The sequence below is a fragment of the Silene latifolia genome, chromosome 5 (genome assembly GCF_048544455.1).
Source record: "Silene latifolia isolate original U9 population chromosome 5, ASM4854445v1, whole genome shotgun sequence".
Lineage (NCBI taxonomy): Eukaryota > Viridiplantae > Streptophyta > Magnoliopsida > Caryophyllales > Caryophyllaceae > Silene > Silene latifolia.
In genome coordinates this window covers 90391350-90534312 of record NC_133530.1, presented here as the reverse complement: position 1 = coordinate 90534312, position 142963 = coordinate 90391350, and the positions used below count along the sequence as shown (strand labels likewise).

Genomic DNA, 142963 nt, shown 5'->3' with positions numbered 1-142963 from the left:
TTGGACTCGCTTTGTTCATGTCCCTAAAGTCAACACAAACACGGATTCTCCCATCCTTTTTGGGTACGGGTACTATGTTAGCTACCCAGTCAGAATACTCGGAAACTTTGATGAACCCGGCTTTGAATTGCTTATCAACTTCTTCCTTGATCTTTAGAGCCCATTCTGTTCTCATTCGTCGAAGCACATTTCACTGAGTTTGAAACCTGGCTTAATCGGAATCCTATGTTCGGCAATATCCCTGTCGATCCCTGGCATGTCTTTGTAGGACCAAGCGAAAACGTCTTTGAATTCATTTAGGAGGTCTATGAAATCGGCCCTTTCGGTAGAGCTCAAGGTAGTCCCTATCCTAAGTTCTTGGGGTTCTAGTTCGGTTCCTACGTTGTTGGGTTCGGTATCCTCTATTACTGGTCCCCCTTCCCCTTCCTGTAATATTTCTTTGGCTACATAGGGAGGTATTTCGGTCAAGTCTGGGTCTTGGTCATCCTCAGTATCATCATAAACAGAATTGCACTCGAAAGAACACAGAGAGTAAGCGTAACTCCGATTTATTCATATTAAAATTTGAGTAAAGTTGAAAGAAAGAAGCCAACTGATCCATGGTCAGTGGCGGCAAAGGGACAGTGGTTGGGGCATTTCCCGAACTACTGTGACTACTCGAGGCTAAGCTAGGAGAGACGAAGGGAGTGGGGATGACAACAGGAGTAGACTCTCTAATGACTTCTCTAGACTCCGACTCTGACTCCGACTCCGACTCGAACTCATCGTCTTCTGGTTCTCCTTTGAACATCTCTCCTTCTCCAGTGGTGAGCTTGAAGAGTCTTCCTTGGTTGTTGGTCCATTTGATTGACTTTCTCCATCCTTTCTGCTGCTTTGTGTCGGTTTCTGTGATCAACGCGGTGGGGTTGAAGCGATCGTCTTGAAGTATCATAGTAATGATCTCATCCTGCGCGGCCCTAATGAATCGGTCTTCTCCAAATAACAGGCTAGCAGCTTGTTCGTCTAAGCAAGGTGCTTGACGGGTTTTGACGGTAGGAACCGTTTCTGGAGGAATGAAGTAGCAATCGTGAAAGATCTCGATTCCGGCTAACTTCCTCTCAAGGTAATGCCAAGGTTCGGGAAATCCATGAAAGAGTTCCGAACTTCGTTCTTGAACAAAGTATCCATTTAAGGTAGGGAGATAGGGTCTCATTTGGACTCCTACGTGCTTGCGGTTTTGGACTTGGGCCATCATTTCGAGGACTTCCTCTTTTGTAGGTTTGTACCCTAGCCCAAGTGGTATCCTTGTTGAGTTGCCTTTCTTATGTGGTGCGAAGGTATTTTTCCGAATTGGGTTCAAAGGCATTCCAGGGAAGTATCCCTGGGATTTGAGTATGTGGTTGACCACTAAGTTGGAGTAGGGATTATAGTATAAGGGTGCCAACTCACTTTCTATGACATTCACACTTTGGAAGCCCCCAAGTTCGTATACGGGATCCGCAAGGACTTGATTGTTTGATTGTTTCTCGATTATTGCCTTGATGGGTGACGAAGTGATCGTCACTACTTTGCCGTTTAGTGGGATCTTGATCTTTTGATGAAGGGTGGATGTTACCGCTTTGGAAGCATGAATCCAAGGCCTTCCCAGAAGTATGTTGAATGAAGCTTCGATGTCCACTATTTGGAAGTTAACCTTTCGTTCGATTGGTCCCGTGGCTATGGTTAGGCTAGCAAGTCCAACCACTTTTCGTCGTGTACCGTCATATGCACGTACACCTTGATTGGTGGGAGTCCAATCCGACGCTTTCATGCCTAACTTGTATGCCGTTTTGAGGGGTATGACGTTGACCGCGGAGCCATCATCTACCAAGGTCATTGGCACATTCTTCTTTAGACAAATGACGGTGATGTATAAAGCAAGGTTGTGACTAGCGCCAAAAGGTGGCAAGTCTTCGTCTGAGAAAGTAATAGGATTACTTAGCTTTGGTGATTCTTGGAAGACCAAGTTGACTACATCTTCAGGAGTGGAGTTATGTGCTACACTTAGCTTGGCCAAGGCTTGCAGTAAAGCTTGGCGATGTGGGAATGAGCTTGCTATTAATTGCCAGACTGAAAGATCAGCCTTGGTCTTTTGTAGTTGCTTGAGCAACTGATCAGTGGGGTCATCTTCGTTGTCATTTGGTGTGATGACGTTGGTTGGACCGCTTTGAGTAGTGTTTTGATATGGGCGACCCGAACGAGTCAGGTGATCCACATCTTGGTCTTTGCCATTTTGGACTATTTCCTTGACTACGGAGTTTTCAATGAGATACTCGTCCTCATCATTGTCGGCCCAAACCCCATTGACTGCAGCTAGTTCCCTCATTCTCATGATGTCACTTTCTAATCGTATGATTTGATCGACTAGTTTATCAACCATGGTGACTACCTCTTGCATGGTGGGATTTTGAGAGAAGGTTAGTGGCACATGTTCTTCGGGTATTGCGTCGGGATTGCGTAAGGTTGTTACCATGCTCTCTAGCTCCCAAACTTGTCTATCTACACTCCTCGCCCATGTGATGAAGTCGGAAATGGTAGGGGAGATAGTAGAGTAGAACCCCTCTCTCTCAATTGCATGAATTTCATTTTCGGTGGGAGAAATGAGGTGTGAGCAATCTAAGGTAGATTCATCACTTGTAATCACCAGAACTCCAAGAAGATTCTGAGTGTTGTTGGGTTTACCTCCTGGTGGTATTGGGAGTCGACCATCTTCAATCATATCTTGAAGCACGTGTTTCAACTTGTAACATTTTTTCTGTGTCGTACCCCTTGCCTCTATGGTATTCACAGTAGGAATTTTCATCCCAGAACTTGGACTTCTTTTCGGGTTCGGGAGTAGGTCCAATGGGTTGGAGTTTACCTTGTTTCATTAACCTCTTTAGAGCGTTGGAGTAAGTATCCCCAAGGTTCGTGAACTTCCTTGGTGGGCTAGTTTTCTTGGATGGCTCGAGAAGGTTAACCTCATCGGTCTTGCTAGTAGAGCCGTATGAACGACTTGTGGACCCTTGATATCCTCGACCTACCGTTTTGGACAAGAGTCCTTTACGGATGTCATCTTCAATTCGTGTCCCTAATATGGTTAAATCCTTGAAGCTTTTGATGTTTTGGTATCTCAAATGATTGGCATATATGGGCTTGAGATTATCCACAAACTTTTCCACAAGAGTAGCCTCATCCGGGCGTTCAACTAGTTGAGTACTAGTCTTCCTCCACCTACTTAGGAAGTCGGTGAATCCTTCTTTGTCATTTTAGGTAAGAACCTCTAGAGTACGCATGTTGACTTGGATTTCGGCATTATCCGCATATTGTTTTGAGAACTCGAATGCGGCATCTTCCCAAGTAGCGACCTTCTTGTGATCTAAAGTGTAGAACCATTGCTTCGGGATGGTGTCAAGAGATGAAGGAAAGATCCTTAAGAACATCTCGGGTTTGATGCCTTTGATAGACATGTAATCCTTGAAGGCACGGATGTGGTTCAACGGGTTCTCGTGTCCCTTGAATTTAGGGATATCCGTCATGTTAAAGTTAGTTGGCAATTTGGAGTTGACGGCTTCATATTTGCGATTGTTTTCCCTATAAATGTCATCCCCCTTAAGGTACATCAATTGCTCCTCTAGGTATTGGAGTCTTTTCTCAGCTGCAGTCGTCCCTATAATGGGATTCTCATCTTTAGACTCGTCATCGGAAAAGCGTAGTACTTCACTTTTAGGGGAAGGCAACTTTCCCTCTACCTCAAAGATACGGCCTTCGATAAGTTCAAGGCGGTCATAGGTTTGTTCCTGAGTGATTTGCATTTGGGCTAGCGCGGCTAGGATTCGATCATTACTCTCTTGAATTTGCTGGAGATTTGTTTCATCACTTGATCCGGGCATCTTGGAAACTGGATAAGAGATCGGCGACGAATCAAAACACGATCGACCATTCTATCACACTTGCTAATAGAAGAAAAGTTTTGACTCGTGAAGTGGGTGTGTGCCACTTGTGTTGAGTGAGTTTTGAAGAAAGACAAGGTTTTTGAAAATGTGTGTCCTAGTCAACTGTAGTGTAGTTGTAGGAGTGGACTCGAAGTGAGGTTTTTGAAATGGGCTTGTGGCCCGAATTTTGACACGACGAACGGACAGAGTTTTGACCGGATTTTGCGCTAATTGAAGGCCTATTTCGAAATTCTTGTTTGAAAAAAGGATTTTGATTTTTGAAAATTCGTCATGGTTTTGTTTAGAAGTGGTGATCATGTAAGGTTTACACATTTATACAGGCATTATAACGGGATGCTGAGTGCATTTAGAAGGGTTTTGGTTTAAAGGGTGGGTTGCCATACCGAACCATCAAACCCGAAGTCTGTGGAGAGGCTCGTGCCAAACAAGAGTAAGGCCGATTCCTAGTCCATTTCCTCAAGTAGTGAAGGCCCTTGATACAAACAAGAGTAAGCATCATGGTACGGATGACGTCAATCGCTATCCATCCTTAGGCCCAAATAAGAATTAGGACCGTTTAGACGGGACGATTGGTCGAATGGGTTGGGTTGGGCCTAGGAAGGCCGAATTAAACGGTCTAGGAAGACCGAGTTATGAAAACCGACAATTGTCTTGTACAAATTATTCCCTAACCTTGTTCAAGTTTCACCCTAGCTACACGTAAGTGTATTATCCCATGAGTCGCCAAAGCGTGGACGGCGGGCCGCCCACGGGGCGCTTGGTGAGGAGCGAAAACAAGCGTTTGCATTTTGTATGGAGTCGCCACCAATTTTTATGGGAAATTGGAACCGTTCGAATACCTCATGTCATGTCAAGACATAAAGTAGTGACATGAACACTAAGCAATCGTTACCCTTAGCATTCTATGTCTAGAATGACTCTCGTGGATGCCAATGAACACGGGTGCTCACGGAGATCTGGAGTAAGGGGTGAGGGTACGTATTAGGAAGCTCTTTTGATCGAACACCTAATCCCGCCCGCCTCGGTAGCGGCCTCTACTAATGATTAGGGAAGTTATTCGTACTTGATATATCGTCGGCTATATGCATGCAATGCAACATTCAAGTTTTTATCCTAACATGTGAGAATTAGGCTAAGTCGGTGAACAATTAGTTAGGCATACAATTATGTCAAAGTAGGATTTAATATTCATTTACATGTGAAGACATACAAATGATACAAAACAATAAAGATTACAATGATAGAAAATTACATTAATTACATTTGGAAAGGCGATTTATGTCGAAAATACCTTTAAAACGGATAAATTGAGAAAAAGAATAAAAGAATCAAAGAATAAAATTAATGAAATAGACGAACAGAAATTAGGCGATATTACGGATATTAGTTAGTTGATTACGTAGTCTAATTAAACTAAGTCAAGGCGTAAACGGAGTTCGGGGACGAAATCATCTCGAACAAAGCAAGAGCTGCGCCCTGAAGAGAGCGCAGCGTTCTTTGCGTCATTCCAAGGGTGAGTTCAGGCGTGGCGAAGCTGCGAATCGCAGCCGTTAATGTCGATTGGTAAATTTAATGATTGATTGATAATATTTACTCGGATGAAAGTGATTAAGAGATTATTTAGCATATGAATGGGTCATAAAAATAGAAAAACATGGATGAGACGGATGCAAATGAATTAATTACAAGATGAATGAATATTAAACTAATTAAACAAGTTTTTTAGGTTAAATACGATGGATGAACTAATGATGAATATATGACAAAAGACAGGTTAGAATGTATCAATAACGAATTCCAGAGACTCGATATGAACAAATTGAACTTCTAAAACCCGGAATTGAATTTAATGACGAAAACCCGCAAATATTGGATTACTTGGGATTTAAGTCGGATTTAATGACGAATTAAACGTGTGAATGAATGATGAATAACAAATATACATGTGATTATTGATGATTATGACGAAGAATTAGCAAAACAAACGTAAACAAATAAAACTTTGACGAATAACAGAGGACGAAGGAAGAAGAAAAGAAGCAGGAACTGCGGCAGCCTCACGAAGAGCGCGCAGAGCTGCGCGCTCCTTCAAGAGGCGTTAGCGATTCTTTGCGTCTTTTCTCGATCTTGTCGATCTTCTGAAAATCCGTAAAAAGAGGTTTTAACGAAGGGTTTTAGAAATCGATTTTAATGGTACTTTCGACATAAATCTTACAATGGATTATACAATAAATAAAATACAATAAATAAAAGAGAGATTAACACCCTCAGACTTACATGTTGACGAAACGAGAAGGACTAAGAATATCGATTAGTGATGCTCGACGCGATTGCAAAGAAAGTGCCCTCGTAAGAGGAAAACGATTGATTAATTAAGTTGATTGAGTGTAGTTGGTCAAATTGGTCGGTCATGCAACGGAGAGGCTGGTACCCGGAAGGATCCGAGCTTACGTGGTCGAATGTTCAAGCAGGTAGGCGCCAATTAGTAAGAACAAAGTCTAGAATGCAAAGGGAGAAGAGAAGGGCGGACACTCGCGTGAGAAATATGAGGAACGAAGGCTCCTATTTATACTAATCACGTGAAGGTTTAGGGTTTCGGAGATTCTTTGGAAGTGAATCTCGGAAAGATATGAAAAAGATACGTGAAACATGCAGAGAAGGGCTGGGAAGAGGCGCAGCGACCATCGCTGCGTCTCTTGGAAGAGGCGCAGCACCTGCTGCGTCCTTTCCCAGGAGGTTTCCTCCTGCTGAAGAAAGATTTACGCGTTTGAGTTATGGTAGGACGGAAATAATTCGATCTTTATCATGAATATTACGGGATATTATTTGCCAAAAGATAAAACTTGTAAAATATGGAATAGAAATATCCGGAACATTCCAGAACATTCTGACTCGGGATTTAACAGCTATCAGAAAATGGAGACGGTTTTTGACCCGGACTCCGAATGTACTCTAATTACTGCCAAAACGACCGTATCAGGACGTAGATGACAACTAAGAGGTCGACATTAATATTTGAGCAATCACTTGACGATAATCTTACGAACTGTCACAAATCGTTCCGCGAATCAAACATGCGGCCCAATCATCACCGGGTGGTTTGCGAGGGGTGCAGAAACGAGGTGTCTACAATGATTCATTTATATAGTCAACTGATCAACATTAATCAGTAATGATTGGCTAACTAGAGTTTGACATTACTGTCGTTTGACGGTGGTGATCAGTTGATCCCTTAAGGTCATACATATAGAACAATTTCCTTAATAGAATAGTTGATTAATTGTATATTGATACAAATTAATCAATTCTTTAAAGTTGAACAAATCATTTGTGAGTGAGAATATTAATATCTTATTGTAATTTGATTAAATAAGATTTATTTTAGTAACTAAAAGATTTCATTACTAAAATTGATCATTGTTTATGAAACAATTAAGATAAGAATGAATGGCTAAATATAATTATAAAATGTTGTGAATTATATTAACATGTCCCATTTTATACTTGTAATTGTGAATTACTAGACAATTTGTTATTTGTGATTTAATTAATTTGTATAATGATATTTATTTGATAAATATGCATTAAATTAATTAATACTCCTTCCTATTCACCATTTTCTTCCCATTTCCTTTTTGCACAAGAAATAAGAAATTGAATTTGGAGCACACAAAACACACTACCCCACATGCTATTGAATTTGGACCACACAAATCAAACCAAAAAAGAAAATAGGGAAGAAAACGTGAATAATCTGTTAAGGAAATAGGGAAGAAAATGGTGAATAGGAGGGAGTAACATGTTACATACTACATGTGACATATTATGTGACAAATAACAAATTGACAAAATAAAATGGAAGTCCATTGTATACATAATGACCGAAATGGAGGGGTTGTAGTGGATTATGGGTGATTTATTTTAATGGTTAAAATTAACATAATCATTCCTAATCTACTTAACCTTACATGCCTACTATTTAGAGAAGAGAAAAAGGATAAAGAGGAGGCCATGCATTGGCTTGTGGCCTTCCCACCCGGCATCTCCTCTTTATGATGAGAAATTTTTTCTCATTTTTCATTCTTTATATCTTTCAAAAAGCTTACATTCTTGTCCTTCTCTCTCAACTCTCTCTAAAATTAGTTTTAGAAACTGTTCCGGGTGTAATTCCAGAGCAGTTATTTGTCACCACTCGTAGCTCGTAGAACGATGTCCTTGCTTGAATCCTCCTTTCGGTCTCCTGAAACGATGAACAAACTGAGGGCTCGGCTTTGGACCGAGCGAACTCACTCCGACGCTCAAGTCAGTAAACTTAAGAGATAAGTTGCGATTACTTGGCGAAGTATATATATTGTAGAGAGATAAGGAAGATATTACCAGATGAATAGTGATTCTTAGGTTAAATTGTGGATCCTTTCCTCAATGAGGGTTGAGGAGTATTTATAGACTTTCACCTTTTGTCACGTAGTGGCCAAGTGGCTAGCAGGTGGAAAGACCGTTATACCCTCGGCCGATGGAACCATGGCAGGCCGGCCGAGGGGTCTTGGATATGAGTACGCGGATATGTGCCCCGGCTGGCGAGTTGCCTGGCCGAGACCCAAATGACAAATTTGGATCGCATCGGCTATTTGTCTAAGTCGTTGACTTCTTTGTGGATATCTTTGACCTTGCTCAATATGTTGACTTGGTCAGCGGTGCAGAATATGCCCCATCAATTTGCCCCCAGCGTAGTCTATGCCGTGGTATGGGCTCCGATGTATGTTGAGCGTATATTCTGTGCAAGTAATTTGCAAAAAATTTTCTGCATCGGCTTCTTCTATCTCGGCTTGGTTCTGCTTAGGTCATACCATATCCCCCCTCCACATGGATGTGTAAAGGGCATCCGATGTGGAAAAGAAAGTGACGCTGGCCGAGACCAGGGTTGAGAGTGCCGGTTGTTTTTGATTGCCCCCGGCCGGTGCCATCTAGCTTGGTTGATCATGTGGCTGGCGGAGACAGATACTCAGGAATTCGTTGAGGAAGATGAATAGGCAAGGAGATATGAATGGGCGTGTTGAAGACGCTTGGTCACTGTTGAGCCAGGGTTGAGAGTGCCGGTTGTTTTTGATTGCCCCCGGCCGGTGCCATCTAGCTTGGTTGATCATGTGGCTGGCGGAGACAGATACTCAGGAATTCGTTGAGGAAGATGAATAGGCAAGGATATATGAATGGGCGTGTTGAAGACGCTTGGTCACTGTTGCATTGATTGACGTTCAACTGTTGCAACGATTGACATTCCGTGGTTGCATGTCCGACACGTGTCTGTTCGCTGATTGGCTGACGCTTCATGGGCTGTGCCCTGATTGGTCCTTCTCCATGGGCTTTCCCCTATAAATAGGGCAGTTATTCCGTGAAATTGGCCACCAATTTCATTCTCTCCAAAATTTTCTTCTCTCTAAACTTTCAAGGGCTTCTTTCTCTTCAAATCTTCAGAATCGTTACGTCGGCTAGTGCTTTTCTTCAAGGTAAACAAACAATTTTTCTCAACTCTTAATTTGTGAAGTTTTTGTTGTGAATCATGTCTTCTACTGATGCCGGACCTAGTAACCGTGCGCCGGGGGGTTCCCCGTCGCGTCTTGATGAGGAGGGGATACTAGACGCCATCCCGATAGGGTCTGGGGGCCCTAGGTCTCCTTCTCCCGAAGTCGATCCACAAATTTTGGAGGACTGGGAGGATGATGATGATGTTGATGATGACTTCGATGATGCTGAAAGGGCTCGTCCTAATGAGGGGAGGCAGTACGTTATGGATCACGGCGACGCCTGTAAGGTCCGCCTTGACCGTGCTTGGACCCATAAGTTCGCCAGTTGTTCCGGCGAGACATTTTTCGAGGGCCATTTCTTCTTTGGCAGGGGATACAAAATTGTTATCCTTGAGGAGGGTCAGACCGTTTGTTGCCCTCCACCGGGTTGCACCGGCGTATACATTCGGCACTTGGAGTACGGGCTCCGGTTCCCGCTGAATGAATATGTTATGGCCATCATTAGAGCCATGAACGTTGTCGTGGCCCAACTGCACCCGTTGGCTATTAGGACCATAGTCGGCTTTGTCTGGCTCTGTCTCTTCAAGGGAGAGGCCCCAACGGTTAATTTATTCCGCCGGCTTCATCATATTCGGCCATCGACCTCTGGTAAAGTGGGGTGGTACAGCGTGCAGATGGAGCCGGGCTACGTCTCCGTTGATAAGCTCTCTTCCTGTAAGGACTGGAAGGATCGGTGGGTGTACGTTGAGGTGCCGGATGACTATCCGCTGCCCCGGTCCTTCCAGCACCGAGTTAATTTGCGGTGCGAGACTAAGGCGGAGCATGACAGATGGGTCACCCGGAAAAAGCTTAAGATGGACGCCAGCAAGGTCCCTCTTAAAGCGGATGAGAAGCTGGCGATGAGGCTTTTTGAGGCGGACAAGAGTGGGGTGCCGAAAAGATGGATTCCCCCAACGCAGATCATTCTTCAGGATGAGCTGCTCTGCCATGTCGGCCTCATACCGGCCCTAGCACAGGGTGAGTGGGGTCGGTGTGAGGCCCATCACCGCTCTCAATGTTTCTGTTTTTCGAACTTCTATTTATTTCTTCTACTTAACTCTCGGTTTGTTTCCTTTGCAGATCATTTTGGTTCGGACCTGTCTGAGGATACCCTCCGGAGAATGGGGCTGCACAAGGATAAGACCGTTGCTGATTTGCATCCCAAGGCTCTAGCCCATGACCGCAGGACGCCGCCGAATGATCTCATGGATCAGCAGCTGAAAGGCTTGAATATGGAGGCGGCCCAGGCGAAGGTTGCTAGCAATATGTCGCGTCGACCGCGGAAAACGAAATCTTCGGCGGCGACGGCGTCGACATCAGTTCCACCTCCCATCCCTTCAGTCTAGAAGGAGACGGTGGTGATTGTTGATATTACCGATGGGGGGGACTCCGATGCGGAGGAATCTCCCCTTGTCCGTAAAAGAAAGGAGACGGTCTCTGCTGCTGCTGTCGCCGTTGCTGCTGCCGGGGCCAACAAAGAAATGGGACCTCCGGCCAAGAAGGCCAAGACTGGTACGGATCTAACCTGTGGCTCAGATTTAGCCGGTTCATTAGGCGTTCCTGATGACAGTCTCTCCGGTATATCCATGTATGTTGACACGGATGCTTTAACTGAATTTTTGTAGATCAACCGCTGCCGTCAATTGGTCATACTATTGAAAGGCGTGCCGAGAAGGAAACTGCGCAAGCAGGTGGTCAAGACGCCACCGTTGTCACCTCCTTCCCGAAGCCTACCCCCCTTCAGATTAAGTCGGAGGGCATAAGTTTGATCAGTCATCGGCGAAGTGGGTGGTACGGCGGTGCTCTTATTGTGGAGCAAGAGAAGGCCATTGCGTCTTGCCGCCCACAGCTCGAGCGGCTAAGGCTTGAACTCGACGCCGCGAACAAGGAGGCTAAGAGGGCCAAGGCTGAGGCTGAAGAGGCAGTCCGTGCTGAGAGAAGACTCAGGGAGGACGCTGAAAAGGAGGTCCTTGCTGAGAGAGCCAAAGCCGAGGCTGCGGCGGCTGGAGCTGCCAAGCTACTGGAGAAGTGTGACCTTGTTCAGAGGCACGCCGACCTTTATTTCCAGCAGAGGAATGAATTTAGGGGCCAGTTTCAGGTCCAGGGGAAGGTGGTTCGGAACAAGGATGCTATCATCGCTCAAAGGGAGAGGGACATCGAGATGCTCCAAACCGTTATCCTCCCTAAGATGTGTGCCCAATACCGGGACCTGGCCGAAGAAGCTGCTAGGGAAGTGATTGGGGAGCTCTTCCCTCTGGATGGCTCCTTTCCGTGGGGCAAATTTGACGAGCTGTTTGACGACAAGCTCGAAGCTAAAGAGAAAGCCGCGGAGGAGAAGGCCAAGGAGGAGGTAAGGGTGAAGATAGAGGAAGAGGCGGCCGCGGAGAAGGCAGCCCTTGCTGAGAAGGCTAAGGCGGCCAAGGAGGAAGCCGAGAGGATGAGGGCAGCTGAGGCTGCTAAGAAAGCTGAGGCTGAGGCTGCTGAAGCTGAGGCTACTAAGAAAACTGCTGGGTCGCCCATCAAAGATGGTGCTGCTACCGCTGCTGATGGCAAGCAGCAACAGGCATAGGGAGACGGGCGGTCGTCACCAGGCTCACCCGGCGTCTCGGATAGCTTCAGCTGTTCGGGAGCCAATTATTAAGCCTTTCCTCCCTGTCATCTTTTGGCGCTTCAAATGATATGTCTGACCTTTTGCTTTTCTTTTCCTTGTATTTTGTACAACTTTGGTAGGTTGTGTTTTGGCTTATCCCTATGGGGACGGCCGTCGTCTGTATTCTCCTCACTTGTAACCTGTTATTATTTTTAATAAGAGTTTGCCTTATTTGCCCCCGGCGTGGCCGGGGTTTTGATCACAGTTCCTCGCTTGTCTTCTTGCGTTATTAATTGAGTGCCTTCGTTTTTACCTTCGGCCTTGCCGAGGCAGTTAGAATGCATATCTCAACTGTGTTTAACGTCTCTAGGGCGTGTTGATCGCCTTCGCGAGCATCAAGTGCGCTGGTAGTGACTGCCGCGGCGTCTGCTTCTTGATGGAGACTGCCGCTCTTGTCGGTGTGACAGTGTGAGCCGGTGTCTGCTTCTTGATGGTGACTGCCGTGGCGTCTACCACTTGGAGTGACTGCTGCGGTGTCTACCTCTTGCGGTGACTGCCGTAGCGTCTACTACTTGGGGTGACTGCGACGGCGCCTGCTTCTTGATGGTGACTGCCGTGGCGTCTACCACTTGGAGTGACTGCTGCGGCGTCTACCTCTTAGGGTGACTGCCGTAGCGTCTACTACTTGGGGTGACTGCGACGGCGCCTGCTTCTTGATGGTGACTGCCGTGGCGCCTACCACTTGGAGTGACTGCTGCGGCGTCTACCTCTTGGGGTGACTGCCGTAGCGTCTACTACTTGGGGTGACTGCGACGGCGCCTGCTTCTTGATGGTGACTGCCGCTCTTGTCGGTGTGACAGTGTGAGCCGGCGTCTGTTTCTTGCTAGCGACTGGGGGGAAATGAACACTTTGATGGAAAACTTGGACGATTTTTCATTAGATATAAACATGCGCCGGGGTGCCCACATCTGTCTTGGACACCTCCGCCGCTATACAAAGTTTTTCCCGAGATTATCGGTGTCCTAATGGCTCATCAAAGGCACACCTTCCCAGTTAGCCGTCAGTTGCATCCATGAGGTCTCCCTCCTGTTGTAAGGATGGGCTTTTCCCCTTCTCTGACTTCTTTGCCAATTTGAGGGATTGCATGTTGCATCCTCTGGCAGATATCTGGACGTTGACCACCTCGTCCTTCTCGTCCTTGGAGACGAGCTTATGCGCTTCCCCCCGGTCCGAGACATACATCAGTGTCAAGGCCCGGATGGACATCACTGCGTCGGCCTCACTCAGAGTGACTCGGCCTATGAGAACGTTGTAGGCGGACGAGCCGTCAATGACCACGAACTCAGCTAGGACATTCTTAGCCGCATTCCCCTCGCCGAACATCACCGGCATCGATTGACCCTGGGGTACCAGGCGGCCCTGGAGAAGTCAGACACGGTGGATTGGTGCGGGGGCTCAAGTTCTTGACTTTCGACCGAGATTGAGGAAGCACTCCTGAACATGATGTTCGTGTAGGCGCCTGTGTCAATCAGGCACCTCTTGACCAGGTGGTTGGATATGTCTAAGTTGACTACGAGTGGGTCGCTGTGAGGGGCGATGACTCCCTCGTAGTCCTTCCTTCCAATAGTCATATCGGGGATGTTGGAAGCGGGGATCGCTGTGTTGGGCACAAAGTTGATGGCCTGATACAGCTCGTTCAGGTGCCGTTTGTGCCCATGAGCGGACCCACCGTTCTCGTTGCCTCCGATGACAACATGAATCACTCCTATCCGTTCAAAGACGGATTTCTTATCTGAACCGACGGCATCAGTCTTTTGGCCTTTGGCAACATACTTGCCGAGGCTCCCTTTCCGGATCAGCTCTTCAATGGCATTCTTCGATGCCAGCGTTGTTGTCGATAAGGTGACCGGTGTGGCCGTGGTACTCACGATCGCTCGTGTCACCGTCTCCCTTCGGCTTGGGGGGCCGTTCCCACTTCTGGCCCTCGTTTTTGCTCAGGGCGAAGACCTCGGCGGCCGATACGACCAGAGGGGTTTTATCATTGTACCGCCTTTGGTAGTATGTTCCCGAACTTCCCCCGGCGCCCGTCGAGTCCTGTTTCCTGGCAGATTTGTCAGACCGTGACCTATTATTGTCACGACGTCTTTCATCGGATCGTGACCCATTATTGTCACGGCGTCCTTCATCCGGGTTGTCCTCCTGGCGGCTCTTCTTTTCTGAGTGCTCGGCCTCGCTGCGGCCTACCCAGGTCTTGTGATAGTCCTCTACCTTGATGGCTTGGTCGGCCATCTTCCTAGCGGCATCTAAGCCCAGGCCTCTGTACTTGATGAGCTCGTTTTTTAAGTCTCCCCTTGGGAGGCCTTTCATCAGTGCGAAGGCCGCCAGCTCGGGATTAATCTCCCGAATCTGCTGAACCTTGCCGTCGAATCTCTTCACATAGCTTCGTAGAGACTCGCCCCCCTCCTGTTTGATAGTTAGGAGGTCCGACGTCTCCACGGCCCTCCTCTTGTTGCAAGAGTACTGGGCTAAAAAGGCGTCCCTTAGGTCGGCGTAGAAATATACCGAGCCGTCGGGCAGCCCCTTGTACCAACTTTGAGCCATCCCATGCAAGGTCGTTGGGAAGACTCGGCACCAGACTTCATCGGGTTGTTCCCACACCGACATGTACGACTCAAAGGCCTCGGCGTGGTCGGTGGGGTCGCTATCCCCTTTGTACGTGAACGCCGGCAACTTCAGCTTAGTTGGCACGACGGTTTCAAGGACATAGGCACTGAGGGGCTGTCTGACCACGTGTCGAATGACACGCGGCGATCGGCTCCTCGCATTCCTAGTCCGGCTCCTCTCCTCGTAGCGGGAAGGACTCCTTCTCCGACTCGGGCTTCTTCTCCGACTCTGCTGAGTCGGACTTCTTTCACTCCCCGAGGCGGGCCTCGTCGGTCTTTGCGCGCGCTGTCCTCCCGTGAGTACGGGGAGGGCTCAGTCCACCACTAGCACTCCGGGCTCCTCCGGCGTCTTGGCAGGGTCGCTTCCCCTAGTGCTCCGTTCAAGTTTCTGAGTCACATTTTGGGCCCTGGTTTCTGGACGGTTTCCGCCGCTCTTGTCGGCGTAACAGTGTGAGCCGGCGTACTACCAATTAGGTCCAGGAGCATCTTCAGTTTTGCTGCGTCAACCACATGTCCCATGATGGTGACCTGGTTGGCGGGCAGCGGCGTATCTGGTATTATTGGCATCCCGTACTCCGGTTGAATTACTTGGCCGGCGGAGGGTTGCACAACTCCAGATTTGTGGACGGTATCATCTTGGTAGAGTTCGGTTTCGTCAGTCACGAATGCCTCTTGTTGTTTCGACATCTTCTTAGCTTCTTGGGTGGGTTTTTGTGTTGTTTTTTTTTTGTTTGGGAATGAATGTGACTAGCTTCTAGTGTCTAACTCCCCACAGACGGCGCCAATTGTTCCGGGTGTAATTCCAGAGCAGTTATTTGTCACCACTCGTAGCTCGTAGAACGATGTCCTTGCTTGAATCCTCCTTTCGGTCTCCTGAAACGATGAACAAACTGAGGGCTCGGCTTTGGACCGAGCGAACTCACTCCGACGCTCAAGTCAGTAAACTTAAGAGATAAGTTGCGATTACTTGGCGAAGTATATATATTGTAGAGAGATAAGGAAGATATTACCAGATGAATAGTGATTCTTAGGTTAAATTGTGGATCCTTTCCTCAATGAGGGTTGAGGAGTATTTATAGACTTTCACCTTTTGTCACGTAGTGGCCAAGTGGCCAAGTGGCTAGCAGGTGGAAAGACCGTTATACCCTCGGCCGATGGAACCATGGCAGGCCGGCCGAGGGGTCTTGGATATGAGTACGCGGATATGTGCCCCGGCTGGCGAGTTGCCTGGCCGAGACCCAAATGACAGGCCGCTGGACTGCATCGGCTAGGCTGTCTAAGTCGTTGACTTGCTGTGGATATCTTTGACCTTGCTCAATATGTTGACTTGGTCAGCGGTGCAGAATATGCCCCATCAGAAACTTTAAAGATTGTTCATCTAAAATTCTAATTTCAATATAAGATTACTAGTGTAGTAATAAGAATATTATTAGAATTATTCAAAGGATACTAGTATATTAATCTAGTTAGTTAATACTCCCTCCAATTTCCTAATATCTTCCCCTTTCTTTTGGGCACAAAAAATAAGAAAGGAGAAAAAAGAGGAATAAATTATTGGTAAATATTGTAAATTGTAAAGATTATAGGAGAGAGAAAATAATAAAGAATAAATAATGAATAAAAGAATGGATAAAGTAGTGGGAGTTGTTGATTTTTATGAGAGAAAACATAATAAAATAATAAATGAAACTTACCAGAAAAGAAAAGAGGGAAGATAATCAAACTTGTGTGAAAAAGGAAAGAGGAGAGATAATAGGAAATTGGAGGGAGTATATTAGTTTAAGGGGTTTGTTTTGGGTGCAACAAGAGGAGGATCTCAATACTTGGAATTAAGGAGGATCGTCCATTACATTTAAGCTCAAGAACAAATAAGGAAGGTGACCTTATTTGTGCCCTTATTATTTTGTGCCATATAACAATGTAAGGAACATTATTTTTCTTATTTTATCTCTTAATTAGTTATGCATGCACTAGATCTTAATGAACTTGAGTTAAAATGTTAATTAGTTCACTATTAGAAAAGTCTAATAATAGGTATATGAACCTAACATACGCATATATTCAAGAAAAACACAGTCATAAAAAGAAATTAAAAGACTCGCGGTTTCAACAACATCAATTAGAATAATAATAATAATAATTAATCAACATAATCATCTTGTAATTCCCCTGCGATTGAGATAAAAATTGGGAATTCAATATGTGTATTATTAGAAGGCATTTGTTCCGCCTCCCATGAACGAGGCACGGTGTCAATATAGTGTCGATATGTTCTTAATAGATTAATGTCACAATCGGTTGCAATCCATAAATATTGCGCTTGTAACACATCATGCGTATAATAATTTTTCTTCCCAGCAGCATGATCCTCGTATCTTGCCTGGAGTTTTCTCGCTTGACGAAAAGATTCCAGCTTCTTCCAAAAACCTTCAAATTCGATCATTGCATAACCAAGAAAACCACGAACTTTAGTCCAAACTCGGTGGACCTTTTTAACGTTCGTATAACCACCTTGACGAAACATATATCTCATCCAAGTAAAACTTCACGAAAAAGTCTTACCATTGTCATCATATTTGATTTGAAGGTTGTGTAATTACAATTGTGGATATTATGTCATGAAATGGATATATAACTTTTTACTCTACTCAAAGGGTAATGAGTAATAATTTGATAGGGTATTTCTTATTTTAATTATATTCTTACAATAGTTTATTTATTTTTTTCAACAATAATTTTCCTATTATTGATTTTGTTAAATGTAGATTATTGGAGATTCAACCAAGTCATTTGAGAAAATGAACAAAGTTAAATGTAGTGGGCTACAAAATGCTTAGAGAACATGTGGTTTAGATTAGATTATTGGATTTTAATTGTTGCTTGCTTGAGGTTGTTGATGAGGATATACACTTAATATGTTGTAGTATTGAATGAGATGTAAGGTTGTTTCTAAAACATTGTATAACTATTAAGCATTTTGTTGGGTAGTTGATAATAATCATTTGTAGAATTGTAAGTATTCTTGTCTCATCTTTTTTATATTTGGATGCCCTCAAATTTATAGAGAGTCATTGGCAAAATAAATCTAGCTCATTATTTATATATATACTTTTTAAATACCTATAGTGAAGGTTCTTAAATTGCAACCGACACCATAGGTTTACTCTTAAAATGGTGGTTCTTACTTGAAAACCGACACTTTAGGTAACCATGTCGTGGCGGTCATGGGATTAGAACCGACACAAATGCACTATATAGTGGCGGTTTTAAACCAACAACCGGCACCATAGGCTACTTTACAGTGGTGGTTTCAAACTCACAACCGGCACCGTAGTTGACCTATGGTGGCGGTTTTACAACCGACACAAAGAGAATATGACCCTTGCAATCACGTCGCTTAGGAATGACCCATGAAGGGCTATTACAACCGCCACCATAAGGTATAATTCTACTAATGTATCAACCCAACATCTTTTATATCTCTTAAGTAAGATGTTTTGACTTTTGATTATATCTAAATAAATGATTAGACATAAGATATAAATATTAAGACCTTATAACCATTTTTTTGTTACTAAGTTAATTACCCGTTCTACGCACGTGCATCCAAACTAGTTTGTTACTAAAAGAAAAGTCACAATTTTAACAACGTACCTAAAAAAAAAAAAAAAAGATCTTATAGCATTTGAAAACGACATACCAAAAAAGTTATTGAGAGTAAATATAAAGAACGATGGAATTTCAATAAGACAAATTATTATATTAAAAAATAAGGATTACATTTTTTTTATTCATTCTCGAACTCACATTGGTAGCTAGTAATCTAAAAGTTTTCGTGTATCGATAATGTATTCAACCAAAAGGATTAGTTACTAAAAAATCACACAAATTACATATTTACATAGTCGAGGGTTGGTGATTTAGGAAGCGACCATTTTCATCTGAATATCTCAAAATATATACACCTGACAAAATAATAAAACCATATAAGGACATGGCATGATTAAAGGCACAATAATAATTTAAAATAATATATCAATAAGTTAATCTTACTTGCTAAAAAACACAAACAAAAATTATGTCAAGATAGACATACTCCTTAAATCTCAAATCTCCTCCATTAGAAGACAACTAGTATTGGTGTCCGGTCTACTTATCATTAATTTTTTTTCATTAAATAAAATTAATTAAAGTTGCATAACCCATAAATTTATCATTAATATATTTTTTATAACATATCCTAAAATTACGATGAAATAAATTTTGAGACAAATTCACTACTCCCGCTATTAATAATTTACTCTTATTAATGAAACAATAGTAATAACAATTCATTACTTGCCCGTAATCATTGTTACTTTCACTACTTCCGCCGTAATTATTGTTACTGTCAATACTGCAGCATTAATATTTGATAATTTCACTACTCCGCATCGTAATTATTGTTACTTTCACTATTGCCGCATTAATATTGATTATTTCACTACTCCCGTCATTGTTTCTAACACTCTCACTAATCTCGTTGATAATATTGTTACTTTTTACTATTCAAATGAGTGATTACTATCATATAACTATATCCAATGTTACGACAATTCTTTTCTTTACTGATGAAATTACTTTTACTACTTAGGCATGCAATTTTAAGAGGATTATATATTTATATAAATATATTACATATATGCATTAAATAAAATCGAAAGAATTATGCAATATTCTATATTATGGAATCTAACTTGAATTATTTATAACCTACTTATTATATTTTTCTATGTTAAATAATTAACATCTCTATACATCGAATAAACTATAAAGTTTAATAAAATTGCATAGATTTTAAATTTAATATATAATTTTATGATGATAATAATTACGACTATAAGTGTGCATGTTTATACTAATTAATTATTTTATTTTAAAGAAATTGATCATCTTATAGTCTTTATAAATATTTAGGAAATTCCAGGCATTTTTTTCTTTTAGTCTCCTTGAAATTGACCATCTTAATTAATTATTTTATTTTAAGGAAATTTACCATGTTTAGGAAAATTACCAAGCTTCTATATAATTTAATTTTAACCAAAACTATATAATATTTGCATTGAGATCCCTTAATTGGATCCATCACACGATGCTATTGATTTAAAAACGCGAAAGTGGTAGTTAAGCCCCTTAACTTTGCTCAATTATGAAATTAAGACCCATAAATTTTATTTGGAGTAATCAAGCCCCTTAAGTTTCACCATAAGTGAAATTCAACCTCATTTTCTAAATTTTCACGAGAATTTTAATTAAAAACATTTTATATAATTATTAAATATTTTATTAAATACTAAAAAATTCTAATTGCAACTTTACGAATTTCTACATAAGTTATTAATCATTGAAGAACACTTTTACATATATATATATTTAGTAAATTGTTTATAATTTATATAGTATTCATACATATATAATAAATTTTCTATATACTATAAAATTAAAAAAAAAATCGGAATATTTAATATAAATATAAAAGTTCTAAAATTATTAAAAAAAATATTTTATATTTGATAAATTGTATTAAAAATGATTTTATTATAAGAATTTGGTGAAAATTTAGAAAATGGGGTTGAATTTCACTTTTGGCGAAACTTAAGGGGTTTGATTGCTCCAAATGAAACTTATGGGGCCTAATTTCACGATTGAACAAAGTTAAGGGGCTTAATTAACACTTTCGCAAAAAACTATATAGTATAATTAATTTGTATAACTTTCTTTAACTACATTGAAGTCCCTTGGTTTCTGGATTTAATATATAGTATTGATTGATATATCAGTATATTTGAATTCCCATAAAAAAATCCTACAAAATAAATACTAAAGTAAAAGTTATGATAATTTTACGATTGGGGTAAGCAAATTCCGCTAAACACTTGGTAATCAATTACACAAATTACTTAAAAATTCGAGATTTTGGTGATTTAAGAAGCGACCATTAAACTCCTTAAAGCATGTAAACCTGGCAAAATAAGAAACCATATAAGGATATGGAATGACATAATAAAAGGCACAATCATCCAAAGTAATATATCAATAAGTTATCACTTGCTAAAAAATCCAAACAAAAATAATATTAAGATAGAACATATTACTTACCTCTTAAATCTCCTCAGTTAGAAGACAATATTTGTTGTATTTAAGTTCCCATTAAATAAATCCTATAAGTAAATAATGATGTAAAGTTAATATAATTTTACGATTGGAGTAAACAAATTTTAATAAATACTCAACTCGGTAAAATTTGGGACACATAATGCATTTAGCGTGTAATGTGGAAGACATCATTTAAAATCTACCAAAATTCTATATGCAAAACAAATCGTTTGATTCGAATAAAACCAAGAATCACCTACTATGTAATTGGTAGAGCAAAGGGTGGGTATGACATGTAAAGGTGTTCATCTATTGATTTCAATAATTTAAATAATAAAATGAATAAGACTTATAGATAAGTGGAATAAACAGGGGAATTTCAAAAGGTAGAATTAAGGATAGTGATAGGGCGCCACCGGGTGACGCCCAAATTGGGTGCCACCCTCTCACAACAATTGTTTATTGAAGGGGTCCCCACTTACCCCATGTGAGAGGGTGGCGCCCAAATTGGGTGTCACCCGGTGGCGCCCTTTCATTTTCCGTAGAATTAATAAACTCATAGATGTGCGAAGTAAATGTTAGAATATTGATAGTTTTTTAATTAAATTGCTCAATTATTTGTTTTGACATTTAAGAAGCAAATATTAATATGAAAATCTCTAGTTAAATTTGGTAGGGTATTTTAATTGGAATTTCTTTAAGAGATGTCACATAAGTTTTAGGTGGCTTAAGATGATGCCATGTCACATGCTCAAGCTAGCCTTTTTATAATATTTATAGATAAACTTGTGGGCTTGACAAAGTCGCCGCCTTTATCGTAATAACTAGTCGTTCGAGTCGCCTTTATCGTAATAAACTTTCATAAACTTGTGGGCAGGGGCGGCCCACTAGACGTTCAGTTCGGTTCGTCGAACTGGGGCCCAACTGAGACAAGGGCCTCATAATTTAGGAAAAACCTGCAACTATAATACACAAAGTGTCATTTGTTTCAGCGGTAAAGTGATGTGACTTACTAGATATCGTTTCCGCGTTCGACTCTTATGAGGGACTTTTTTTCCCTTTGTTTGGTTTGTGGTTCGTGGGCCTCACGCCCTCACTAGTCAGTGAGTCACCTCCATCTTTCTTTACATAATTAGCCTTCTTTTTTGAGTGACTTTTTTGAGTCACCTCCATCTTTCTTTCTTATGAGTGACTTTTTTTCGAGCAAAGATCCTCTCCATTTTCTTCTCTCCATTTTTTGTCCATTTCCTCTCACAATCCCATATTATATTAGTATTCCACATTTATCTCATCTATCACTTGCACCATTAGATCGTTGTAAAGTATAATCCGGACCGTTAAAAGGAAATGGAAGGAAATGGAGAGGAGAAGAAATGGAGAGAATCTAAATTGCTTTTTTTCCCTTTGTTTGGTTTGTGGCTTCGTGGGCCTCACGCCCTCACTAGTCAGTGAGTCACCTCCATCTTTCTTTACATAATTAGCCTTCTTTTTTGTTCTTTGTCATACTTTTAATTATCCCATTTTTCAGGTTAAAGAATAAGACGGTTTTACACATAAAACGGGTCATTTGTATAAAAAACATTATTCATTAATACTAAAAAATGAAATATCATTTTTTACTTAATAGGACCGTCTCACAGCGTAACACCGCCACATACAATGATTACTAGAATCACATCTCACAATATATTGAGGAAAATGTGATTGTTTCCCCCAATCCATCTAATATAAATAAATACGAGTATTCCTTTTATCTTATTTATTCGCCAAATCTCCTTAAATTAAATTATTATTATTTTTTCGCTTTTTTCTTACAATATCCACAAAGAAAAAACAATTAAAATAATAGTAGAATTGTAGAAATGAAAGAAGTATTTTTTTTAAACCAAAATCACAAAGATGATACTTGGGGCCTCAAAATAAAATTTCGAACAGGGCCTCTAAATTCTACGGGCCGCCCCTGCTTGTGGGCTTTTGTTTCGATCGGTCTTTTGAGTATGTATCTTAACAAAGTTGTCGCCTTTACCGTAACTAGTCGTTACCCGGGTGCGGGACCCAAGAATCCCTAAATTAAGCTACTGCTAGTAATCTGGGCATCGACTCACCACCAACACCAAATTTGGAATGTAGAAATGTTACCAGGGAGTAATCCTTTTGATATTTTATTGCTAGTAAATTGATTGTATTTACAATTCTCTCCACTGTCTCTTTATTCATCTTATACTTGCTGCCCTAATTGACAGGGACTTGCATGCTCAATTCCATAACGACAATGCTCAATTACAAACTTCGAATGAGATATAGATATGCTCGCAAGGGGTTATTGGTGCCCTTCAAATTTTATACCCCTAGCAGCAGGTGGATCTACAATCCTAGGAGGGCCATTACCCTTAGGCAATTGTTTAAGAAGATATTAAGGATTGACTTGCCAACATCTAAACATAGGATCAACCCAAGAAGCTACAGGCGTTGGCGTCAAGTCCGAGGGTATATGAAGAGCTTCAAGGGTAGGAGGCATGATATCACAGTAGCAACCATGCATCATATGGGAAGATACCGAGAGACTAAAAATAGTAAATGCCAAACATCTAGGCACACAATAAATTTGCAAATAAAAGAGAGAGTAGGGAATGATGGAGTGATTATGAATGGAAATGTAGAGTACTGACATTCCTCCTCAGTACAAGGATCAAGCCTTGCGTAATTTGCAAACGACCGGTCAGTGTTCTCAAGCTGTATCAATCTGTATTCACCCTTCGCAACACCTTTTTCACAGATATCCGGCTTGAAATCCGGTTCACAGCTGCCGTTCATATCATGTTGGGTCTATCAGAGAGTAACTCGGTGGTCAGTTACATACTGGCTTCTGACTGTCGTCGATACTGCAAATTCTGTTATACCCACATGCTCCGCTGTCTAAATCACCTCCATATGATACTGTCCTCGTATATATGTTATCAGGGTACGACTGAATCTTTATCGCTTTTTAAACATCTACGGACTTTAGCGGCTTTACATAAAAACTGGAAAAAAATAAAAGTGATGACGAGGACCCATTGGGCCAAAATAGTTTGAAATGGACCCTAAATCTCTAATTTGTTTGCTAAATAACCCCATTATCCAAAAAATTGGAATAAATGGGCTAATTCAATATAATAGCCAGAGGGCTCTTGTATTTTCTTGTTTTAATTCTGATTATGATATTGGGCTAATCTCTTATTGAACCGTCCTATGCTATATATGACGGTTCTATAGGAGAGTTGTGGTAAAGTAAAAAAAAACACACATTATCTGTGTTAGGGTTTGGTGACTTGAATCACACGTTATCTCACAGGAAGATGGTTCGCAGCAGAATCAGACGACGTAAGTCCGGCGAGAATGGAAAGAACAAATCACCACGGCAAAAGAATAAAAATAAGAATAAGAAGAATGATGTCGACGACACAAGGTACGTACGTTTATTTGTTCTTCATTAATTTAATTTTATCCCTCAATTATTGTTTGTGTTATTTGTATGAAATTCATAATAAATTTGGATTATAATGAAGGAACAAACATGAATGAGAGTACTCCATGAATGATTGCAGTTACGTGGCTGATGAGATGAATTCAGACTTGATAGCTGCAAGGACGAGATCAAGCAAAGCTAAGTCTGCTGTCTACAAGGAAAAAGCTCCGGTGGTTAAAATTACGATATATAGGCGAGATCCAAGACTTGGAGCTGCTAAAAGGGCTTTGGAGGAGGACATACTGTGCGTTTATTTCTTTCATATCCATTTCATTTCATTTATGATGATGATTAGCATGGATTATTTTATGACTTTGATTTGATCCGCAGGAGGAATACACCTGAACTTGATCCGGATTCGGATTCGGATTCGGATGATGAGTACCGTTTAGAGGACGTTTTCCATAAAGGATTCAAATCTGGTTTTAATTATGTTGATATGTTGGCTGAACTGAATGATTATTGTCGTAATGAGTTACCGGAAAGGTACGACCGTCCCAAACCTCTACTCTCCTTTCGTAATGGTAGATAGACTTAGCATGAACAATGTTATAAGACTTTTTCTTTGGGAATTGCAGTTGCTCAAAAAGGAATCCAACCGGGACTCTCCAACACATAATAATATATTCTTTGCACCACCCTCTTTATTGCAAAACAATCTTCTGTAACACTCGTAACTTCTAAGATTGTCTAACACCTAATAAATTTTGTAAAGACATTTGGTATTTCTTGGTCATTTAGCATGCCGTAGTGAATGCTACTACGGCTACATTGTTAGTTTGATCTCAGCATCGGAGGGTTAAGATCATAACGATAGATATGTTAATTTATGGTATTATTAGGGCTTGACCTCCTTTAATTGCTCCATCTAGCTACTTTCCTACTTTATTTACTTGCGAGTATTTCTTTACTATTTTCACATGCATGTGAGTTGGGTTTGTTCTTGAATATTGGACTTACATATAATATGGGTGTTGATTTGTGTTTGTTATGTTATTCTGTTACAATACATATACTAACAAGTATTCTTTCTGTCCTGGAATTTTAGAACTAAAGCCTGGAAGGAGCAATATCGTGCACAATTGAAAGACCATGATTTGAATGAGAAGGAGATCCTTGGTGAAAGTGATTATACTCTTGCATCACAAGCTGTGAAATTCTACAACCACAAACATGTTCGTATTTCTTATTGTCTTTTTCTTGTTAATATAGTTCGCTTTTCCGTCCATTAACGTACATTCTTAATTTGCTTTATTGGCAATATATGAGCTTTTGTTTTTATATGAGATCGAAATGCGATTAATTAATCAAGTAAGGAATAGTAAACAGTATAGACAATGAATTTCCTTTGTACCAAGCATCAGAATGTTGGACACGAATTGAAGTCTCTATAGCTGAATTACAAAAACATGTCTTAGCTTGGTTACATTTCATCTGAATAATCCAACATTTATTCTTTAGATAAGCATATCTTGTGTCTGTCATTTTATACCACCTTATTCTCGAAGATTTCTCAAAGATAGCAAGGTTGTGATGAAGCTTTTCAAAGGCACAATTTTCCCAAGGTTCGGAACACCAAGAGTAGTCATAAGTGATGGCGGATCTCATTTTCGCAAAAGTACTTTCAAAGCTCTACTTGAATCACATGGAGTGCGGCATAAAACCGCCCTTGCCTACCACCCTCAAACTAGTGGGCAAGTGGAGTTTTCTAACCGCCAAATTAAAGCCATCTTGGAGAATGTCACCAACAAGAGCCGGAAAGATTGGTCCCAAAAGCTCCCGGATGTCTTATGGGCATTGAGAACCGCCTTCAAGACACCCCTTGGCACCACCCCGTATAAGCTTGTGTACGGGAAAGCTTGCCATTTGCCAGTGGAGTTGGAGCACAAAGCTTGGTGGGCTCTTAAAGAAATGAATTTTGACTTTGATGCCGCCGGAGAAGTACGTTTTCTCCAAATGAATGAGCTTGAGGAATTGAGATTGGAGGCTTATGAGAGCTCCAAAATTTACAAGGACCAAACGAAAAAATGGCATGATGGGAAAATCATGAAGAAAGAGATAAGTGTTGGGGACCTTGTTCTCCTTTTTAATTCCAAAATCAAGGTGTTTCCGGGCAAGCTCAAATCAAGATGGTCCGGACCCTTTAAAGTGATGAAAATATTTCCTTATGGTGCTTTCGAGCTTTGGAGTGAAGAAGGAGGAACGTTTAGGGTCAATGGTCAAAGAATCAAGCGCTACTATGATGGTGACAACAAAGGTCCAATTGAAGTGCTCTATCTCGAGGAACCCCTCCTCGAGGAGAGAGCAAATTGAAACTCTTGAAAGTGAATTGGTTTGGTGGTGTTCCACAAGAACCACCATTTGTAAATAGCATGCATGTAGATAGAATTTGAGATACTTTGGATTGAATATTCTTGACGAAGTTGAATTTGAAGGTGGGACCCCTAGCCTCGCCCAAGATCCCGACACGAGCCGTCGGTTTGAAAGTTGAAAACTCGAAAAATGGGCAAGAATAGGACTTGGAAGTTTATTTTTGAGTATTAGAGGAAAAACGAGTTGAAAATGAGGTAGTGTAACTCCCTGCCGGTGGACCGGCAGCCGGTGCCCTCCACCGGTAGCGCGTTGAAAATTTTTGATAAAAATTTGAAGGAATTAAGCTGAGGAGAATCCCCTGCCGGCAGCCGGCCCACCGGCAGGGAGATCCATACCTTATGAAAATCAACGGAATGTGAAGGAGGATAATCCTCTACCGGCAGGCCGGCAGGCGGCCCCATCGGTAGAGGAACACTTGCTTAGCCAAAAAATGAAGGAAGCATTGAGAGAGGGATTCCCTACCGGCAGGCCGGCAGCCGGCCCACCGGTAGAGGATCGTTTATGTTGAAGAAAATTGGATAATTGAAGTAGAGGAGATTCCCTGCCGGTAGGCCGGCAACCGGCCCACCGGTAGGGAAATCACTGAAGATCTGAAAAAGGGTATAGGGGTTCGCTCTGCCGGTGGACCGGCAGCCGGTGCCTTCCACCGGCAGCGAGTTGAAATTCACAATGACGAGATTTAATTTTTGGAATTTTTGGGGCATATTCTCTGCCGGCAGGCCGGCCGCCGGTTCGCCAACCGGCAGGGAAACTTGTCTATATCACTAAGACTACCCGACACCCCTATTTTCCCCCATTCTAAAACCTAATTCCTTCTTCATTTTTCCTCCTTTTCTCCCTCATACCTTACCCCATTAACATCAAACTCACCCAAATCACCATCAAAACCCCTCCTCACCTCATCCTACTTCATTCCTTTCCTCCTCCTTCCCTTATAATCCTTCATTCCTTCATCAAAAATGGCAAACAAGAGGACAAAATCAGAAATGGCGGAAGCACAACGGTATTTGGTCGAGGCGGCGGCGAGTGACACTAACCCGGATCCCGACTTCCCGGATGTCGAGTTCGTCACACAAGAGCAAAAAGGTAAATTTATCTTGTTCAAAAATCGCCCCTTAACCCCGACTAAGTTCATTTGTAGACCGGCTATGAGAAATATGGGACTAGACGGAGAAACTTTTGAATTGTTTAAGGGTGTCGGTATGAAAGGCTTGTATGATTTGCACGAGGAAACTTATCCCCGCCTCACTTGGGAATTCCTTAGTAGTTTCCGTCTTGATAAGCACCGACAAACCCGTATGGTCGATCAAATACACTTCCGGTTGATGAACCGTGATCACACCTTGTCCCTTGGTAGACTATGCCGAATTTTCGGCCTCAACAATCCCCCAAAATTTAAGCCACCCGAGACCGCTCACTTTTCTAGAGTGTGGAAGGCCATTTCGGGATTGGATGACCAAACCGGCGTAAAAAGGCCGGAAATTGCGTGTCACAATGCCCCCATTCGCATTTGGCATCGTTTTGTAGGAGGTTCTATCTTTGCGACCCATGAGCCATGGGTTTTTCGGGTTACCGAATTGGAGATTTTGGGGTCTTACTTACTCACCACCCCGGCCCCCTATGAAATCAATGTGGGTCACCATTTGGCCCTCCACTTGCTAAAGCTTTCTAATTCGCCGGGGCAAAAAGTCCCTCTTCATGTGAGTGGGATAATAACCCGAATTGCTAAGAGCCTTGACCGCCCGGTGAACTTGAACAACTTGAGGTGGATCCGGGGGGAGACCTACATCACCAAAATTTGGTTAACAAAGAACCTCGAGTGGATTAAAACCAATCCTTTTGATGGGGTCGATTATTGGCAAGTGCAAAAGAAGAACTCCGTCCCAATTCCCAACGCCTCAAAATTCAAAATCAAGCCCGGAGAGGAATCCTACCTCCTTGAGATTGAGGAGGAGGCCGATGAGACCCAACCTCCCCCGACCAACCCCATCACCTATGGTCGTGACAACCGGAGGGAAACTCCATCCACTCTCCACTACTTCATGCCCTTCTTCCGACCGCCCACCTTCTAACCTCAACCTTGGGGGGGTAATTTCGGTGAAGGCTCTTCAAGCAACGCTCCTCCTCCCCCGCCTCCTATGCATGCCGATTTGGTCACTTTCATGAGTGATATGCGGTTGGGTTTGCAAACCGTCGCTACTGAGAGGAGAGGTATTGAACAAAGATTGGATCGGATTTACTATGACACCTCCGTGGGTCAATTTCCGATCTACGACGATTACATGAGGAGGAACTACGAGCATCCTTCCCACCTCCACCCTTCTTACTACCTTGAGCCGGATGGTGGCTACCACAAGGATGCGCGGTTTGTCTACGCCGACATCAATATCCGACCGGATTACTTTGCCGCCCCGGTTTTTCCCCCTCCCGCTTCTCAAGAGGAGGGGCATGATGCTCAATGGTTTGGAAGTACCCCCTCCATTTTCACCAACACCGAGGTTGGGAGTGCCTCCGGGACGGTCACGGGCGGCTTCATTGCGTCCGGCGGGGGTTTCGGCGACTCCACCGTTCCCATGAACACCGACGACTTCCTTAGGGAGTCCGAATTTGGAACGGTGGACGGGGATGATAATAATGATGATGATGATGATGACGGGGACCTTTAGTCCTAAACGGCCTCGCGTTTGGCCTATCTTTGCTCCCTTCCCAATCCAAATGTCAAGTATGTTTCCCAACAATCCAAACTTCTCATTCATATTTAAATTTTGTATGCATTTAGTTAGAAATTCATATAATTACATTCATATAGGATTGCATTAGATTTCAAATTTGTAATATATTGTCACATTTAGTTATTGCATTCATATAGTGTAGCTTGCATCGTATTTCAATATTGCATATAGGTTAGATCATGCATTGCATATTTATTTGAAAACCACAAAAAAATTTTGAAAAACCAAAAATCAACAAAAACACGTATTTCATTTTCGAATTTCCTCCACACATTTATTTCCATTGGAAATATGTAAATAAATAAGTGTGGGGAGGAAATCCCGCTCATTTAAAAATACAAAAACATGTTATTTCTTTTCAAATATTCAAAAAACCCAAAAACAAGTTCTTTTAATTCTCCAACTTGCCCTCCCATGTAAATGAATAAGTGTGGGGAGGACCTAAAAAAAACCAAAAACATGCATTTTAATTTCCAAAAATCAAAAATACCAAAAATATGTCACTTTTATTTTCTAAAATTTCAAAAACCCCAAAAATATGTTCCTTTCATTTACCCTTTCTCTCCCTATACTTTGTTCCATTGAGGACAATGTAAATTTCAAGTGTGAGGAGGAAAATATCCACTTTGTGAATATTTGTTTATATTTGTTTATACCTTTAAATTTGATAAAAAAAATTCAAAAAAAAATGCCTAAAAATTGAAAATTTTCAAAATTCCAAAAACATTGCATTGTATATATATGTTGTTTGTTGACTAACCTTTGGCATAGACATCGACCATTCGAGGCAAAAAGGAGCTAGAAGACGCTTGGTAAACTCGTTCTAATCTCTTACTCCTTTACCGTTCTTTCTTTTTATCTCTTGAATATACGAAGGAGAATGGGATTTTTGTGCCTTGGATGTTCCCTTGGGGAACTTTGGTTGTTGGTGTTGATGTGCTGCTAGGATTAGTCAATATTGTTGCATGTTTACTTTATATTCTTTTCCATTTCTCGCATGCATTTGTTTCTCGTGTATATATATGTTGTGTTCCCTTCTTGTTGCATTGAGTTTGTACATAAATTTTTGAACAAAATTTGGTCTAGGAAGGGAGTATGATACCCTCTATGATGATATTGTCTAGGTCGTGTCTTTCCCCTCTTGGTGGCTTGCACCTTGTGACCTCCTTGTTAGAGTGTTTGCTTGCAAATACCCGGGAAATGAGGCTAGACCGGAAAGTTTTGACCACCTTGTGAGACCAAGACCGTAGACTAGGCCTAGATTTCGACATAGCTACTCAAAGGTGAGGATAGAACCTCCTTGGGATCGGTACATCCATACCCAGTCCCCCTTTAGGTGTGAGTAGGCTCCTTGCGTGGCATGTTACATCACGACGCACAAGCATGGCTGTAACACCCCCATATTCAGAGGAGCCTTAACTTGGTCTTCCTTAGGATATAAGGGCATTACCATCTCGGTTGCCCGAGGATAGCAATATTCAAATGTCGATAAAAAACTATTAAGATTTATTACAAGTGATTTAAACCAAAATACAATATAAAGGTACAACTCAAAGACTATTCACTAAAACCGTCATATCTCGTGAGGACTCATCCCTGCCCGGACTCCAGCTATCAACAACATCAACACCTGCTAAGACCGACTGCTCACCATAGGGGATCACGGCAGACACATAACAAACAAACAACCACACAAGGTCGATGCATCGAGATACGACGCAAAGAATAACGACTACAACTATCAACACAATACGATGTTAACGGTCTTACATACAATCACAACAAACCAACATCTCACATCGATCGTCCACCGGACCGATCCCCGCCGATGGGGGACCGCAGCCGTACCCACCAAATCCCCGCTCATCCTACTGAGCGATAACCATGTCCATTAATGTGCACAACCCCTTCGGTGGCGGGTTCCACGAAGGCGAAACTAGGGCGTGAAGCCACTCCCGCAAGTGACCCCACTCAGCCGAGGCCACGCCTCGCGAACCATAGACAACGATCACAACCATAATCACAATACCATTACTATATCAAACCAACAAACACAACACAACAACCAACTGACACGCTAGACCATCTACAGAAACTGAGTAGGCGAACCTACCTTTAAGCCATCGCAACCAATCCATGCCGACGTGACAACATGTCCAATGACCAAGCAACGCCTACAACCGAGTACCATCATCTATTACTTACAGGCAAACCCTAACTAAAGAACAAGGACACGGATGATGATTATGACATACCTATTGGGAGAAAGCTCAAGAAGAGACCGCTACCCGACACAAGTGACGCCCTCCTAAGGTTCATGGATCTTCAAAAAGGCTTCCATGGAGGTTTTGAGGTGAAGAGGAGGAAAGAGGCGATCGAATGATAGAAGGAAAGTGGCGGAAGTGACTTGCGGATTTAACAAAATGCGATATAAAACCCTCGTTGAAAACTGGGTACTCGATCGAGTACCCAACATACTCGATCGAGTAGCCCCTACTCGATCGAGTAACCTAGCTACTCGATCGAGTAGCCTCTACTCTATCAAGTACCACTCTTAACACGCAACCCAAGATGACTTCAAAGACTTACTTCTAAGACTATTCCCGCTCCCAAGGTCACCAACGCTGGTCAAGGGGTCCCTAAAAGGACGGGTATTACAGTCTTCCCCCTTAAAAAGAACTTCGTCCCCGAAGTTCAACTCACCTCTCCCGCTCATGACACGGAACCAACACGATCTCACCAAGCTTCTTGGCCAAACCATTACCTTTTGGAAATACCATCCCCCCATGTCATCATCATCACCGTCCACACTTATACCTATCGATTCTTACCACTATCATGCAAGCGTTATCGCCGTCAACCGTTATTCTATATATATATATATATAACATTTGACTCGCAATGCGAATCGCCACTCACGATCCCAAACGCAAGAACAACTATCAAACTATCAATCTAGAACATGTCTCATATTAACTTTCATGTGGTACAACTAATGCCACCATGTTACTTGGCAACGTGATTCAAATACGATTCATCGCACTATAACTATTTCTTCATGATCGTCTCTTGAAACATACAACCACATTCACTTTAAAGAACTAAAGTAATCCGTTATACTTCAGAATTTTTTTTTTTTTTTTTTTTTTTGTAATTAAAGCAAAACAAAATACCAACAACACTATGAACAAGCAAAACATTATTCAAAAACAACCTTTTTATTTCGCGACATTACTCTTCCCCTCTAAAAAGGAACTTCGTCCCCGAAGTTCACTACCCAATTTCAACGCATATTACTTATCATCTAATTCAAGACATGGGTTAAAGCATATTATTTATTGTAGACATTACTCGTTAAGCACAAACTCGTTAAATTAGAATTCATACACAAGCCACCGGAATAATTAGCCGCCGTCTAGCGGGCACGTTAAAATGGTATGCACAAACATGTGAGAAGATTTAATTCTGGTAATGGGATGAGGACAAGGCGTATGCAGCATTTAAGCAAAATAATCTATTACCGGTTTATTAATTGGTAACAATATGCATAGAAAACTCAAGCACGACTTCCAACATAGAGAATTAATGGTTCACAGGTGTAACTACGCACTAATAGCCACATTAAACATTAAACTTGCAATTATAAAACAATTGAACATTTTAAATTTTTTTTTTTTTTTTTTTTTTTTTTTTTGAAAACCTCCTGCAACAGTGCTACTCGATCGAGTAACTAGCGATACTCGATCTAGTGCCATGCTACTCGATCGAGTGGCCTACAGGTCAGAAACTTTTTCCTCCTTCCTTCCTGCAACTACTCGATAGAGTACGAGGTACTCTGTCGAGTACCTACAGGTCAAGGTGTTTTATAAAACCTGTCGTAAATCACGTACATGCACATCTTTGTCACATAAAGATCGAGTCGGGACGACTCCCCCGACTTCTAACATCCTGCAACAAGTCAAAGTATCAAATCCGGCCTTATGGCCAACAATACAAGTCTAACAAAGTCTCAATAAAACAACTACTAAAGTCTAGCAACGATACCAACACCTGAAACCAACTACCACTAACAAAGACAAGTACAAGGAGTATCACTCCTCCTGCTGCTGCTGCTGCTGCTGCTGCTCAAACATCACCTCATCATCACCACCACCAGAAGTACCTGCTCCCGATGATCCGATCCCCGCATCCACTCCTGCTCCTGCTCCTGGGCCCACGTACCATGGAGTCAAGCCACCGTAAGGGAAGGACTGAGGTGCCCCCCACGTCGACTGATCCACCCCGTAGGAATGGAAAACCCCTGAGTAGTCCCCAACTCCACTCCACCAAACTGGATGCGGTCCCTCGGTCCCTATCCCCTGAGCGTACGCCATCTCGTGCATGTTCCGGAGTGTCAAGGTAGACGACACTCTATCTGCCAAGTAGCTGGACCGCGTCTCCGGGGTGTCGAGGTAAGGGTAGCACGAAAAAGGATGATGCTGCTTTGTGGGCGCTCGGGTCGCGCCTAGTCTCCGAGGCCCTCTCCCTCACTCGACGGGGTCCCCTCCCCACTCTGGGTCTCTCCACCACCTCAACTCCCGCATTCTCGCCCTTCGTCGGCTCCGGCATCTCCTCGAGGATGGTGACGTCGATGAGATAGGTCGTAGGCGGCGGGGTCTGTCATCATCCTCCCTCCTCCTCATCGTCGGAGTCCACCGTCACTACCGTCGGCTCCAAGGGCTCCGTGGGTGGGAGGTGCTCGGAGAGCCGGAATCTTCATCCAACTCATGCCCCACACCCTCCACGCTAGGCTACCGTCAACCAAGGTCCTCAACCATTTCAGGTCGAGATAGTAGTCACGATCCATGGTAGGCTTTGGGGTAACTAGAGGCACGTACTCGAAGAAGCCTCAAAAGAGGTTAGCTTTTCAGCTAACCGAGTGGCAATAGCGCCACAACTCATGTACCGGGAAGAGGAAGAAGCCATCAAGGCAAGGGCAAGACAAACTATAGAAGGAGCATTAAAGACCACTTTTCTCGGCCCGCTCCGGTTGAGGTAAGACATCGAAGTAAGACCTCATGATTATTCAATTTCTTCGATATCCTTTTCGTCATAGAGGAGGTTCGAAAGAGAACGGAGAAAGATCCTCAAGGTAATATCTTGAACGTCATTAATCAAAGCATGTTGCTCGAGGTGGGAGCTTGCTTCCCGTCAAGCAAGGCATTAGGCGCGGACGCCGCACTCACTGGAATATCGGTGATGGAGTCCTTGGGAGGCTTGGCCAACCCAAGGTGAGAGGCAAACAGATCCATAGTCAGTAAAATCGGTATTCATTAATCTAAACTCAACAGTCTGGCCCGCTGAGTCATAGCTAAAAGAGCTCATGAACTCCAAGGTAAGAAAAGGGTAAGTATGCTTCCTCAGCCTATACAAACCCGTGAAACCCAAGGTCTCGAATATGGCCTCCTTTCCTTTTTAGACCATGAGATGTTCATTTATATGCATATTTTGAAACAACAAGTTGCATTCCGTTTTTTTTTTAGCCTCACATTGCCAAATAAGCCTAATTTTTCGACCCTTTAGACTAGGACCGATTTTGTTTACCCCTTTTGAGCCTTGACCTTTCATTTGATACCTACGATACTAACTACAACCCAAAAACAACCGACCTTGATCAAGAAAGTTGTCTATGAGTGTTGGTAGTATGAAGCTAGGGGATTTGAATCTTGGTTTAGTGGATGTGCACAATCCACTTGAGTCGGAATGATGGTTTAGTTTGGTTTGCTTTGAATAAAGAGGTTTTGAAAAAGAAAAGAAAAAGAAAATAGAAAAGGAGAAAAATATAATGAAAAAAAAAAAAAAAAAAAAAATTGCACAATTACTTTGTTTGATGAGAAAAAGCCAAGCAACACTCCTTCATCAATGGAGTAGAAAAAGGCGTTGCAAGAATAAAAGGGGACTTGATGTTTTTCCTAAGTGAGTCGGGTTTACACATTTTTTGCTCGATTTTGACAAGCCAATTTCTTGTTAGGGTGTAGACGTTACTCATTGGTTGTAATAAAAGTGGAAGAAGCGGAATTTTGACAACTACTTGATTTTAAACTCCAAATGATCCATAACGGTGCTTGCACCAATCCCGTTTCGACCCATCACCTAGCCCCGTTACAACCCTTGTTTCTTTTATGCATATTTTCCTTTTTTTTGCATCTCATTAATGGTCTTATAGGAGAAGATTCCATGTTAGATTGCGAGCATGTCTCACGAGTCGAGTAGATGAGTGATTTTGGTTACTTTTTGCACAAAAATCACCCGTTCCAAAAACAAAATGAGAGATTAGTGAAAATCGTGAGGAAGTCGGTAATCTTGGTCCCCTTAGTCATGGGTCAATTCGGTTGAATCTTGAGTGTGTCATGTGATTCTCGAAGGTTAGGCTTTGCTTCCCCCTTTCCCGCCTTTGAATCTGTTTCTTAGGCATTTGGTTGTCATATTGAGGTTGCTTGAGCCACCATTAGGGCTTTGACACCCCGCCAAGACTATGAGACGGTATCTCCCGACCAAAGCCTTTAACTGTTCAAAGTAAAACGGCCGCTTAGATGAGGAAAGCGGTTTGACCTTTTTGTGATGCATCCTATATTTTGATTCATGCTTCATTGTTGGTTGTGTCAAAAATTTTGTAGCAAGACCCAACTTGCCTTGCAATAGGGCACTCTCCCCTCATGGGTGTCAAATTGTGAGTTGAAGGGGCGTTGAGTGCGCTAATACTCGATCGGTTTAGGTAGTAGCTTAGTTGAGTGATGCTTATATTGTGCACCCACTCTCCATATCTATTGTAGTAGGAACTTGTACGTCGATTTTGGGCTTACTCGAGGACGAGTAAGGTTTAAGTGTGGGGAGTTTGATATACGATTTATTTACACCTTATTTCCCTCTTTCTTTTATGCATTCCGGCTTATATCGAGTCGGTTTCGTGTGCCTTTCCTTGTATTTTGTGCCCGATTCCCGTACTTGTTATTTTGTGTATCCTTTTGTAGGAACCGAGTCGAGTATAGAGGAATTGGGGCAAGAAAGGCATGCTAATGCCTTTACATGAAGAAAGGGGAGATGAGGAGGTGAGGACAATCCTCTGCCGGCAGCCGGTCCACCGGCAGAGGATGATGCTGTGAGGAGAAAAGAGGAAAAATAAGAAGAAGATGTTCTCTGTCGGCAGGCCGGCAGCCGGCCCACCGGCAGGGAACACAAGTCCAACACTTAGAAAATTTTTGAAGAAGTTTTCGGCCAAAAGTTGGAGAATTCTCTGCCGGCAGCCGGCCCACCGGCAGGGAATTACGCAGCATCTGTTTTTCTCAGCTTTTGAAGAACGCGCTGCCGGCACAGGAGGCCGGCAGCCGGCCCGCCGGCACAGGAACACGCAGCACGCAAATGAGCTTTTTCTCCTTTCCTCCCTTAATCTAATGATAGCCTATAAATACCCCCTCCTTAAACCCTTTGTACACACAACCCTAGATCTCAGAATATTTCCCTTTCCAAGTTAAAAACTTTATTAATCATTTTGTTAATCATTCCCTAATTAAGATAAGTTCTTGAATTAAGTTAGCAATAGAATTTGGGTTGTAAGAAGATTGAAGGTTTCTCCTTCTTTATTATTCTATCCTAATTCATCTTTGCTATTGAGTTGGTATTGCTTCTTTCCCTATTTTCATTAGTTTACATATTGCTCCTCCTTCTAATTTGTTTAATTGTTTTTGTTAAAATTGTATCCTTGTTGTTTGATTGTTGTTGCTTTCACTTTTGTTCATCGTTTCTTAGTTCATACTTGTTATTTCCACCCAAAGATTCTATCTTTGAGTTGTTTGTGTTAAAGATTGTGTCTTTTAGTATAATCTCCTCTCTTATTTGCTTGTTAATCATTTGTTTACATTTATCTCGTCTCTTATAATTGCTACAATAGTCATCATGCTTTCTCTTTATGTCATTTGTTCTTCTCCTTTTATTAGTATAATTATCCCCAATATGAGTGAGTAGATTTCCTTCTAGGGTTTAGGGGGAGTCTATATGGAATTAATGGGCATGATTGTATGATTATTTGGGTCTTTGGTGGATTGTTTATCTTTCTTGTTCATGCACACAAGGTGTTTGATGAGTTGCATGAGTGAAAGCTTATGCCTTTTTTCATTATTGCTTAATTCCCCCATTGAATGAAAGTTTGTGGTGGTCTTGTTGTATGTTTAAGAGAAGTGTGAATGTGTGATACTTAATGAGAGTTAGTTGTCACCTTTAGGATAATCAAGACATTGATTTTGCATCTTAGGATAAACTCTTACCATAGACCCCTTGAATCATCATGTTTGCCCTTAAACCATTTAGATGAACCCGAAAGTCCTAGCCCTTTAATCAATCGTATTCATCTTCATTAGATTGTTTGTTTAATTGCTCTAGTAGTTAGAACCTAAACCCCTTCTTTCATTGTTGATTAAACTTGACTCTAAGTTGGACCTAGTAGAAACCTCCGCCGTCTTCGTGTTCGACCCCGACTAAATACTACATTTAATTGGGTTTTATAAGTAGTTTTGATAGAGGGAAACCACGACAAATCTCTTGTTATCAATACTCAAAAGATTAAATAATACGAGTAAATAAAAGATACTCAAAAACCGGCAAGTTTATACTCGAATCACATTCTGCCCTGATGACAAAAGCGACTCGTAAGAAAAAAAGTTTTTATTAATCAATACATATATTGCCATAATATATCATCAAAGTCTTTTTTCCACGTTTTAGTAAACGTTTGCACGAATTATTAGTATTTTGCCACGAATATTGTTACGTTTATTAGTGTTTTATCACGATTATTGTTATTATTATTATTGTTGTTGTTGTTGTTGTTGTTGTTGTTGTTGTTGTCTTCATTTTTTTTGCTATGTAGTTAATTCAACCTATAGGAACTTTTTCAAAATAGAAATACCTATATTTTTATTTGTGAACTGTAATTCAAGATAGATTGATTATCATTATTTTGAAATATTATGGTGTGAATTATAATTTGTGTTTAATATTAGATATATTGGTTTTACTTTTAAGTTTTACTTTCTTAACAAATAAAAAGCAAATTTTAATATTTACTAGTATGTTGTCCGTGTGTTGAACGGATTCTAAAATAATTGGCTATATAATTTTTCTCGATATAGTTACTCCATACTTATATGATCTTCGGATTGTTTTTTTACTGAGATCTAGAAGGAATACCTAAGCGTTCTAGAATTACGAACCAAGACTGCGTATACGATAATATAGTACTTATAATTTACAAGATATTGCTAACAATAAAATATCAAAGGATAGTATCAAACTACCCAAAATCTCATCAACATTATAACTCTTCCGGTCAATGACCCGATTTAGAAACTAAATTTCAAATCAGAACTCCAGTGAAAAAAATGACCCGATTCAAGCACAATTCAAAATTTTGACCTAAAATAAAATGTTTGTTTCCAATTTTACCCTTCATGTAATTTATATAAACATCTTATTTCTTTATTTGATTTAGTTCTTTTCCTGTTTTTCATCTCCAACATAAAAATAAAAGGGTAACAATGGAAGAACTACAAACCCTAATTAAGCGTGATAAGTATGGATTATTACAAACAATAAACGACAATGAAATTAGGAATATGTTGAATTATGAAGATAAGTAAGGTAAACTTGATACGATGAACTGTAGAATGATGTTGAATCCTGGTGAATTTAATTTAAGATTTCTTTGGGTCCCGCGACGACGAGTTACATAAAGGCGACAACTTTGGAAAGATATACTCAAAAGACCGACAAATCCAAAACAAGCCCACAAGTTTATTAAATAATAAATACTCCATAATGAATATAAATATATGCAAAGGAATGAATTAAACAATACGGAGTAAAAGAAGTACTCACCTCCTCTGTGCTTCTTGTGCTTCTTGGACATGCTGGGGATGTTGTTGGGTCACATCCTCCTCCCAATCTAAGAAAAAATCGGGAGGAGGAGCCTTTCTTTCCTCAGCGGCATAACCTTCTGTTCCTTCTTGAATGGGTTGACTACATTCTTCTTTCGCCCACTAGTAGCCTCATCTTTTGGCATTCTCCTCTTTGCAGATGTCTTCTTTGCAGACGTTGCTACCATGGTGGTGGTGTAATTGTGTATCAGGTGAAGGCAGGAGAAATGAGAAATGCGTATGTGATATGCACAAAACAGGTTGGTGAAAAGAGTATTTAAAAGGAACCCTAGGAAGGAAGCTGTAGCCGTGGGTAGTGCTAGTAAATCACAAATTTAATTATCATTCCTAATCACTGTCTTAAGTGTGGGTAGTGCTAGTAAATCACAAATTTAATTACCATTCCTAATCACTGTCTTAAGTGTGGGTAGTGCACTAGTGGTAGTAAATCACAAATTTAATTACCACTAGTTTTAACCCGTACAAAAAATGCATGGATTTGACGTAATATTATTATCAAATTATAATACACTAATTTGATGTATGGTGATAATACCATTTTATAAATATATTTATATGGATAATTTCACATAATTAAATATTAAAGCACTTGACTAAATTCAAAAGTAGTGAAAATAAATTTTGCATAATTATAATTTAAATGGTTATGAATACCTTTCAATATAAGGCGTGATACAATTTAACTTGTAAGCCCAAAATAAATAATGTGAATGCTTATAATCCCAAAATAATTAAAAATAAGCCCTAAACTAAATTCAAAAGCATTGAATGGCAAATTTATCGCCTCTGGAGTCTGGATTGCTCAACTCGTGTGTGGGTTGGTTCGTGTCCAGAATTAGTTACTGATATTGTAGCCTCTGATTTCATTTTGGCATTTGATTAATAAAAGTATTCCTTTTTCCCCAAAAAAAAATTATAAATGCTTATAAGCCTATAACTAAATCAAGCCCAAATTAGAATTTTATGAGGAACAAATAAAGGAATTGTAAACATAGGACGGAGGGAGTATTATACACTAAACACCTATAACAAAAACCTAATTCCACCGGCCCACCTTCACTAATCTAATACCCTCACTAACAATTTTTGTATCACAATCTAACCCTCAATTTCACTCTATCACTCTATCTTTCCGCCTATGCCTACCAGTAAAAGGATTATAAATCTGATGTACTGCCTCTAATTTTATAGTTTCTGAGCATTATAATAAAGTTTTTGAGTTTTGTTTTAAAGTTTCCGAGTTTCACTATGAAGTTTCTGAATTTATTCACCTAAATATTAAACTCTAAAAAATTACAATAAAACTCAAAAATATTACATATAAGTTTAGTTAAATTTGAGTTTTGACGGAAAAAATATTAAAATCTAACTTATAAACTTTATTATGCTAAAAAAAATACTTATATACTCAAAAATAAATAAAGTTTGAGGTAATAAGCTCAAAAAAATACATATATGCTCAAAAAACAAAAAAGTTGGAGGTAGTACATCCGATGTAGGTTCCTTTTTCTCCTCTTCCTACCCATGTCACTCATTTACCTTCCTTTTATTTTCTATTAAACCTATCACATTTTCCAAAATTCATCTACCATCATCATTCATTGTTTTATTTCTTTCAACACCCTAATTTACATAAAAAAGATCTTCAATAATTTGTAAGATTCATGTAATCATCCTACAATCCTATTAAATTTCAGTTGTTTTATAAACAGCGGCGGAGCCAGAATTTTAAGGCAGCGGGGGCGAAAATTATCGGGGGCGAAAGGGAAATATTATAATGGGGCCTCAAAAAGTTCAAAAATTTTAACTAAAAATTTCGAAATTTTTAAAGTTCAAGGGGTCGCCGCAGCTAGCCCCCTTCGCTCCATCACTGTTTGTAAATCGATATTTTACTATAATAACTCATTTGCATGTGATATCTGATTTAGGAGTAAATATTTTTTTCGTTTTTAAGTCATCATATTAGTAGATGTTAATCTTGTGTATTTTTTTAAACACTACTATAATTTAGATTTGTTTCATTATTATGTACTTAATTTTAGTTTGACTGATTTCTTCAAATATTTACTTCGTATTTCGTATATATCAAGCTATACAACGATTGTTTTTTTTTTTTTAATTTACGTCAAATCGATTCAGTTCTAACTATCCAACTTTTTATTCTATTACCCTGTTTTCTATATTCATCCTACAATTTTTTTCTATTAGCCATTTTCTTCTTTAAAAAAATTCGGAGTTTTTTATTTTATGTTATTTATGCACAGAAAATGTATAATGTATGGTTTTTTTAAAGAATATATTATATGGTTTTGTATTAATGAATTAATTAGAATATAAAATCTGAAAGAAAGAGAGTAATTAATTGCTTAGTGATCGGGTACTCTCCATCAGCAAAAATAAACTTTGCATTTTCATTCCCTAAATTTGAGGAGCCAATAAGATATCTTTAAATATTTTAGCTTTTATAGATAGGGGATTATTGAATTTGAGTAATTAAGAATTGACAATTGAATAATCAGAATAGTAGTAGAAATTTATTAGAGAGGAGAGAGAGAGTAATTAAATGAGATGTAAAACATGAGGGACCCAAACAAAGCCAATTTTCTGAATTTTATCGGCCAATCAGAAGCCTTTAAAAAACTTGGCTTCTATACTATGTAGATTCCTAATCACTGTCTTAAGTAGGATAAAAAAAATCCTAATCACACCTGAGACGAAGTGTAGTACTGTCCTAACTCCTAAGTAGGATAAAAAAAAATTTATCCTACAAACCCAAACCGACTTGTGACTCGACCCGAAACCCGATTCACCCACAAAGCTTAACTGACCCGAGCCCTTGGTCAACCGATTCGAACCCGAACCAATCTGTTGTAAGCAGGGGCGAACGCGGTATTTGAGGAACGTGTAGGCATTTTTAGAGAAAAAATTAACATTTATACATAAAAATTTCATTTTCTTCGTTAAACGTGGTAATATGTCATCCGACGAGCACAAGAATTGGTCATATTGGAGACTTCAATCTTATGTTTTGCACAAAAGCTAAAAACTTGAAAAAGAAATTTATGGCTTCCGTTCTCGTCTTAAAAAAGTATGCTAGACTTTCAGTTTTCTTTATCAATCTACAAACAAAGTAACAAAAATCTCCCAAATTACTCAATAATTCAACATGTTAATATAGAACAAGTATTACTCAATAATTCAACATGTTAATATAGAACAAGTCAGGATAGTCCATGATATTTTTGGGGCCTTGTGTGACATTTATGATACATTTATTAGTGTTATACTTTGTATTTCTATTAAAAAATAAATGGACAATTGAATTTTTTTTTTTCTACAGAAAATACACACATATAGTTTTAACAAGGTGAAAAAATGAACACCTCTATACAATTTAAATAAAAATTTGCGTTTTCAAGTATCATTCATTTCTCAGTATCTTCGTGGTAATTTGCTGATACCTTTGGATAGACGCAGGTTCGAATGTTTTGGTACTAACTATTAACCATATACCTACAAAGCAAGAAACAAATCAACAAGATATTTCAAAAGATCAATCAAGTGATACACTATCAATCAACTCCTCAATTAAGTGATATGTTCATATTGTATTTTAGGAACATAATATTTCAAAGGCTCCATTTCAGCCATAATTGATCCTCCTCAAACATGTATATATACCTTGTAATTACCTCACTTTTATATATTCAAAAAACACACATTAAACCCTTTTTATATGGTATCCAAAGCCCTTAAACGATCCAACAAAACACCCTCCTTCCACTTCTGCCCACGATCTGCCACCTTCAAACGCCGCCACACACCTACTGCTCAACCCATTCCACCACCTGCAATCATGAATCAAACCACCGAGAATCCCGTACCCAACCCCCACGAAAACACCACTCCCCTCACATCGCTCAACCTTAATCATTGGGTAAAACTCAACTCGAACAATTACACATCATGGCGATTTCAACTGACTCATATCCTCTTTGGATTGAGTCTCCTCGGCTTTATTGACGGCAGCCACCCACAACCATCACCCACCATTACCTCTGATGACAAATCAGAGAAGCCAAACCCCGCGTATTATACGTGGCTCAAACAAGACGGCTTAATCCTCGGTGCCTTAATGGGCACTCTGTCCGCCACCATCCAAGCCATTATTGTCCGCGCAACCACCTCGAAAGAGGCGTGGGACATTCTTGCTCACACATATGCAAACCCATCACGCACCCATATCCTACAATTAAAGGATCGTCTCGATTCGATTTTTAAAACTGCTGACCAGTCCATAACCGAATATATGCACGCTATAAAAGCGTGTATCGACCAATTAGCTCTCTTGGGCAAAGTCCTAGACCCCGAGGATGTTGTTTTAACCGCTGCTATTTTAACAATTTTATTCAAGCATAAAAGAAAACAATTCCAAGAATATGATGATGAGCAACAGAGAGGATCTATTCTCGAGAACAATAATGTGCATAGGTTCACTTACAAGAAGCTTGAATCTGCCACAAATGGATTCAGAGAAGAGGTAGGAAGGGGTTCATTTGGTGTGGTTTACAAAGGAAAGATTACCTCTGGAGGTAATTCAATTCTTGTCATTTGTTAAAAAGTTGGATCGAATATTCATGGGTGCTGATAAGGAATTCACGGCTGAAGTGAATGCCATTGGCCTGACTCATCACAAGAATTTAGTCCGATTTATAGGATACTGCAAGGAGGAAGATAAGCGTTTGCTGGTTTATATCAATAAATAATTTAGTCCGTTTTATATGATAATTCGTGGATGTTTCATAGCATGCATACAATCGTCAACATATCAAGTATAAATAATTTCCCTAATCATTAGTAGAGGCCGCCAACGAGGCGGACGGGAATGCATCACTCACTTTGTGGGTATATAAATATTTTCTTTTATTTCATCAAACTCAAAGTGTATCAATGACAAACCTTTAGACATCACCACGAGTGAGCTTCCATTGGTAGCACCCGCAACAGAAGTAACTAGTATTGGTGCCCGACATTGCCCGGGCTACCTCTACTACCTACTATTAATTTTTTTTCCATTAAATAAAATTACTTAAACTTGCATAACAAATAAATTTATCATTAATATATTTTTCTATAACATATACGATGAAATAAATTTTGAGACAAATTCACTACTCCTGCTATTAGTATTTTACTCTTACTAATGAAACAATAGTAATAGCATTTCACTACTTGCCCGTAATCATTGTTACTTTCACTACTCCCGCTGTAATTATTGTTACTGTCACTTCTGCCGCATTAATATTGATAATTTCACTACTCCCGCCATAATTATTGTTACTTTCACTATTGCTGCATAATATTGATTATTTTACTACTCATGTTGTTGTTTCTACCACTTTTACTAATATCGCTGATAATATTGTTACTTTTGCTATTCAAATGAGTGATTACTATCATATAACTATATCCATTCTTTTCTTTACTGACGAAATTACTTTTACTACTTGGCATGCAATTTTAAGAGGATTATATATTATATATAATATTGGCATAAATCAAATCGAAAGAATTATGCAATATATTATATATTATGGAATCTAACTTGAATTATTTATAACTTATATTTTATTTTTGTATGTTAAATAATTAACATCTCTATACATCTAATAAACTACAAATAAAGTTTAATAAAATTGCATAAATTTTAAATTTAATATATAATTTATGATGATAATAATAATTAATACCATAAATGTACCTCTACTTACGATTAATTTTTTTTCATTAAATAAAATTAGTTAAAGTTGCATAATCTATAAATTTATCATTAATATATTTTTCTATGACATATCCTAAAATTACGATGAAATAAATTTTGAGACAAATTCATTACTCCCGCTATTAATATTTTACTCTTATTAATGAAACAATAGTAATAATATTTCATTACTTGCCCGTAATCATTGTTACTTTCACTACTCCCACCTTAATTATTGTTACCGTCACTACCGCCGCATTAATATTGATAATTTCACTACTCCCGTCTAATTATTGTTACTTTCACTATTGCCGCATTAATATTGATTATTTCATTACTCTCGTTGTTATTTCTACCACTTTCACTAATCTCGTTGATAACATTGTTATTTTTACTATTCAAATGAGTGATTACTATCATATAACTATATCTTTTCACCAAAAAAAAATCATATAACTATATCCAATGTTACTACAATTCTTTTCTTTACTAACGAAATTACTTTTACTACTTAGACATGCAATTTTAAGAAGATTATATATTTATATAAATATATTACATATATGCATTAAATCAAATCGAAAGAATTATGCAATATTATATATTACGGAATCCAACTTGAATTATTTATAACCTACTTATTATATTTTTGTATGTTAAATAATTAACATCTCTATACATCTAATAAACTACAAAGTTTAATAAAATTGCATAGATTTAAATTTAATATATAATTTTATGATGATAATAATTAATACCATAAGTGTGCATGTTTATACTAATTAATTATTTTATTTTAAGAAATTGACCATCTTCTAGTCTTCTATAAATATTTAGGAAAATTACCAAGCATCTTAATTAATTATTTTATTTTAAGGAAATTGACCATGTTTTAGTCTGTTACAAATGTTTAGGAAAATTACCAAGCTTCTATATAATTTAATTTTAACCCAAACTATATAATATTTGCATTGAGATCCCTTAATCGGGTCCATCACACGGTGCTATTGATTTAAAACTATATAGTATAATTAATTTGTATAACTTTCTTTAATTACATCAAAGTCCCTTGGTTTCTGGATTTAATATATAGTACTAGTATTGGTGCCCGGCTTCGCCCGGACTATCTCTACTTACCATTAATTTTTTTTTCATTAAATAAAATTACTTAAAGTTGCATAACTCATAAATTTATCATTAATATATTTTTTATAACATATCCTAAAATTAGGATGAAATAAATGTTGATAAAAATTTACTACTCCCGCCGTAATTATTATTACTGTCACTACTGGCGCATTAATATTGATAATTTCACTACTCGCACCGTAATTATTGTTACTTTCACTATTGCCGCATTAATATTGATTATTTCACTACTCCCGTTGTTGTTTCTACCACTCTCACTAATTTCGTTGATAATATTGTTACTTTTACTATTCAAATGAGTGATTACTATCATATAACTATATCCAATGTTACTATAATTTTTTTTTACTGACGAAATTACTTTTACTACTTAGCATGCAATTTTAAGAGGATTATATATTTATATTACATATATTACATATATGCATTAAATCATATCGAAAGAATTATGCAATATTATATACTATGGAATCTAACTTGAATTATTTATAACCTACTTATTATATTTTTGTATGTTAAATAATTAACATCTCTATACATCTAATAAACCATAAAGTTTAATAAAATTGCATAGATTTTAAATTTAATATATAATTTTATGATGATAATAATTAATACCATAAGTGTGCATGTTTATACTAATTAATTATTTTATTTTAAGAAAATTGACCATCTTCTAATCTTCTTTAAATATTTAGGAAAATTATCAGACATCTTCTTTCTTTTAATCTCCTTGAAATTGACCATCCTAATTAATTATTTTATTTTAAGGAAATTGATCATCTTAATTAATTATTTTATTTTAAGGAAATTGACCATGTTTAAGAAAATTACCAAGCTTTTATATAATTTAATTTTAAGCCAAACTATATAATATTTGCATTAAGATCCCTTAATCGGGTCCATCACACGGTGCTATTGATTTAAAACTATATATTATAATTAATTTGTATAACTTTCTTTAATTACATTGAAGTCCCCTGGTTTCTAGATTTAATATATAGTATTGATTGATTGATGTAGAAATTCTTTTCCCATTGCTCCATGATCCATTCCTAAAGATATTAACCATCAAATCCATCAAAGAAAGATCAATTCACATAAGCTTAATATGAATAGACTACTTTGCACAAAAGCAGCCTACCTTGTGCAAGAAATGGGGTGATAACTAGTAGTATCATATTAACCATCAAATCCATCAACAGAGGGCTCTTATATTTTGTTTTAATTCTGATTCTGATTTGTATCATATTGGGCTATTCGCTTATTGACTCGTTCCATGTTATAAACGGTGATAGGGCGTCACCAGGTGGCACCGAATTTAAGTGCCACCCTAACTAAAATAATATAATAAATAAAATGAAAGTTTCACCTTTAATTTTTGCGCCAAAATTACAAAGGCTAAAAATGTAATTAAACTACGTACTTCTTGTTGAGTGTTTGAATCAGTCGATGATTGTAAATTAAATCAAAATTTTGAGAATGAAATTGTTAAATCAATCAATAATTATTGAATGAATCCATAATAAGGTATGATCCATTACAAGTAAAATCATTATTTAACAAGATGTTGCATCATATTTCTATGTATATTTTCTGATCATCACACATTCTCATTTAATTGAATCGTATGCACTTGTTCTTAATTTCGACCAGAATCTAACACACGAAAATTAATACACGAGCCTTAGGATGATTAAGGAGAAGACACAACATATTTACCAATTGCCAATCTCTCTTCCTTGTTAAAGAACTACTAACCATTTACTGCATGAGATACCAAAGCCACGACGCCATTGAAGATTACAAATAGATAGTGGACATGTTAAAATACGCTTGATGTTTCATTGCTAGAAGATCTATTTAATTACTCCGTGCAATTTAGCTCTAAAACTTCAATTAATTAGATGTAGTGCTTGATATAAAGTTCCAAAAATACTCTTTATTATATAACTAATTTGAAATTCAAAATCTTGGAGAGAAAAACAAAAATGTTAAGTAAATTACAATAATGCCATCGGTGGCGCTCAAATTGAGTACCACCGTGTGGCGCCATCTCATTTTCCATATATATATATAGAAGAATTGCGGAAAAAAAAAAGTACACATATATCTCTGTTAGGGTTTGGTGACTTAAATCACACGTTATCTAAGGAAGATGGTTCGCAGGGTTAACAGCAGAACCAGACGACGTAAATCCGGCGAGAATGGAAAGAACAAAGCTCCACGGCAAGAGAACAAGCAGAAGAAGAAGAAGAAGAATGATCTCGACACAAGGTACGCTTTTTTATTCATAATAAGTGGCGATTATAATAATACACGAATTGAATGAACAAACGAACATGAATCATGATTATTACTGTATTTTTTAATCCCTATCATCATCATCATCATCTGCAGTTACCTGGCTGATAAGACGAGTTCAGATGATGATGATTCAATGGTCTCGATACCTAAAAAGGTAATCAACAATGAAAAAGCTGTGGTGAAAAGGAGGAAATTTAGCCGAGATCCAAGACTTGGCGCTGCTGAAAGGATTAGGGAGTCCTTTCGCGAAGTAATGTACGTGCTTTTATTTGTTTCATATTCATTTCACTTTCATGATGATTATTTTATGAGTTTGATTTGATCCCAGTGAGGACTGGGATGCACCTTTAGAAGATGGAGTCTGTCCAGATTACAGTGACCTTTTCGATACTCCTGGTATTGATATGCGCAAAGAGGATGCTGAATGGGAGGATTACTGTAAGAAGAAAAATTTTCCCAAAAGGTACGTCCGACCCCAAACCTCCCCCCACCCCCACCGTGCTTAACTCTTATTTTGGAATTTCTTGGTCATTTAGCCAAAACCAAGTAATAGCTATTTCAACATCTTATCTTAGGATTCCTAATAAGTGACAAGCCTCAACTATGGTTACCGCGTTAGGTTGATCTCGACATCTTCCCACAAATCGGAGGGTTTAGATACCCATATGTTAATTTATGCTATTAGTAGGGAGGCCTCGAGCTCCTTTAATTGCTCCATCTCCTTTAATTTCTTTTTTTATTTCACATGCGAGTTGGGTGTGTTTTGTGTTCGAATATTTTACTTACATATATATGGGTGTTGATTTGTGTTTATGTTATTCAGTTACAATATATTTAGGCAACCAAACGAGCCCTTACTAACAAATATTCTTTCTGTCCTGGAATTTTAGTGGTGAAGAATGGTTTGCGAAATTTGATGTAAATTTGAAAGACCTTGAGGAGAATGAGGAGGAGTACCTTACTGAAAGAGATCATACTAGAGCATCACAAGCTCTGAAATTCTACAACGACAAACATGTTTGTATTCCTTATTTCCTTTTTCTTGTTAATATAGTTTATTTTTCCATCCATTAAAGTTCTGAATTTGCTTTATTGGCAATATATGAGTTTTTGTTTTATTTGAGAAATGCGACTAACTAATCAAGTACGGAAGAGTAAACAATATAGACAACGAATTTCCTTTGTGTCTGTGTCATTTTATATTTGCCTTGAAATATAATTAATTATTTCCGTGGGGTTCAATCTTTTACTGATTACAGTCCACTAACTATGTGCTTGAGGAGACCCTTGGGAGCTACAGTGGTGAATTTGATGATGGATTTTGGGCCCACTGCAACTTTCGAGCTAAGAATACTACTGCTGGGCGCCGCCCTGTGTCTCGTCTCTTCTTTGCAGAGTTGTTTGGTTATCTGGGTGAATACGAGGTCGATTCTTGTGTTACCTTGGATGGCCCTGGCCGTTGTAAGTCCCAGCTTATAAATTTTTATTGATAGCAAAATATTAGCAGCAGATTGATTGTGTTTTGATTCTGTTGTTTGTCGTCTTTGTCCATCAGGTCGTGACGTTGTTCATGGCTGTGAAATATGTCCCAAATGGGTCCGCCATCCTGTCAATGAATTTAAGAACGGCCACCCTGACGAGTACACTATTTGTTGACGTCTACAGTTTCGGGGTTAGAAATCATTTGTTGTCGAAGGTGCAGTATGTAAGGAACAAACTGCTTACGAAACAACAATTCTTACGGTTGATACCTAGTTTTGATTGCTGTCATTTATTTTCACAAATCACATATACTTCATATATATTCGTTTCACTCATATTTTGAGATTTCCTTGCGCTTTCTCTCTTCCGTTTTCCACAATTGTGATGTCATTTTTTTTTTTACTGTTGTGGTCTTAATAAGTTGCTAAAATGGCAAACTATAAAGGGTCAATACTCAATAGCAGGTCTTATCTCCGAGGCGGGTCTTTTGAACTAACGTGTTGAATATTATACAGTAACTACACTAAGCAATCTTAAGAGCAGCTAAAGTCTTATTAAGACTTTTCTTAAGAGCAGCTAAAGTCTTATTAAGGTAGGTAGGTAATTTTCTGTTTCGTCAGCTATATACAGTATAATCTATCTCAAAATTTGGCAACATCTGAATTCAGTTTACCAATGGCTTGGCCTTTATCTTGTATCCTCGTCTTATACTTAGCAATAATCTTCATGCAATCTTCATCTATTTCTTCACAAAATACTGGCAAATTTTCGATAGGGCAATCCCTTATAGCCAACTCTAATGGGACTGCAATTCTCTCTCCGTCAGGCGATTTTGCCTTTGGCTTTCACCCGTTTCCTACCAACAATAACACTACTACTGCTGATAATCTCTTCTTACTTTCCATTTGGTATGCTAAGATACCTGATACAATTGTATGGTATGCAAATGATGGTAACCTGTTTCACGGGATCGAAACTAATCTGAAAATGGTGATGAGGGTCTAATTCTAAGTGATCCTCAAGGAAGTCACGGAATACTACGATTGAATTTAGTAGCGGGGCCGCTCGTCGATTCGGGTTCATGAATGATCGGTAACTTTGTTCGAAAAGTAGCACCAATGATACTCTGTGGGAGACCTTTAAGTTTCCAACAGACACCTTGCTTCCTTCACAGGTTTTGGAAGCAGGTACGGAGGTTGATTCTCGGATGTCAGAGTCTAATTTCACCAAAGGAAGGTTCCAGCTCCGCTTGCTTGATGATGGAAACCTCGTCCTTAATACTAGGGATGTAACTACCGATTTTGCCTATGATCCTTATTATGTTAGCAACACTAATGATTCCAAGGTTGATCTCATGAGTAATATTACCCTATCAACCAAGGTTTATTATCAGAGAGCAACACTGAATTATAACGGGGTGCTAACCTGGTATTCCTACCCAAGAGCTTCAACTGGAGACTCTGGAGTCGATTGGTCCGAGATTAAATCTTTACCTGATAATATATGTACGATAGGATCAAATGATTTAGGCAGTGGAGCTTGTGGCTATAACAGCATTTGCGTATCGATGATCATCAACACTTGTGTGTAATCGCCCGACTAAATACTCGTTGTTGGATCCTAATGATATTCGTGGGAGCTGTAAACCAGACTTCATCCTAGACAATTGTGAAAACTTTGAAGGTGGTGTGAAGAGTGAATACGAGTTGATCCAGCTTAAGAATACAAATTTGATGTTTGGAGATTACGCAAGGCTTAATACTTCCAGTGAGGAGGATTGTAAGAACTACTGTCTGAATGATTGCTTTTGTGCTGCTGTCATTTTCGGTGGTTCGCTTGTTGGAAGAAGAGGTGGCCTATCTCCAACGGAAGACAGGCGGTGGCAATTATCGGTGACTTGGCTTAAGGTAGGAGTCGGTAATGCTAGTAGCGATCCAAACAGTCTTTTCATTCCTCCTGAAGTAAAATATAAGAGTAATGCTCTACTCAAAGGCTTATTGGGTGGTTCCGCAACTGTCAATTTTGTTGTTTTAACCGCTGTTATTTTAATAATTTTGTTCAAGCATAAAAGAAAACAATTCCAAGGATATGATGAACAACAGAGAGAATCTATTCTCGAGCACAATAATGTGCATAGGTTCACTTACAAGAAGCTTGAATCGCACGAGATGGATTGAGAGAAGAGGTAGGAAGGGGTTCATTTGGTGTGGTTTACAAAGGAAAGATTACCTCGGAGGTAATTCATTCTTGTCATTTGTTAAAAAGTTGGATCGAATATTCATGGGTCTTGATAAGGAATTCACGGTGAAGTGAATGCCATAGGCCCGACTCATCACAAGAATTTAGTCCGCTTTATAGGATCTGCAAGGAGGAAGATAAGCGTTCTTTGGTTTATGAGTACATGCCCAACGGATCTTTATTCTTGATTATCTTTTCGGTAATTCAAGGCCAAGGCGGCAATCCCGGTCCACATTGCTCAAGGGGTTGCCATAGGGCTCTTGTATTTGCATGAAGAATGCACGGTCGGATCATCCATTGTGATATCAAGCCACAGAATATACTTGTTGACGGCCATTACAATGCTCGCATCTCTGATTTTGGGTTAGCAAAGCTTTTGGTTTTGAACCAAACACAGACTAACACAGCGATACGAGGGACCAAAGGATATGTTGCTCCTGAATGGTTTAAGAATAAACCGGTCACCATGAAAGTTGATGTGTACGGTTGGGTATGCTGCTTTGTTGGAAATCATTTGTTGTCGAAGGTGCGTGTGTATGGAGCTAACTGAAAGCGATAGAGCAATTCTTACAGATTGGGCATTTGATTGCTATCAATCTGGTATGTTGGATTCTCTCGTTAACGATGACATGGAAGCGTTGACTGACTTGGCGAGACTGGAGAGGTTTGTCAAGGTTGGGCTTTGGTGCATCCAAGAAGACCCGAATCTACGGCCGACTATGCAGAGGGTTAATCAGATGCTTGATGGAGTTGCCGAAGTGCCAGATCCTCCTTGTTCAACCTCATTTTCTGTTACAGTACAAGTTTAATACCTAAGTATCTCTGGCAAATTGAGGGCAAATTTCGATTTTCATAACCAGGTTTTTCTGCATTTTGCTGGATGTTTGGGTATTCTTCCCAGCCGTTTAGATTCGGAATTGTAAAGTAGATTACATATGACACTTTGAGAGCATAATAATGAATAATCCAGCTCTGTTTTATATATATAATCATGTATGTGTTTCTTTCAGCTATTATTTCATTAATCTTTGTGGATTATATATGTACATTTGTGTGCATCATTTAACACTAGTATATTAGTATGATTGCTGTCTTATTTGTTTTAACTTATATTTTGAGATTTGATAATGGAATCTTAACTGCAGTTGCGAGCAGTAGGAACGTAGTCAGTAAAATTTCTAAAGTAAGCCCCAGCTATTCTCCTGCTTGCCTGGTTTATGTAAGAGAAGCTCTGAAACGAGACATACTTTCTGGTTTATGATAAGAGAAGCTCAAGAACCACATCCATTGACATTGTCAGTTTAATGAGTCATTTTGCTTTATTCCATCATAAATACATCTGTTGGCTTCATTGGAAATCGAAAAAAATTGTGGTCTTAGTAAATTGCTCTATTTCGGATGATATTCAGGTGTGCAGCTGCAGCGTCCTTTAGATGTAACTGCACAGTAATGAAACAAAATTGTTGATGTTAGACTAATTAGCACTCATGGTATAAATTTCTTCTATCAACCATTTGTACAAAGTTTTTAATATTTAGGAGGTGTTTGGTTGGCTCTCTTGGAATGGATTGAAATGGATTTGCTCCATTCCAATGTTTGGTTGGAGTCTTTTGGAATGGAGTTAGATACCCAATGAATTCTAACTCCATTCCATCCCCCTAGAATCTCATACCCAACTTCCACCCTTGGTATCAAACTCCATTCCACCCTTTTACAATTTTAAGATGAACCAAACAAGTTTATGAGGGAATGGATTTAGAACCCTATACCATTATGGATTCATATTCCAATCCATTTCATTCCATGCTACTGAACCAAACGCCCCCTTAAAGAATCAGTCAAGATGACGTAGGTGATGAGCACTTTATTATATTGCAGGAAGAAGACCTATCAGACATATCGGTGGACTTGGAAAAGTCTAGTCTGATTTAGCGCAGTTGAAGTCCTAATAAGACTTACCAGTCATATCGGTGGAATTGGAAAAGTCGAGTCTGATTTAGCGCACCTAAAGTCGTAATAAGACTTATCAGTTTCTTTGATAGATTTTATAAAGGGAGGGTTCATAAAGGTAATTGTATTATTGTGTCGATCTCATGAGAATACATGACGATATATATAATAGACGACGATACTCTAAACCCTAGACGGTAGCCGTCGTAACTCATAACCTAACCCTAATGATAGTCGGCCCTAATAGGCCTAATATCCTAATACCCTCCCGCAATCGTAAAGGCAGTACATAGTACTAACTTTAGGATTGGAAAATTACAATAAAATCAAGATAAAATTAAAATAAGAAAAATCAATCTTCATCGACTTCTTCGTCTTCATTATCCATCTCCGTCTTCGCAAGGTCGGTAAAATAAACGAGTATTAAGACTCGTTACACTACAAGAAAAACTAAAACAGGCGACCGAAATTTGGCGACTGATATATTTAGTCGCCAATTTGGCGACTGATTTTCAAATTGGCGACTGAAATCAGTCGCCAATTTGGCGACTGTCTTTTTTAAAAAGGGAATCAAACTTGGCGACCGAGATTTTAAATTTGGCGACTGATTTATGTGTAGTCGCCAATTTGGCGACTGAAATTCAGTCGCCAAAATTAATATCAGTCGCCAATGTTTTTAGCATAAACCAGGCTGTCAATTTTTAAAAAGAGAATCAATTTGGCGACCGCGTTTTAAAATTTGGCGACTGATTAGAGTGTAGTCGCCAAATTTGGCGACTGAAATTCAGTCGCCAAATGGCTAATCAGTCGCCAATTTTTTTTATAGAAAATCTCGGTCTCCTCTCTCCTGCTTTACTCTTTCGAAACAAAAAAAAAAAAAAAGAAGGGGAAGCAGCGGGCGATTGGCGACGACAACAACCACAAAAACAAACCACCACCACTTCCACCACTTCCACCACCGTGACCACCATTCTCATTGCCTCCATCACTCTCTTTAATTAGGTTAGTTTTTTTTTGTTTAATTTCAGTTTAATTAGTTTAATTTGTTAGATTAATTTGTAGTTAGTTTGATTAATTTGTGGTTAGTTTGTTAGATTTATTTGTAGTTAGTATGTTAGATTAATTTGTAGTTAGATTTAGTTTAATTTGTGTTTGAATTAAAAGGGAATGATTAAGGGGGTTTGTGTTTAGGTTTAGGGTTATGGGTGGGGGTTTGGTCGGCCGTGGGTGGCGGTGGGGGAAGGGTGGCGGTGGGGGAAGGGTGGCGGTGGTCCGTCTCATTATTATTATTATTAGTATTAGTATTAGTATTAGTATTATTATTAGTATTAGTATTAGTATTATTATTATTATTGTTATTATTATTAGTATTAGTATTATTATTATTATTAGTATTATTATTATTGTTATTATTATTATTATTATTATTATTATTATTATTACTAATTAAACCGCCTTATTATTATTAATATTAAGCTAAGTGAAACCGTCTTTTGCATTAATGGAAATAGCTAAGTGGAACCGTCTTTTGGATTAAGAGAAATTATCTATTAGCTAAGTAGAACCTTCTTTAGGACTTGATTTTGATAAATTTAGTTTGATAATTCATGTTATTGATGAATTGAGGTAGAATAACCTTGTTATTTTTGTTTTTCTTTTCTCTTTTCGGGGGGTTGTCATCATATGTTGCTAGGCACCACCGCACGTGTAGTTGTTGCTTCTTGTTTTCTTTTCATTTTTGCTTTTATTTGATTAGGTAACCTCCTCTTACCAGTTACTTTTTAAATTTACTAATTTTAGTTCAAATTATGTTACGGACTTTAGGATAGAAGCCTTTACTATGTGGTTGAATTGGGCTATTGATTGACTTAATTAATTTAGTACTTGATTGTGTTGTTGTTTGATTTGATGTTGACTTAGTACCCGTTCAAGAATTACTCATTAGGAGTAATTCTTGAATAGTCCCCATTTTGGGACTGTCTTTGTACGTTTCAAGTCATTTAGGTAGTAAACACGTACTTGTGATTTATTAATGAGGAATGAGTTTGGTGGCGATCCCTTTAATGTTCTCCGAATACATGTATATGTAGACCTGGCAAAATCAACCCGGCCCGATTGACCCGACCCGAAAAGGATGACCCGAGACCCAAAATCGACCCGAATTGCTGAACCCGAATGACACCCGAAGCCCGAGGTGACCCGACCCGACCCGAAAATGACCCGAGCTTTCATGGACCCGTAACAGACCCGACCCGAAATGACCAATCCGAAACCACTCAACCCGAAAATGACCCGACAAAATATAACTTTAATTGACCCTAATAGACTTGAAATGTCTCTCTTCATTAATCTTTGACCGAAAATGGCTCGACCCGAATTAACCCGACCCGCTTGACCCGAAACACACCCGACCAACAAACCCGAAATAGACCCGTAACCCGAAATGAACTGACCCGATCCGAACGAACCCGAAAATTTGAGAAACCCGAAATGACCCGAGCCAAACTGGCCCGACCCGAACCCGACCCGGTTGACCCGTTTGCCAGGTCTATGTATATGTGTGTTTGGAGAACTGAAGGGAATTGCTGCCGAATTTTTTCCTCATTAATAAATTACAAGTGTGTTTGCTAATGACTTGAAACGTACATTGACGGGTTTAGGTTGGAGTGATAAGGACCCCATTCGAAGATGGATTACTTATTGACAATATTTATATATTGTTTTCATATGTTTATTGTATAATGTGGAGTATAATGTTTAAATTTTGTATTTAATATTATTGTTATTTTTTAAAAATGTTTAAATTTCTTTGGGGTCTTCTTTAGATTAAAATGAAGAGATTGGAACGTTCATGGATGTATGAAGGAAGATTAGACCATTCCAATAAGAAAAGACGTCCTACCGCTAGATTTATAAAGGGTGTTAGCGAGTTTATTGAATTTGCTAAACAACAAGATGAATATGACTTGGTAGACAAAAAACTTAGGTGCCCTTGTGCCAAATGCAAAAACACGAAATACCGACTTGACATTGTAGTAGAAGAACATCTCATTATAAACGGGTTTAAGCCAAATTATTACAATTGGATTTCACATGGAGAAGCATATTCTCCAATTCATGAACAAACTCACACCCAACAAATACAAAATGATGAGAACCCATATAGAGAGATGGTTGTTGATGCTATGGATTCCACTATTTTTAATAGTGATGACCATACAACTATTTCTGAAGAACAACCGCCACACCCACAAGCAAAAGCCTTTCTTGACATGTTAAAAGCCTCAGAAAAACCCTTGTATGAAGGAAGCAGAATGACATTGTTACAAGCCGCTTCTAGGCTAATTACCTTGAAATGTGAGTTCAATATGCCATTTGTTGCTGTTGATGGCATTGCCTCGTTCCTTGAGGAATCTTTCCCCGATGATAATATCATGACCCGAAGTTTCTATACTACCAAAAAAGTAGTTAAAGGTCTTGATTACCGCATGAAAAGATTGATGCATGTCTGAAGGATGTATGCTATTTTGGAAAGATGATGCTTTGCTTGACAAATGTAAAGATTGTGGGGCGGATAGATATGAGACAAGTGAAGGAGATACAGTTTTGGTGTTGAAAAAAGGCAACGGTAGTAAGAGGGCCAAAAAGAGTAAGAAACCAATAGCATGTAACCAATTGTTTTACTTTCCTCTCGCACCAAGACTTCAAAGAATCTATGCCACCAAAAACATTGCCGAACAAATGAGATGGCACAAAGAAAACCCACGTGCTCTGGGGAAGATGAGTCATCCTAGTGATGGGGAAGAATGGAAACGATTTGATCAGATGTATCCCGATTTTGCCAAGGAACCCCGCAATGTACGACTTGGCTTGTGTACGGATGGATTTGATCCTTTCGGTAATTTTGGGAGGAAGTATTCTTGTTGGCCCGTTATGGTCACACCATACAACTTACCACCTTGGTTATGTATGAAAAGACCATTTATCTTCTTGTCACTTATTGTTCCGGACCAAAAAGCCCGAAACGTAATTTGGATGTTTATTTACAACCATTGGTGGAGGAGTTGAAATATTTGTGGGAAGTTGGGGTGGAAACTTATGATGTGTCTAAAAAACAAAATTTTCAACTTAAAGCTTCCCTTTTGTGGACAATAAATGATTTTCCCGCCTATGGTATGCTATACGGGTGGACTACACAAGGACAAAAAGCATGTCCTTGTTGCATGGAGGAAAGTAAAGCATTTTGGCTTCCCAATAGCAAGAAAATAAGCTGGTTTGATTGTCATAGATGCTTCTTACGAGAGGAAATCCACATAGGAAGAACAAGAAAGCTTTCACAAAAAGTAAAGAGGTGCTTGATGCCCCTCCGAAACGAGTGCCTGGGGATGAGATATGGAAGACGGTATGTGATTTACCATCCCCTATTGATGGTACCGAGGAAGAATTTAAAGAATTGAAAAAGCAGAAAAACGGTTGGTTTAAAAGAAGCATTCTTTGGGACCTTCCTTATTGGAAGACAATGTTGATAAGACATAATTTGGATGTAATGCACATAGAAAAGAATTTCTTTGAGCAACTAATTGACATGATCATGGATGTAGAAGGTGAAAAATGTGATAGCATTGCTTCTAGAAAAGATTTGCAGAAATTTTGTCATCGTCCCAAATTACACATTCGCGGCGACGGGTCTAAGCCAACATCCATTTTCACTCTCGACAAAGCTAAGAGAAAAGTATTGTGTGAGTGGTTACAAAATTTGAAGTTTCCTGATGGGTATGCATCAGATTTTAGTCGATGTGTTGATCTTAAGAAGCTGAAGTTGCAAGGCTTGAAAAGTCATGATTGTCATGTATTCATGGAGCGATTATTACCCGTTGCTTTGAAACACCTCGTGCCAACAAACGTTTGGAATGCAGTTGTTGAGATTAGTCAATTCTTCCGAGATTTATGTGCCTCTTCAATATGTGTTGATGACATGATTAAATGCGGAAGAGCAAATACCACGAGATATTGTGTAAGCTTGAAATGATCTTTCCTCCTGCATTTTTTAACTCCATGGAGCATCTACCGGTTCATTTGCCATATGAAGCCAAAGTTGGGGGACCCGTCCAATATAGGTGGATGTATCCATTTGAAAGGTAATTAAGATAATCTAGCTACTTTTAAATTAAAATTAATAATAATAACTAATCTATTTATTATATGTTAACTTTATTATTAATAAAACTCATCATTAACTTTTATAGGTTTCTTAATCATTTGAAGAAAAAAATTGGTAATAAAGCTAGGGTGGAAGGTTCTATATGCAATGCTTATTTAACGGAAGAGATTGCAAACTTTTGTTCTCTTTACTTTGAAAAACATATAGAAACCAAAGCAAAAAACTTGAATGTTGAGAAACCGGATGAAGTAGACGGAAGTTTACCCGAATTTTTTCAAACTCAAGATGATGAAGGGTGTTCATCAAAGGGGCAAACACGATATTTGGATGATAAAGAGTATAATCGTGCCCACCTTTACGTGCTATCTAATTGTGACCTCTTGGAGCCATACGAAACACAGTTTGTTAATGATTTCATTCAGAGGAATCCTAATATAAGTAAGGATGATGTTTGGGACAAACATGAGGACCAATTTCCATCATGGTTTCAGAAACATGTAATTGAGTTGAATATTCAAGATGATTTGATAAAAAGTTTGGCTTTTGGTCCTTTAAAAATGGTAAGAACGTGGAATCGATACTCGGTTAATGGGTTTAATTTTCAAACATTCAACCACGGTAAAGGTAAGGCTAGGTGCAATTGGGGGGTTACTATTTCTTCTCTTGATGACAACGAATACTATGGTATAGTTGAAGATATCTTTGAAATTAGTTATAGTGGACGTGGCCGAGCTTATAAAACTGTCTTATTCAAGGTTGACTGGAAGGATAATTCGTGGTGGAATGAGAGTACATGAACAATACAAGCTTGTAGAAGTGAATCGTACTAGAACATACTCTAAGTATGATCCATTTATACTTGCACATCAGGCTCATCAAGTGTATTTTGCTACTTATCCAAGCACAACAAATGATAGAAATCAAAATGCGTGGTGTGCAATCTTTAAGACAAAGGCACGGTCACAAGTTGATACAACTTTTTTCCAAGAAGAAAACGTTTCAAATGAAACGCTTTTGTCTCCACCCGATGAAATCAACTATGAACATGAGAATAAAGATGGTGAAGACATGGAAGAGGAAGAATTTTATGATGTGGAAGAGAGCTAGGGGGAGGATGAGGCGGAGGAGGAGGAGGAGAGAAGGGAAGAAGAGGAGGAGAGGAGGGGGGAAGATGAGGTGAGGAGGAGAAGGGAGGAGGAGAAAAGGAGGAAGGACGAGGGGTTTGGAGATGAAGATGATTATGATGATGATGATGATGATGATGACGATGAGGAAGAGGATGAGGTTGAGGACGAGGGGTTTGAAGATGAAGATGATTAAATTGGTATAATTTTGTATTCCTCAAGAGTAAATTATTAAAATTTAGAAGTCTGTATAATTTTCATTTATCATTATTTGTGTTAATTTTTATTTGTATTACTGCGGATGGCCGGAGCAGTCGAGGTAGGAAGCGTGGACGCGGCTCGGGAGGAGGACATAGTACGCGTCCGGAGCATGAGGAGGAGTTTGTGCGGGAGGATCGATGCGATGCAGACGGTGACGGTGGTGAGGAGACCGACGCTACCGACGAGACACCACGGGTGCCGATACGGTACACTTCGGATAATAAGATAATTCTTGAGCCGGCGGGATTATGGTAAGTTTTATTCTTTATTAGTCTACTATTTTGTTGTTTTTTTTTTTTTTTTTTTAAATAATAATTGTTTGTAATTTTACATGTTCAAAATAAATGCAGGTTTATGGACGATTCCGTGGTACGAGGTGTCACGAAAAGCACGAAGACTAATTTCGTGGGTCCAATTCCTACATCGTGGACACAAGCTTCTCCTGCACAAAGAGATGCGTGGTTCAATAACTTTCGGGTATATATTTTCCGTATTTCTTTGTTTTAATAACCAAGGTTATACTTTTATAAATACTAATATGAAATTTTGTCGCTTTTTTTTTGTAGCAAGCATATGCTTGGTCACCGTCTCAAGAACGGAATGTCCGTATCGTGTACGAGGAAGTCGGTACTCGACGATATCGGGACGTGATTTGGAAGGTAGTTAGGCGCCCAAAGGAACCAGAGCACATGAAAGGTATTTAATTAACTTGTTTTGTTATTTGTATTAATTAGTATATACTCTCTTATATTATAAATAATATCAGTAACTTATTAGTTATGATTTCATATGTGTAATTGCAGGTGACAAGTATGAAGGCTTAATAAAGCATACCAAAACTCCCGCTTTTCAGAAGAAGTCTAAGCAAGCATCCCTCAACAAAAGAGGAGGAAAGGAAGACGCCGTGAACGAGCCTACTCATTACGCGGGTTCACGATCGTTCTGGAATCGTATGTTGGGGGTAAGTTTGTCTATTATTTCACACTTTTTTTTGTTTTCAATGCAACATGTTTATTTTATGTTAGATTTTTTGTTGATTTTCTAACATGTATGTTTTTTTTTTCATTCAGAGAGGAAAGAAGAAGTCACGGCCCGATTGCGACGGTGCATTTAAATCGTTTTCGGACACGCATTCCAGGGTTGACCACAAAGGGGTTAGAACTTGGACTAAGCCAAAAGACAAGCAATTATATGTAAGTTTCCGTAACACTTAATTTTTGTTAATTTACTCTCTTTTAAAATGTCGTATATAAGGTGGTTACCATATTAACTTACAACCATTTGTTTAATATTGTAGGAAGCATTTGAACAAGAAAAAGCCGCCAATCCGTAAACTCAGGATAATGACATATGGTATAAGTTGGTGGATGGCTTCAAGAAAGGGCACGTGTATGGTACCGGAAGTTCAACACCGGCTTTCTATGAGAAAACGCGTAGGAGATCGACTTCAACAATTCCCCAAAGAACACGTATCAACCGGGAATTATTAGTCAACTTCAAGGTCAAATAAAAGAGCGTGATGAACGTGATGCCAAACGTGATGAAGAATTGCGCCAAATGAAGGAAAGAATGGCAATGTTTGAGACTTGGTGGCAAGGTTGTAACCCGGACTGGACCCAACTACGATCCAAATGATCCGCATGGTCCACAAGGGGGAGTGGAGCCGGTGTTGGCTTCCAAGTATGATGATTTTAGCATGTAAGCTTGTAAAACTTGAACACTTTAGACTTGAACATTTAGAATAGCTTAGCTTGTAAAACTTTCATTTTCAATATATGAAATGAAGTTTGAGAAATTGGGAGGTGTTGGGTTGAAATGTATGGTGTTGTGTGTTGAAATTTGGGATGTATGGTGTTGTGGAACATCGGTTTGTATGCAGGTTGTAAATATTTGGCTAGCAATGAAAACGAAAAAAACCACCAAAACTTACAGTAGCTTTGGCGACTGATTTGTGTTTTGGCGACTGAAAGGCAGTCGCCAAATTGGCGACTGATTGACAAGGTAGTCGCCAATTTGGCGACTGATTGACAAGGTAGTCGCCAATTTGGCGACTGATTTGTAGTCGCCAAAACACAAATTAGTCGCCAAATTTGGTCAGCCAAACTGGCTACGTCACCCAAAAAAGGCGACTGAAAAAGCATTTGGCGACTGCTAATCAGTCGCCAATTTGGCGACTACCTTTAATCAGTCGCCAATTTGGCGACTACCCTATCAGTCGCCATTTTTGCCAATTGGCGACTGATTTGTCAGTCGCCAAATTTGGCGACCGACTTTAGTCGCCAAAGCTAGAAAAGGCGACTAAGGTCCGCGACTGACCTTTAGCGATCGATTTGATCGCCAAATTGATTTTGGCGATCGATTTTTCGCCAATTTCAATACTTTGTTTTAATTCTTTTTGTAGTGGTTAGAAATTTCTTCGAACAAAAACGTAAAGTTTTTCGGACTTGTCGAATATCAAATAATTTGTTAGGAACACTAATCGGACCTAAACAAATTTCAGTAAAACGGAAAATTATCCGTTAATTTCAATATTTGGAGAACGCTAAGTTTTTCGAACGCCAAATAAATTTAAACCACCATCAGGGTGATTATAAGTGCGTAACTCGCCAGTCAATTTCATACCACCTTAAACGAATTTGAAGATTTTTAATCAAAATTCAAAAGAAATTATTTTTGAAATCGTTCGATGCCACGATCAGGGATACTCTAGCCATGATAAACAATTGGCTAAAATCAAGATGAGAATTAGAAGAAGACACCAAGGTATCGTCAAATTAGGGGAGTTAACGAATTGTTGTCAAAACCCTGCCGGTGAGCGCCATAAGTTTTCGCTCACCGGCAAGAATGCGGAAGCGGTTTTCTAGAGTCCTCAAGAAAGAGGCTCTGATACCATGATAGATTTTATAAAGGGAGGGTTCATAAAGGTAATTGTATTATTGTGTCGATCTCATGAGAATACATGACGATATATATAATAGACGACAATACTCTAAACCCTAGACGGTAGCCGTCGTAACTCATAACCTAACCCTAATGATAGTCGGCCCTAATAGGCCTAATATCCTAATATTCTTTGATGACTTGAAGTCCCATAGGTATGTTTCTTCCTGAAAATTTGGCAATAACTGAAGTTCTGATTAGCAATGGCTTGGCTTTTATCTTGTATCCTCGTCAATTTCTTCACAAAATACTGACAAATTTGCGAAAGGTCAATCTCTTGCAGCCAAGATGAAATTACGTCAAGGATAAATAGTTCAGTTATTTTAACAAGTGAAATGATTTTTCTCAGGTTTTGCAAATGTCAGAACAATTTCATATGGTGTGCAGAGATATGGGGATACCTACATGTAGACAAGGTAAACCTTTGTGTAATTGTCAAGGTTGGATTCTCTTGTTAATGATGACATGGAAGCGTTGAACGACTAGACGAGACTGCAGAGATTTGTCAAGGTTGGCCTTTGGTGCATTCGAGAAGACCTGAATCTTCGACCTACTATGCTAATCTTTAATCAAATGCTTAATGAAGTTGCTAAGTGCCTAATCCTCCTTCTCCGAAATCATTTTCTGTTACTGTACAAGTTTAGTACCTTAATCTTCCTGGGATTATGTATTTTATAGCAAAGACGTGAAATAGTCCATATACATCTCTTGTTACTTAGTTGTTTGGAAATAAAAAAAAAAAAGTTGAATGCTCGAATGCTAAGAACAATCTCGGGGTAAGATTATTGGTAGTCTTGAGACAGAAAAGACTCACTCAAGAATACCAATAATCTACCCTAGTCTTGACAAAGTCTTGGAAATTCCAAGACTCAACTTAAGACTTTAGGTGAGTCTTGACCCTACCTTAAAGAAAAATTGTCCAATGAGTGGGTAACATGTGTCATTTCTTTTTGTTAAAAAAAAAAAGTGAAGTGGAAAAGTAGAGTCTGAGGTGAGTCTGACGGATAATGTATAAAGTCTGAGATGGGTCTGAATAATAAAGAAATAATAAAAGTTAGTTGAAAGTTGATGTGCCAAAATCTTAAGACTTTTGAGAGTTTCACTGATAATCTCACCCTCAACAATTAATATCAATCTCGTAAGGCGGTAACATTGTAGTGTAACTTAATCTCTCTTAATTGGTAGGTGGGTAATTTACCAATGAGGCGTGATATAACCCCTACAATATGCATTTTAATTAGAATATCACTATTAATGTAATTTTGTTATCACAAAATTATCTATTTGTCTTCTATAGGCTCTTTTACATAAATATTACAAGAGTACTCTTTTAACAAATATCGTTTTACTATATACTCGTGTATGCTTTACATGGTTTGTTTTTATGTAGGACTAGTTTTATTGGTTATATGGTTTGTTTTTATGTCGAACAAAAATTTGAATGTAACTATGCTTTTAAACGCCAAAACAGGATGTAGTTACGTCTTTCTACCATTGTAAAAAAAAAAAACTGTCTTACATTACTATTTGTGTTTGGGATGTGCTTTTTCACATACAGATTTTACTCTTTCACATACGTCTTTTACAACTTTATTCTTGTCATTTTTTTTTCTCTTTCACCCAATTATTTTTTTTTCATCTCCTTTTCCTTTACCTCCCTTCAGATAACTCACTCCGTCCGACCTTATTCCGTTCGATCTGTTCTCCGGCCAACCATGCTCATTGTGGAATGAGACATCAGAACACGGGTCATCATCTTGCGTATGTTCGCTATTACTTGGAACATTATATTACCCATATAATCGCAGAATAAATATCAATCAAGGGTTTCATTTAGATCATCTGCCGGAAGTAAATTACAGTCTCACTATTTGTTAATCAATTAGCCAAGAATGATTCAAAGGGTTTGCTCGACTTTTCTTGGCTTCTCAGTTACATATCCAAAATAAGCTTGACTTCCCTGTTACTCACGCCAAATGGAGTTAGCCTTCCACAACCTCCCTTTGAATACTTTGACTCCACTAAATACGGGAATCTCACATTCTAATCTTCTTTTTTGCATAGACCCTTTGAATCATTCTTGGCTAATTGATTAACAAGTAACATATTAATTTCAATAATTCACTAATTAGATCATTACAATTCATTGTTCAAGTTTTTCAAGCAATTAGTTTCGATTTTAGGTTGAAAGATACATGTAAGAATTAATTTGTTTAGGTTTAGCTACAAGGGTATGATATGGAAAATTAATGAAAAAATGTATGTGAAAGAGTAAAGTTCGTATGTGAAAAAGTAATTCCGTTGTGTTTTTATGTACTTGTAGTATAATAAAATAGTCCAATACTATCTAGTATCTAGCCCATCAGTAATTTTAGTACCATGTCAAATAGACCCAACACTGATTTAACATTGGTTTTAAGTAGTTTTACTCAGGTGTAATAATCAACAAAGTCGCTTTGGCCGAGTGGTTAAGGCGTGTGCCTGCTAAGTACATGGGATTTTCCCGCGAGAGTTCGAATCTCTCAGGCGACGTTTTCCTTTTTATTTTTACTCCATTATGGCGCCACACGTACTGACGTACCACCAGCGAATTAACCCAAATTTGTAAAATTTACCATTTCCTAAGTTTTAATCAGAAATTTATATTGGGTCGACACTACGAGTTCAAAGACAAACAATTGCTGAATTTTCAATACAAAATTTATCTTGTCTAGATTACACTTCTCTCGGCCTTATGTAAGCATCATTTTATAATATTTTTTAATGCAAAACTGTCTTATTTGACAACTTATGTTTGCCTACTTAGTGTCACAATCCACCTCCCTTTTAAGGTCGGATCATGAGACTTTGTTTAAGAATAACAACTAGGAACTGTACTAAAAATGGGAGTAATATGAAAGTATGAAACCACAACTGAGGCCAAACCAAGCCTTGATTGATAATGATAAGGCGTCTGTTTTTACACAAATTTTAACTTAAGACGAGAATATCCGTCTTAGTCTGCTGTTTTCAAATAGCATTATTTAATTGCACTGAAGGAAGCTTGTGTTTACACCAACCACATAAATAATGGAGCCTACTGATTGCAAAGTGTCTTTAGTAACTGCGTGTCTGCGTGTGTGTTTGTTGGATTCAATTTTATGCCGAATTGTCTGACTGTCTCAGTTATCTTGGGAGTATGGCAATAGACTGGTGGATGAGAATATGAGATGTGATAAGTTTGGATCACATTTCACAATCCCCATAACATTTCCAAATATTTATTTTGGGTTTCGAAAATTATTTAAAATCAAACAAATTTGTATCTCATGAAATAAAATTTCAAATTGTGTGTGCATTACTTCATCTTTGGTAGATTGGTACACAATTAACACAAACTTGGTTTACTTTCAACTCTTTTAAAGTAAAGATTGTCTTCGACGGATTTTAAACTAAGACATTGAGTACTAAAAGTGCGACACGGACTGTCATGGTTAAACACCTGTAATAACAAATTAACAATTGATCTCGTGTCTTGTATGTATACAATATTGTAATAGATACTTAAAATAGTAGGTCATATTCTTCCCAACTTAATTTCGACTCACTTTAATGCAGTTTAGTTTAGCTCAACTCCATTAAGTTAGTTCAGTTCACATAATGGTCAACGTAACTTTATAATATTTGAGCTCATATTAGTTTAGCTCTATTAATACTCATTCACTATAGTTCAAGCTAAGGTCAATTTAAACTCTAATATTTCAATTCAGTTCAGTTTCACAAAATTCAATTAAAATTAGTTTAGCCGGAAAAAAAAAAGGGCATTAGTATGTAATATATGAGAAATGTAAATTAAACTAAGGCCTCTCTCTATACATAATGATCTTATTAAGTTTAAGTTGGTCTTGCTTAGAGATGGAAGTGGGCCTTGTCTCGTGCCGGCCCATCGTGTCTAGAGGAAAAAATGCGGCCCAAGCGCACAAATGTGGCTTCATGTCGTGCCGGTGAAATGAAATGGCGGCCTTGACACGGCCCACGACCCATAGCGTGCCGTGCTTCGGCGTGTCCAAGCAATTCCTCCATTTAAACCTTATTTCTTTGTATTTTGGGCATGTCCAAGCGTGTCGTGTCATGTCTTAGCTAGGCATGGTCTTCTTTCTTAAACTTTGGCCCATGCACGATCTATGGCGTGCTGAGCCGTGTCAATTTCGTGTCGTGCCAAAATAGGTCAAGGGGTCAGTCCACACAAAATACTATCTTACAACCAGTTGTATATTAGCATTGTACAACCGCCTCAAAGTTGTTGAGTTCTTTACACAAAGTTGTCGAGCTATTTTATAAGTTATTGAGCTAATTTAAAAAGTTATTGAGTTTAATAATTATTTCTCTTAAGCTCAATAACTTTGTATTGTAACTCGACAATTTTGTTAGTAAAGCTCGATAACTTTATAACAAAACTCGACAACATTGAAAAGGTTGTACATAAACTACATACAACCAGTTGTATAATCTACTAATTGGTCAGTCCATTGGGCTATGTGCTTACTTCCATCTTTAGACTCCTGCTTAGGACGTGCATATTCATTTCACTATTAAAACAAGCCAAAATACTACCATTTAATTAGAGACAATTTTTTACTAAACTTTGTGCACTTAGCCTTATAATAGTGATATCTATTTGACCATTTTTATTTAAAACGCATATAAACGTCTTATATTTAAGAAGAATTTGAGTTTCAATTTTTCTTTTTCTTTTTAGAAGATGATTTTAAGTCAAAAAAGTAAAGATTCTTGTTTATAGAAATCTGGTCCATCCTTGTTTCACAGGTGAAATAGACCAACACTGTTTGTTACAGTTGTTTCCAACACTTCAACTGCAGATCACAGATTCACAAATTTCACTGTTTAGAAAGAAAAGTGTTTAATAAGCAGATGAAATACTAATAAAATACGAAGTACATTTATTAAACAGCTTGATTCACACCCAAATTATTACTCCCTCTATTCAACTTCAAATGGTACTTATCACTTTTTCACGTTTGTCAAGGCGGGTTTTACTTTGTAAATATCTTTAGTTACACATTTGTAAAAATTATAAAAGTGAGATATTTTAAATGTACTCCTAAAGATGAATAAAACAAGATCCCACATAAATATATTTTATCTTATATATTGGGAGGAAATGAGAAGATTCTTCTTACTTGTGAATAGTGTACAAAAAAGATAACTACCATTTGGAATTGAATGGAGGGAGTACTATTTAAGACGGATAATATTCGTCTTAACCTTAAAACGAGTTAAATATATATCAACTAGTATTAAATTATACAATAGGTCTTGGTATAGACGGGTGGGGCGTATAAACGGGTAAAGACCTCTAAGAAAATGGGTAGGGGGGACAAGATGGGGCACCCCTAGGGATGGTAGTGGGTCGGGGACCCGACCCAGACCCTGAGGGTCGGACCCTAATGGGTCGGGTATGAGTCTCATTTTTTCAGACCCAATGGGTATGAGTCGGGTATGGGTCTTAAGAAAATATTTCGGGTCCGGGTCCGGGTCTAAGTTATGAGACCCATACCCGACCCTTAGACCCTTTATTAAAGAAAAAAAAATCAAAATTACAACTTTTTTGAATTCATACTGGCAGACCGTAGAAACCCAACTAAAATCTCTTTCTCTTCCCTCATCCCATAAAGTGATAAAACTCAACCAAACTCTTCTGACAATATCACCACTCCACCACTGACACAAGAAAACCACCACCACAAAGATCGATACGCGATCGGCAACCACCTCTCTAATAGCCGCGACCGACAACCACCATTAACTGGCAGATTAATAAACTCATAATGTTAAAGTAGTATGATTTTTTTATATATATTATAGACCCCATACCGTTAATCTTATTACTAAAGTGGCTAAAACTCGGACCCGCGGGTAGACCCAGACCTACCCTTACCCATAGGGTCCGGGTATGGGTCCTCAAATTTTAGACCCTTGCGGGTCTGGGTCCAAAGGAAAAATCTCGGGTCGGGTCCGGGTCTAGGCAGACCCTACCCAGGCCCTACCCAGTACCCATTGCCATCCCTAGCCGCACCCCCCATGTGCTTCCCACTTTATGGCAAATGGGTATTTTATGAGGAGAAATGGTATCCGTCTATACGTATAGACGGATAGTGTCCGTCTATGAGAATTTGTGTAAATTATAGGGCAAATGGCCCAAAAAATGCCAAAAGGCTATCTATAATGAGACCTGTACCTTCATACACAAATTCTCATATCCGTCTATAATAAAAAAAACGGGACGGATATCTCTCATAAAGAGGCAAGTGTGAGGACAAATAAAAAACCGTGTGAGTTATTTGGTCTCTCATCCGACACGTCTCTTATTATAGACGGATATCCACGTTTATAATGAAACTTCCGCATCCATATGATAGTATTTAATCCGTTTTAAAATTTAGGATAAACACAAATTCTCATCGAAGACATGACATATCCATCACAAGCTGAAGACGGATACCATTTTACCTCACAATGTACCCACTTTTTCTCTCTCTGCAACACTATTCATGTGGTCCCCTTTCTCCACTAACCCATTTTGTTACCATTTCATCTCACAAAATATCCGTCACAAATGGTAACCCGTCACAAGGGAAACCAATTGTAGGATAAATACTCCGTCCCAAACAAGATTTATTATAGTTTAGATTTTCTACACAAAACAAGCAAATATCCCTTTACACACACACTTGTTCTCTCTCCAAATTTGAGTTGTGTCTTTTTCCCCTTCTCAAACTCCTCAATTTCACTTGTTTCACCCCTCTATCTCTTTTTGTCTGCTCATCTTCTTCCATCATTTTTATCATCAAAAAATCCATCTCTTTTTTTGTTATAGAATCTTACATTTGCCCTTTTATCAAACTTGCATGCTGTAATAGTGTAATACTTTCATCATCAATCCTTATACCTTTCTTCTTCTATTTCCTTCTCTTGATCTGGATATTTCCTCTACTGTTCATCAACTTTTTTTATGACAAATTTTGGTTAAAGAACTAATCTTTTCATGGATTTTGAACTGGGTTTTTGTTATTTAGTTTTATTAGATTAATTACAGTTACATAAATTGATGGGTTTATGAAGATTATGTTCCTGTTTTTCTACAACACTCAGTAAGTGTATTTGACCTTTTAATTTGTTTTTGCTGTAAATCTGGCAATGAATATTACTCTCTCTGTCTCAATCATTTGTTTACCTTGTTTATTCTCTTTGTGGCGGTTTTTTTAATCAAAAGGTAAACAAATGATCAAGACGGGTATTTTTCATCTGCTGACTCATTAAGTTTTGGATCTGTCATAGCAATATGTTGATATTGATACTTATTGTTTTGTTTTCATCATTTGTCTTGTTCAACATATGAATATTTGATGAAGACTGATTTAATGTTCATGATAATATTTGCCTTAGCTTTTAAGTCTAAGTTGAGATTCTTACTGATTTTAGATTGTAAAATGTTGAGAATAAAGCTTCAACCCATATACGAGTTCCAAATGTAACATAAAAGGTCCGTTTGGGTGCGGCCGAGGTCCGTTGTTGAATTTAACATAAAAGGTTCCATTTTAATATGATTAGCAAGTTTTTCTGTAAACTGAAGAAAGTGATGCAACTGAAATATGCCTGTTTGATTTTTACTCCTATCATCTGTAATAATATCTATTGCATGCTTAACTCTGATTGATTTCAGAAAATGATAGAGATATTGTAGCATTGGTATTTGATTTTCATTTCCAATGGAGCCAAATACTTTTTACTCTCGGTTCTTGATTATGATGGAGTAAAGTAAAATGGCTGACTAAAATGGCTGACTAAAGTGTTTGCGCTTATTTATATCGTGAAGTAGCAGTCCTTCCATGCAACTCTTAGATTGAATTTCCATCTTGGGTCATTCGGAAACAGTCTGTTTGTTTTGTTGTGAATGGGGTAGTGTTGTTATTGTGTTGAAGTTGGGAAATCAAAGTTAATGTCTTGAAGCAGCGTCAATCTTATATGTTAATGGTAATGATGCGTGAATTTTGAGGTGTGGACTGTGGAGTCATGCAGTGGTCTGTCGACTGTCGATACACTTGTATCCCACAGCACGGAAATTTGAGATGTTAAAGGCTTAAAGCTATCATTTGCATTATATGATTATAATCTTGTTTATGGTTTGATTATGTCTCATATCTTGTGTACCCAATTTGAAAACATGCAAATTCTCGTCTCAAATATGAAATTTCTGTCGATTGGTTTGGATAGGAGGGAGTATAACTCTTTTCAGATTGATATTCAGTTCTTATGTTTCGGTGATTATAGAGACTATTTTATGGTAATATAATTGCGATATCTTGTTCTTTGGCAGGAAGCTCATTTGTTAGTGTGAATCTTGTATTACGAGATACTAGTAATGGGGAGAGGTAGGGGAAAAGCCAAGAAGTTGACAGTTAGCAGCCATGAAGATGGAGGAAGTGGGGAGGAAGAGAAAGTACCGGTTCAGAAGAGGAGGGGAAGGCCTCAAAAGCCGTTCAAGGACGAGATCGAGGTCGATGAGGAAGATGCAGCCAAAACGGAAGAGGAAGCCGTAGAGGATGTTAAGAAGAGGAAACGAAACTCTTCCACAAAAGACAAGCAGTGTCTAGTCAAGGAAGAAGACGGTGTTGGAGCTACTTTAGCTGCTGACATCACCACAAAAACCAACGGGTTTCGACATATTGGTAGCCGGAGGAAAAACAAGCCTCGTCGAGCTGCTGAAGTTGGAGTCGAGTGTTAGTCACCCAACGAGCGAACAAGTTAGTCGAACTGATCCTCTTTTGCATAACATTATGATTACGCTCCTTCTAAAGCCCCCCTTTTTCATATTACATTCTAAATTCTCGTCTTCATCCAATTATGCTAGCTGTAATTTTGACAATGGATGTGATATTTGACCGCTTCGGCAGCTGTTTTCTAGTCTTCAATGAGCTTTAACATTGATTTTGGCTTAACCAGTTTCCCTGATTCAATTTTGGTGTTTTCTTGACACTGATCTACTTCTGCTTTGCTGTTATTATTTAAGATCTTTAAATCTTTCGCATTAACGAATAATCCTTGGAACTAGACCGATTTTGACCCTTTCATTGACCGCTCTATGCTTTAGTCTCAATTTTCGCAGAGATATAGTCTCGGCTGAAATTAGTTTTCAATATTGCCGAGGTTGTGCCAACGGGTGGTACACTGGTACTAGATCAATTTTGGACCCTATTCGGGTGAAGGATGAAGGGCTGTGAAGTAGACATATAATCCGATTCGTATTTGATACGGAGTATAATTATTTTTTGGGTGAAGTCATAGATGACAGATTTAGATAATCTGTAAGAAAGACATAAAGATGGATTTTAAGTAGCAAACAAATCAGTAAAGTGGCAGGAACTTTCAAGTTGGGAGTAAGATTACTGCAGTACAGCCAAACTGTTTCCTGGTGATGGCTTTGTGGTGGTCCAATTCCTGTGTGAAAGTCAAAAACCTCGAATTTCGTTTCGTCTTCCTTATCCCTTTTTCTTTTGTTTTTACTTTGCGGGTATGGTTCGAATCTATGTTACTCCGACACTTCACTTAGCGGCCGTGTCACGTATCCGACACCTGCTTGCCCGATACCGACACGACACGACACTTCGACAGTTCATTTTAGACTAAAAAATTTACACAAAATAGCCGTAACCGACACTCGACACATGTCGGACACGACACCCGTGTCGGAGAACTTGGACCGCTGGTCTTCAGGCTTTTATGCCGAATATGATCACCCGTGTAAAAATTTACACAAAATAGTCGGGGTAACACAGGACTTCGAACTTGGACCGCTGGCCTTCAGGCTTTTATGCCGAATATGATCATGGCATTCTTAGAATGTCTACCACACATAATTTCGAAACTAGGGGTCACATAAGTAACCATCGATTCCTCAAATAATATTCTCTGCCCTTCGGAGCAGTAGAAAGGGACGACTACTATATACCGTAGGGAAAAAGAAAGCGCAAGTCGTTTTAGGAATAATTTTGAGTGAGACTGCTACGTCCGGAAGCAAAAGAATAATACATACATCAGTATACTCCGTATCTTGTAAGAATTAGAAGAGCGATCTTTGATAATCTTATAGGACTCCGCTGAACAAAGGTGTCGCGCATAAGACTATCTCGTTACAAAACTACATAAACTTTGGTGCCGTTAATTGTTGATGTTCCTAGTTACGTACTATCAAGTAGTTGCAAATTTAGGTGAAGCGAAGATGTTGATCAGCGATTCAGCGCTTGATTGAATCCAATGTCTCAGCCTCTCTAGATCTACAGCAATAGCAGTAACACTTTATTACGGAAATGTACGTAGTATATAGCAAGACGATTATTGTTGTAATAAGATGCAAAAGGAGGAAGAAAACGAACCTGGTGTAGATATTGCCGGTATGAGTGGGTGGAAGGGTGCTGCTGGACTCGTCTTGAATGTGAGCAACTTTACGTAAAAAGGACTTGTCAACCATTTTACCACCGGATTTAACTGCACGAGTGGCTTCTTCTACCTCAGGTAACGCTCGACGTTTCTTGTTGACGTAAACACTAGGGTTGTGCAGGAGTTGTTGTTTGCCTGTGTGTACCGCAATGCCCGCTGCTATTACCACCAGTCCTCCCACCATCCATATTGGTGCCGCTGATGCTGTCATCCTTCATTTTTTGAAATCGCAATAGCGTATAAGCAGAATGCAGACATAATTACATCGTATTATAAGAAGAGTCGTGTTGTTTACCAGAATGACTTGCGTACTTGGGATTGGGTTTGATCACTCGTCGTTGAGAATGATCTGCTTTTTTGCATCATTGATCTCATATAACCCTGCAATACAAAACATTTTATGCAGCATCAAGCCATTATATAGAAGTTTAGATTTAATACTCGAGAATGTAACTATTTTACTCGAGAATAAAATATCATATCGCGGAAAAAAAAAAAAAGAGAGACTTACAGATGCTCTGAAAGCCATTGTGTTAGAATGAATGGTGATAAAAAACTAAAATTATGAGCGATTTGGATCAGGCAATGCTTATAATGATTTTTAATTGTATAAATTTTAGCCATTTATATTGATAAAATAGGGGCCAAAACATTTAAGCTGATTATTAGGAGAATTTTCAGGTGAATGAAATTGTGGCCACTAATCTTAAGAGCATAGTCTCACAATTTAGCCAAGTGTTCTATGATCTGGCACTATTTTCAAAATTTACTCTGTTTTTAGGGATTGTTTTAAATAGTGAAATTCAGAAATGGATAATGTTATCGAGTGGTACTGAGTCGTGGTACGTTAACGTACCACCATCTATCATACTTCATGTAAGATCGGTCATTTTTATATCTCTGATATATTGGATGTAAGAGAGTGTAATAATTGATATCGAGATTTGAAATCACTTGGGAATGTCATATCATTTTCCTTCAATATATTGGTGAAATAATTTGAACATTTTAGGTACACCGTGTTAAGGTGATAATAATTCAGATGAAAGCGTTGATTTTGTATCAAAAACTTACCTTGGTCTTTGTGCCAAAACCGAAAGACAACAATTGACCGGGACGGAGGGAATATAAAGTATCAAAGAAGTATTTAAAAATATCGATACGTGTATTGTTATTTAAAATAGAGAATGCGGGATATATTAATATTTAAATTAAAAAAATAAGAGACAAGGTAAATAAAGTTCAAAAATTGGCATTTAAAGGCAAAAAGACCTACAAATTCATTTCTAAAATCCTGATCATTCCTTAATTCGAACATATATTGACTCAACTCGTGTTTGAAGCTAATATACCAAATACACACATTGATCAAGCCATATGGTAACAAATTGCATTAGATTGGGAGTAGCTTAATAAAATTTAATGTCTTAGCTGAAAAGTGGATAGTTTTTCAACAAGGTGTAAGGTAACTCGGATAAACTCATTTTGATAAAAATTTCACTTTTACAGTTTTACTTCTTGCGGACTTTTCATATAAAGAGAATCAGAATAGTAGAACAACAAAGTCGCTTTGGCCGAGTGGTTAAGGCGTGTGCCTGCTAAGTACATGGGGTTTCCCCGCGAGAGTTCGAATCTCTCAGGCGACGTTTTCCTTTTTTATTTTATTTTTATCTTATCTGGAAAATAACCTCATTAAAATGTGATTCCATTATCAGATCCCATCTCAGCTTCGTACATGAAAGTCCTATGGTCTCTTGCCGCTTTTGCACTGCTTGAGAAGTTGATAAGAGTGTCACTTTTACTTGTTTAGAACTTGTTAAATAACGAGAATCAGAATAATAGAACAACAAAGTCGCTTTGGCCGAGTGGTTAAGGCGTGTGCCTGCTAAGTACATGGGGTTTCCCCGCGAGAGTTCGAATCTCTCAGGCGACGTTTTTAATTTTTTTTATTTATTTATCTCATCTGGAAAATAACCTCATCAAAATGTGATTCCAACTCAGATTTGTTGTATATGAAAGTCCTATGGTCTCTTGCTGCTTTTGCACAGAAATGGCTCATTACCAAAAAAAAACTACTCGGTAATTCATTAAGTTATTACGCTGAAAACATGTCTGCATCAATCATTGTTAGCTTCCTTGATAACGAGATGAACACGCACTTAACATACTCATTTCCGATGTTACTTATGATTCGTGACTTGAGTTCAAAACCGTGGGTATAAATGTAAATTACTAATTTGCCCTCGTAATCGACCTGTCTCTCTCACACCAATAGAAGCTTACTGGCTTAAGCAACTTGGGGTAGTTGCCAGTTGGGTATATAAACTACACCAACTAGTAAATGGTTTCTGAAATGTAACATAATCTACTCTTCCTATTATACTTTATTAGCCATGTTTGATATGAATTAGTCAAGCATTAATATAGACTAGTACTTGCTAATTAAATATTACCAACAACGCCAACCAATTCCGATTTTACCTACTCCTTACTTAATACTCCGTAATTACATATCTTATAATTCAGGCATCCCTTTGCTTAGTATTATTCAGATTTCAGAGGTATGGGTAGAGTCAAAGGTGGTACACCAAGGAAGAGACGGCTTCAGAAACAAGTCGACAATGAGGTTGATGACGATGAAGTTGCGATTTCAGAAGAGGAAGATCAAGGTGACAACACAAGCCTTGATCACCTAACTGATGAAGATCCAAGCATTGCAACTTTAGCAGCGGCACAGAGGAAAAGGAGAAAGATCAACGTTCGACCCAAAGAGGGGACTAGCTCAATTGCAGATGACTGCGATATAACAAGGAAGCCCTGCTTGTCCACTGGATTTCGGCATCAAACCAGGAGAAGAAAAGGCAAGCCCTGCAGAGCTGCTCTACCTACGGTTCTTATATAGCTATATCTTCCCCACTTATCGGAGAAAGTACTGCACAATGCTATGGTAGACTGAAAGTTCCGAACTTTTATAAGAATGTTACTTCATTTTCTTAGTCAAGCAGTTTTATAAGTAGATCTTTTTTTTTGCCACGAAGGTTCCTACACAGCTTGTAATGCCCGCCTAGCGAGACGGTGGGCGTCCCCGTTCGAAACCCTGCAAACATAGCTAAGACACAGACAATGAAAATAAGTAGATAATGACCCAATATCATCCAGTTTTATAAGTAGATCTGAAAATGGTTTCTTAATGTTTTATGATATGAGATTCTGAGATAATATACTGAGTTTGGTTTCTAATCGACTGTGTTTGAAGATCCGGGTACTCGCAGTACAGCAACATTAAACATTCAGTTCTGTTATCGAAATCAGAATGCATAAGCAGGAGTTGTAATGTCTTGGTAAAGAAAGCTGGAAACAGTCGGTAACTTACGACGAAAGGGACTGCTAAACAAATGGTCAAAAACAGTTGGTAATCACTCAAAAATGGGATTTGATTTGGTGATCAAAGTCACCTTCTTTTGTGTACGGAGTACCAAACATTTGGCTATCTACCTTATCTAAAGGTTGTCCGATTTAGAAGCATTCTTATTCATGACAAGTTAACAACCTCCTATTGAATACATTTCGCTTCCAATACGTTTACATATTTTGAACGAACGTACACCACATAAAAATCAAATGAATCGAGTACATAATAGTCCGTTTGGAAAAGTATACAATCTGTATGACTGTATATTGTACTATTATTTGATGAAAGTATTGTTAGTGAGTCGGAATATTCCAATCCAACACGTATGAACCTGAGCTGGCCGAGATGTAGACGGGCGTATGAACACCTTAACTCAGGCTGCCCCTTTTTTGGACCGGTGTTGCTAATTCTGGCTGCTATGAATTATCTGGAGATATGAAGAAGAAAATATCAAACGGTAATTAAAATTCACGCAGACGCTTACGTGAGAAGAGTAATCAAATTTAAGGTAGAATTTGCTACAAACGCACTAATGACTGGATATTACCAGTAAACAAAGTTATCGGCGACTAATCAAACTTTAAAATTATGCTTTTTTGTTTGACCATTTGTTCCTACTGAAAATTTACCAGTAAACAAAGTAAACCATTGCCAAAAAAAAATACTCCATAGTTTTTTCTAATGTGTACCCTAAGGACACACGTTAGAAAATTTAACCCCATAGCTCATGGATTTCCGACAACTTTCATTACGAGCCGTATAATCAGGAGTCAGGAGTATGATCTGAGCATGACAGTTCTATCAACTGTATGAACAATTTTGCCTCGGACATTAAATAAATAAATAAATAAATAATAAATAAACTTTATGCAACAGTTTTTTACTTGGAACATCATTTTTTTCTTTGGGGCCGTCTGTATCATAAATTTCAAAGTCAATGATGCAATCTGGATAAATGCCGAGACCTTTCATCGCGACCAGCTGTAATTCATAGTTATACCTACTCCTATAATCCCTATATAAGTATTAACCATCATCATGCTCATATAGTTCCAATCTAAAGTTCTTATAGTACAAAAATTACTTCCTGCAATTTGAGCCAAATAATAACACAACCAAAATAATGTCAATACCTCCAAATTCACCCTGGAGAGGATGTGCAGCATATTACCCACAGCCTCTAAGCGATGCGGATGAAGGAGGAGCTCAGTTTCTAACAGAATCCATCTACATGTTCAACTGCCGTGTCCTGAATCCTCCTCTACCCGACATTGAGTATCGAGACAGCACCAATGACCAAGATATCACTCATCACGTCTTTCGATGGGACAAGGCCGACTATGAGCATGTTTTTCGAGAGGGGTTTGAGACAAGGCGCCAACAGAACACTCCTGACGACATTTTCTATAATCTAGATCATTATGTACACCATGGGGGTCGGCCTCTAGGTGACACTAGACGCCCTGCCAACTATGCATTTGTAAGCACCACACTCGACAGTGGTTGGCACCCGTCGATTAAGCATGAGACGGGTGCGCAGCGCACAGTTGTGGATGTGTGGAGGTATGAGATTTATGCACCGGGTGGTATTTGGGTGGCTGACACTCTACGTGAGCGGTATAAATATCCTGGTCAAGACGAGGTCTGTTTCGTTGCTGGCATTGCTCGTCAGTATATCAGGTCTGCTCAACGTTTCAAACTCATTGCTACCGCCAACTCCAGGTCTGCTTCATTCTGTAACTTTTATATCAACGTAGCTTTGCAATTCAATTTATCAATTACTGTTGTGCCTTGAAAAAACTCCTGCATATGAGTGATATGACGGGTTAAGGGTTCCGATAAATGCAATATTATCCTATGTTGAAAGAAACAAATAACTTGTAGTATAAATTGTCGTTAATTACATAAATCAACTGCTTCTACACCATGTAAGAAAGTGTGGAAATTTTAGCATGCTTTTCACTAGCTCGGTTAACTGCCAACAACAACATCAGAGCCTTAATCCCAAAATGATTTGGGGTCAGCTGACATGAATCATCCTTTAGAATCGTCCATGGGTGAACGCACACCTCAAAAATGCGAAAAAAAGAGAAGAAAAGGTGAAAAACAAAAGGGGAGTGAAATATAATACGAAAGCCAAGTAAACTTATAGCTCGGTTAACTGCCAACTACAAAAAATTAAACTCATATTGATGCTAGCTTAGTTTAACTGCACCACTCTCAAAAAAATGTCCACGAGTCAAGGTAGATCATTAACAGTTGAAAAAATAAAAAGATACGGAGTATATAACTTACACAAGGTACATAAATTATGTCAGCTGAAGGTCCCTCGGCAGCAGATGATTGTTTGTTGATGCTGTATGACCTATTGATTAAAAAAACAAAAACTTGAAATACATGTGTGATTGAAAGAGGTTAAAATCTCAGTATAAAAATTTGTGGTTCAGTCATCTTATACGAGCAGTAGCGTACATACTAAAATACATATTCACATAAAATCTACGATACCCAGGTTTACCAGGAAAGAAAGAGCAGATAACAAACTGATCTTAAACGAGAACTTCAACCCGCAATCCCACCCAGAAAGGCTGATCACTATCTTAAGGCCAATAGCTGATTACGTAGATGAAAACAGCAAGAGGGCCCACCTTGTCCTAAAATTCTTCAAGCCCAATGACAACTTGGACTCCACCTCCACCGACCAACAAAGAAGACGTCGGTCCACCTCATCCACCTCCTCCCTTGACTGGTACGCGACTGAAGTGACTAATGCTGAAACTTACATAGATGCCGCATTCCGGACTTCACGTGCCAGTGAAGTGTGTCTATTCATGAAGAATGAGTATGTCCTCCTCAAGTATACCCCTGGTAGTACAAAAGGAGAGCGGATATTAAAGGGACCTCAATTTATAAGGGAGGCATTTACCTCTCTTAAAGGTACGGCATTTGCAGAGTATGGAATTTACTGTTCTTTTGGATCTCATGATGTTAATGAGGCTTTTATCTTCTCTGGGATTCTTGCCGCAAAGATTAATTACGCGAATGATAAGATTATCAATGGGCCTATGAAGCTCACCAAGATGTTTCCTTTCTTGAAAAAGACGGTATTTGAGGTTGGGATTCAGGCTGGATTCGAATCGAGTAACAAATATGAGGCTTTTATTTTTAAAGGTAATCAATGTGGTGTTATAAACTATGGTTCAACTTCTCCAAAACTGATTGGTGGGATCCGTCGCATATCAGATGCATTTCCGGGGCTAAGAAAGACCATTTTCGAGGATGGAATTGATGCCGGATTTACGTCTCACCTGAAAAATGAGGCTTACCTTTTCAAAGGTGACTCATTTGCACTCATCAACTTGGCTTCTGGGGGTTCTATCATTGGTGGTATCAAGAAAATTGTTACTGAATGGTCCTCTTTACGCCCCGTCTTGCCTTGCCACAACGTTTCTTATTAAACATTGATCACATTGTTATGGTGTGTACTGTGTAATACTATGTTTGGATTTTTCAAGGTGTTCTTGCATAATGTACTATTGTACTTAATTATGTTTAAGTTTGTAGTGAAAAATAAAGTAACCCTTGGTGTGAATTGGGTTTATTGATTGTATTTTAATGTACACATATGGTTTGTAAAACAGTGTGTGATATAATACAAGCATCCATATAGGGATGTCAGTGGGGCGGGTTTTGGCGGGTCTCGCCCCGCACCCGCCCCACTTGGGGTGGGCGCGGGTAATGATTTGACGGGTCATGGGGCGGGGATGGGTTTCAAAAGTATCATTCGTCGCGGGTCGTGGGGCGGGGATGGGTATCACATGAAACCCGCCCCATACTCACCCCGCCCCACACCCACCCCGCTCCGCTTATACCCGCCTCACTCATCTCCAAATCTCCAACCCACCTATAATAAGTAGTACTCCGTAGTAATTATACTATAATAATAATAAAAAATTATAACAAGAGGATAAAATGCCCAAACCAATGATACTGTACTTGGTAAGAATGCTAACGGAGCTTTAGATGATTTGAGGGAACAATGGGTGAAGCTCTGTTAATTTGATCAAGCAGCTTTGTTTACTTTGGACATGTGTTTCAGTGTTTATAAAACTCTTTCATGGTTTGAAAAACTTGAGTACTAGTTAATTGAATGTATATTTTGCGAAAACTTATTTATATAAGTAGTACGACTAGTATATTTTAGATTTTAGATTTATATTTTTAAAAATTGTTTATGAGGAGATAGGTAATTTGGCGGGTCAACGGGTACCCGCGGGGCGGGGACGGGTTTGAAAAGTTCAACCCGCCGCGGGTCGCGGGGCGGGTGTGGGTACGCATTATAGACTCGCGGGGCGGGTGCGGGTTACCCCTCCTCCGCACCCACCCCGCCCCATTGACATCCCTACATCCATAGAAATTATAATTCGCCTAATCTCGTCTTTTTCCTCAATCTAAATGGTTTATTTAACTGAATATCCTGCTTATATTACATAGTAATGTAATAACTTTTAATTAAAACGGATCATCCGAAATATATTATCACCTTAGCAAGTTAGGTTATGTCTTATTTCATTTATTTGTTTGTCCTCCTGAACATTTAACCACCTAAGCAGCCACAATCAGAAGCATTTGAGTAATCTCGTCTCATTAATTCGTGTTTCGTTCACTAAAACCAAATTAACAAAACCGATAGTTGATCGACGTGATAATTATGCCGATATTTGAACTGTATCCTCATGATAATCTCCCAATGTGTCTTGCTATAGACTTGTTCTAGCTCATGCATAATAACCGGCACCATATCATGTTTAACAAGGCTATAAACTATTTACAGCATAACCTACGCTAGTCTTCTACTGGCCATGGTACCGGAAGTCAGAACGATATTAAGCACCATTGCTCAACATAGGATCACCAAACAAGAACACAGGCTCTGTGTAGTTTTCGCGGTTACGTTGCGTAAATGCCCTAGTGCCTACTTCAACATTCGTTTATGACTACAACTCTGAGAATGATGCCTGCTGTTTTCTTGTCTTGTTATTTAGTTTAAAATAACTGATCATGAAAGACAGTTGTGTGGTTATTGTAATACTTGCTTTCTTTAATACAACTTGTATTTGGAATAATCATACTTATATTATAATTTTTAATTCAATGTTTACCATGTGTTAATTCTTTGAATTCCTTTTAAATTAGTGGGTGATTACTGATTAGTGCAGGATTCATCATTGTAATCTTTTAGTTACTGTCAATAATGCGGTCAGTTACTCCACTTGTCTACTCCAATCAAATTCAATGGAACTTGGTGCCTAAAGAGTAAAGAGTAAAGAGATTATTCTGTTAGTTTCAATAAAATCATTAATTAAGAAGTTTGCATGAATAGCGAAGATTTAGAATATTACAGACTCGTTTAGAAGTATATGACAAGTGACACGGGTGCGTGTCCACGTGTATGCATATATTTGCTTAAAACGAGGTGTCTGAGTGTCATACCCATGTCCGAGTGTCAAGTGTTGAACACGGGTACGTGAGGGAATAAGAAGAGTTGATTTAACACAGTTTATTGTAGCTAATAGAGAAAATAAACATACTGTATGTTTAGAGAAAAAAAATGATGATCCAATAAGTTTAGTTGGCAAAACTTAACCATCAAATTTGCTCAAGAGATCTAGCAACAGAATATATAACTAAATTATGTACGGAATCAACATTATTCCATGTCCAATGGAGTCGAAAATTCACTATTCCTTGGATGTGCAAGTATGATGGTTTATACAAAATGGTTCTATACACCCTTCATTGTCTTTGTATTTGTCAAGTGACAGAAAACTGATGCAATTCTCGCAACCATAGTTTTAAATATCAGCCGCGGATTGTTATCACGGCCGAGTTATACAGGTTTTGGAGGTTATCGCAACCGCATTTTAAGGCTATATTGACAGCATTAAGCAAGATAAGGCAGCGGCAGCTGATTCCACGACAACGACCAAAATCGAGATTTAATACTGTGCTTGGCTGCTCGCAGCATCAAATTATAATTTAAGGGCAAAGGGGTAATATTGCTTGTATTGCAGTTGTACATTATCTTTCAAGCAAAGAGACAAAAAATACTACAAGTACACCAGAGAAATCATGCATTAAAACTCTAGACTTCAACAAAAAAACTGAATTCTGAATTTATATGAAAAAGGAGAAAAATGGTATATGTAACTGAACTTGAAAACTCCCTCTATAAATATGATAGAAGTTATTAGGTATTCTTTCAGTGCTACTGACAACCACACCTTTTCCTTAATTGGGTCTATACTACTGATATAAAGTTAGCATTCAAAGTAGGATATCAGTCAAATTTTATAATGAAGATTCAGGTTCAGGCTTTTCTACTAGTCTCAGGCTTGTTCATGCTTAGACTTGCTAATTCTGTCATTGATAACGGTTATGGGATAGGCTTCCTGAATCGTACCAGTTTCCCAGCGGATTTTGTGTTTGGGACTGCCTCGTCTTCCTATCAGGTAAACCTTAGATATTACTGACAATAGGTCTCTTCACATTATCAGGTTAATCACAAGAGACTCAAAAAACATCATTTCAGTTTTCTCTAGTTAAGTAAAATGTGCTTTCATTATAACAGTATGAAGGAGCAGCCAATGAAGACGGCAGAGGCTTGAGTATATGGGACACTTTCACTCATAAATATCCAGGTCTCTCTCCATAAGTTGCATCAAGCTTCATACTTGGTAATAGTGTAGTACATAACCCTGACTTTCGTGTGAATGTTAATTTGTGCAGATAAGATTAAAGATCGAAGTAATGGAGACGTTGCACTTGACTCATACCATCGTTATAAGGTAAATGAACACTACCAACTTTACCACTCTAATCTCACTTAAGCCAGCTAAAGTGCTAATTACATTGTTGGTTTTCAGGAGGATGTAAAGATCATGAAGGATATGGGATTAGATGCTTACAGATTTTCAATTTCATGGCCTCGACTATTACCATGTATCTTACCATAATCAGTGGTGGAGCTAGGGGGGGGGGGGCTAGCAGAGGCGGTCGCCCCCCTGGTGGTTGAGTTTTTCGAAGTTTTTAATTAAAATTTTCTAATTTTTTCGAGTGTGTCTTATATTATTGCCCCCCCCCCCCCCAAGCTCAAATCCTGGCTCCGCCACTGACCATAATGTTAACCAGGCTTCCATTACCAAATAAATTTTGTGACCGAGCTATTTGACAGTGAGACTAATAATGAGCTATTCCTCTTCACCAGATGGGAAACTGAGGAAAGGTGTGAACAAGAAAGGCTTAGCATACTACCACAACTTGATTGATGAACTACTATCAAATGGTGAAGATTAAACTCCTCAAATCTCTCGTCTTTAATCTTATATAGCTAAATGATATTACCAGTCTCTGTAGTAACACTCCATACTATGGTGTTATCAGGGATAAAACCTTTTGTAACTCTCTTCCACTGGGATCTTCCACAGGCATTAGAAGATGAATATGGTGGTTTCCGTAGCCCTCTCATAGTGTAAGTCCATATTACTCGAATGAAAAATGTTTCAGGTCTATTTAGAAATGAACTAAATGAACCTCTAAGTAACTACAGAGTTCTAAATTTATAATCAAGACATGGTTTAAATGACAGGGAAGATTTTAGAGACTACGCAAACCTTTGCTTCAGGGAATTTGGAAACAAGGTGAAGCATTGGATCACACTGAATGAACCCTGGACTTACAGCTATGTAGGATATGGTACCGGGGAGTTTGCACCCGGGAGGTGCTCTGAGTGGCAGCACCTGAATTGTACCGGCGGAGACTCTGCGACCGAGCCTTATTTGGTTTCTCATCACCAGCTTCTTGCTCATGCTGCAGCTGTCCACTTGTATAGGACTAATTATCAGGTGTGTATTTTGTACTATCCAAGAGTTTGGTATTAGACTCTCTTATTTTTTCCTTTCCAGAGGACAAAAAATCAGGACTAGCTTAACTGGAATAGGTAAACAAATGACCGGGATGGAGAGTATTTATTTCTTTTAACTTTTTTTGTATTCAGTACTTGGTGAGGTACATTTGAATCAGTATGCCTTTGGTGCTCTTCTTATCCAGTTTCCTGCTTATGACCTAAATAAACTCTGTTATTGAAATAAAGTGGTAGTCTTTGAGGTATAGGCTTTGTATAAAGCACCGCTTATAAGCATTGTCGGTTCAGCTAAAGTGCGTTCAGCATGATCAACTCTTCCACTTGACATCTGTAGGCATCTCAAAAGGGTATAATTGGTATCACACTAGTGTCGCATTGGTTTGTTCCTAGGGCTGAAGTACGGCATCATCGGAATGCAGCACTGAGGGCGCTCGATTTCATGTTAGGATGGTCAGTATGTCTTAACTAATCAACTATTCAGACTTGATCCTATGCTTCTGAACATTGTAGTGTAGTCTATACCAAGACTATTAATTTTATGTCATACTTGTAAACAGGTTTATGGATCCATTGACAAACGGTGAATATCCACCGACAATGCGTTCACTTGTTAGAGAACGGTTGCCTTCGTTTTCCATGGAACAGTCCAAGATGGTGAATGGATCATTTGATTTTCTAGGATTAAACTATTACACTGCCTATTATGCAGCCTATGATCCTAGTCTAAAATCAGCACAACCCAGTTACATAACTGATTCTATTGTCCGTCAGACAGGTGAGCCGTGAGCCTATTAACTCTTCTTTATTTGTTCCCCTAACTGCTAGTAAATTCAGTTGATATGAAATGTTGGACAATATGATCAGGAGATTTTAGTTGTTTACGGAATTTTCTTTGCATTATTTTCTGCAGTGGAGCGAGATGGAATTTTAATTGGTCCAAAGGTATGTGAATTCTCATAGGCTTCTAAACAAAGGACTAGCAACATATTCACCACCTGGATCACTCTAGATTTGTGCCAGGTTTTGACCACAATGGCGATAAAGCTCTCTATCCAGAGTAGATCTAGGCAGCTAGCTACATAAGTACCGCAAAACTGATCATTTCTTATGATTTAAAAAAACTGGTGCGCATAGACAAGTAAAGGTCGTTCCACGGTAATCCAATCATGTATTCACCATTCAGCAAAACAAATCAAAGATAAATACACGCATACATGTATATATATAGCGCGCAATTTATATAAATAGCTTACTCACCTCAGCACTGCTACTGCAAACAGACACACGAACTGAGGCTTGACTTCATTTACCGTGGTTCTTCTACAGGCTGCTTCAGATTGGTTGCATGTTTATCCAAGAGGAATTCAAGATCTTCTCATCTACATAAAAAGAAAATACAACGATCCATTAATATTCATAACAGAAAATGGTAACGGTTATCTTCTTAAACATGATGTGCCATTTCATCCAAAATGACAAAATACTACAAACTAACCATTTTTAACGCTAATAGAACTGTGATTTACTTCTGAAGGTGTTGATGAGCTTAACAATGAGACATTGTCTGTCAAGGACTCTTTAAGTGATACAATGAGGGTACAATATCATCACGATCATCTAGCTTTCTTACATCTTGCAATCAAGTAAGTGATTAAGTTTAAAACCTCTAGCTTAATCCATCTCAACATTGATTTCTTTGGCTACAATTATTATGTTACCTTCAAAATGGAAATTTGAGGATTTTTTTTTTCATTTGAACTTCATCTCTTTTTCATTTTGGAAACTTGAAGTAGTAATTATCAGAAACAAACACATAGCAAGGCTGAGTAAATGACTGAATGCTAATTATTCCATTACTTATGAATTGTAGGGAAGGTGTTAATGTAAAAGGCTACTTCCCATGGTCATTGTTGGATAACTTTGAATGGAGTTCGGGATATACAGTCCGATTTGGATTTAACTACATAGATTACAAGGATGGATTGAAGAGATACCCTAAACTTTCTGCTCAATGGTTCAGGAACTTCTTGCAAAGAACATACTAGGGCCCGGCAATTACGGCTCAACAATACTAATACAATCTATTACTCCCTCCTATTCTACATAAACTTCCCTCTTTTCTTTTTCATCTATTCACAATAACTTCCCTATTTCCTTATTTGGTAAAGTTTTATACTTATTTTAATCACCTTACCCCACAACAATACCCCACCTCAACCCACCACAATACTTATTTTAATCAACTTACCCACAACAATACTTATTTTAATCACTTCACCCACAATAATACCCCACAATACCTTCCATCTCTCCAATTACCAAACTCCACTACAATACTTTACCTTATTTTAATCTCTCACCTTAATTCTAGTGCCCCCCATGAATAGGGAGGTTTATCTAGAATAGGAGGGAGTATATGTGAAAAGAAAAAATAAAGCATCCTTATATGCCTATATAATGTATGTTAAAGTAATTACACTATAATTATGAGGATGTCAAGTATCCTACTGTCCTTTGGTTAACTTCTAAACATGGTTTAAAATCTCGGCAAGATGTATATCAGTATCGGAGGCGGTGACCGTTACTGCAACCGCTATCGTAACCGATACTGCGATTTTAAACCACGCTTCTAAATCCCACACTCTACTTTTCCACCTTTATATAATTGGTACTTCATAAAAACTATAATTCCCCTTAGCAATTTTCAACTTCAATGAACTTGATCATCTCTTAGTTTCTTTTTTTTCCTCTTTACTCAACATCATTAAATTTTCAGCAAGGATCATCTGAAATATATGATCACCTAAGCAAGTCACAATCAGAAGCATTTGAGGAAGTTGGGGAATATCTTTATTTCATTTATTTGTTTGCCCTACAAAACATTTCATCACTAAGCAAGTCACAATCAGAAGCATTTGACACATTTGGCTAACATCTTCTCATTTATTCGTTTGTTCTCGACTAAAACCGAATTTACAAAACCAAAAAATAGTTGATCCAAGTGCCAAACGTTTGGGTCACATGCCTCATGAGATAATTTCCCAATGTGGCTCATGCTACAATTTTGTTCTAGCTCATACATAATGACCAGCACCATATCATTCATAACAAGACTATAAACTAATTAAAACTAGTGTTCTACTGACGATGGTACTCAGAAGTTAGAACCATGTTAGGCACCATTGTTATTGCTAAACTTACGACCACCAAACATGAACGTAAGCTCATTAACATGATAAATCTTACGGAGTACTAATTATAGTAAAAAAAACTCAGGTAAATTAGCTTACCCTTAATTTTCAGGGTTATTTCATGGGCACATTGCGTAACTGCTTAGTGCCTACTTCAGTGTTCTAGACTAGTAGACTTCTAGCTACAGAACACTAAGTTTAGTTGGCAAACCTCTTAATCATCAAATTTTCTCAAGAATTCGAGCACCAGAATACTTAACTACATTATGTACGGCATCTTTCGACTATTCCATGTCCAATGGAGTCAAAAGGTTCACTGTTCCAGGAATGTGTAGTACCATGGTTTAATACAAAATGGCTGTATATACCATTCACCGTCTTTGTATTGTGAAGTGGCAATAAGTTGATGCAATTCGAACACCATCAAATTGTATTTGAGAAAAAGAAAACGGTTTGTATTGCTGTTGTACAATATCTTTCAGCCAAAAACACATAATACTAGTACACAAGAGAAAACATACCATTAAACTTCTATACTTTTAAGTAAAAAAAAAAAACAGAAAGTCTGAAACTATATGAATAAAAAGGTTAATAGTACGAAGTATATGTAACTGAACTTGAATACTCCCAACTATAAATAAGTGAGAAGTAATTAGCATTTGCTTTCAGTGCCAACTAAAACTTTTCTTAATTGGGGTCTATTCTACTGATATAAAGTTGGCATTCAAAGTGGTATTAACAGTTCCAAATTTTATTATGACGAGTCAGGTTCAGGTTTTCCTACTAGCCTCAGGTTTGTTCATGCTTAGACTCGCTAATTCTGTCATCGATGACAATTATGGGATACGCTTCCTGAATCATACCAGTTTCCCAGAGGGTTTCATACTTTCATGTTTGAGGCAGCCTCGTCTTCCTATCAGGTAAACCTTAGATATTACTCTAGTATATTACTGACAAGAGGTTTCTTCACATTATTAAGTTAATCACAAAGAGACTTCAGAAAACATCAGTTCAGTATTATGTGCTTTCATTGTAATAGTATGAAGGTGCGGCCTATGAAGACGGGAAAGGCCCAAGTATATGGGACACTTTCACTCATAAATATCCAGGTCTCTCTCCATAAGTGTCTTAAGCTTTCCTGAATCATACTTGGTAGTACATAGCCCTGATTTTAGTGTCGATTTTATTTGTGCAGATAAGATCAAAGATCGAAGTAATGGAGACGTTGCAGTGGACTCATACCATCGCTATAAGGTAACACCTAAACAATCACACACTACCAAGTTTACCACTCTAATCTCATTTAAGCCTGAGAATTACATTGTTTGTTTTTCAGGAGGATGTAAAGATCATTAAGGATATGAGATTAAATGCTTATAGATTTTCAATTTCATGGCCTCGATTGTTACCATGTATCTTACCATAATATTAACCAGGCTTCCATTACCAAATTAATTTAGTGACCAGATTGACAGTGAGACTAATAATGAGCTATTCCTGGTCACCAGATGGTAAACTAAGCAAAGGTGTGAGCAAGAAAGGCTTGGCATACTACCACAGGTTAATTGATGAACTATTAGCAAATGGTGACGATTTAAGTCCTCAAACCTCTCTTCATTAATCTATAAAAGTTAAATGAAATTACCAATCTTTGTACTCACGCTCCATATTATGGTGTTAGCAGGGATAAAACCTGTTGTAACTCTCTTCCACTGGGATCTTCCACAGGCATTGGAAGATGAATATGGTGGTTTCCTTAGCCCCTTCATAGTGTAAGTCCGTATTACCCTAACGAAAAAAGGTTTAGATCTACTAAGAAATGCATAGGCAAAAGAAACGGACCTCCAAACAACTATAGAGTTAATCAAGATGGTGGTTTCCATGACAGGGAAGATTTTAGAGACTACGCATATCTTTGCTTCAGGGAATTTGGAAACAAGGTGCAGCATTGGATTACACTGAATGAACCCTGGACTTACAGCCATAGAGGATATGCTGTTGGGACGTTAGCACCTGGAAGGTGCTCTGAGTGGCAGCACATGAATTGTAACGGTGGAGACTCTGCGACCGAACCATATTTGGTTACTCACCACCAGCTTCTTGCTCATGCTACAGCTGTCCATTTGTACAAGACTATTTTTCAGGTGTGTATTCTTTCTACTAACTTCTGTAACTCTTTAATTTTGGTACTTGGGAGTTACATCAGTAGGCTTTTGGTGCTGTTTCTTATCAGCTTTGTTGGCTTGTTGCTTATGGCCTAAATAAATTCTCTTTAGAAAAAGAGGTAGTCTTCGAGGCATTGTACTAAATACTAACATTGCCTAAGTATAAAGCACCGCTTATAAACCTTGCAAGATCAAAGTTCATTCAGCATGATGTATTTTTGTTCTATAAGATTCTATATCAATCCTCTGTTGCCCTCAGAGCTTCAATATGATCAATTCTTCCCTTTGACATATGTAGGCATCTCAAAAAGGTGTAATAGGTATCACATTATTGTCGCATTGGTTTGTTCCTTGGGCTGAAGTACCGCATCATCAGAATGCAGCACAGAGGGCTCTTGATTTCATGTTGGGATGGTGAGCAATGTCTAACTAGTCAGTTATTCTGATTTGATCCTATGCTTCTGTACACTGTAGTCTATACCACAACCGTTAATTTTCCGTCAAACTTTAAAAAGGTTCATGGACCCATTGACGAAAGGTGAATACCCACGGACAATGCGTTCACATGTTAGAGACCGGTTGCCTTCGTTCTCCATGGACCAGTCCAGGATGGTGAACGGATCATTTGATTTTCTGGGGATAAATTATTACAACGCTTATTATGTAGCCTATGATCCTAGTCTAAAATCTGCAAGACCAAGTTACAACGCTGATTCTGTTGTCAGCAAGACGGCCAGACAGGTAAGCCTTTTAAGTCTTCTTTGTCTGTACATCTAACTGCTAGTAAATTCGGTAGATAAAACTAGAATACTAAATGAATACTTTCTTGTAAAGATTAAATTTTAAAGTAGTGGACTATGTAATTGGGGGATTTTAGTTATTTACGGAATTAATTTGCCATGCACTATTTTCTACAGCAGAGCGAAATGGAATTTGAACTGGTTCAAAGGTATATCAGTTCTCATAGGCTTCTACACAAAGGACTAGTGACATGTTTGATATGTTAGCACCACTTGGTTCACTCTAGATTTGTGCCAGGTTTGACCACAATGGAAACAAAGCTCTACATTTCTAGACCTTAGCAAATCTAGCTACACCACTACCACAAAAATGGACCATTTCTTCTGATTTTTAAAATTTAGTGTGCATTTCACTAGTAAAAGTCATCCTCCGGGATTCTAACGGAATTCATGGAAAATGCTAAGGCGTCTTATCATGAGTTCGCCATCCAACATTATCAAATTAAAGATAAGTAGGTAAATAGTGCGCATTTATAAAATAGCCAACTCACCTTAACATTGAAAATGCAGACAGTCGCACATACTGAGACTTGACTTCAATTACTGTGGTTCTTCTACAGGCTGCGTCAGATTTGCAAGTTCATCCAAGAGGATTTCTAGATCTTTTAATCTACATAAAAAGAAAATACAACCACCCGATGATGTTTATAACAGAAAACGGTAACTGATATCTTCTTAAACATGATGTGCCATTATACATCCAAAATGACAATATTATAAACCAACCATTTTTAAGGCTAATAGAGCTGTGGTTTACTTCTGGAGGTATTGCTGAGATTAACGAGACATTGTCACTGAAGGAGGCTTTAAGTGATATAACGAGGGTTCAATATCACCACGATCATCTAGCTTTCTTACATCTTGCAATCGAGTAAGTGATTTAGTTTGAAATCCACAATAACAGATTCACAGGCGTAATTGTTTTTTCGAGATTAGCCGTTTTTCTAAGTTTGTATTTTCCCCCCTTTGGTTCATAATGAGGCCATAGACCAATGTAACTAACGGATGAGATTTCAAACTAGGAGGCCTTATATTTATTTAACCAATAGGCTAACAATTTAATGGTTTGAGATATAGGCGTTGTTTGGATTTAGGGGGAAAGGGAGATGGAGGGATACAAAATACCTGATTTGGATAGCAAAGAAGGTAGCCTTCAAGTTTAATCAAAATCTCGTCTATAAGAGAGATTTGGAGAAAAAAAATCTCCATGTTCCATTCCCCTTCCCCCTTCCCTTCTCTTCCCTCCTTTTCTTTTCCCTCCATCCCTCTCCCCCCCTTTCCTCTCCTATTTTGGTATCCAAACACATCCACAAAGTTTAAGAAGCATCTATCATTGTCATAAGCATAATATTCTCTAGCTTAATCCACCTCAACATAAATCGTCTTAACTGCAATGATTATGTTACGTTCACGTGGAATTTTGGGATTTCTTTTTCTAGTAGTGCATATTTGAGCTTCATCTCTCTTTCATTTGGAAAACTTGAATTCGCAATTATCAGAAATAAACACTTGGCAAAAAATGATTGAATGCTACTAATTGTTGCATTACTTATGAATTGTAGGGAAGGTGTTAATGTAAAAGGCTACTTCCCATGGTCATTGTTAGACAACTTTGAATGGGATTCAGGATACACAGTCCGATTTGGGTTAAACTACATAGATTACAAGGATGGATTGAAGAGATACCCTAAACTTTCTGCTCATTGGTACAAGAACTTCATGCAGAGATGAACATAATAGAGCCTTGCAAATATGGTTCACCTTTACTAATAGTACAATCTATTACAATGACAGTTGCTGTGTGTGTTAATATGTAAAAAATAAAGCACTCTTGGATGCCTATATAATGTATGAAAGCAATTACCCTATGATTATGAGGATGTTAAGTATTCTACTATCCTTTCATTCCTTTGGCTAACTTCTAAATCCTCTTACTGTAAAACTCGATACTTGAGATAAACTTATCTGGCCTGGCGCTCTCAGAAAAGGGAAAAAAAAAGGTGTTAATTTTTTATTACCCACAATCATACAAATTTGTCAGACCTATAAAAACTGGATATTTGTCTCTCAAAAAGTCCATTTTCACAATGATAGCATCACAGGGTGACCCCGAAAAGAGTACGGGGTAACTCGGGTAAGTAAATTAAACTACTCCGAGAGAGTACCCATAGTCGCCACAGTCCTTTATAGAGAAACTGAGAAAGCCATAGCAACTTCAGAAATCGACTCCCATTCATTATAGAATTGCCACGAGAATGGCAGGTACGACGAGTAAGGCTATACTTTCATCAACATCTATACACCAGAAGGTCCAGAATAGCACAAAGCCACAAATGGTTATAGTAAGCAGCTTCAGGAATCAGGAGACCTATCTGTAGAAAATTGTCGATTCTATATTTGGCTGTCCTATGCGCGCAAAGCCCTCACAATGCACCAAAGAATCAACTATCAGAACCCTAAATTTATTCACCACTGACTAACATAGCAATATATTCCTAATGTCCTCCAATACGACTTCAAAAAGTCGATAACTTTATTTTCTAGCCACTAAACTAAGATTATACCTTTCACCTTAGTAGCTCTAATTCAACATAAGAATTATACAACACAAATATCCTTAACACGGTAATTCTGCTTACGAATATCGATTCCAAGCTATTTTTATTGACATCAGCCAACATGATCATGCTCTGTACCGCGAGTCAGCGAACATTACTTGTATTTGGCATAAAGTAGTCGCCTTTCGAGTGTCTTAAATTACGGCGACACTCAAACTCCTCAAAGCTTAATCATTTACACTCCTAAATCAGTAAATCACCACTTTAAACTGTAATTATCTACCATAAAATCGCATCATAATTCAAATTTAATTCTCGAAATTTCATTCCATGCAATGTAGTTCATTCAAAATATCGAAAGTAATTTAACTCACCATAAAATTGCAATCAGTATACACTACACAGTTCAATCAAGCTCATGAAACTACATTATACCACAATTTGACGTAATCGAACAAAATCAACAGCGGAAAATAGGAAAAATTAAAACTTGACGATGAATTAGGGTTACATACCCGAAATGTGAGCTGAATTTCACCATTTTCCTCTCCCAATTTAGCCAAACACGGGAAAATTACAATTACGATCAAATTAGGGTTAGGGTTGATCGTGATCGTGATCGTGATCGCGTATTATTTTAATTGCTTTCTATTATTGGAAACATGTTGCCATGGTCAACCTTGCCACTTTCCAGAAATGGACCTGCATAGGATTACCTAATACGGAGTCAAACGTTGACTATTCTTTTAGGCTTTGGATAATATTGATTAGTTTGGTTAGTTATCAAGCTTAGTGGCTCCCCATTCTGAATTTTTTTAAAAATTTTAATTAAAATAATAATTGAATTGTGGATAGAATCGAATTGAGTCATCTTTACAAATTATTAATTCACTTTAGTATTCTCGGATCTGTATTATGAGATGAAATTTATAATGTGAGGGAGAATGTTTGAACGAAAAATGTTTGAAGGATCTTATACCTCTTTATGTTTAATTTCATTTCATTGTCTCATATCCTTTGTGTGCTTACTTACCTTTCAATTGCCTCATAACTTTTTTATATACGACTATCGAGGTTAGGTAAGGGCAAAATCTGACATACGAAAGTTAAGCAAAGCTCCTAAGTCAACCCTATATTCCCATTTTTGTAAAGTTAAGGATTATGATGTTTATATAATTACGTCATAGATGTTGATGTCGCTAATACTTATGTGTGGTATTGAAAGATTGTTTGTCGCACGATTAGATCTGTCAAAACTTGACTCGACTTAATTCGGTTTTTCATGGTCAAAGATTTGTAAATCTTGACCCGTGATCCAAAATGATTCAAACCCGAAATGACCCCTTATTTAGGATCAAAACTCGACCCGACCTATTAAACCTGATGGTTAAAGACAAATTATTTTCCTATTTTAAATCAAAAAAATAATTTTAAATCAATTTTTTATAATTTTTATATTATAATGAAACAATTTCTAAAAGTCAATTTATTAAAACAAAATTATTTTTATAAATGCCTTAATATAAGTATGATAAGTATTTGATATAATTATATTATTAAATTAAATATGGTTTGATTTAAAAAGGTATGTTTTTCGGTTGAAAAGTGGTAAAATGAAGACTTTATAAACTTTATTTGAGTTGTATTCTGGTCCTAACTCGACCCGAGACGAAAAGCACTGGCACATGTCGCTTCATTCCACCATCTTACCCATATTATATTTGCCGCCTCAGTACCTTTGATGTCGTATGACCCAACCCGTATTTAACTTGACTTGTATTCAACCCGGCCCTAAAACCGACCCATTTAACAGGTCTACATACGACCAATTCAGCTATAGCCTATACGTTAATATATCATAAAAGGAATCAAACTCAGCACTACCCTTTTACCATTCTATCAAATAAACAATTCGATATCTACAACTGTCAATTATTAAATTATAAGATAATACTTCTCTGGTCCCTTTCATCAAATAAAAAAAATACATACAATACTAGGGATTTCATTAGTTCCATTTAGCTCCCATATATTGTGACAAAATCAAAACTCATATAATCCCATAACTAGTCCAGAAAGGCGTCTAGATACAAAGCATATGACACAAGAAATAGAGACAAATAAACATGGAACATCACAAAATTGAGAGTCTACCCAGTTAATTTGTCCCTTTGGGTATTGACTGGCCAATATACTACCCGACCATTTCTCAATCATTTTGTTTGCTTTTAAAAAAACAAAAAAAAAAACATTTTGATTTTTGATTCATTTATCCTGTACCTTTTTTTTCTCTTTTGAAAGCAAAACCCATTTCCACCACTACACTCCTGCCTCCTTAATTGACCCTTAATTATCATAAAGTTTCAATTTTTATCTTAAAGTTTTGATTTTTAATCAAATTTTGATTAGGGTTTTTATGTTAGTTTGTTATTTGGTTCAAATTATGTCAATTTGGGTAAACCCCAAAAATTTAAATTTCACCTTGATTATGATTCCTTAATCATAAATTAGAGAAAAGATTCAATCTTTATTGCAAAGTTTTAATTTTTTTATGTAATTCTGATTAGTTTAGTTTTAGTTTGAAGGCCAATTCATGGGGGAACTTGAAGATATTGGGCCTGATTATGGGTATGCAATCTTCCTTGTATTTTTTTTTTGTAATTTTTTTATTTTATTTTCATAGGATTATGAATTATGATGCTTAATTTTTGATGGGGTGTTGAAATAGATTTGATTGCCTGATTGGTGCAAGAGGTGTGGTGTTGTAACTTGCTGATTTACGTATTTTATTCCGTCTCAATTTTTTGTTTACCTTTTTTGATTGTCTGTGAGTAATCTAATGTAAACAAATGATTGAGACAGAGGGAGTAATTTTTATTGGTTGATGCTTTGATATGGTTTGTTTCATTAATTCTTTGCATAATTGCATTGCCTGCTGAAGTGATAGCAATCTAGCATGTATGGAGGTTTTGCTTTCGCTTTCGCTTTCGCTTTCTGTGCCAGTCATATTCGGTAGCAATGATGCTTTGTATTGAGTACTCCCTCCGTCCCCGTCATTTGTTACCTTTGGTTTGGCACTAAGACCAAGGAAAGAGGAGGGACACACTTATTAGACGATAAGTGGACCCATCAAATGCATTCCCAAAATACAAAGGTAAATAATTGACTGAGACACCCCATAATGAATAGGTAAACAAATGAGGGACGGAGGGAGTATTTGATTTATTTAAATGTGTTTGTGTCTTGGAATGATTTGCTCTTTAAAGTTCATTAAGGAGAATTGGTTTGCTACTAGATGCCAAGTTTATGTATGATGTAGTGTAAGATTGTTTACTTATAACCTAATACATGATGATTATCGATTTACCGGCTGCTGTTTAACTGTTAGATTTATCGGGTTTTTTTTTTGTTTGGGTGTAGCTCGGATTTAGAGGTTGATGACCTAAGGTGTGAGAACATAGAGGAGAAAGATGTGAGTGATGAAGAGATTGGGCCAGAAGAATTGGAGAGGCGAATGTGGAAGGATCGTATTAAACTAAAGAGGCTCAAAGAGAGACAGAAGCTTGCGGCCCAACGGGCTGCTGAAAAGCAAAAACCAAAGTCAACAAGTGATCAAGCTAGAAGGAAGAAGATGTCAAGAGCACAAGATGGAATTTTGAAGTATATGTTGAAGTTGATGGAGGTTTGTAAAGCGAGGGGTTTTGTGTATGGGATAGTTCCTGAGAAGGGAAAACCAGTTAGCGGTTCATCAGATAATCTAAGGGCTTGGTGGAAAGAGAAGGTAAAATTTGATAAGAACGGACCTGCTGCTATAGTCAAGTATGAAGTCGAGTGTGCAGCAATGATAGAGGGAGCTAATAAAGGGAATGGTCAAAGTACTCTACAGGATTTGCAAGATGCTACATTGGGGTCACTTTTGTCATCGTTAATGCAACATTGCGATCCCCCTCAAAGGAAATATCCTCTCGAGAAGGGTATTCCCCCTCCATGGTGGCCGTCAGGCAATGAAGATTGGTGGTCAAAGCTTGGTTTACCAAAAGGTCAAAGTCCTCCATATAAGAAACCACATGACCTAAAAAAGATGTGGAAAGTTGGGGTTTTGACAGCTGTAATAAAGCACATGTCACCTGATATTGCAAAGATAAGGAGGTTGGTGAGACAGTCGAAATGCTTACAAGACAAAATGACTGCTAAGGAGAGTTCAATTTGGTTAGGAGTTTTGAATCGGGAGGAATCCCTTATCAGCCAGCCTAGCAGCGATAATGGAGCGTCTGGTATCACGGGAAGTCCTCCTGGTCCTCGTGGTTCAAAGAAGAAACCCACTGTCAGTAGCGATAGTGACTATGATGTAGATGGTATTAATGAGGCTGCTGCGTCTGTCTCGTCTAAAGATGAAAGGAAAAATCAACAGAGTGATGAGGAAACACTTGACCCAGTTGAGAATCAGCCGAAGATAAACAATGGTATTGACTCATCTTTCCAGAATAAGGGAACAGTTAATAAACAAGCCAAGAGAAAAAGATCTCGTGGAGGTGTAATCCGTAGTGAACGGAAACTGGCCCAGCGTAAGGATGGTCTACAGTCCCCGGATCGACCTCCGCCTGAGGATGATCAGCCGACCCAGAATGCGAGGGGTGAACCCGGCACAAGTGCACCTGATTTGGATCATAGTAACACATCTTTAAATCGACACCATATGGATGATACCCGTCAAGAAGATGGCACTATAGAGCCATTGTTGCCTATGAACAATGATTATTTGGAACAGTACCATCCTCCAATTTCTGAGCTCAATCAGTTTAGTCACTTCTCTTCTGTTTCTCATTCGAATTTGTTATCCGGGCAGAATATGTACGTTGGAGAGCAGCCTTTCCTCTACCCAAATGTACATAATGCTGAGCTACAACAAGGTGATTCTTACTATAACCCGCCAATTGAATATGGTCAAAGGCACGGTGAAACGCAAGTGCAACATACCCTGGCTGGTGTACATCAGAATAAAGTAGATGTGGCTGGAATGCATCTTGCACCACTAAATTCAATTGGAGATGGAATAACTGGAGAGAACCTGCACCATTTTGGTGTAGATGCATTCGATGGTGGAAAAAATAGCCCCCTTGAAAATCATTTCGGGTCACCCTTGCCTGGTCTGTCGCTAGATTTTGACCAATTTAACATTCCTGGAATTGGAGACTTTGGTTTAGGGGATGAGTTTTTAGCTGTTGACGACATGGACTTCTTGCAATACACTGGAGCCTAGAATGTTCTATGTATCTCAAACTGTGAGTTTTCTGTTTTTTTTTTTTTTTTTTTTTTTTTCTTCTACGGATTACAGTTTTTTTGCAGGTAACTCATCTCAATAATGTGAATTTATGTTGTTTTTTCAGGCATTCTTCTGGGAAAAAATGAAGCGGAAATGCAGTTTGGGGTACGTAGCTTGTATAGTTGTTACTTGTTAGCATGGTTATTGCAGGAGTAAGCTATATAGAATAATTTTTTCCATCCATGGCGATAAACCATAAGGAATGGTGACCATGTTCTTGCATTTAGACTTGTCATATGTAGGTTGAAGTAGCCCATTTTGAAAGGAGACAATGCTGCTACTTTTTTTTGTTTTCTTTTGATAAACCTGTTTTTACTCTGTTAGAAAATTCTAAATCTTTCAACTATCTGACTGTTAATTATATAGAAACAAATTCTCCCCGTATGTGGTATTTCCTCATTTCTTGATGAGTCCCAATTTTGGCTTTCGTTGTTGGAGACATTAACTATGGCTTTTGTCACTGAAGAAATCTTTGGTTAAAAGAAGGAATTCAGCATGGGAGATTGTTTCGGGTTAGAATAATGATAGCTACTCATTCCTTTGGCTTCATTGCTATCGATTTATCAACTGTCGATGGGGTTAGCTCTAATCAATTGCTTTGGCTTGATGCTATTTTTCTACAGTTTTGGTATTTGATGTGTATATACAGGGATTCTGGAGTATATGCGTAGCTTTTGCTGTTATGGTCATTGCTTTTTCTTTATTGCCACGGATGATTCCTGTTTGTTACCTGTACTGCTATTTTGAGGGAATAACATGTGAGATGAGTTAGTGGCTTAAAGCGGTATATTGAAGACTGTCATCTTGCCTCGTAATCATGCCTCAGCTGTTGTCAGTTTATGTCAACGAAGAATTGCATGGTAGGATGCAAGAATTCGAGGTGTAAAACCCAAGTAGCCAGTAGTCCAGTACAGCATATCTCTGGTTCAACATCAAGTTTTGTTCGGATGCACAGATTTAAGTGAAAGAGTGTTAGAATGGGGAAGAAAAGGGAGTCTGCAATTCCTTTCAGATGCCGAATATATCTCATGGTGAGAAATCCCGCACTCCTGCCCTAGAACTACTTGGGATGAAATGAACCTTTGAACCATGAGTTCACTTGATTACAAAATTGGCATGTGGCCGGGGCCTCGGGGGAATCGGGATGGTGCAGATGCAACAAGACTGTTACGAATAACAGATTAGTTACGGATTATATAATATACGCGATCATTTTTTGCAATAAATATTCCTATCGTCGTAGTTATTTGTTTACTTTTGATTGGGACGGGCAAGTAACAGTTAAGCTAAAACCCAGGACAAGTGAACTTATACTGCCAAGGTAAGAACAACAAACACAAACCTTGAGAATTCGACACTGTCCCGACTTTTTTTGGTAAATAGATGGCAGCAAATCCATCCATACTTGTAATATTCTCGAGTAAACGACCACTTAAGTACACGAGACGATCCTATTAATAGGCGTATTAATCGAATTCCATTAATCATTCAATAACATCATTTTTTCAAATTTCTCGAATATCAGTTCATTGTATATTTTCAAGTGACGTTATCATGTACTAATAACCCAACAAAACAGTGGAAAAATTCTTAGAAAATGGATTAAAAAAAGTCTAGAGAGTTCTGAAAACAAGGAATCCAACGGTGGAGATGAAGCGGAAGTTTCAAGAGGGCTTTACCCATTTTAAACCTAATTATCATCGTCATTAATAACTACTCTTAACTCTTCTTCTTTACTTAATCTCATTCTGCACCCACTTTCTTAACAACTTACTCATACTGTATAACACTTCTTCTCTTTGCTTTTGCGCCATCTGGTATGCATTTTTACTCTTCATTTTTCACATTTACTGTTCTTTTTGTGTCACTTTTGTTTTATGGATTGTTTGAATCTTTAGGGCACGTGTTAGAAAAACGGATGTATAAAAATTTGGTGGCTTTTTTCATTTGTGCATTACATTTTTTTTTTGGGTGCTCACTTTGATAAGCTACAGTTGCATTGTCAATGAATTTAAAGGGAAATGATTATTGCAGTCTTTAATTTCATTTCAAATGACGTTCGTACAAATTACAGGATGGTTTGGAACAGTTGTATATTCACTACATAAATAAGTACTACATCCGTCTCGTTTATTTATTTACCTTTTTTTTAATTCTTTTTATGGGTATTTTAATCATAAACAAATGATTGAAACATGGGGAGTAAATCTTATTATAGTTCCATATTCTAGAGCAATTTGTAAAGTTTATATCTTGGGTCTCAAATGTGAACAATCGTCGTACCCAGTGTCTCAAAGGCTTCCGTAAATGATGTGTTAAGGGGCCGGATATATGCTGAGTACTCTTCTTGTAACAGTAAATGGATTGTTTAAAATGATTGCTACTTCGCCATAGATGGGGAAAAAAAGCCAATTTCATAAAATTCTTGTGTAGGCCAGTTTTACACTAATTTATTGGGTAAGCGGAATATAGGGATTAATTTAGGATGCTCCTAATTAAAATTCCAGTGATTGCTACCTCGTTGTAGAGGGGGAAAAAACCTATTTTGGAGTAGTAAATCTTCCCTTTGTCTCCGTCATTTGTTTTAACTTTTATATTCTTGGTGAGGGATACTTTAGTAATAGGTAAACAGATGATCGGGGTGGAAGGAGTAGTTTACATCGGTATTTTGAGATAAAAGTTATGTGCCTCTTCAGTTAAGGTTATGCAGTGTTGCATCAGTTTTCTTTTTAAAAAACGGTGAATAATATTGCTGCTGTTATACCAGAATAAGCAATGGCTTCGACATTCAGTGGCATTTCCACAGTGGGTTCCTTGGCTACACCCACACCACATAAGCTTCTTGCTTCTTCTAACAACTTGTCCTCTTTCGCCTCCATTTCTTCGGCTGCCCTGGGTAGACGACACAATGTTCTTCCTCCCAAGTCACGTTCTTTAAGGATTAACTCCATGGCTAAAGACCTGTACTTTAACAAAGATGGGTCTGCTATTAAGAAGTTGCAAGTGAGTTCATTTCTTCTATTTGCTCATCTAACTCCTATGCATAGCCTGAGCTTCTTATAATCTGTCTTGTTTTTTCATGCAGAATGGAGTGAACAAACTAGCCGATTTGGTTGGAGTTACCCTAGGTCCAAAGGGCCGTAATGTAGTTCTTGAGAGCAAATATGGCTCCCCTAAGATTGTTAATGATGGAGTCACTGTCGCCAAAGAGGTATTTTCTTTTGGTCATTATTCCCTTAGTCACAATTATATCTTCATGTTTGGACGACGTCTTTTGAGTCTTTTATGTATTGCGGAGTACTTTTCATTATAGATATATTTGTGAAATTGTTTGTAATACCACAAATTCTTATTTAAGACGTGTATATCCGTCTGAAGCTTAAGATGGATCAAGTTGTATGAATAAAATAAAAGTAGAATGCCTAGGGAAAAGTAATAGGTTTGTTTTATATGCACAAGTGAAATGCAGAGGGGACTAACTTTTGTAAAACATGTTGATATTTATTTTTGTACTAGAATTTTGTATTTTTAAACAAATTTACCGCCAAAGCTTTGAAACTTTAATCTCGAAAATCATGTAGGAAGATATATGTATTACAAAGGGAACACATCCTTTGCTGCTCCATGTGGCACACTCTTCACTGGAGATGTGATTTTCTGATACTTCTGTCCTATCTGTATTTGATCTAAAGGTTGAGTTGGAAGACCCAGTTGAAAATATTGGTGCAAAGTTAGTGAGGCAGGCAGCTGCCAAGACCAATGATTTGGCTGGAGATGGAACCACCACGTCTGTGGTTCTTGCACAAGGCCTTATTGCTGAAGGTGTCAAGGTTTGTTGAGAAATACTCCGTATTTATTTTGATCCATAATGCTCAGGGACAATCTATGCCAATGAATAGGGAATAGTAATCTCAAATACTCTTTTTCTAGGTGGTAGCAGCAGGTGCAAACCCTGTTTTGATCACCCGGGGCATTGAGAAAACCGCAAAGGCATTAGTGGCTGAGCTTAAGGCAATGTCGAAAGAGGTAATATATAGTTTCCCAACATGTTTTTTAGATTGAGAATGCCTTTGAGTTTCTTAAAGCAATGCATAAATTTGTGATTGGTGCATTGCAGGTTGAAGACAGTGAACTTGCTGATGTGGCAGCTGTTAGTGCTGGCAACAACTATGAAATTGGTAATATGATTGCTGAAGCAATGTCCAAGGTTGGAAGGAAAGGTGTGGTAACACTTGAAGAAGGAAAAGGTGCTGAGAACATTCTTTCTGTTGTGGAAGGGATGCAATTTGATCGTGGTTATATTTCACCTTACTTTGTTACTGATGCTGAAAAAATGTCCGTGGAGTATGAGAACTGCAAGGTATTTTCCTTATTTGTAATAATTGGAGAAGTTATACTTGTCGAATTCGGTGCGCTAATGAGCTCTTGCAAATTATCTCTGCAGTTGCTTTTAGTCGATAAAAAGATAACAAATGCAAGAGATCTTGTTAACATTTTGGAAGATGCCATCAGGGGTGGATATCCTGTGCTAATTATTGCAGAAGATATCGAGCAAGAAGCTTTGGCCACTCTTGTTGTAAATAGGTTGAGAGGCTCTTTGAAAATTGCAGCGCTAAAGGCTCCTGGGTTTGGTGAACGCAAAAGCCAGTATCTTGATGATATTGCTATACTTACCGGAGGTTAGCAGTTACCTTAGTCATGCTATCCGTCTTATTTAATATTCTAACTGGTTTTCATACCTTGATCACTTCATTTGCTAAATGTTGTGAATAATTCTTTTCAGGAACTGTGATTAGGGATGAGGTTGGGCTAACACTGGACAAAGTTGGTAAGGAAGTCTTGGGTCATGCTGCTAAAGTTGTCCTTACGAAGGATTCGTCAACAATTGTGGGTGACGGCAGCACACAAGAAGCTGTGAATAAACGGGTTACACAAATAAAAAATCTTATTGAGGTGAGAAGTTGACTTATTTTCATGTTTTTATTTGAAGTCATGCACTAGTTGGGCGCTCATTCTTGTTCATGCAGGTTGCGGAGCAAGAATATGAAAAGGAAAAACTTACTGAGAGAATCGCCAAACTCGCTGGTGGTGTCGCTGTGATTCAGGTATGGAGTCTTCCTTGTGATAATGCTTGAGAATGTGTTGAGCATGAAAAATCATGATTTCTTTTTAATCTCTAATTGCTAGGTGGGAGCACAAACTGAAACAGAGCTGAAAGAAAAGAAGTTGAGAGTAGAAGATGCTTTGAATGCGACAAAGGTATGTTCTCTAATATCTCTGATAGATTTAGACTTTAGATGGTGTTTTATTTCTGAGTCGGGCTTAAAAGAGTTGGCGTTTAGTGCTTCTTATTTTGACTTTTCAGGCAGCTGTGGAAGAAGGAATTGTTGTTGGTGGTGGATGTACTTTACTTCGGCTCTCTTCCAAAGTTGACGCTATCAAGGAGAAGCTCGATAATGCAGAAGAACAGGTATATATTTTGCATCTTTCAAAGATTTTTTTACCTTGTAGAACCTGATCATTTTTAATTCACCGATCTTGCTGACAGCAATAGGCAATCCTATACATTTTGGATTGAGGCATTTCTTGTTATTGTTGCTCTCGTGAACTCTGCTCACTTTAAGTGAGTAACCCAGTAGTTTACGTTTATCTTTCACAAACGTAGACTACTGGGTTACTCACTAGTAATTGTAGTTCTTGTGTATTGCCTTCATTACATGCGCACATGTTTATATACGTGAGCTTACATCAAATCCTAGGGTGATATTAAGGTACAGACAAAAGTGGACAACTGTCCAGAAATTTCAGCTTATATATGAATAAAAATTTTGCTAACACATTTCCTAGTATGTTTAGCCATAGGATATGAGAGACAAATATTTTCAGCTTCATGAGTTAGTTTTATGTGAAATATATTTGAGTTTTGAAATTGGTACATGTTCAGGCCTATTATGCCACAAATAATATAAACAACCTCCAACCTTTGCCTCCATAGAAATTTTCTTGCTACACAGTCTGACTATCAGGAGCTCGGTCAAAAAAAGAATGTCATGTGGCTTTACAATGATTTGAAATGAAAATACTAGGTAATATTGTGACTACACTAGTAATGCTTATTCTTGCTCCAAATACTAGGTAATTTTGTAACCAAAATCCAATATTTTATTGAGTTTGATGCCTGCATACCTTTTGTTGTCAGTTTGGCATATTTGGAATCAGTAGTAATGCTTATTCTTGCTCCAAAAGATTTTCATTCAATTTATTACTAGCGTCCGTGTAATTTAACATGATAGATCTAACATCTTCATGTCGTCGTTTCACTGTTCTGAACTTCTTACTGTATATTGAGTAATAAAATGGGCTATTATTAGGTTACCTGATCTGTCTCCATTTTGCCATTGCTCGAATTTAGGAGAGTACTTATCCAAGTTATCTGTGCAGGTTGGAGCAGATATTGTGAAGAGGGCACTTAGCTATCCCTTGAAATTAATCGCCAAAAACGCTGGTGTAAATGGAAGTGTTGTTAGTGAAAAGGTATTTGCATCAGCTGTTGACGTGTCTCACATGATGCCGTGTTTTATTTGTGTTTATGGATTCTTAGTATCATATTGGATTTTGGTTAGGTGCTTTCAAGTGACAATCTGAGGTACGGATACAATGCTGCTACCGGACAATATGAAGACTTAATGTCTGCTGGAATTATTGACCCGACAAAGGTAAGACTTATGATGTGCTGTTTTATTGCTCTATTAATATTCAGTTGAGCACGAAAAAGGAGGTCTGCCTTGTGCTGTGATTGTTTTGTTATGGATTGAATCTAAGAGATTTTTAAAATGAATGGAGGTGGTGAGATGCTGCTTGGAACATGCATCTTCGGTGGCAAAAACATTTTTGATGTCGGACTGTGTGGTGGTCGAGATTAAGGAACCTGAGCCAGTTGGTGCTGGAAATCCAATGGACAACTCAGGTATGCACAATGCACCCACTCTTTTGTTTTGAACCTGCATTCACTGTATATTGCTATCTTTCTCTTTTTTCTTTTGACAAGAACACCATTTATATTGGCATCTGTTGTAATTGGAACTTGTGTTGAACTGTTGATATTTTGTGCAGGATACGGTTATTAGATGAGTAGCTGGGAGAAAGAGGGAGAGAGATAGAGGTGTTTTGTAAATTGATTTAGTGTAGACTGTAGACTATTAAATATGCGAATTCATTTGCAACCCTGCGGGAACTTTGACAAGTTTTGGTATTCGAATAAATGTTCACGCCTTGTTTTTGTTTTACCTTCTGTGTTGCCATTCACTTGTCTTTTGAAGTGTGAATTTGTGCCCTTTTTTTTTTGACAACGGAAGGAGAATAACTTACAATGATCTACGAGTTACAATGTAAGCTACTCGACTAGGTAACACCAGAAACCCGAAAGCTAAATCTAGCACTACAGAGTCATACTTATCAAGAGCATAAAAATCGTAAAAAGCTAGAGCAACAACATTAAGATAAACTATAACAGCGGAGCCTTGATGGTAACGGATAGAAGAATGGCCAGGAGCAAAAGGACCAGCTTCGTAAGCATATGTGACCTCCAAAAATCGTTGATACCTACGAGCCGCAGAGAGATGATAGCAAAGTGTACTTACGCTCTTACGAAAAGAACGTAGAAAGACAAAGTGACTGGCAAGACAAAGAAGTCTGTCGTCGATGGAGCAAAAACTCCTACACTTTAGAGATCGGCTTCTTTGATCGTAAGACCAACTGAACGAGAGGTACATCATGGAGAGAAGAAGGATAACAAAGAGCCCCACAATCAAATTCCGAGCCAAAGCAACCACCTTCATACTAAAGGAAATTACAGACGAACTAAAGGACAGGACACCCAAGTTTGAAAAGGTCCTTACTAGCACAAGCAAAGACGTTATTTGGAGGGGAAGAAAATAAAAGCAAATTAGAAAAGTCGTCATTTTATCTAAAGAACCACCGCAACCGACACCCAACACCACGAACCACCCCTTATCAACACAACCCAGACACACCATTCACGTATTGATTAAAACAGAATACCAATATAATTCAGGACCAAACAGAGGAGAGACGAGAACCGCCTTCCAATCCACTATAACAAGGGATAACAAAAGCTGCAAGAGACGCTCCCAACAACCAAACGAACCGAAAAGAGGACCAACAGTCAAAGCCTAACCGAACCCAAGGACATCAACAAACCCAAACTCAAAGGGGCATGCAAGACCGAAAAGAGACTCCCGATTCACCAAACGACGCCTCCCAGGACCACCGTCTGACATGCAACCAAACGAAACTAAAGAAAAACCTAACAGGCACTAGAGATTTGTAAAGGGGACCGATTGATGGGGGAAATGGGGGGATCATCAAATCAGACCCAAAACAAGACCACATAGAACAAAAGCGCAACAACCGGATGAGTTAAACTCATCGACACAAACAGAAAGGACAAAGACTATTCAACCAAACCAGGGGTGGGGGGAATGGGGGGATCACCACTAGAAAGGACACACGATCGCCGGCGACAGGACAAGGGACGGAGGGACGAGAACTACACCGGTTCAGATGCATGCAAAGCCAGCCAAAAAAACGACCAACAACAACAAACAACCCTTAGACAGGAAGAAAAAGAGACGGAAAAGCAATGACCATAAGCAACAAGCGACAACAACGAAAACAAAAGCCAACAGAGCAAGACGAATCGCAGCAAAGAACCTTGATTATAGTAGTGAAGACGAGAAAAAGAATCAATCCCATCGAAAAAAGGGTGAATTGGTAAAGAAGAAATTAATCAAAAACGGAAATGATGGTCGCCGGAGATGAGCGCAATCAAAGCCTGATAACCTCATTTCCGGCGAAAGGCGGTGAGATAAGGGGCAGGGAATGGGAGGATGGCAGCGGCGGCGGTGAAATAAAAAGAGGGGTTAGGGTTTTTTTGGAGGGTTTTTTTAGGGGCAGCGGCGGCGGTGCCCTTTTGATACACTGACACTGAACAAGGAAGCTGAAGAATTCGTCAAATCTGCTGAAATATGGATCGTATGTCATAACTCATGAGTATAAAACAGAGCTATAATGAACGCGTTACATGATGAATCTGGAATTTGGTTATCATATTAACCAAAGCAGGACGGCAATGGTTAGTTGAGAAACAAAATGTATCGGTGAGTTTGAGTCCTTTTTTAACATGGAAATTTCATGTGGAGTATTGTGCAGTTAGGACGGCAATTCATTTACGCAATCGATCTGTTCAAAGCCAGAGCAAGGGATATATAGTTTTAACATTTGCCAACTTTGATAGGCAACTATTTATGAAAGAGAAGCGATGAAGTTGCAGTTCAAGCTTCAAGCTTTTATTTCTGAAAACAAGCATGAATGTAATATAATACAAGGAAAGTAATACAACAATTTCGACCAAAAGATAACAAAACATCCACAGTCCATCTAACTAACCAGGAGAGAAACATTCGACCAAACAAACAAACAAATATCCAAAGTTTGGTTCTTTCACACTTGGAGGCCTCCCTTTGAGCCTCCCATTTTATTGTTTTGTCCGTTTATTAATGGTTTTTGCAAATGCCCATCAGAGAAACCTTGATATCGAACAAACTTTATTTGCAGCGCGCTCATGTTAGAATTGATCAAATCTGTCAGAGTTTGGCGAGATTTTGAGCTCCTTTGAACGAACCATAGAGCTGCTGTGATCTTTTGAAGGCATAAATATCATCAATGTGAATAAATTGAGATGGTTCTGTACTAGAATGATCAACTTCCTGTTCTGATGAATGTGCGGACCCGTATACCCATATGCTCAAGTTTCTCTTTCGATTGGCGCCAATCTTTACAAATTCATCAAAGAAATCAACCAGCTCCTGTTGGGTCAGCTGCTTCAATGCTGCAACCTGTCATAACACCAACATAACAATAATTTCATTGGTGTTCAAAAATCCCATTTCTAATCTCCACGGGGGAAACATACCTCAGCGTCTTTTCTATCAAATTTGAAAGTGCCGTCAGAGATTTCTTTCCAGAAGAATCTACATTCTTCTTTTAGATTTTTGTGCTTCTCTAGCTTCATGTCAATCAGTGAACCCACATTTTTCTGTTTCAAAAAGGAGACTAAGAAGATGTGCAAGCAAAATGTAATGAACATGGCTGTCGATCTTTATTGCCACAATCCCTTTGTAATATCATTAATTTATTAATTTATATATTTAGGATGTGGTTGGATGGTATTTTAGTAGGGAAGGGGAGGGAAGGGCGATGGAATAACGGAGGTTCTCTCTAAATTTTTTCAGTTGGAGGGAAAATGAAACACTCCATTTCCCTTCAAGCCTAATAGCTAAACGGATAATGGGAATTGTATCCCTCTGTCTTCCTTCCCTCTCTTTCCCTCGAAATTCCTCCATCCAAACAAGCCCTTAGTCATACTTGGAATCCTATCAAAGATATACAGCATTCTCATGTAAATAAACATTTACAACTTACCTTGAATTCGTCTTCACTAAGTTGACGAAGCTCAGACTCAAACTTAGTAAGAAATGCCTCGACTCTGCTATCAATATCACGTGGCCCCTGTAAAACACAGCAGATCAGTGATCTGTCTACATTTGCACGCAAACAAATGCAGACAAGGAGTATATTGTGCACCTTTGCAGTTGACTGGATGATAAATTGCAGCCCATGGACACCAGACTCATTCCTGCACCAACAATATTCCAAGTAACAAATTAGAGAACTGTGAAGTTAGTGAGGGTGACAATATATCAAAAGTTTCATACCTGTTCAATAGTGCTACAATATATCCAAGTTGCTCAACAGATCGAAGCTGGTGATATGCTGGTTGTTTGGCGATAAGAGCGAGAAGTTCAAGCTTCACATTTGCCACATAATCATCTTGATGAACCTATGAGCATTTGGCAGTAATGAGCAATTAAACCCTAAGAAGAAAATCTATTGCCATCAAGATCTCTATCATCATGGCAAATTAGACCACACAAATAGATACACTGAACGAAACAGTTATCAGAAAGAGCAGGATCAAAACAACTCTTGAGAATAATAATTATCACCATAATAAATAAATAAAGTATAACCTGTTCATAAGATCATCGCTGCAGAAAGCCAGAAACTACATAATAAATTAGAATCATCATGCTCTGTGGAGATTACCTGGATATAGTGAACAAGAGCAGAATTCTCATCACTTGAATTCATTCCTTTGGCAGCATAGCAATAATTTTTTCCTTTGTTTAGCTTAACAACTCTATTCGTCAGATGCTGCGAAGGGAAAAGAGGCTGAGAAAGAGGGTTAGGACCCTCAAAGAAAGCTCTTTCAATTTGCTCAATTGTTGACTCTGCTTCACCATGCGTAATGTTCCCTAGATATTAAAATGGTAAGGCTAAATGTAAGTAAAAGATATCATGAGATTGATGGAATGGGTAGCTTATTGGGAGAAAAAAAAACCTGCTACATAACACTCCAAATATGCGTTTGACAACATCGAAGGAATAAACTTGGAAAGGGAATCGGCTTCCAGATGGGGTAGAACATCAAGCTGCTCCATCCAAGGCCATAAATGATCTTGCAAAATCAGTGAGCAGTAATACATTGCTTGATGATATGGCTGCTGAAATTTGTAGTTTTGATACTCCTTTATTACTTTTTCCTACAGGGAAAGAGCATTAGATTATACACTTGTACAACAACAACGCAGCTTTAGTTACAAAATGATTTTGGGCAGGCTAACATGACACGTTGTTTGAAACCGTCAATGAGAGATAAAACTTTGAAAACATAAAAAGTTGAAAAGGGGAAACCCTATACACATACATCCTTCATTTCCTTGATTCCTTCCATTTTCAAATGAGAAAAATATTTTAGGAAGACAATTATATTACACTATCACCCCTACAATATATTACCCATTCCCATGATTCTTTAAGCAAGCTTATTGAACCCCTTCCTCCTCTACAACCCTTCCCTGTCATTTCACCTGCTACCAGCGACAACAGCCCACCATTTCTCCTTCCTCTAAACTCTCTGATGACCGATGAGTCGATCATCTATCGGTTGACTAGCCCAATTGTTTACCCTTAGTTCGATGACCTCACTGGCGGCCGTCAAAAGCTTTCCTTGCTGGATTTTTTACTGTCCCTCTATACTTCCTCCTATTTGACCCCTCACAATCTGCTTCTTCTGATTGAAGAATATGAGAATCTTTCCTTTTCAAATTTTTTTACGGGTGTCCCTTTAACTCAAGAGGTTATCATTTATCCTCCTCTCACCAGTTATGTAGTGCAAACCATTTTCAGTACAGAGCGCACTAAGATTACCTTTATAAAAGCAAACCTGTCGGGTTTTACTTCAAACTTCACAATTTTATCAACAACCACATCCAACAAATTCTTCAACTTGTGATTGTAACCGAACACAGTCACCTATAAAACCAAACAAAACAATTAAAAAGAAATCCCACGAGGATGAAAATTAAGGCAGTTACAATCGAAGTAGTGACAATTAACCACTTTTTCTTATTCACAAGCTCAATCTCCCAATGAGAGACAAATAGCATACAAATGGCGGAGAAAAATACTATCCCTTTTCAAAAGGTTCACAAATCTTATAAAGGAAAAAGAATACCTCAAAACCAAAATTTGTATGGTAGACTCCATAGTGAAGACCAGCAACCTCAGCAAAATATGCTACGATACAGGCAAAAAACAGAAAAGCCAAGCTTAGAGGTTGAAGGGAAATTTCTCATTGAGCGTTGAATGAAACTACGGTAGTTGCCAATAAAAAAAGAGTCTAAAAGAAACAATACTCTAAGGTTTAGACAAAAAAAATGATATTACATGGGATACAGCCATACAGGTCATACAACTGACTTTGGAAGTTCATAATACACCATTAACACCTTTACAATAATAGTTCTTTCAAGTTGTGAACACACAGCCCGTTGAAAGAAAGAACAGAGCGCACTATAATATTTGCGAGGATTAGGCCATGAAATTGCATACCATATTCATTCAGGTAATCCGTTAACAATCGTGTAAAAATGTCTGTAAGAACTTCTGATTTAGGGGAGTTTCGAGCATTAGGGCAGTGAAAATCTATTTTCACGTAAGCCTTTGGGACGAAAAACTTTGTATCAGGCTTGAACCATAATCTCGAATAAGATGATGTCCTCAAGAGGATGGGACATGCGACCTGTACACAAAATAGTCCAGATATTAAATTATCTTCTCTGAAGCTAGCAAATTAGCAAAGTGAACTTGTATACCTTCTCCTTCACGTCTTTGATAGATAAATCTGTAGGAATGAACACATTAGGTGCTGGTAGATGCAGGTGCTCATCAGGAGCGGCAGACATCCATTGCTGTAACGAAACCACATACAGATATTTTTAGCCTCTACCAGAAAACACTGATTCACCAGTTTATCTAAATAGCCTTTTCACATTTACCTGAAGTAAAACATATCAATACTTTCTTTTTTTCCATTCAATAAAGTGAAGGCTCCATGAGAAGCTCGCAATTAGTTAGTAAACATACAAAATGGTGTATTGCCGTATTTGAACGTCAAGTAGTTTAAAGTCAGGATGAACCCTAATCCCTAGGCTATGATCTAACATGAACTATAGCACAACACAAAATCATACAATAGATCAGAGGACTGAAGGCACCTGAATCACCAAGCCAGATATCTTCTCAAGGCAATAAGCAGTTCCATACCATTGCTCTATCGAGTCTGTCTTCCCCTCAAACTTCTTTGACTCCCAAAATATCCTACCACAACGATAAAACCTTGGTCACAAAGTAATCTGGGGACGGGTAATACAACAAAAAAGCCTTAGGCAAAAAGGATACAGTGTCCTCTTTGAATGATCAATATGGGTGAAACATTGAAAAAAGATACAAGGGGGAGCATGACAAAATCAGATAACGAAAATAATAAAATGTAAACAGAAGATAAAGACAAAACCATACAAAAGATTAGGGAAAAAAATCGACAGGAGTTTCAAATGAAAAATGGTCTGAAAATACCATACTCCCTCAAATCATTTGACTTGCCCCATTTATTTCAATACAATGAGGCAATTCCAAAGAGTTAGAGGGAGTACAAGATAAATTTAAGGATAAATAATCAATTACTTCTTTTTAGAAATCACTTTTTCAAAGTTACTACTTTTATAACTTTTTTTTCAAAATTACTACCTTTGAATGTCAAAAGTTTAAATTTTGATACCAAAAACCATTTCAAGCGTATAAAAAAGAAAATATTCCGACCATTTTAAATTGTCCCTCCAAAAGTTGAAAATGAACCAAATGCCCTTTTGCTTTGCATACTTATCGTTACCCTAAATAAATTGATAATAATTGACCGAAAATTAAGGAAACCCGAAATGACCCGACCAATGACGCGGATTGTTGCAAACCTGAAATTGAGTCAACCGACCTGCACCCGATGAGCTTGACTTGTTTGCCAGGTCTACTTTCAATCAACTTTATCCAAATTTTCTTATGTATTCCCTTATCCCCAACTATCTTATCATTTCCCAAATTTTCAAACCTCCTAATCGGTGGATTTGATGCCTCAAATGGCTGACATCAAACATGGTCATACCACCCTAAGGCACCCTTAACACTTATATCTCATTTATCTTCGATAAGATGAATGAGACAGGCATGGCTCCCGTGTCCGAGCGACCCTAAACTCCCTAAAGGCCTAATGACCCCACATGAAACAACCTTTTTCACCTTTACCTTTTACTGGACAGTAGTATGTCAACCACGCACAATATAATAGTGATACCACATTATCTGACATACTCATGATGTCGCGCATTATCTTACCTCTTAATGTACTCTACTTCGGGTAAAGGTAAGAGAGGGACAATTCAATATGCCAACCTCCACTCTCTACTTCATACATCTATCTAAATACTTACATAGTCATACACATATACTGACTTAGGTGTCGATACTCCGCCCCGCCGATGACCCCGAGTTCACCTTGCATGGACCACTGCTAGCGTACGTCTACAGGCAGAGATGGTCATCTATCCCCTATATCTGAATCAGATGCAATTACACCCAATCCACATAACATTTTTGTGAGGTCATACCCTACCAAAGGGATTTTATCCACATAATTCTATGATCATGACACACTTTAACGACCCAACAATCCATGTTACACAACAGTGTAAACAATGTAAGAATACTTGACGTGCTCTTCTCTTCAATCCATGAGGCAAGTCACTACATGATAGAAACCCTTTACAACCTTTACCACTTCTTTATTCTACGAGACAGCTTTATCTGATTCTAGATAGCGAAAAAAACATTAGAACCTAGGACAATCTTTCCATCTCAGGGAATCGCTCCTACTTGAGATTCAAAAGTTTGTCTATGAAAATGCATACCTTCTTTCGTCTCATCAATACAGCTTATAATATTTAATCAACCGATATTATAGTTCCCCACAAGTACTTCCTTAGTTCCTTGAACATGCTGAAAATTGCTCAGAATACAGATTCCAGCAGATCATAATACGAAGCCAGTCAACAGAAAGTACTAATTCGCTTTTCATACATACAGTCATATGAAATATCACTCTCCAGCTTCCAATCTCGACTAGTTTGGTCATTTTCAAATACAAGTCTACAACCTAATGTTCTGCATTAATAATATAACTTCTGGTATTCTCACAAAATCACAGTACATAAACAGATATCTTATTCCTAAACAGAAAAATCGGAGAATCTATCGTCAAATCGAATAAACTTGAGACATCAAATGCCCTTAACAATCTCTCACTGAAATTCAGAATGGTAGTGTGCTCACAGCAGAAAGAAATAGAGGTGACTATAAAGCAACCTACTTCAATTACCTGACATTATCCGGGGTAAGCTCCTGTAGAAACATCTGGATAGTGCTTGGATTGAAAATAGAGGGCAGTGATGATCTCGCAAGCCAGTCTCTAGGTGGATATAGCTGCAAAAGACATCTAATCAAGAGCTAATACATATTGGCCTTGAACTTCTTCCCATCTCAGGGACATCTACGACCTCTGTTTCATCAACTTATAAAAGGATAGATGCTTCCTCAAAAAAAAAATTGACAAGGAATATTCATCATATTATTCATAACTAGCCACAGGTCATCTACAACAACATTGACAAATTACATTACCTATTTCTTATGAGAGAGATATAATATTAACCAAAGGAGACCAAGTGATTAAGCCATGTACACAAAAAGACACTAAAAGGGTGACATTCATGTGCATGGAAACTACAGGGTGACACCCATACATATGAGAGCTGAAAAATTAAGCTCTTAAAAAATTGGGAGTAATTTTATCGACAAAAAGAAGGAAAGACAAATGTCCATATGTGTAGAGCACGTGACTTCAGCTCTACACCATCTATACAACAGCATTACCGAAGTTGGGCATGATCTTATATGCATCAACAATTCCAATGCAGCTTTAGAATAAGGTGCTTCACTCGCCCAAAATTTAACTTCTATTCTTTTTATAGATGAGATTGTGTGTGATAGATTGAGAGCTTAATCTTCTTGCAGTCATGGGTGCCACCCCATTGGTGCCCTTTAATCGATAGATATCCTATATTACTTATCAATATACAGCTCAGATTGGTATTCGGTTGTGTTTTCTAATCTGAACCATCTATAGACTATAATGGTAGTAGTTTAAAAAAAAAAATAGAAAGGCAGTTCTTAAAAAAGAGGTTACGAGGTAGTAGTAGTTATATAAAAAAAATACAAGAAGATAAGCACTAGAGAACAAGGATTCCTAAATAACATTACAAGCTATCCCTTTTTTTTAAGAAGTGAAATATCAGCTACATGCTATGGCAGCTTCAACGTAGACATCCATGTTGCACAATAGATTATGATTTGTTGGACTCAAATTTTCTATTGTTCATGCATTTCCATGAGAAGTAATTTAGAAACCTCAACATTAATGCGGTGCGCATAATCATGCTCGATGCTAAATTTGGAGGATAGATAGGATTAGCATCCATCAAAGAGGCTAAGGTGTTGGGAGGAAAGAGGAGGGGGGGGGCGCAACTAATTTGTGAGTTTTTCTACCCTAAACTAATAATGTTGAACATCATTAGAATGCAGCTTCAGAATCCAGCTCTAGAGGCTGGCTTCACTGAAAATTTACAAATGAATTCTGAAGAACCGTGGAGTAGAGGGTGTTGTAGATCGGAATGTCAGGGAGAATAAGTGCTGAACTGAACATTTAATAGACCTTTGTAGCAGCAAATACGACAAACTTTGCATTATAACTTACAAGGAATTCATCTTGCTATATTTTCTATTATTCCGCCTTATCATTCACTACAGTTCGAAACTCAAGAAACGCTAGCACATGTAGAAGTAAGAAGTGTTTACAAGAGAATGCAAAAAACTACCTTCATATTGCTTGAAATATTCTCTACATAATCGATTGGAGGACATTTTTCCTGATAATGGAATGAGGTCTCACAAACAGCTTCAAGCTTCAAAGGGACAAGAGAGAGATTGAGAAACCAAAATCAATAACAAAGTTCATATTTTGGGATAGCTGATAGTAAAAAAAGTAGCGTACCTCGTTGAAAATCCATTCACAAACACCAGAACTCTGTAAAAGCTTGATATATTTGAATAGCAAGCCTACAACATTCTGCATATGATCTGCAAAAAAAAAAAGAGGCCAACACTAATCCATCTAACCATAGTAGGCATTCAAAGTCCACAAAGTCGGAGTCATTTGAAAAAATCCTCTATGATATATGAAGGTCTGGGAAGTGAATGGTTTTGAAGTAACTCAACTGAAAGATAATTTCACCCTTTCTAAAGTACATAAGAAAAAACACTGCAACCTTCACAAACTTGGTCGATTGAAAAAATCTTCTATGATATATGAATGTCTCTGTAATGTATGGCTTTGATGTAGCTCAACTGAAAGATAATTTTACCCTTTCTGAAATAAAAGAACTGTAACCTTCCCTTAAAGTGATGTGTCGTCCTCGTCAGATGAGACATTGTCACTTAAAGTGACTCCTCTTTAACTAAAACAATTAATAATGCTTCCAACCAAAAGTAATGTTATGTAAGATGGAAATGCTCAGTCAGCATTTAAGAGTATATTTTGGCTTCTTGACTGAGTTGCTTGGAATCACTGTGATGTTAACGGGAAGAGAGAGAGATCGGAAATTAACTTGTGGAGTTGTGTCCCACAAGATTTCTACTTCCTAATACTAGATATCATTCAGAGAAGAATTAGTAAGTAAAAATCAGCAGATCGGTTTGAGTGGAACTAGGGCAATTCCTGAGATCAGACATATACAAAATCCAGCACAAATCTGGGTGATGGGTCCGACTAAAGAGAGAGAGGAGTGATGACACCTCGTTCAATGTATAAACAACGTAAGCATAATGTAAGGAGGTCAGCTTTCTGAGATATAGAGGGCATACTATTTCCATTTACATGGGAAGGAACGACGAGCATTCAGATCCTTTGTCAGGGCAGTGGTTTGTCCGATTCAATGAAGAGTTTGTTTGACGGTCAAGCAACACAACAAGCTTGTCAAGTTTTTCACTCCTAAACCCCCCAAATCTGCTTGTGTTTGGAATAATTAAAGTCACAAATATGCATCACGTTCGAAAATCAGCACTCACCATGGCCTGCATCTGTCAGATCGATAATAACTTTAAAGAAAGAGTACTCAGCAGTCCAGTCACTTTCACCCGCAGATAAACCAGTGGCCCACCCTGCCAACACACACTACAGTTAGAAGGATTTGAACTACATGAACACCTGTTAGATACAATGTTCAAATCACATAGAAACAGAAAATGAACAACAATTCAGGTGGAGATGATCCCCCTAAATTTTCAGACAGATCTTATTATCAATAGCTATATGTTAAATACAACTAATACCTCTCTTCGCATAAGAGCCAATTTCTCATCTATTAATGGGGCTTGTCTACTGAAATGAGAATTTCATGATATTTAATAATTTAAAGTATGTGGAAGATGTGCTTCGGATGCTTTTTCATATGGTGTTTCAACTAATGTCATATTTTCATCTACAATATGGCAGACAATGTATCATCTTCAGATTTATGTTAGATTCCAAGAACTCCACGTGGAAGGCAGTAGCAGCTTTAGGAATGATACTAAGGGGGAGCAGAAATTGAATAATCTGGAGACATCAGGTTAGTAGGAGGTCTAAGACTCCGGCAATGAGAGTTCAAGTAAAACTTGCTACGGCTGAAAGCATAATTATTATAATAAAATTTATCTCTCTTTTTCAGCTGCTCTCTTGTGAAAGAGTGCTAAGGAATGATAAGATGACACTGTGACCCCTACCAGGAAAACAAATAAGGAAATAATAATATTTAAAAAAAACTACTATTTTCAGAAGCGGGTATTTTATAATTATGGCTGGAAAGGAAAACAAAAAGAATCACTTCACGGTCTTTAACATAGTATTATATTGAATGTATGGAGCACTTTTCCATGGCATGTGAGGCAAAAAAACATGTGTACAACGGTCATATGTGGGGATTGGACAGTTGAACCTGAGTAGCCAATGATGGAGCACTACCAGCAACCATTATTGCAAGAGCAGCAACATAATACTTAACCCAACTTGTGGAAGGTACCAATTTAACAGAGGATATTTAGAAACATTGTTAAATATCATACGGTATTTCGATTGATGTGGAGTATTAATAAACGTCATATTTTTATTTTTGTAATCTTGATAGTTCTTGTTTTGTATGGCCTTTAAATAATGGATTAATTTTGCCATTAAAATAGAAAATACGATCAACCAAAATCCTATGGAAGTTTCATCAATTTCCATAAATGGCCATTCATCCCTCCTTGGGGAAGACAACTCAGACTTTCTATTAATTAGTCTAAGAGTAGTCATTTATTCATCACCTGCAGCATTTCAATGAGATTTGATCGCATTATTAAGGCCTGCGTTACTCGGTAACTGGTTTAAAGGCTTCAAGACCAATAGATTTGTGACTCGATTTTAGTTAGAATTTTAAAGTTTGAGCAAACATAGAAACCTTACAAGACATAATTTGTAGAGTAAGCGAGGCAAGCGATAAACCCACCCAATGTTTTCAAGACATAAAACAAAGACCCTTCTGCTTCATGGCCAATAAGATGTCCAAGATACTTGCATGGTCCTTCCCTGTAATAACGAATGCCAGGAGTGATTGGCCACGCAACCCTCAACTTATGCCCATCTTTGATTGGGACAGCTCGAACAAGAATCTACAATTCATAATGACAGGTAATGAGCTACTATCTGAGACATAAAAACAGTGCTGATATAGAAGCTTCGTCCATTGCTTACCTGAAGCTGGTCTGATGTGCAAGGCTGGCCAGGGAAGCTGTGGGGGTTTCTATCTGTATTGGGAATATGTTGAAATTTGGACTCCACCAACCTCTCAGTATTATCAAGACTATCTGAAATCCACATAGAAAGAAATGCTTAGCATACAGGAAAGAGTGAAGCTAAACCTTTCATCACGGGGCAAGGGACAGTGACTCAGAACCTTTGCCATATACTACAAGTTGCATGAGATTTGCTGAATAATGCTCCTTGTAAAATTTAAGCAACTCTTCCCTTGTATCAACACCATTTGCCTTTGGCCGAACCTCTAAAGTATCCCAGCTACCTACAATTGTGGCAAACCCAAATAATTAATGCACTAACTTAGTCGATTCCTGGAAAGCAAACTGCTCGATACGCTTATAAACGACGAAAATATGTTTTATATAAAATGAGAGCTAAACTCGCAATAGAAAAAAGACTAATTAAAAAGACATTAACAGCAGACAGTCAGACTTTCTCTAATGGAGGTCAGTACAAACTTAGATCATACATAGGGTGTGACAACTACTGACAAGTTGGTTCCTGATCATGCGCTGCAAGCTACTTAGACCATTCTATGAAAAGATTTTTAGTTTGATTTGATTCACATAGACTTCCAACTAAAAGTGGACAAGAATCCAAGATTACAGTGGTGGCTAGTGATCAGCTGTTTCCTGTTACCATGCGATTAATTTCATCGCACAACAAAATCTTAGTCCCAAAATGGCATTGCTAAGGATAATGCCCTCATCTACGCAATCCTTGGAGTATCCCTCTCACGCATACAAGGAGACTTCATTGTAGTTTTCTGAAAATGCATCTTAGGTGGGACTGTTAGATCTAATACTTGCAATCTGCTCACATTTTAAGATCAAGAGGTCACATTTACAGGTCAAGCGAGCAAATGTATCAAAAGTTGCAATGTATAACCCTAATAATTTAAAACTGAAAAATGGCTGCTTTGGCTTGTAAACAGATGGTTAATTTTATGTCAATTTGGTAACATGCTCTTTTTTAAACGTATGTGTGCAAGTGTTTATGGCTGCTGTTTTCTGCCACTGCATTTCTACATGGCTACTAGAAACAAGAAATATAACAAGGCGGGATTGGGAAGGATGTTGTTTGTCTTCAAATTATCACTTTATAAATGGATAAATTTAGGGATGCCAAGTAGTGTTTGAATTCCCAAACAGTACCAGTTACCTGTATTAAATTTGTGATAAGGATGGTCCAGTGAACTTAAATGTTTGTTAAGCTGCAAATATAGAAACAAATAAAACAAATTAGATTGGCGGGTAAATTGCGACTAGCAGTTATGTGCCGCATCCAGAGACATTAAATTAGTTATAGTTAAAATGGGTTCACATAAAAATCCCTTTAACTTGGTTTATTAAGCAAACCGCCATTTTGGCAAAAACAGGAAGTGACATTAAACACGTGGATAGTTATTGTAGAGGTAAAATATGTGGATGGCAAAATTAATTCAAGAGCTACATACAAACAAAGTGATTCGAGTAAGGCCAAAATGAGAGAAAAATCAAGGGAAAAAAACACAAGCTGTGCAGTTCATGCCATTGCAACAGGTATTGACCACCGCAAAATTTCAGCAAGAAAGGAAGTCAGAATACAATGAATTGGACTTCGGTAGTCATCTTGTCAGCGTCATCCAAAGCAGTTGTATACTAGTATTACATACAATTATACAAGTAACAGAAGTGTCTACTATATCTTAAAGAATTGGAACAACACAGTCACACAGAGGGATAATAATATATGCAGCATAGCAAGGGCACGCACGCAAGTGTGAGCACGCTAGTGTGAAATCACTTCTGTTTTTCCAATAGTAAATGAAATAAACTGACTGTACAACAAAAACTATCACAGGATCACCAGAATTTAGACAAGTACCTGGCTCATGCGCCATGCATCAGAAAGCAAGTTCTTTTGGTGTTCTAAGAATAGACGAAATCACACAAAAGAAAAGTCAGAAAATTGAACACAAACTTCTAAAAATACAAGCCTTATTCAACTAAAAGGGTCTTATTATGTGAATACCTGAATCCACAGCTTTAATTTCCCTCATAGTAGCATCAGGAGACATGAGTGGACTGATAAAAAACTGCGCAAATCTGAACAAGAGCATCAAGGTCAACTTTTGTAGAGTGAAGAAATGAATAGATATGATATACAGCCTCCCAAAAAAAGTTGCACAGCATCAGAATGAAAAGTAATACGTAACCAAGAAAGTTAGAAACTGCCTCGACCTGTCTAGAGCCTCCTCAAACGCATCTGAGTTTACTTCAAAGTGAAAATTGGTATCCTTTGACCCTGTATAAGCATTAGTACACCCCCCATGCTGAAAATGATGAACCAACAATGAACAGTATTGTCATTAGCATAACAACAAAGAAACACAAAGACATGTGATACTCCCTACTATTATTTGGAATTACTCCATTTGCTTTTGGCACAAATATTTTAGAAAGCAAGTGAGGTAGACAATTATCAAGGATAATACAGGTATGATCTAGATAGCGTCGGACACGTGCCCAAATAAATGAAGAATGTTAGACACGGCTAGACTTTATAGGTGTCGGACACGTTTAGGCGTGTGTCCGACGAGTGTTGGTGTCCGACACGGGACCAGAAAGAGAAGTGTAAGTGCTACCTAGAGTATGATTAGGTTAATTAGATGGGCCACAAGAGAGTACGGGGTGTAGTTCAAATATCAAAGGGAAAAGATACATTTTAGATCCAAAAATTAGCCGAATAAAATATGGGTCAATTCCATTGAATTGAGAGGAAAACGGCGCAAATCTAGAGATTAGGAGGAAGTATAACTTATCACTTAATATGGATGTGATATCTAAGTGAAGAGGAAAACATCAAGCCTCTCCTAACCTAGTAATCTTTCCAAGACTTTATATTGAAAGGTGCTAATATGCATCAGCGCATGTATGCTCGCAAGTCGCAACCAAAAACAATAACAATAGATCTAGCACCATCATTTCCAAGTAAAAATTCCCATTGTGAGCAGAACAAGCATAGTAACGAAGATAATGCCAAGTTGAAGAGTACAGCCAAATATTAAGACTTTTAATTCAATTCAATCACCGTAGCCTAAGCCCCTATCTCACAGGCAAAATGGTAGAAGATCAGACGGTCTCAGCATAAGGGGAAAAAAATTCATCATCAAATCCAAAAACTACAAAGAAAGACATTTGCCTCAAAAGACATCCTTCTTTTGTGATATAAGAGAAAGAAGATTGTCGATACATAGATGAAGTTGCCCCATGACAATGAACATATAGTCCACAAGTCTACTCTAGGAAGGTACAAAACTAGATTGTCACTTATTAATTCCCTGAAGTTTTTTTTCACAAGAACTTCTGAATTCTGATATGCTGATTTCCTTTTTCTATCTCTTTCTAATAAGTTCATCTAAATAAAAAAATAATTGGCCATTAGTGATGTCAAACTAGTAAAAGAGGGATATCAAGTCCTACATAGGCTCAGTGGCGGATAATACGAAAGAGAGACAAAATTATAAATAAAGAGGAAAACCAAGAAGAGACAATGAAAAAAAACGCAAAAATGGAAAAAGTCCGGAGAAAATCAATGAAACACAACAAACTTCAACACCATTGTTTTTACAATCTTAAGTTGTATTTACTTAAATGATTCTACAAATCTCCATCGAAATGGTTCTTTGGAAGAAACTATGCATGAAAACAAATGGGGAAAGTGCCATCAAATATTAACCTCTAGGCGGCTCTATCCAAAGCCGTGTTTTCTTAGAACCCAAGAGGATGAACGTTACAGTTCAAATCCAAAACAACATACCTTGACCTAAGGCTATCTTTATCCCTGGACCCAAAATGAGCAAGAGATCTGATATTTTATTTTTAAGACTCACTTCCAACTCTCATATTGACTCCTAAACAACCTCTACAACAATATGTAGGACCCACTTTTCACACATAGGCCCTGTTTGGTAAACAGCGGATTAATTTCAGCATAAGCAGATTGCAACGGCAGATTATAAATGGCAGATTGTAACAGAAGGTTTGACTAGCATATTATAATTAGCATAATTAATTTGAGTGTTTGGTAACTGGCAGATTACGATTAGTAGATTGTTAGTTTTCTTTGTAAAATGTAGTAAAATTTCCTAGTTTAGAATATGCTGACCAATATGTTGGGGTAAGCAGCATATTCTAAAACAGCATATTGACCAGAAATATGCTATTTCAATATGCTGTTTACCAAACACTAAAATTAGCATATTGACTGGTCAAACATGCTAAAAGCCTAAAACCCTTGAATATGCTAAAAATTGGCCAATATGCTGTTTACCAAACAAGGCCATAAAATACTATTCATCAGTCTTGGATGTTCAAGACTCGTGAAAATCTCCTCCACTTTATCCCAAGTTTTGCATTGGCCTTATGCTCAATCCCAATTTGGGTTTGCGGATAAGTCAATCTGAAAAGACTCTCCCCATCTGTTTTCTAACCTATACTTTCCAAAAAAAAGAAAAAATACCTCTGATATATACTTGTTGTAACTATCTTCTGTTGGATACTTTTCACTAGCATAAAATAACATGTGCTCTGAAAAGGAAACAAGAAAAAAAAGGTTGAAGTTACATTAAGAGAATTTTAAACATATAATTTAAAGTATAAGCACCTATGCACCATACAAATGTATGCTTTTAAGTCCCCAACCAGAGAGTAAAAATTCACTTTGCTTAAATCTTTCCCAAAATGGAAAGTGGGAAAAGAAAAGTGGAATGGATAGAGTAACACTTTTACATACAACTCGACCAATAGGACCAAAAAAAACATACCCAAAGACCACCACACTCCCACCGTACGAATCACCACCTTCCTCACTACCGACAATCAGTTTGAAAATGAGCAAGGCACACCGAGGCGCTAAGGGGCGCAAGGCGAAGGCATGCGCCTTTTGGACGCGTGGTGCCCTATTTTTTATAACAAATTTGTAATTTCCAAATAAAGTTTTGGGCAACAATAGCCTTTTTAGGAGTCTTCAAGTTGGCTAACATGTCAAGGAATAAAGTTAGGAATAATGGGGAAAAGAAAGGGCAAGAATGGGGAAAAGATATGGAAAGTGCGTACATTAGCCTTGTTAGGTGCGCCTTGACTAGAAGCCGCACCTAAAACGCACTGAGGCATTTAGGGTAGTGCCTCATCCAAGGCATGCCTTAGGCGCACTCAAGGCCGTTTTTTTAAACTAAGCCGACAGTAAGAGAGAACCTCCCCCCCTCCTCCAAAACCTTCAACACCACCAAAACAACAGAGATCTACCTTCAGAAACTAAAACCATAAATAAAATAATTATTTAAAGAGAAAGGAAAATAAACCTAGGAAATGAGCGAGGCCTGGGAGATGCTCGGGATCGGAAAAGTGCCCAGCATTGACATTCATAGAAGCTGCGCACTGTTCATTTTGAATTCGAGTAGTAATTAAATTAATTACTGAAAAACAAGAGATAGTTGATGTTAATGTTAAATATTAAAAAAAAAAATGAACCTTATCAGTGTGAGGATCGCTGATGAGGAAAACTTCGAGAGAGTTATGGAGGACTATTCTCTTGTACTCTCTCTGGTCACATCTGGGCTTCAGTATCTTCGTCTCTTCCTCTCTGCTTTCCCCCATTTTTCCGATCCAAACTAGGTATGGATATAGACAATGCGATTTCTGATTTGCAAACAAAGATGGAACATTCTATTATTTTTGTAACAATCATTCTACCTTTCATTTTCCTATTATTCTTCACCTAATTGCTCTTTTATGGTTAATAGTTTTTTCGATAACTAGTTTTAAACCCGTGTGCTACATAGGTTATCTTGAAAATTTGCGATAAAATAAAATGTCATTTCATCCAATTAACTGGATCATAAAAGAAACATCATAACTATTTCTCATTTTTTTGTAATTTTCACGGAAAATAGTAATTAATGCACTACCTGTTGAGTTTATGGATCCGGTACTCAAAACATCGTATCTCGATATGAATAGCTTGTGTGCATGTTAAGTGATTCTAGTTGATACAGATTAATGTGATTATTTCAAATTTTACTACGGAGTAGAATAACAAATTGCATTGCATACAATTTATAAGGATGGATTTGTAACACATTATAATCCCAAAATCTATTTCCTTACGCTAACCCTAGAAATAAATAAATAATCGAAGTAAAATTAAAATCAAAACAACTTACAGTTAATTGGACTGGTGATTAATGCGGTGGCGGCGGCGGCGATTGATGAGTGATTAGTGGTGCGGTGGTGGCAGACTAATGCGATGCAGGAGAGTGAGACTGGTGGTGGTGGTGGTCGCGGCGGTGGCTTGGTCAGTCGATTTGAGGGGGGAAGCTGATAATGTGAATGTCTCGTCAAACTCAGGTTGAGGACTTAACACTTGCTGAGTGGCTAAATGATTGAGAAAGAGCAGGCTGGGCTTTTTTTATCCTTCAAAAAGTCTTATCGGCCGTGTCTAAGACGTTCGAAGTAAGGACATGGCTTTTTTTAGGCCTGGCAAACGGGTTAATTGGGTCAGGTCGGATCGGTTATTTTGGGTTCGAATTATTTTTAGATTAACTATTATCAAGTTATTTATGGATAATAATCATTTTGTAACAATAAAAATTCGGGTCGGGTTATACTAGGTCTGGTCAATTCGAGTTCGGGTTGGGTTATTCGGGTCGGCTCAATTTTTGTATGTGTCTAAAGCCTTGTTCTTTCGTACTTAATTTCGGTTTTTATAGTTTGAGTTTAGTTCAGTTCAACCTAAATGCTAATTGAGTCGGATAATGATAATGATAAACACGCTTCTTTGAGCTTTATGGCTTGAAATCATAGTATATCTCTTTTAAACATGAAAGTAATGATGTCAATGAGTTCTGGGAGAGCACGGTGGGTATATATGCTTTCTTCACCAGTAATGTAAATAAAACTTATTAGTCCTCGTAACGATTAGTTATTATAGATTAGAGTGGTCATTAGTGTGGGTTGGTCTTGCTAACCCGGACTCGGCCTGCCTATGACCCGCGTATGAACCTGACCCGCATAACCCCCGTGCATGGACCCAACCCGTCGTATATCTGGGTCGGTTCTGGGTCCCCCAAAGCCAAGTCCGACCCGTCCCAACTCGGACCCGACCCGCCCTAAAACCCGCCTCACAGGTTGCCTTTGACCCGGCCCGGCCGACCCGCCCTCAATCTCGGGGCGATTACGGACCTCCCAAGCTAAGCCTGGCCCGCCCTGATCCGGCCCGGGCCCGACCGACCTGCACTTAAGACCACCCCTATTATAGATATTAACTATTAAGTCATATTTGTCTCATTTACTCACTTCCCATCTATAGTAGAACATTATCCAATATTTCTGTTGGTAAATTTTGAGTTAATCACTCTAAAATTTCAAATAAAATTGATATTAACTTATAGAGAGACCAATTACAAAATAGTGTAAAAATGTTACAGAAAACTAATAGAATGGGGTCGTAATAAAAATAATTATAATCTCCCTTCTCCCTTAAACTAAAAGAATAAGATATCTCTAAGTTTTCCCGCCTAAATGAATTAGGCTATAAATGGGCTTCATAACATCATATATACAACTAAGTCATCCTGATTAATTTTGACTTATGTTATAAATGGGCTTCATAATATCATATTTACAAGTGCACCATACTGATTAATTTTACACATAAATAATTCTATACCATTTAAAAAAGGGGATAATATTTTTTAAATTTGTATAGACATATAATATGATATTCTTATTTTATTACATACATGAAATTGCACTAATTATATGTACAATGTGGTAGAAATATTTTTACTATTATTATTTTTGATGGGGCATATTCTGCACCCGCTGACCAGTCAGCATATTGAGCAAGGTCAAAGATATCCACAACAAGTCAACGGCTTAGATAACTTTAAGACGAGGCTGTCGGCTTGACTGAGAGATGGGTCCCGGCCGGGGCAACTAGCCAGCCGGGGCACATATCCGCGAACTCATATCCAAAACCCCTCGGCGGTGAGTCAACAGGGCCCGCCGGCCTGCCATGGGTCCCTCGGCCGAGGGGTAGATCAGTCTTTCCACCTGCTAGCCACTTGGCCACTACGTGACAAAAGGTGAAAGTCTATAAATACTCCTCTACTCTCATTGAGTAAGGGATCCACAATTTAACCTAAGAATCACTATTCATCTGTAATATCTTCCTTATCTCTCTACAATACATCCTTAGCCAAGTTACGACAACTTACCTCTCTAAGTTTACTGACTTGAGCGTCGGAGTGAGTACGCTCGGCCAAAGCCGAGCCCTCAGTTTGTTCATCGTTTCAGGAGACCGCAAGGAGGATTCAAGCAAAGACGTCATTCTACAAGCCACGGGTGGTAACAATACTTGCTCTGGAATTACACCCGGAACAATTTTTAAAATTAAACATTACGGCCAAGAATATGTTTTTAGGAAATATTTTTTAATTAATTCTATTTTTCTATCTTTTGTTACAAACATACAGGTTGAGACTTGAGAGTTGTTCCGGGTGTAATTCCGGAGCAAGTATCGTTACCACCCGTGGCTTGTAGAATAATGTCTTGAGTTGAATCCTTCTTGCTTCTATCGTCCCTTTCGGCCTCTCCTGCAACAATGAACGAACTGAGGGCTTGGCTTTGTGCCAAGCGTACTCACTCCGACGCTCAAGTTAGTAAACTTAAAGGATTAAGCTGTGTTACTTGGCTAGATATGTATTGTAGAGAGATAAGGGAGATATTACCAGATGAATAGTGTATTTAGGTTAAGTTGTGGGATCCTTTCCTCAAAGAAGGTTGAGGAGTATTTATAGGCTTTCACCTTTTGTCACGTAGTGGCCAAGTGGCCAAGTGGCTATCGGTGGAAAGATCGTTTCTACCCTCGACCGATGGACCTATGGCGGGCCGGCCGAGGGTCTTGGATGTGAGTACGCGGATATGTGTCCCTACCGGCAGTTGTCAGCCGAGACCGGGTGACAGCCGATGGGATGCATCGGCTAGCATTTGTCTAAGTCGTTGACTTGTTTGTGGATATCTTTGACCTTGCTCGGTGTGTTGACTTGGTCGTGCGGTGCGAATATGCCCCATCAATTTGCCCCCAGCCGTAGTCTATGCCGTGGTATGGGCTCCGATGTACTTTTGAGCGTATATTCTGCGCAAGTAATTTTCGCAAATTTTAGATCGGCTTCTTCTTGTGCATCGGCGTGGCTCTTGTTAGGCCGTATCATACACCATATCCCCCCTCCACATGGATGCGTAAAGGGTATCCGATGTGGAAAAGAACATGATTATTTGGCCGAGACCAGGGCCGAGAGTCTTAGGTTGATTTTGATTGCCCCGACCGGTGCTTCCTAGCTTGGTTGATCGGGTGGCGGCGGAGACTAGATACCTAGGAATTTGTTGAGGGAGATGAACAGTCGAAGAGATGTGAATGGGCGTGTTGAAAACGTTTGGTCCTTTGTTGCATTGATTGACATTCAATCGTTGCAACGATTGACATCCAGCGGTTGCATGCTTGACACGTGTATGTTCGCCGATTGGTTGACGCTTCATGGGTGTGCCCTGATTGGTCCTTCTTCATAGGCTTTTCTCTATAAATAGGGCAGTTATTCCGTGATTTTGGCCTCCATTTTATTTTCGAAAATTTTCTCCAAAATCTTCATCTTTCCCAACTTTCAAGGGTTGTCTTCGTCTTCTTAATCTTCGGAGTATTTGACCCGGCGAGTGTTTTTCTTTAAGGTAAACAAGCAAACTTTTTATTTTTCTTGCAAGTAATTTGTTGTGAATCATGTCTTCTGGCGATCTTTGGACCTAGTAAACTGCGTCGGGGCCCTAGGTCTCCTTCTCTCGAAGTTGATCCTCAAATTCGGAGGAATGGGAGGATGATGATTCTTATGGTGATTTTGGTGATGATTTCGGTGAGGAGGAGGAAAGGTCTCGTCCTAGTGAGGGGAGACAGTACGTCATGGATCACGGCGATGCCTGTAAGGTTCGCCTTGATCGTGCTTGGTCCCATAAGCTTGCCGGTTGTTCGGCGAGAAATTTTTCGAGGGCCATTTTTTCTTTGGTAGGGGATACGAAATTGTTATCCCTGGGGGAGGGTCGATCCGTCTGTTGTCCTCCACCGGGCCACATCGGCGTATACATGCGGCATTTGGAGTACGGGCTCCGGTTTCATTTGAATGGGTACGTTATGGCCATAATTAGAGCCATGAACGTTGCGCGTTGCCCAACCGCACCAGCTGGCTATGAGAACCATAATCGGTTTTGTCCGGCTTTGTCTCTTTAAGGGAGAGGCTCCGACGGTGAATTTATTCCGCCGACTTCATCATCTTAAACCATCGATCTCGGCGCGTCGGATGGTACGGTGTGCAAACAAGAGCGGGGTTATGTCTCTGTTGACAAACTTTCTTCTTGCAAGGACTGGCAAGGTCGGTGGGTGTACGTTAAAGTCTTGGGATGACTATCCGCCGCCCCGCTCCTTCCAAAGACCAAGTTAATTTGCGGTGTGAGACTAGGGCGGAGCATGACGGATGGGTTACCGGAAGCATCCGAAAATGGATGCCAGCAGGGTCCATCTCAAGGAGGATGAGAGGTTGGCAATGAGGCTCTTTGAGGTGGACAAGAGTGGGATGCTTAGAAGAGATGGATTCCCCGACGCGAGATCATTCTTCGGGATGAGCCGCTTTGCTATGTCGGCCTCATACCGGCCCTAGCACGGGGTGAGTGGGGTCGGTGTGAGGCCCATCGCCGCTCTAAATGTTCCTTTATCCTCGAACTTCGATTTATTTCCTTTACTTGACTCTTGCTTTGTTTCTTTTGCAGACTACTTTGGACCGGACCTATCTGAGGATCTTCTTCGCAGAATGGGGCTGCACAAAGATAAAACCGTTGCTAACTTGCATCCCAAGGCTCTAGCCCATGACCGCAGGACGTCGCCGAATGATCTTATGGAACAGCGACTGAAGGTCTTGAGCAAGGAGGAGGCGCAGACGAGGGTTGTTAGCGGCGTAGTGCGTCGGACGCGGAAAACCCCCATCCCCTCCCCTAAGAAGGTGGAGATTGTTGATATTCCCGATGAGGGGGACTCCGACGCAGAGGATCTCCCTTATCCGTAAGAGGAAAGGGGCAACTTCTACCGCCGGCAAGGAAGTGCCTCCTCTCCGGTCAAAAAGGCCAAACATGGTACCTATCTAGCTTGTGGCTTAAATTTAGCCGTGCCATTAGGTGTTTTCGATAAGTCAAAGTTGATACCGATGTTTTAATTGAATTTCTGAGACCAGCCCGCGATCGGCTATTGCTCACGTTAGGCGGCAGGCGGTGGGGTCCTCTTCGCGAGTTGGTGACCAAGGCGCCACCGTCAACCCTTCATCCCGAGAAGGCTTTCGTCTCCCGGTAGCGGGCTAGTGGTCAAATTGTCACCACCGTCTCTTCACCCCAGAAGGCTTCCGTCTCCGAGCTTATAGAGGAAGGCACGAAGCTAATTAGGAGCCGGCGAGGTGGAACGTGGTTACCGGTGCTCGTCTCATGGAGCAAGAGAAGGCCGTGGCTCGGGCTGTTCATGAGCGTAACGCCACTAAGCGGTGGGCTGCGTCGGGAAGGCTGGATCTCCTCAATGAGCGAGAGGCTTAGGGAGAAGCCGAGAAGGCGCTCTTGGCGAGAGAAAACTTAGGGGAGGACGCCGAAAAGGAGGTCCTTCTTTGAGAGGGCTAAGGCCGAGGGCTGCGGCCGAAGGCTGCGGAGCCGCCGAGGAAATGTGACCTTGTTCGGGCGTGCCGACCTCTATCTCCAGCAGAGGAACGAGTCCGAGGGCCTGTTTAAGGCTCGGGCGGAGGTGGTTCGGGGCAAAGAGGCCATCATCAAGCAAAAGGAGGTGGACATCGAGATGCTCCAAACCGTCTTGCTCCCCCAAACCGTGCGCCGAGTTAGGGATTTGGCCGAAGATCTTTGCTAGGGAAGTTATCGGGGAGCTTTTCCCTCTCGATGGTTCTTTCCCGGGGCGGGTTCGACGTCTTCGCTTGATGACAAGCTCGAGGCTAAAGAGAAAGCCGCGGTGGAGAAGGCCAAGGAGGCGGTGAAGGCGAAGATGGAGAGGGAGGCGGCCGCGGAGAAAGCAGCTCTTGCCGAGAAGGCTAGGGTGGCTAAGGAAGAAGCCGAAAGGATGAGGGGGCGAGGCCGCCGAGGCCAAGGCCGAGGCCGCTAGAAAATTTCTTTGGGTTGCCCTCTTGAAGAAGATGCGCTCACGGATCATCGATGGCGGCGCGGCAGCTTAGGGGAGCAAGTTTACGCAGTCTGTTTGACTCCTCACATACTACCATGTCTTTGCTTGATGAGAACAAGTTCTGACAGATCTGCTTGTCACTGTTCGGGGCCAATTACCCAGTCCTTCCCCCCCGCTATCTCTTGGTACATGAACATAATTGTAGCTTTTGCTTTTTTTGTACAACTTTGGTAGGTTGTGTTTCGGCTCATCCCTGTGGGGACGGCCGTAGTCTGTATTCTTTTCACTTGTAATCTTACTTGTAACTTATCTTCTAATAATAGTTCGTTTCTTTCGCCTTCGGCCTGGCCGAGGTCTTTATCTCATCTTCCTTTCCCTTGTGCTAATAGTTGAGCATCTCAATCTGTACTTAGCGTTTTTTGTTTCATTATATTTTTTTTTTTTGCCTCTGTTTCCGCCTTGGCTTGGCCGAGGCGGTCTTAGAGTGTGTTCCTCAACTGTGCGACGCTTCTAAGGCGTTTTGATCACTTTGCGAGTATCGACTGCGCTGGTAGAGACCGTCGAGGTATTTATTTCTTGAGGATGATTGTCATTCTTGCCGGTGTGACGGTATCAGCCGGCGAGTGCTCCTCGTTATTGACTGCCGCCCTTGTCGGTATGACAGTGTGAGTCGGCGTCGTTTTCTTGATAGCGTGTTACGTGGCGTCTACCACTTGGAGTGACTGCGACGGCGCTAATTTCTTGATTGAGACTGCCACTCTTGTCGGTATGACAGTGTGAGCCGGCGTCTGTTTCTTGATAGAGATTGCCGCTCTTGTCGGTATGTGATGTGAGCGGCATCATTTCTTGATAGCGTGTTACGTGGCGTCTACCACTTGGGTGGCTGCGACGGCGTCTACCTCTTCGGGTGACTGCCGTGGCGTCTACTACTTGGGGTGCTGCGGACAGCGCTAATTTCTTGATGGAGCTGCCGCTCTTGTCGGTATGACAGTGTGAGCCGGTGTCGGTTTCTTGATAGAGATTGCCGCTCTTGTCGGTATGACAGTGTGAGCCGGCATCTGTTTCTTGATAGCGTGTTACGTGGCGTCTACCACTTGGAGTGGCTGCGACGGCGTCTACCTCTTCGGGTGACTGCCGTGGCGTCTACTACTTGGGTGACTGCGACGACGCTAATTTCTTGATGGAGACTGCCGCTCTTGTCGGTATGACAGTGTGAGCCGGTGTCGGTTTCTTGATAGAGATTGCCGCTCTTGTCGGTATGACAGTGTGAGCGGCATCTGTTTCTTGATAGCGTGTTACGTGGCGTCTACCACTTGGAGTAGCTGCGGACGGCGTCTACCTCTTCGGGTGGCTAGTGGCGTCTACTACTTGGGGTGGCTGCGACGGCGCTAATTTCTTGATGGAGGCGCCGCTCTTGTCGGTATGACGGTGTGAGCGGCGTCGGTTTCTTGATAGAGATTGCCGCTTTTGTCGGTATGACGGTGTGGCCGGCATCTGTTTCTTGATAGCGTGTTACGTGGCGTCTACCACTTGGGTGGCTGCGACGGCGTCTACCTCTTCGGGTGGCTAGTGGCGTCTACTACTTGGGGTGCTGCGACGGCGCTAATTTCTTGATGGAGGCTGCCGCTCTTGTCGGTATGGAGTGTGAGCCGGCGTCGGTTTCTTGATAGAGATTGCCGCTCTTGTCGGTATGACGGTGTGCCGGCATCATTTCTTGATAGATAAGCGATGGGAAAATTTCGCTTTGATGGAAGGCTTGGATGGTTTTTCATTAGGTAAAAACATGCGTTGGGGTGTCCTGACTATTTTGGACACCTCATGACTACATAAATTCCTACGAGATTACCAATGCCCTAATGGCTCATCACAGGCACACCTCTCCGGTCACCGCTAGTTGTATCCATGAGGTCGCCCTCCCTTTGTAAGGACGGGCTTTTTCCTTTTCGGACTTCCTTGCCTCTTTGAGGGATTGCATGTTGCATCCTCGGCGCTATCCGGACGTTGACCACCTCATCCTTCTCGTTTTTGGAGACGAGCTTATGCGCTTCCCCCCGGTCCGAGACGTACATCAGTGTTAGGGCCGGATGGACATTCTGCGTCGGCCTCGCTCAGGGTGACTCGGCCTATGAGAACGTTGTAGGCGGACGAGCCGTCAATGACCACGAACTCAGCTAGGACGTTTTTAGCCGCGTTCTTTTCGCCGAACGTCACCGGGAGTCTGATTGATCCCAGCGGCACCAGGCCGGCCCCAGAGAAGCTGTATAGGGGGTTGGTGCAGGGGCTCAAGTCCTTGATCTTCAGGCCGAGGCCGAGAAAGCACTCTCTAAACATGATGTTCGTGTATGCGCTGTGTCAATCGGCACCTCTTGACAGGTGGTTGGATATGTCCAAATTGACTACAAGCGGGTATTTGTGAGGGGCGATGACCCCTTCGTAGTCCTTTCTTCCGATAGTCATATCGGGGATGTTTGCGAGAGGGGATCCCCGAGTTGGGCACAAAGTTGATGGCCGATATAGCTCGTTTAGGTGTCGTTTGTGCCCATGAGCGGACCCTTCGTTCTCGTTGCCCCCGATGACAACATGAATCACTCCTATCCGCTCGAAGACGGACTTCTTATCCGAAGCGCGGCGTCGTCTTTTGGCCTTTTGCAACGTACTTGCCGAGGCTTCCCTTCCGGATCAGTTCCTCTATGGCATTCTTCGGATGGCGGCGATCGTTGGTTAAATGGCGGTGTGGCCGTGGTACTCACAAGATCTTGGCTCGTGTCACCGTCACTTTTTGGCTTGGGGGTCTCTCCCACTCTCGGCCCTCGTTTTTGCTCGGGCGAAGACCTCGGCGGCTGATACGACGAGAGGGGTTTTTTCACTATACCGCCTCTGGTGGTACGTTCCTGAATTCCACCCGGCGCCCGCCGAGTCTTGCTTCCGGTCGGATCTGTCCGACCGTGATCTATTATTCTCACGGCGTCTTCCATCGGACCGCGAACCGTTGTTGTCGCGGCGTCCTTCGTCCTGACTGTCCTGCCTGTGACTCTTCCTTTCTGAGTGCTCGGCTTCGCTGGGATCTACCCAGGTCTTGTGATAGTCTTCCACCTTGATGGCTTGGTCGGCCAACTTCCTGGCGGCGTCCAAGCCCAGGCCTCCGCTCTTGATGAGCTCGTTTTTTAAAGCTCCCCTTGGGAGGCCCTTCATCAGCGCGAAGGCCGCCAGCTCGGGATTAATTTCTCGAATCTGCTGGACCTTTCCATCAAACCTCTTCACATAGCTCCGGAGGGACTCGCCTCCCTCCTGTCTGATGGTCAGGAGGTCAGATGTCTCTACGGCTCTTCTCTTGTTGCAAGAGTACTGGGCTAGAAAGGCGTTCTTCAGGTCGGCGTAATAGTACACCGAGCCGTCGGGAAGCCCTTTATACCAGCTCTGAGCCATCCCATGCAAAGTTGTTGGGAAAACTCGGCACCAGACCTCATCAGGCTGTTCCCATACCGACATGTAAGACTCGAAAGCCTCAGCGTGGTCGGATGGATCACTATCTCCTTTGTATGAAATAGGTGGCAACTTGAGCTTAGTTGGCACCGGGACTTCTAGGACGTAGGCGTTGAGGGGCTGCCTAACCACGTGTCGAACGACGACACGCGCGATCGCTCCTCGCATCCCTAACCCGGCTCCTCCCCGTAGCGGGAGGGGCTCCTTCTTCGACTCGGACTTCTTCTCCGGCTCCGCCGAGTCGGACTCTCGGCTCCTTCGGGGTGAGCCTCGTTCGTGTGGCGGGACGCCTGTCCTCCCCTGAGTGCGGGAAGGACTTAGGTCTATCGCGCCCACTTTGGGCTCCCCCGGCGTCTTGGCTTGGTCAGCTTCTCCTAGTGCTCCGTTCAAATTTCTCGGAGTCACGTTTAGGGCCCTGGTCTCCTGGACAGTTTCCGCCGCTCTTGTCGGCGTGACAGTGTGAGCGGGCGTGTGCGATTAGGTCCGGGAGCATTTTCGGTTTTTGCTACGTCAACCACTGTCCCATGATGGTGACTGGTTGGTGGCGTGCGCGTGTCGGGTATTATTGGCATCCGAACTCGGTTGGATTACTCCGGTGGAGGGTCGCACGACTCGAGTTGTTGAAAGCATCATCTTGGCGAACGCGGTTTCGTCGGTCGCGATGCGTCTTGTTGTTTCGACATTTTCTTAGCTTTTTGGGTGGGTTTTTGTTGTTTTTTTTTTTTGTTTGGGAATGAATGTGACTAGCTTCTAGTGTCTTCCCCACAGACGGCGCCAATTTTTCCGGGTGTAATTCCGGAGCAAGTATCGTTACCACCCGTGGCTTGTAGAATAATGTCTTGAGTTGAATCCTTCTTGCTTCTATCGTCCCTTTCGGCCTCTCCTGCAACAATGAACGAACTGAGGGCTTGGCTTTGTGCCAAGCGTACTCACTCCGACGCTCAAGTTAGTAAACTTAAAGGATTAAGCTGTGTTACTTGGCTAGATATGTATTGTAGAGAGATAAGGGAGATATTACCAGATGAATAGTGTATTTAGGTTAAGTTGTGGGGATCCTTTCCTCAAAGAAGGTTGAGGAGTATTTATAGGCTTTCACCTTTTGTCACGTAGTGGCCAAGTGGCCAAGTGGCTATCAGGTGGAAAGATTGCATTCTACCCTCGACCGATGGACCTATGGGCAGCCGGCCGAGGGTCTTGGATGTGAGCACGCGGATATGTGTCCCGGGGCAGGTTGTCGGCCGAGACCGGGTGACAGCCGATGGGATGCATCGGCTAGCCGTCTAAGTCGTTGACTTTTGTGGATATCTTTGACCTTGCTCGGTGTGTTGACTTGGTCACGGTGCGAGAATATGCCCCATCAATTTGCCCCCGCCGTAGTCTATGCCGTGGTATGGGCTCCGATGTACTTTTGAGCGTATATTCTGCGCAAGTAATTTTCGCAAATTTTCTGTATCGGCTTCTTCTTGTGCATCGGCGTGGCTCTTGTTAGGCCGTATCATACACCATATCCCCCCTCCACATGGATGCGTAAAGGGTATCCGATGTGGAAAAGAACATGATATTTGGCCGAGACCAAAAATGGTAGAGTCTTAGGTTGATTTTGATTGCCCCCCGGCGTGCTTCCTAGCTTGGTTGATCGGGTGGCCGGCGGAGACTAGATACCTAGGAATTTGTTGAGGGAGATGAACAGTCGAAGAGATGTGAATGGGCGTGTTGAAAACGTTTGGTCACTGTTGCATTGATTGACATTCAACTGTTGCAACGATTGACATCCCGCGGTTGCATGCTTGACACGTGTATGTTCGCTGATTGGTTGACGCTTCATGGGCTGTGCCCTGATTGGTCCTTCTTCATAGGCTTTTCTCTATAAATAGGGCAGTTATTCCGTGATTTTGGCCTCCATTTTATTTTCGAAAATTTTCTCCAAAATCTTCATCTTTCCCAACTTTCAAGGGTTGTCTTCGTCTTCTTAATCTTCGGAGTATTTGACCCGGCGAGTGTTTTTCTTTAAGGTAAACAAGCAAACTTTTTATTTTTCTTGCAAGTAATTTGTTGTGAATCATGTCTTTCGATCTTTGGACCTAGTAAACCTGCGTAAACGGGGGGCCCTAGGTCTCCTTCTCTCAAGTTGATCCTCAAATTGCGGAGGAATGGGAGGATGATGATTCTTATGGTGATTTTGGTGATGATTTCGGTGAGGAGGAGGAAAGGTCTCGTCCTAGTGAGGGGAGACAGTACGTCATGGATCACGGCGATGCCTGTAAGGTTCGCCTTGATCGTGCTTGGTCCCATAAGCTTGCCAGTTGTTCCGGCGAGAAATTTTTCGAGGGCCATTTTTTCTTTGGTAGGGGATACGAAATTGTTATCCCTGGGGAGGGTCAGTCCGTCTGTTGTCCTCCACCGGGCCACACCGGCGTATACATGCGGCATTTGGAGTACGGGCTCCGGTTTCCGCTGAATGGGTACGTTATGGCCATAATTAGAGCCATGAACGTTGCCGTTGCCCAACTGCACCAGCGCTGAGAACCATAATCGGTTTTGTCGGCTTTGTCTCTTTAAGGGAGAGGCTCCGACGGTGAATTTATTCCGCCGACTTCATCATCTTAAACCATCGATCTCTGGCAGCGTCGGATGGTACAGTGTGCAAACAGAAAGGTGGTTATGTCTCTGTTGACAAACTTTCTTCTTGCAAGGACTGGCAAGGTCGGTGGGTGTACGTTAAAGTGCCGGATGACTATCCGCTGCCCCGCTCCTTCCAGCACCAAGTTAATTTGCGGTGTGAGACTAGGGCGGAGCATGACAGATGGGTTACCCGGAAGCATCTGAAAATGGATGCCAGCAGGGTCCATCTCAAGGAGGATGAGAGGTTGGCAATGAGGCTCTTTGAGGTGGACAAGAGTGGGATGCGAAGAGATGGATTCCCCGACGCGAGATCATTCTTCAGGATGAGCCGCTTTGCTATGTCGGCCTCATACCGGCCCTAGCACGGGGTGAGTGGGGTCGGTGTGAGGCCCATCGCCGCTCTAAATGTTCCTTTATCCTCGAACTTCGATTTATTTCCTTTACTTGACTCTTGCTTTGTTTCTTTTGCAGACTACTTTGGACCGGACCTATCTGAGGATCTTCTTCGCAGAATGGGGCTGCACAAAGATAAAACCGTTGCTAACTTGCATCCCAAGGCTCTAGCCCATGACCGCAGGACGTCGCCGAATGATCTTATGGAACAGCGACTGAAGGTCTTGAGCAAGGAGGAGGCGCAGACGAGGGTTGTTAGCGGCGTAGTGCGTCGGACGCGGAAAACCCCCATCCCCTCCCCTAAGAAGGTGGAGATTGTTGATATTCCCGATGAGGGGGACTCCGACGCAGAGGGATCTCCCCTTATCCGTAAGAGGAAAGGGACAGCTTCTACCGCTGGCAAGGAAGTGCCTCCTCCGGTCAAAAAGGCCAAACATGGTACCTATCTAGCTTGTGGCTTAAATTTAGCCGTGCCATTAGGTGTTTCTGATAAGTCAAAGTTGATACTGATGTTTTAATTGAATTTCTGCAGACCAGCCGCAGTCGGCTATTGCTCACGTTGGGCAGCAGGCGGTGGGGTCCTCTTCGCAGGTTGGTGACCAAGGCGCCACCGTCAACCCTTCATCCCAGAAGGCTTTCGTCTCCCAGCCGCGGGCTAGTGGTCAAATTGTCACCACCGTCTCTTCACCCCAGAAGGCTTCCGTCTCCGAGCTTATAGAGGAAGGCACGAAGCTAATTAGGGAGCTGGCGAGGTGGAACGTGGTTTCGGTGCTCGTCTCTCATGGAGCAAGAGAAGGCCGTGGCTCGGGCTGTTCATGAGCGTAACGCCACTAAGCGGGTGGCCGCGTCGGCGAAGCCTGGATCTCCTCAATGAGCGAGAGGCTTAGGGGAGAAGCGAGAAGGCGCTCTTGGGCCGAGAGAAAACTTAGGGAGGACGGCGAAAAGGAGGTCCTTCTTGAGAGGGCTAAGGCCGAGGCCGCGGCGCCGAAGCTGCGGAGTCGCGAGGAAATGTGACCTTGTTCGGGCGTGCCGACCTCTATCTCCAGCAGAGGAACGAGTCCAGGGGCCTGTTTAAGGCTCAGGCGGAGGTGGTTCGGGGCAAAGAGGCCATCATCAAGCAAAAGGAGGTGGACATCGAGATGCTCCAAACCGTCTTGCTCCCCAAACTGTGCGCCGAGTTCCGGGATTTGGCCGAAGATGCTGCTAGGGAAGTTATCGGGGAGCTTTTCCCTCTCGATGGTTCTTTCCCGTGGGGCAGGTTCGACGTGCTGCTTGATGACAAGCTCGAGGCTAAAGAGAAAGCCGCGGTGGAGAAGGCCAAGGAGGCGGTGAAGGCGAAGATGGAGAGGGAGGCGGCCGCGGAGAAAGCAGCTCTTGCTGAGAAGGCTAGGGTGGCTAAGGAAGAAGCCGAAAGGATGAGGGCAGCTGAGGCTGCCGAGGCCAAGGCTGAGGCTGCTAGAAAAGTCTGTTGGTTGTTACTCGAAGAAGATGCGCTACCGAAATCGATGGCGGCAAACGAGAGCTTAGGGGAGCAAGTTTACAGCAGATCTGTTTCAGCTCCTCACATACTACCATGTGCTGCTTGATGAGAACAAGTTTACAGCAGATCTGCTTCAGCTGTTCGGGGGCCAATTACCCAGTCCTTCCCCCCCGCTATCTCTTGGTACATGAACATAATTGTAGCTTTTGCTTTTTTTGTACAACTTTGGTAGGTTGTGTTTCGGCTCATCCCTGTGGGGACGGCCGTAGTCTGTATTCTTTTCACTTGTAATCTTACTTGTAACTTATCTTCTAATAATAGTTCGTTTCTTTCGCCTTCGGCCTGGCCGAGGTCTTTATCTCATCTTCCTTTCCCTTGTGCTAATAGTTGAGCATCTCAATCTGTACTTAGCGTTTTTTGTTTCATTATATTTTTCTTTTTGCCTCTGTTTCCGCCTTGGCTTGGCCGAGGCGGTCTTAGAGTGTGTTCCTCAACTGTGCGACGCTTCTAAGGCGTTTTGATCACTTTGCGAGTATCGACTGCGCTGGTAGAGACCGTCGAGGTATTTATTTCTTGAGGATGATTGTCATTCTTGCCGGTGTGACGGTATCAGCCGGCGAGTGCTCCTCGTTATTGACTGCCGCCCTTGTCGGTATGACAGTGTGAGTCGGCGTCGTTTTCTTGATAGCGTGTTACGTGGCGTCTACCACTTGGAGTGACTGCGACGGCGCTAATTTCTTGATGGAGACTGCCACTCTTGTCGGTATGACGAGTGTGTGAGCGTCTGTTTCTTGATAAGATTGCCGCTCTTGTCGGTATGACAGTGTGAGCGGCATCTGTTTCTTGATAGCGTGTTACGTGGCGTCTACCACTTGGAGTGGCTGCGACGGCGTCTACCTCTTCGGGTGCTGCGTGGCGTCTACTACTTGGGGTGCTGCGACGGCGCTAATTTCTTGATGGAGCTGCCGCTCTTGTCGGTATGACGGTGTGGCGGTGTCGGTTTCTTGATAAGATTGCGCTCTTGTCGGTATGACGGTGTGAGCAAGCATACATTTCTTGATAGCGTGTTACGTGGCGTCTACCACTTGGAGTGGCTGCGACGGCGTCTACCTCTTCGGGTGGCTAGTAGCGTCTACTACTGGGTGGCTACGACGACGCTAATTTCTTGATGGAGGCCGCCGCTCTTGTCGGTATGACAGTGTGAGCGGTGTCGGTTTCTTGATAGAGATTGCCGCTCTTGTCGGTATGACGGTGTGAGCGGCATCTGTTTCTTGATAGCGTGTTACGTGGCGTCTACCACTTGGGTAGTGGCTGCGACGGCGTCTACCTCTTCGGGTGGCTGTAGTGGCGTCTACTACTTGGGGTGGCTGCGACGGCGCTAATTTCTTGATGGAGGCCGCTCTTGTCGGTATGACGGTGTGAGCGGCGTCGGTTTCTTGATAGAGATTGCCGCTTTTGTCGGTATGACAGTGTGAGACGGCATCTGTTTCTTGATAGCGTGTTACGTGGCGTCTACCACTTGGAGTGACTGCGACGGCGTCTACCTCTTCGGGTGACTGCCGTGGCGTCTACTACTTGGGGTGACTGCGACGGCGCTAATTTCTTGATGGAGACTGCCGCTCTTGTCGGTATGACAGTGTGAGCCGGTGTCGGTTTCTTGATAGAGATTGCCGCTCTTGTCGGTATGACAGTGTGAGCCGGCATCTGTTTCTTGATAGCGTGTTACGTGGCGTCTACCACTTGGAGTGGCTGCGACGGCGTCTACCTCTTCGGGTGACTGCCGTGGCGTCTACTACTTGGGGTGACTGCGACGACGCTAATTTCTTGATGGAGAGCGCGCTCTTGTCGGTATGACAGTGTGAGCCGGCGTCGGTTTCTTGATAGAGATTGCCGCTCTTGTCGGTATGACAGTGTGAGCCGGCATCTGTTTCTTGATAGCGTGTTACGTGGCGTCTACTGATGCGTGTCTTTTATATAAGGTTTTCACCTCATTTTTACACGCATTTCCGTGCTTTTTATGTAGCATCTGGCTACAAATACCTCCGAATATTCTACTTTGGTCCGTTTATTGTAATTTGCAGGAATTGACCGAGGAGGAGCTAAATCGAGCCTTAATTGTCCCAATTGTATGCATTCATGGGAAATAAGGAGCCGGAGCTTAGGAATCTTACACTTGGAGGACGTATGAGCTGAGTTAAGGAAGAAATTCAAGTCCTGAATGCGCCTATATAGCTCGATCGAGTACTTTGGTGCTCGATCGAATGCTGTACATACTCAAGACTGGTCGATCGACCAGATGAAGGAGTCGATCGAGGAGGACCAGCGAGCAGTGCTCGATCGAGAGGTTGACCCAGCTCGATCGAGTGACTTGGAGTTCGATCGAGTAATAATCTTACTCGATCGAGGGGTTTCCGTGTGCCTTTAGTTTATTTTCCGCCTAATCTTTTATGGGCTTTTGTAACCAGTCCTTGGATTAGGTTTAAGACAATTTTCAGTATAAGACTGAGGAGAACACTACGTTACTCCGATCT

At 39.7% G+C, this 142963-nt stretch overlaps 8 protein-coding genes, 2 long non-coding RNA genes, 3 other non-coding genes and 1 pseudogene across 15 annotated transcripts; 12 read left to right on the top strand and 2 right to left on the bottom strand.

The window, feature by feature from the left end:
- The first annotated feature begins 24248 nt into the window (after window positions 1-24248).
- LOC141656254 (uncharacterized) lies at window positions 24249-24775 on the top strand. The gene is made up of 3 exons (XR_012548449.1): window positions 24249-24350; window positions 24490-24654; window positions 24741-24775. It is a non-coding gene; the product is annotated as an uncharacterized LOC141656254 (long non-coding RNA).
- Window positions 24776-48494: 23719 nt separating this feature from the next.
- On the top strand, window positions 48495-50520 carry LOC141656253 (uncharacterized). Of its 2 annotated transcripts, XM_074463081.1 has the most exons (7): window positions 48495-48670; window positions 48794-48955; window positions 49029-49163; window positions 49591-49717; window positions 49960-50161; window positions 50256-50396; window positions 50456-50520. In XM_074463081.1, exons 1-6 carry the CDS (start codon window positions 48552-48554, stop codon window positions 50354-50356), a joined length of 846 nt encoding a protein of 281 aa, XP_074319182.1. In that variant the 5' UTR covers window positions 48495-48551; the 3' UTR covers window positions 50357-50396; window positions 50456-50520. The 2 variants fall into 2 exon arrangements, with proteins under 2 accessions (XP_074319182.1, XP_074319181.1); XM_074463080.1 differs by having other exon boundaries at window positions 50256-50488.
- Window positions 50521-50857: 337 nt separating this feature from the next.
- LOC141655754 (G-type lectin S-receptor-like serine/threonine-protein kinase LECRK3) lies at window positions 50858-52359 on the top strand. The gene is made up of 3 exons (XM_074462815.1): window positions 50858-51115; window positions 51357-51765; window positions 51866-52359. The coding sequence occupies exons 1-3, from the start codon at window positions 50858-50860 to the stop codon at window positions 52357-52359; spliced, it is 1161 nt and encodes a 386-aa protein (XP_074318916.1).
- A 13947-nt stretch (window positions 52360-66306) lies between these two features.
- TRNAS-GCU (transfer RNA serine (anticodon GCU)) lies at window positions 66307-66388 on the top strand. Its single transcript has one exon. It is a non-coding gene; the product is annotated as a tRNA-Ser (tRNA).
- Window positions 66389-70536: 4148 nt separating this feature from the next.
- On the top strand, window positions 70537-72855 carry LOC141657873 (uncharacterized). The gene is made up of 2 exons (XR_012548878.1): window positions 70537-71007; window positions 72234-72855. It is a non-coding gene; the product is annotated as an uncharacterized LOC141657873 (long non-coding RNA).
- A 1033-nt stretch (window positions 72856-73888) lies between these two features.
- On the bottom strand, window positions 73889-75114 carry LOC141656252 (uncharacterized). Its single transcript, XM_074463079.1, has 4 exons — window positions 74865-75114; window positions 74649-74734; window positions 74290-74565; window positions 73889-74190 (listed from the first exon to the last, which is right to left on the bottom strand). Exons 1-4 carry the CDS (start codon window positions 74880-74882, stop codon window positions 74151-74153), a joined length of 420 nt encoding a protein of 139 aa, XP_074319180.1. The 5' UTR covers window positions 74883-75114; the 3' UTR covers window positions 73889-74150.
- Window positions 75115-75917: 803 nt separating this feature from the next.
- On the top strand, window positions 75918-75999 carry TRNAS-GCU (transfer RNA serine (anticodon GCU)). The gene has a single exon. It is a non-coding gene; the product is annotated as a tRNA-Ser (tRNA).
- A 205-nt stretch (window positions 76000-76204) lies between these two features.
- Window positions 76205-76286, top strand: TRNAS-GCU (transfer RNA serine (anticodon GCU)). The gene has a single exon. It is a non-coding gene; the product is annotated as a tRNA-Ser (tRNA).
- Window positions 76287-78888: 2602 nt separating this feature from the next.
- Window positions 78889-81244, top strand: LOC141655753 (uncharacterized). Its single transcript, XM_074462814.1, has 2 exons — window positions 78889-79487; window positions 80278-81244. Exons 1-2 carry the CDS (start codon window positions 78889-78891, stop codon window positions 81221-81223), a joined length of 1545 nt encoding a protein of 514 aa, XP_074318915.1. The 3' UTR covers window positions 81224-81244.
- A 3160-nt stretch (window positions 81245-84404) lies between these two features.
- LOC141655752 (beta-glucosidase 12-like) lies at window positions 84405-87745 on the top strand. The gene is made up of 10 exons (XM_074462813.1): window positions 84405-84767; window positions 85033-85110; window positions 85209-85296; window positions 85414-85669; window positions 86024-86139; window positions 86247-86464; window positions 86600-86631; window positions 86983-87118; window positions 87224-87332; window positions 87560-87745. The coding sequence occupies exons 1-10, from the start codon at window positions 84707-84709 to the stop codon at window positions 87732-87734; spliced, it is 1269 nt and encodes a 422-aa protein (XP_074318914.1). The 5' UTR covers window positions 84405-84706; the 3' UTR covers window positions 87735-87745.
- A 1891-nt stretch (window positions 87746-89636) lies between these two features.
- LOC141655751 (beta-glucosidase 12-like) lies at window positions 89637-93702 on the top strand (annotated as a pseudogene).
- Window positions 93703-96627: 2925 nt separating this feature from the next.
- LOC141657872 (ETHYLENE INSENSITIVE 3-like 3 protein) lies at window positions 96628-100125 on the top strand. Of its 2 annotated transcripts, XM_074465254.1 has the most exons (4): window positions 96628-96858; window positions 96982-97031; window positions 97824-99685; window positions 99791-100125. In XM_074465254.1, exons 1-3 carry the CDS (start codon window positions 96820-96822, stop codon window positions 99661-99663), a joined length of 1929 nt encoding a protein of 642 aa, XP_074321355.1. In that variant the 5' UTR covers window positions 96628-96819; the 3' UTR covers window positions 99664-99685; window positions 99791-100125. The 2 variants fall into 2 exon arrangements, with proteins under 2 accessions (XP_074321355.1, XP_074321357.1); XM_074465256.1 differs by having other exon boundaries at window positions 96629-97031.
- Window positions 100126-101255: 1130 nt separating this feature from the next.
- On the top strand, window positions 101256-107010 carry LOC141657871 (ruBisCO large subunit-binding protein subunit beta, chloroplastic). The gene is made up of 15 exons (XM_074465253.1): window positions 101256-101543; window positions 102494-102729; window positions 102812-102937; window positions 103419-103556; window positions 103657-103752; window positions 103844-104086; window positions 104171-104405; window positions 104510-104679; window positions 104754-104831; window positions 104914-104985; window positions 105092-105196; window positions 106168-106260; window positions 106350-106442; window positions 106570-106693; window positions 106840-107010. The coding sequence occupies exons 2-15, from the start codon at window positions 102502-102504 to the stop codon at window positions 106851-106853; spliced, it is 1815 nt and encodes a 604-aa protein (XP_074321354.1). The 5' UTR covers window positions 101256-101543; window positions 102494-102501; the 3' UTR covers window positions 106854-107010.
- Window positions 107011-109072: 2062 nt separating this feature from the next.
- Window positions 109073-126687, bottom strand: LOC141657870 (insulin-degrading enzyme-like 1, peroxisomal). The gene is made up of 27 exons (XM_074465252.1): window positions 126411-126687; window positions 125719-125886; window positions 125550-125625; window positions 124709-124776; window positions 122428-122519; window positions 122219-122292; window positions 122072-122115; window positions 121367-121418; window positions 120345-120467; window positions 120143-120255; window positions 119898-120060; window positions 118441-118533; window positions 117368-117453; window positions 117192-117278; window positions 115637-115740; window positions 113427-113529; window positions 113025-113120; window positions 112762-112951; window positions 112385-112446; window positions 112078-112182; window positions 111209-111410; window positions 110914-111122; window positions 110523-110647; window positions 110392-110443; window positions 110230-110316; window positions 109721-109843; window positions 109073-109643 (listed from the first exon to the last, which is right to left on the bottom strand). Exons 2-27 carry the CDS (start codon window positions 125842-125844, stop codon window positions 109392-109394), a joined length of 2907 nt encoding a protein of 968 aa, XP_074321353.1. The 5' UTR covers window positions 125845-125886; window positions 126411-126687; the 3' UTR covers window positions 109073-109391.
- Window positions 126688-142963: the final 16276 nt, after the last annotated feature.

What these genes read in the sequence shown, in the direction of transcription:
- LOC141656253 (XM_074463081.1), top strand. Translation starts at nt 48,552, where the DNA reads ATGGTTCGCAGGGTTAACAGCAGAACCAGACGACGTAAATCCGGCGAG. An exon ending in AATTCTACAACGACAAACAT is followed by an intron (nt 49,718 to 49,959) that starts GTTTGTATTCCT and finishes TACTGATTACAG; the next exon opens with TCCACTAACTATGTGCTTGA. An exon ending in CTTGGATGGCCCTGGCCGTT is followed by an intron (nt 50,162 to 50,255) that starts GTAAGTCCCAGC and finishes TTTGTCCATCAG; the next exon opens with GTCGTGACGTTGTTCATGGC.
- LOC141655752 (XM_074462813.1), top strand. Translation starts at nt 84,707, where the DNA reads ATGAAGGATATGGGATTAGATGCTTACAGATTTTCAATTTCATGGCCT. An exon ending in CTCGATTTCATGTTAGGATG is followed by an intron (nt 86,140 to 86,246) that starts GTCAGTATGTCT and finishes ACTTGTAAACAG; the next exon opens with GTTTATGGATCCATTGACAA. An exon ending in TTCTTACATCTTGCAATCAA is followed by an intron (nt 87,333 to 87,559) that starts GTAAGTGATTAA and finishes TATGAATTGTAG; the next exon opens with GGAAGGTGTTAATGTAAAAG.
- LOC141655754 (XM_074462815.1), top strand. Translation starts at nt 50,858, where the DNA reads ATGGCTTGGCCTTTATCTTGTATCCTCGTCTTATACTTAGCAATAATC. An exon ending in CTAAGATACCTGATACAATT is followed by an intron (nt 51,116 to 51,356) that starts GTATGGTATGCA and finishes CTTCCTTCACAG; the next exon opens with GTTTTGGAAGCAGGTACGGA. An exon ending in ATCGATGATCATCAACACTT is followed by an intron (nt 51,766 to 51,865) that starts GTGTGTAATCGC and finishes AAAACTTTGAAG; the next exon opens with GTGGTGTGAAGAGTGAATAC.
- LOC141657871 (XM_074465253.1), top strand. Translation starts at nt 102,502, where the DNA reads ATGGCTTCGACATTCAGTGGCATTTCCACAGTGGGTTCCTTGGCTACA. An exon ending in GAGTCACTGTCGCCAAAGAG is followed by an intron (nt 102,938 to 103,418) that starts GTATTTTCTTTT and finishes TTTGATCTAAAG; the next exon opens with GTTGAGTTGGAAGACCCAGT. An exon ending in TCGATAATGCAGAAGAACAG is followed by an intron (nt 105,197 to 106,167) that starts GTATATATTTTG and finishes TTATCTGTGCAG; the next exon opens with GTTGGAGCAGATATTGTGAA.
- LOC141657872 (XM_074465254.1), top strand. Translation starts at nt 96,820, where the DNA reads ATGTTAGTTTGTTATTTGGTTCAAATTATGTCAATTTGG. An exon ending in TTCAAATTATGTCAATTTGG is followed by an intron (nt 96,859 to 96,981) that starts GTAAACCCCAAA and finishes GTTTAGTTTTAG; the next exon opens with TTTGAAGGCCAATTCATGGG. An exon ending in GATATTGGGCCTGATTATGG is followed by an intron (nt 97,032 to 97,823) that starts GTATGCAATCTT and finishes GTTTGGGTGTAG; the next exon opens with CTCGGATTTAGAGGTTGATG.
- LOC141657870 (XM_074465252.1), bottom strand. Translation starts at nt 125,844, where the DNA reads ATGGGGGAAAGCAGAGAGGAAGAGACGAAGATACTGAAGCCCAGATGT. An exon ending in GCGATCCTCACACTGATAAG is followed by an intron (nt 125,626 to 125,718) that starts GTTCATTTTTTT and finishes CAAAATGAACAG; the next exon opens with TGCGCAGCTTCTATGAATGT. An exon ending in TTAGTGAAGACGAATTCAAG is followed by an intron (nt 109,844 to 110,229) that starts GTAAGTTGTAAA and finishes TTTTTGAAACAG; the next exon opens with AAAAATGTGGGTTCACTGAT.
- LOC141656252 (XM_074463079.1), bottom strand. An exon ending in CAAGTACGCAAGTCATTCTG is followed by an intron (nt 74,566 to 74,648) that starts GTAAACAACACG and finishes CAAAAAATGAAG; the next exon opens with GATGACAGCATCAGCGGCAC. An exon ending in ACCGGCAATATCTACACCAG is followed by an intron (nt 74,191 to 74,289) that starts GTTCGTTTTCTT and finishes CTATTGCTGTAG; the next exon opens with ATCTAGAGAGGCTGAGACAT.
- LOC141655753 (XM_074462814.1), top strand. Translation starts at nt 78,889, where the DNA reads ATGTCAATACCTCCAAATTCACCCTGGAGAGGATGTGCAGCATATTAC. An exon ending in ATTGCTACCGCCAACTCCAG is followed by an intron (nt 79,488 to 80,277) that starts GTCTGCTTCATT and finishes TACGATACCCAG; the next exon opens with GTTTACCAGGAAAGAAAGAG.